Genomic DNA, 140,962 nt, shown 5'->3' on the forward strand with positions numbered 1-140,962 from the left:
TCGCCGCAATACCAATCGGTGACAAGTTGAGTATTCTTTCAAGCGCTGCCGTTGGAGTAGTTCTCAATGCACCTGCTGTGCAAAGTGCACCTGGACGGTGAATACTTTCCATAGGCTTTTTGTATGCCGGTCTTCTTAGCGCAGTCCACCACACCAGAGCGCCGTGTAGTAATATTGGCTTTACTATAGCTGAGTAGCACCAATATATTCTAGCAGGAGATAGGCCCCATGTAACTCCCAGCATCTTTTTGCATGCGTATAGTGCTTTACTAACCTTTTTCTTCCTCTCTAATATATTTTGCTTCCATGATAGTTTACTATCCAGAATTACTCCAAGGTACTTTGTGTGGGTTTTAAGAGTTAGTTCCACGTCGTTTAGATTCGGGGTTGCCAATAGGGGGTCTTGTACCTTCTAGTAAGAAGTATCATATTCGTTTTATCATTATGTCACTCACGGTGTTTAGGTATTTACCAGTCATTACTATGGCTATGTCATCTGCATATGCTACAGGTGTGGCCTCTGGCGACACAGCTTCCGTCTTCACTGTGCCCGCCGGTGGTAGCACCCTCTTCTCCCACCGACGTTTGGGTTAATATCCTAACCCGTGTGTTTTCCACGTTTACCTCCATAAGAGTTTTTATTTCAGGGATCTTAAACCCATAGCGTTTTATTTCTAGCCGCCAGGAACCTCATTAGCATTGATCTTTGTATTATCCCCCCGACCACATCTTGGGATAACATATAGAGTTAGTCACCGCGTGGAGGAAGGAGAGGTCATACAGCGATCTTAGCTAGACATCACCTGCCCACATTGCAATCAGGTAGACCTGGTTAAACCTAACCTCATGCAATGCAGCCAGTGGTGCCCATTGCTCAGTCGGCGCCCACGGGAGGAGTTAGCTACGAGGATTTTCGAGGATAATTCTTATTTACATTTTAACATTTTAAATGCATAGCTAAAATTTATATTCTAAAGTTTAAGGCATTTGAATTTCAGAAATATTTTCATTCAGGTTCCATTTAGACTTTTAGTTTTCTCGAAGAAAAATTGCTGGTTACTATATTAGAGATATTTGGATTTTTCAGACCATGAATGATATTACAGGCCGCAGTATCGGGTTCCACTTTTACCCATCTCCCTCAAGAGCAAACTTAAAAAACTTTGACAAATATTGCAAATAGCTTTCATGACCGAAAAGCTTAGAATTATTAGAGTAAAGATGTTCCTCTAAATGTTTCCGTAGCGTCGGTTACTTAAAACTTTGAAGGTATTTTTGGAAAATTTAATAATTGGGTTACACCGATGGGCGATTTTTCGAAAACGCAAAGTAGCGGAGAATAAAATATTGACGTTTCTAAAAGAAGAAGCCAAAGAAGAAAAACACGCACACAAATAAGTGCAAGGAAAGGGGAAAGAAAATTTAGAAATCGAAGAAAGGACATTTATACGAAGGGACATACGAATACAAAACCTGAAAAATGAAACTTATAAGAAATTTTATGAATAAGAAAAAATGTACTCGTTTATGCTCTCAGTCCCTTCAATATTTATTTTTTTATTGTTTATATTTCGATACGTGATATGTGATGGAGTAAATAATTTAATCTAAATTAATTTTAGACATGCATACATAGTCACCTATTTGTTTTTAAATCTTATTGAATAAATTCTTATGCACTAATTAATGTTATAAAATGTTTCTTCTGCATAATTCTTGGAAATCCTTTATTAGCGTCGTTAATAATAACTCCCTTTCAGGATTGTAATCAGTATTCAAATACCACGTCAACGATAGAGTATCAAACAGGTAGAAGAGCTGCTTATTTCGGTAATTACTACGTCCAAGCAAATGCAATCAATTAGAGTTTTTCATGTTGTCTCAACTCAAGCGCCGCTTTTTAGTCGCCACCTCTTTCTCAGTTGACAGATCGGCCGCAAATCCATTACGCTTGGTTGAAATATATTAGATTTCTTAATATTCCCCTGACTCTTTATGAAGTCCATATCCAAATAATGCGAAAGGGATTTTCGTTTTATGCGTTTCACTTCAATATTCATCCCATCTCTCAGCATTTTTTTATTTACCTAAAAACAAAGAAGCAAAGAAACAAACATTTTCAAATCTCTTCAAAGGATTTTAATAAATACAAATTTTTAAATTGTATCAAACAATTTTCGCAACGTACCGCATGCTGTGTAATACGTTCGGCGAAATATTTAAAACTCCCCGTAAGGTCCACTTTGGAGTTCTTCTCTTTATATTCGAATTCTAAACCGATGAACAGCATCGAACAGAATGGTGCCGTATCAACTGCTGGATTGTCGCTCGGCTCATTCTCTTTGCCGCTGTTACTTTGAGTGGGGACGTCATCTTTCTTGTATTCAAAACATGTAGGATTTGCATGGACTAAGGACATGTGGTGTTTATGCTGTACATCATCTACCAACAGACGAATCTTTGACTGGACCAAGCCACACCACTGCAGCTGATCTTGACTGGTTTGCGATGTAACCAGAACCACAATAAAGTGATGATACCTGAAAAGAAAAGATGTGCAATGTATAAGCGAAAGTTGGTTAAGATGTCAGCACCAATTATACAATTGTATTAGTTGCAACTACCTATAAAAGAAGCTAGGCGCCTCGAAGAGTAGATCCCAGGGAGCGCCATCAGACATAATTACGTTCATGGTGGCCATTCCTCTATTCAATTCATTAATTATAACCTTCTTTGTTGCCTCCGACACATTAAATGCGGAGTTGTACTGTGGATATGCGGGCGTAATAATTGGCATTAGATGAGAACACAAAGCCTATGAAACAAAATTCGAATAATGAAATTAAAAATTGTTTATCAATATTCAATTATTTGCGCGCTTTTACTTACCGGTGATTGTAAATTGACAATGTCAGTTCGCTTGAGCAGCACTGGATCTGGCCATCTCCAGCGCGAGAACATATTGAAGAATTTCTGGACTAGCGTAGAAGCTGTTGCATTTGGATAAAATTGGCATGTGTGAGCCACTAAAATTGCCCAAGTTATACAGCCAAAGTAGCCGAATGAATTAGAATATATTCCATGCTCTGCAGTTGAAACGAGAAAAAAGGGGAAAAATTAAGTTATGCTTAACAAATTATTAAAAGTTCATTCATACTAACTCTTTGCCCATAATTTAATCGACCGCAGCGCTAACCGAAAATTCTCTCTGTTCGGCACTAGCTCCATTATCTCGTCAATCACTCGACAGCCATTTAAACTGAGCACCGATTGAGGATCTGAATCTTTAAGTAGATTATCGTCACGTAAACTAAAATCCTCTGGTATCTCTTTGGGTGAAAGACGCGCAAATAACAAATCAATTTCAACTCCATCAAATTTCATTTTTATGACCGGTACAGAGGTATTTTCCACTGAACGACATTCGGCTACTTTTGGCTGTTTCTTTAGCAATCCAAAGAACGACGTAAAAAACTCCGAGCGTTCAATGTTGCGTGGTGCGACACAGAGGGCATAAATATTAGCGCCCTTATCATGTACACCCAAACGGTATGAACCGAAAGTGTAAATTTTTCCTCCGAGTTTTTTCGCATCTGCTTTGGACATGTTTTTTGCCATTGATACATTTTTAATCCACTTCCTCACAAGCATATTAAGCTTAGTCAAAATCTTTGTACGATGACTTAGTTCATCTGGAGTTTCGAACACATTAAATGCTTCCAATGCTTTGAGTAGAGCGTTGGTTTTCTCTTCAGGACGTGACTTTTTCCAACCAATGCCCGATGTCTCGGTGGGCGTTTGCTGCTGATGCCGTGAGTCGTTTTGGCCGCTTGCTTCGCTAGAGTTGTAACTGCCATGTCTGGGATTTTGGTACGCGTCCATATTTTTAGTTTTTAAATAGAATTTTCTGACACACAAATAGTAAGTATACTTATCTCACTAGCTCAAACCGATAACTGATTCAAAAGACTGTGTTGTATCACCTTGTGTCTTTTGGGCTCAAGCGCGGCTTATTAGTTGCTTGCTCTTTTTGTGTCAGTTGCTATCTCAATTTCTGTGTGTGCGAATTCGAAGGGATTGCGAGTCTTGGCTTTGTTATTTTGTAAGAGAGCGTCGCCTTTTTGTAAAGCGCAGTCAGTTAGATCCTGCAACCCCACACAATTATCTTGTTTCCTCTAGAAAGTTTTCCACTGTGTTGTCTAAATATGGAGCTCCCTGCGGATTGTAAAATCTGCGAAATCTTTTCGGAATGCGTCCAGCAATTAAAGGTGTTCAAATCTTTGAGGGTCTAAACTTTTAGTTTTCAAATTTCTGCCGTACGCTTTTTAAGTTACCCGCTATAGTTATTTATTTCCTTAGTTAACTTTAAGCGTTTTGGTCGTTTGTAATGGTAATGGTAATTGGTAAATGGTTTGTAAATAACAGTAAATTACCTAAGTATAGTGAAAATATTGCATAAAATACGATGTGCATTGTCCTTTAAGAAAAGTCTCCAACCAACAACTCCAGCTGATCGTCACCGGTTTGCGATGTAACCGAAAGCGCAAAAAAGCGTCGCATTCAATTTAAAATAATAATAAACAAAATTGTTGTAAGTGCCTGGCCTTCCCATTTGGAGCATACAAAAGAAATTTATGTGGAGTGCCACGTCTGGCGCAAGCAAAATATGTCTGTATATTTCGCCATAAGAAGACAAGCATTTTCCAAGTTCAATGCAACAACCACATTTGAAGATTGTCTTTGATCTTTATTTATTGTGGTTGCAAATGCAAAGCTGGTAACTCTGGTAACTGTAGTTATTTAAAACTGCATGGAAAATAAATCATATTGTAATATTTTGCACCTGATAAAGTGACGGGTTTCGAAAAACTGAAAATTCACTCTCTCTCTCTCTCAAAGATGAAAATACCCAAGAATATTAAATATAAAATGCACCAGATGACAGGTGGAATGGAAATTCCATGTTTCTTTGTGGGAAATTCTGTTCAACAGTAACAAACAAAATCTGTTCTAAGTTCCTATTGTTTGTATTTTGTTTTCTATGAAACTTAAAAAAAACTATCTTTATCGGCTGTTAAGACAAGTAAAGGATTAAGTTTTAAGTAAAGTGAAGTATTCAATTTTCCGAAGAAAACTTATTTCCCATATTTAATGGTTTTGTTTTATGCTCTTGAAAACATGCATAACAAAAAGAAAACAATGCACTCTTTCTTAACACACTGACGTACATACTTACAAACAATGCGCGCGCTGTCGGTATGCAAAAAATCTAAGCGTCATAGCGCGAGGTTACGAGCTACAGTAATTACTTTGTTTTTACATCACTTCTTAAATCTTTGACCTTTTCTATTGTTGTTCGATCATTTTAACAATGCATTTTCGCGAAACTCAATGAAAGATATTCGAAAGCGTATATGACAGCAGAAGTTTTAGCTGACACCTTCTTTGTAAACAGGTAGCCGAGTGGTCTGTAGCTTGGGGCGTCAACTGTGTGCAAACTACTGTGGTACTTAAGAAAAGAACAATATCCATCCATGCTAACTGATACATATGTTACATACATAGTGATAATACAGAGTTTAGCAATGCACGACCAATAAATGTCAATTTATTTGGAATTTTGTCATTACATTTTGTTTGTTATAATTCGATCAGGTGATTTCTAAGAAAATTATCTTAGTGAAAATTTTTGTAAAAAATATGAGGTTCGTTTAGTTCTTTGTTTTTACTATTGTCGATACAACCAATCCCCAGGGCCACAAAGTTTCGCTGATACGATCTGTTTTAAATATATTAAATAAATAAATAATGTAATAAATTTGACAGAAGGCACAAAAAACTACACAAGCGTAAAGACTTTCCAATTTGGAAAAACTTTTCATTTAGGTTTCATTTAGAATTTTAGTTTTCTTGAAGTAAAATTTCAAGATTATTATAGTGAAGCTTTCTCGAATATACGTACCATACAAAATTGACCACCTTCCTAAAAAATTACTTTTTTTTCTAGTTCGTTCATATTAGAAAAGGTATAGTGGAAATTTCTTTGTACTCTAAGACGTTTAAGGCCTTCGAAATAAACTTAAACAACTTTTACCGATAGTACGATCTAACTCATTACAAATATTTTTTTTTTTTTTTTTTTTATGTAAGTATTTTATTTGCAATCTATCTTAATATAATGATATTCAGCAAATTAGGTCTTATAATCTAATAGCAGCGGTAGTATTTGCACAAATGCAAAACTACTTATAAAATTACGATATTTGTTCTAATATTTGATCTTAAATGTATTAAATTTCAATTGTACTAATGAGTTGCTTATCTTCATATAGGAACTTATGTATTTTGTTTTTTATTTAGTGTTGAATAAATAATTTAATTCAGCAAAATTAGAGAAATGGCAAGTCTAAGATATGATTACACTTCAGTCGTATTGTTTCATTACTTGAGTCTAATAAGCATATAGCATTCGTATTTACATGGTTTGACAGCCGTGCAAGATATCTGTTAGAAAAGTTTAGAATTTCACTCTTTACAAATGGGATATCTAAGTCCTTGTGTATTGCTTCATTTGTGACAAACCAAGGGGCGTTAATAAGTGCACGCAAATATGACATCCTTTGAGACTTCTTTCCCAGAATGTTTGTTTAGTTTTCTTATCCCTATTTTTTAAAAGTAGCTCAATGTTTCCGTTTCACTTACCTCTATTTTGAATTTCAAAGCTCCTCTCAACGTTTGGCTTTCTCCCTAAACTTTTAAGTGCGTTTAACTAAAAGGGGTTTCTCTTTATGATAACTTTCGAAAGTTTGTGTGGCAATCCTGTGGCGTCATAATCAAATGATGTTTTGAAAATGGATTTAAAGTGAAGTTGCAATGTATACAAAGGATAATTCGGGATATCTGTACCTAAGAAAATATAATGAATGGCGTATTTGTGGGCAGATGAAAAATGCTCTTTAAAAATATATATTTGAAATTCCAACTTCTCCGAATATCTCTACATTTGCGGCCTTAAGGCGTTACATGTGTTTCGTGGGTTCAAAAAATCGATTTTTTTTGGCTTATTAATTTCTACAACATCTCAGGAATATTATTCTAAATTTTCAAGTCGATCCGAATAACAGTTTCGGGAAACAGTCTTTAGAAGGCGTGCGCTCAAAGCCACTTTTATTGTTACTCAAAATCTTAAACGCGTTTTTCTCGGAACCGCGTTTTCAAAGTCGGTTGCCAAATGCTCTCGAAAGCTACTAAACCGATCTTAATGAAATTTTCCACAGGTGTTCGATATACAATTTACTCGTGCTTGGACGAAGGATTTTTTGTTTTTTTTTTCAATTAGAAGTATTTAAAAACAAAACAAAATTTCAAGCAAATTTGACCGAAATTTTAATTTTTTTGGAAAAATGTCTTCCAAAATTCCAAAATTCCAATTTTTACTTTTCTTTTTTGATTTTTTTTCATTTTTGATGATCCTGTCAGGAGTTATGTCGAGGGGTCACCGGTAATGACGTCACAATAGAGGAGTTTTAATTTTTTTTTAATAAAAATTTCTGAAATTATTCTTAAAAATATGTATCTATAAGACAGAAAAAAGTTTGAATTAAAAAAATAATTTTTTAATGCATTCCCCGTATGTAAGTATGGAGAATGTTCATGCTGCTACAACAACAACAACAAAGCCGAGGCGATCATTTGAATGATGAGCTATGCCGTATATAGTAGCGCGAGTGAAGCTTCAAAGTAAAGGCGGAACCAATTTAATATCTTGCTTTTAAAATTTTTTTCAGGTCACCTTACATACACTGGTGCTTCCACAATTAAACCACTTAATCTTTTTATAATATTCGCAATCATTTTCATTCGTTAATTGTTTATAAAAATGTAGTTCAATTTATTACCTACATCTTATAAATCAAAGAGCCAAACTTTAAAAAAAAATATACAAAAATGTAATAAATTTCAAAGAATTGGTTTTAAGATTTTCAACTTTTTAATCATAATTCTTAGAAAACTAGACACTTATTGAGAAATATTGACAATTTTCATTTTTTTACTTAACTCCAATAATTCTTTAACGAAAATGTAGTTAATTCCCCTAGAAAATCCATACAAATCCAAGTTGCAAACTGGGTGCAAATTAAAAAAAATGACATAAATTTTCTTTTTAATTTTTAGAAATAATTTGGGTATGCAGTTTCTTAGTCCGTTGAACTCTGGTGCAATAAAGTGCAAATTAAAAGTAGCGCCAAAATCGCGTTGATTTTTTACACATTTTCTGCATACGATGTTGAGCATTTTCTTCCTTATAAAAGACCTCCGAGCATGCGCTTCAAAAATATTGCGAACATTGGGAAAATGTGGTTAGGAAGCGTAAATGGCTGCCTGATGCCTAACTCTGCGCAGTAGATCCCTGCCCCTACTCCGTCTAACATTTTCGAGCAATCAGTAAATATATTAAGAGTATTTGGGTTAGGTTTCATTCCTTTTTTTCATCCCTCTTCTTCTGTTGTTGTTCGGAATTTCTTCACCCAATTGCATTTCGGAGTCAATAGTCCGTTTGGGCCCTATAACTAATGCCTATTGAGCTATGACCGAATGTTTTACAGGTCAATTCGCCTGTCGCGCTGAGTTTTACGGCGGATTTAGCTGCTAGGCATTTCGCCGCAATACCAATCGGTGACAAGTTGAGTATTCTTTCAAGCGCTGCCGTTGGAGTAGTTCTCAATGCACCTGCTGTGCAAAGTGCACCTGGACGGTGAAAACTTTCCATAGGCTTTTTGTATGCCGGTCTTCTTAGCGCAGTCCACCACACCAGAGCGCCGTGTAGTAATATTGGCTTTACTATAGCTGAGTAGCACCAATATATTCTAGCAGGAGATAGGCCCCATGTAACTCCCAGCATCTTTTTGCATGCGTATAGTGCTTTACTAACCTTTTTCTTCCTCTCTAATATATTTTGCTTCCATGATAGTTTACTATCCAGAATTACTCCAAGGTACTTTGTGTGGGTTTTAAGAGTTAGTTCCACGTCGTTTAGATTCGGGGTTGCCAATAGGGGGTCTTGTACCTTCTAGTAAGAAGTATCATATTCGTTTTATCATTATGTCACTCACGGTGTTTAGGTATTTACCAGTCATTACTATGGCTATGTCATCTGCATATGCTACAGGTGTGGCCTCTGGCGACACAGCTTCCGTCTTCACTGTGCCCGCCGGTGGTAGCACCCTCTTCTCCCACCGACGTTTGGGTTAATATCCTAACCCGTGTGTTTTCCACGTTTACCTCCATAAGAGTTTTTATTTCAGGGATCTTAAACCCATAGCGTTTTATTTCTAGCCGCCAGGAACCTCATTAGCATTGATCTTTGTATTATCCCCCCGACCACATCTTGGGATAACATATAGAGTTAGTCACCGCGTAGAGGAAGGAGAGGTCATACAGCGATCTTAGCTAGACATCACCTGCCCACATTGCAATCAGGTAGACCTGGTTAAACCTAACCTCATGCAATGCAGCCAGTGGTGCCCATTGCTCAGTCGGCGCCCACGGGAGGAGTTAGCTACGAGGATTTTCGAGGATAATTCTTATTTACATTTTAACATTTTAAATGCATAGCTAAAATTTATATTCTAAAGTTTAAGACATTTGAATTTCAGAAATATTTTCATTCAGGTTCCATTTAGACTTTTAGTTTTCTCGAAGAAAAATTGCTGGTTACTATATTAGAGATATTTGGATTTTTCAGACCATGAATGATATTACAGGCCGCAGTATCGGGTTCCACTTTTACCCATCTCCCTCAAGAGCAAACTTAAAAAACTTTGACAAATATTGCAAATAGCTTTCATGACCGAAAAGCTTAGAATTATTAGAGTAAAGATGTTCCTCTAAATGTTTCCGTAGCGTCGGTTACTTAAAACTTTGAAGGTATTTTTGGAAAATTTAATAATTGGGTTACACCGATGGGCGATTTTTCGAAAACGCAAAGTAGCGGAGAATAAAATATTGACGTTTCTAAAAGAAGAAGCCAAAGAAGAAAAACACGCACACAAATAAGTGCAAGGAAAGGGGAAAGAAAATTTAGAAATCGAAGAAAGGACATTTATACGAAGGGACATACGAATACAAAACCTGAAAAATGAAACTTATAAGAAATTTTATGAATAAGAAAAAATGTACTTGTTTATGCTCTCAGTCCCTTCAATATTTGTTGTTTTATTGTTTATATTTCGATGCGTGATATGTGATGGAGTAAATAATTTAATCTAAATTAATTTTAGACATGCGTACATAGTCACCTATTTGTTTTTAAATCTTATTGAATAAATTCTTATGCACTAATTAATGTTATAAAATGTTTCTTCTGCATAATTCTTGGAAATCCTTTATTAGCGTCGTTAATAATAACTCCCTTTCAGGATTGTAATCAGTATTCAAATACCACGTCAACGATAGAGTATCAAACAGGTAGAAGAGCTGCTTTTTTCGGTAATTACTACGTCCAAGCAAATGCAATCAATTAGAGTTTTTCATGTTGTCTCAACTCAAGCGCCGCTTTTTAGTCGCCACCTCTTTCTCAGTTGACAGATCGGCCGCAAATCCATTACGCTTGGTTGAAATAGATTTCTTAATATTCCCCTGACTCTTTATGAAGTCCATATCCAAATAATGCGAAAGGGATTTTCGTTTTATGCGTTTCACTTCAATATTCATCCCATCTCTCAGCATTTTTTTATTTACCTAAAAACAAAGAAGCAAAGAAACAAACATTTTCAAATCTCTTCAAAGGATTTTAATAAATACAAATTTTTAAATTGTATCAAACAATTTTCGCAACGTACCGCATGCTGTGTAATACGTTCGGCGAAATATTTAAAACTCCCCGTAAGGTCCACTTTGGAGTTCTTCTCTTTATATTCGAATTCTAAACCGATGAACAGCATCGAACAGAATGGTGCCGTATCAACTGCTGGATTGTCGCTCGGCTCATTCTCTTTGCCGCTGTTACTTTGAGTGGGGACGTCATCTTTCTTGTATTCAAAACATGTAGGATTTGCATGGACTAAGGACATGTGGTGTTTATGCTGTACATCATCTACCAACAGACGAATCTTTGACTGGACCAAGCCACACCACTGCAGCTGATCTTGACTGGTTTGCGATGTAACCAGAACCACAATAAAGTGATGATACCTGAAAAGAAAAGATGTGCAATGTATAAGCGAAAGTTGGTTAAGATGTCAGCACCAATTATACAATTGTATTAGTTGCAACTACCTATAAAAGAAGCTAGGCGCCTCGAAGAGTAGATCCCAGGGAGCGCCATCAGACATAATTACGTTCATGGTGGCCATTCCTCTATTCAATTCATTAATTATAACCTTCTTTGTTGCCTCCGACACATTAAATGCGGAGTTGTACTGTGGATATGCGGGCGTAATAATTGGCATTAGATGAGAACACAAAGCCTATGAAACAAAATTCGAATAATGAAATTAAAAATTGTTTATCAATATTCAATTATTTGCGCGCTTTTACTTACCGGTGATTGTAAATTGACAATGTCAGTTCGCTTGAGCAGCACTGGATCTGGCCATCTCCAGCGCGAGAACATATTGAAGAATTTCTGGACTAGCGTAGAAGCTGTTGCATTTGGATAAAATTGGCATGTGTGAGCCACTAAAATTGCCCAAGTTATACAGCCAAAGTAGCCGAATGAATTAGAATATATTCCATGCTCTGCAGTTGAAACGAGAAAAAAGGGGAAAAATTAAGTTATGCTTAACAAATTATTAAAAGTTCATTCATACTAACCCTTTGCCCATAATTTAATCGACCGCAGCGCTAAGCGAAAATTCTCTCTGTTCGGCACTAGCTCCATTATCTCGTCAGTCACTCGACAGTCATTTAAACTGAGCACCGATTGAGGATCTGAATCTTTAAGTAGATTATCGTCACGTAAACTAAAATCCTCTGGTATCTCTTTGGGTGAAAGACGCGCAAATAACAAATCAATTTCAACTCCATCAAACTTCATTTTTATGACCGGTACAGAGGTATTTTCCACTGAACGACATTCGGCTACTTTTGGCTGTTTCTTTAGCAATCCAAAGAACGACGTAAAAAACTCCGAGCGTTCAATGTTGCGTGGTGCGACACAGAGGGCATAAATATTAGCGCCCTTATCATGTACACCCAAACGGTATGAACCGAAAGTGTAAATTTTTCCTCCGAGTTTTTTCGCATCTGCTTTGGACATGTTTTTTGCCATTGATACATTTTTAATCCACTTCCTCACAAGCATATTAAGCTTAGTCAAAATCTTTTTACGATGACTTAGTTCATCTGGAGTTTCGAACACATTAAATGCTTCCAATGATTTGAGTAGAGCGTTGGTTTTCTCTTCAGGACGTGACTTTTTCCAACCAATGCCCGATGTCTCGGTGGGCGTTTGCTGCTGATGCGGCGAGTCGTTTTGGCCGCTTGCTTCGCTAGAGTTGTAACTGCCATGTCTGGGATTTTGGTACGCGTCCATATTTTTAGTTTTTAAATAGAATTTTCTGACACACAAATAGTAAGTATACTTATCTCACTAGCTCAAACCGATAACTGATTCAAAAGACTGTGTTGTATCACCTTTTATACCTTTTTAAGGGGACATTTTCTCACCTACCTGGTCTCAACGAGCGCACAATTGAACGTTTGTTTGCGACAACTATTCCGGTACCCTTTGATTGTGTCTTTTGGGCTCAAGCGCGGCTTATTAGTTGCTTGCTCTTTTTGTGTCAGTTGCTATCTCAATTTCTGTGTGTGCGAATTCGAAGGGATTGCGAGTCTTGGCTTTGTTATTTTGTAAGAGAGCGTCGCCTTTTTGTAAAGCGCAGTCAGTTAGATCCTGCAACCCCACACAATTATCTTGTTTCCTCTAGAAAGTTTTCCACTGTGTTGTCTAAATATGGAGCTCCCTGCGGATTGTAAAATCTGCGAAATCTTTTCGGAATGCGTCCAGCAATTAGAGGTGTTCAAATCTTTAAGGGTCTAAACTTTTAGTTTTCAAATTTCTGCCGTACGCTTTTTAAGTTACCCGCTATAGTTATTTATTTCCTTAGTTAACTTTAAGCCTTTTGGTCGTTTGTAATGGTAATGGTAATGCAATGGTTTGTAAATAACAGTAAATTACCTAAGTATAGTGAAAATATTGCATAAAATACGATGTGCATTGTCCTTTAAGAAAAGTCTCCAACCAACCACTCCAGCTGATCGTCACCGGTTTGCGATGTAACCGAAAGCGCAAAAAAGCGTCGCATTCAATTTAAAATAATAATAAACAAAATTGTTGTAAGTGCCTGGCCTTCCCATTTGGAGCATACAAAAGAAATTTATGTGGAGTGCCACGTCTGGCGCAAGCAAAATATGTCTGTATATTTCGCCATAAGAAGACAAGCATTTTCCAAGTTCAATGCAACAACCACATTTGAAGATTGTCTTTGATCTTTATTTATTGTGGTTGCAAATGCAAAGCTGGTAACTCTGGTAACTGTAGTTATTTAAAACTGCATGGAAAATAAATCATATTGTAATATTTTGCACCTGATAAAGTGACGGGTTTCGAAAAACTGAAAATTCACTCTCTCTCTCTCTCAAAGATGAAAATACCCAAGAATATTAAATATAAAATGCACCCGATGACAGGTGGAATGGAAATTCCATGTTTCTTTGTGGGAAATTCTGTTCAACAGTAACAAACAAAATCTGTTCTAAGTTCCTATTGTTTGTATTTTGTTTTCTATGAAACTTAAAAAAACTATCTTTATCGGCTGTTAAGACAAGTAAAGGATTAAGTTTTAAGTAAAGTGAAGTATTCAATTTTCCGAAGAAAACTTATTTCCCATATTTAATGGTTTTGTTTTATGCTCTTGAAAACATGCATAACAAAAAGAAAACAATGCACTCTTTCTTAACACACTGACGTACATACTTAAAAAACAATGCGCGCGCTGGCGGTATGCAAAAAATCTAAGCGTCATAGCGCGAGGTTACGAGCTACAGTAATTACTTTGTTTTTACATCACTTCTTAAATCTTTGACCTTTTCTATTGTTGTTCGATCATTTTAACAATGCATTTTCGCGAAACTCAATGAAAGATATTCGAAAGCGTATATGACAGCAGAAGTTTTAGCTGACATCTTCTTTGTAAACAGGTAGCCGAGTGGTCTGTAGCTCGGGGCGTCAACTGTGTGCAAACTACTGTGGTACTTAAGAAAAGAACAATACCCATCCATGCTAACTGATACATATGTTACATACATAGTGATAATACAGAGTTTAGCAATGCACGACCAATAAATGTCAATTTATTTGGAATTTTGTCATTACATTTTGTTTGTTATAATTCGATCAGGTGATTTCTAAGAAAATTATCTTAGTGAAAATTTTTGTAAAAAATATGAGGTTCGTTTAGTTCTTTGTTTTTACTATTGTCGATACAACCAATCCCCAGGGCCACAAAGTTTCGCTGATACGATCTGTTTTAAATAAATAAATAAATAATGTAATAAATTTGACAGAAGGCACAAAAAACTACACAAGCGTAAAGACTTTCCAATTTGGAAAAACTTTTCATTTAGGTTTCATTTAGAATTTTAGTTTTCTTGAAGTAAAATTTCAAGATTATTATAGTGAAGCTTTCTCGAATATACGTACCATACAAAATTGACCACCTTCCTAAAAAATTACTTTTTTTTCTAGTTCGTTCATATTAGAAAAGGTATAGTGGAAATTTCTTTGTACTCTAAGACGTTTAAGGCCTTCGAAATAAACTTAAACAACTTTTACCGATAGTACGATCTAACTCATTACAAATATTTTTTTTATTTTTTTTTTTTATGTAAGTATTTTATTTGCAATCTATCTTAATATAATGATATTCAGCAAATTAGGTCTTATAATCTAATAGCAGCGGTAGTATTTGCACAAATGCAAAACTACTTATAAAATTACGATATTTGTTCTAATATTTGATCTTAAATGTATTAAATTTCAATTGTACTAATGAGTTGCTTATCTTCATATAGGAACTTATGTATTTTGTTTTTTATTTAGTGTTGAATAAATAATTTAATTCAGCAAAATTAGAGAAATGGCAAGTCTAAGATATGATTACACTTCAGTCGTATTGTTTCATTACTTGAGTCTAATAAGCATATAGCATTCATATTTACATGGTTTGACAGCCGTGCAAGATATCTGTTAGAAAAGTTTAGAATTTCACTCTTTACAAATGGGATATCTAAGTCCTTGTGTATTGCTTCATTTGTGACAAACAAAGGGGCGTTAACAAGTGCACGCAAATATGACATCCTTTGAGACTTCTTTCCCAGAATGTTTGTTTAGTTTTCTTATCCCTATTTTTTAAAAGTAGCTCAATGTTTCCGTTTCACTTACCTCTATTTTGAATTTCAAAGCTCCTCTCAACGTTTGGCTTTCTCCCTAAACTTTTAAGTGCGTTTAACTAAAAGGGGTTTCTCTTTATGATAACTTTCGAAAGTTTGTGTGGCAATCCTGTGGCGTCATAATCAAATGATGTTTTGAAAATGGATTTAAAGTGAAGTTGCAATGTATACAAAGGACAATTCGGGATATCTGTACCTAAGAAAATATAATGAATGGCGTATTTGTGGGCAGATGAAAAATGCTCTTTAAAAATATATATTTGAAATTCCAACTTCTCCGAATATCTCTACATTTGCGTCCTTAAGGGGTTACATGTGTTTCGTGGGTTCAAAAAATCGATTTTTTTTGGCTTATTAATTTCTACAACATCTCAGGAATATTATTCTAAATTTTCAAGTCGATCCGAATAACAGTTTCGGGAAACAGTCTTTAGAAGGCGTGCGCTCAAAGCCACTTTTATTGTTACTCAAAATCTTAAACGCGTTTTTCTCGGAACCGCGTTTTCAAAGTCGGTTGCCAAATGCTCTCGAAAGCTACTAAACCGATCTTAATGAAATTTTCCACAGGTGTTCGATATACAATTTACTCGAGCTTGGACGAAGGATTTTTTGTTTTTTTTTTCAATTAGAAGTATTTAAAAACAAAACAAAATTTCAAGCAAATTTGACCGAAATTTTAATTTTTTTGGAAAAATGTCTTCCAAAATTCCAAAATTCCAATTTTTACTTTTCTTTTTTGATTTTTTTTCATTTTTGATGATCCTGTCAGGAGTTATGTCGAGGGGTCACCGGTAATGACGTCACAATAGAGGAGTTTTAATTTTTTTTTAATAAAAATTTCTGAAATTATTCTTAAAAATATGTATCTATAAGACAGAAAAAAGTTTGAATTAAAAAAATAATTTTTTAATGCATTCCCCGTATGTAAGTATGGAGAATGTTCATGCTGCTACAACAACAACAACAAAGCCGAGGCGATCATTTGAATGATGAGCTATGCCGTATATAGTAGCGCGAGTGAAGCTTCAAAGTAAAGGCGGAACCAATTTAATATCTTGCTTTTAAAATTTTTTTCAGGTCACCTTACATACACTGGTGCTTCCACAATTAAACCACTTAATCTTTTTATAATATTCGCAATCATTTTCATTCGTTAATTGTTTATAAAAATGTAGTTCAATTTATTACCCACATCTTATAAATCAAAGAGCCAAACTTTAAAAAAAAATATACAAAAATGTAATAAATTTCAAAGAATTGGTTTTAAGATTTTCAACTTTTTAATCATAATTCTTAGAAAACTAGACACTTATTGAGAAATATTGACAATTTTCATTTTTTTACTTAACTCCAATAATTCTTTAACGAAAATGTAGTTAATTCCCCTAGAAAATCCATACAAATCCAAGTAGCAAACTGGGTGCAAATTAAAAAAAATGACATAAATTTTCTTTTTAATTTTTAGAAATAATTTGGGTATGCAGTTTCTTAGTCCGTTGAACTCTGGTGCAATAAAGTGCAAATTAAAAGTAGCGCCAAAATCGCGTTGATTTTTTACACATTTTCTGCATACGATGTTGAGCATTTTCTTCCTTATAAAATACCTCCGAGCATGCGCTTCAAAAATATTGCGAACATTGGGAAAATGTGGTTAGGAAGCTTAAATGGCTGCCTGATGCCTAACTCTGCGCAGTAGATCCCTGGCCCTACTCCGTCTAACATTTTCGAGCAATCAGTAAATATATTAAGAGTATTTGGGTTAGGTTTCATTCCTTTTTTTCATCCCTCTTCTTCTGTTGTTGTTCGGAATTTCTTCACCCAATTGCATTTCGGAGTCAATAGTCCGTTTGGGCCCTATAACTAATGCCTATTGAGCTATGACCGAATGTTTTACAGGTCAATTCGCCTGTCGCGCTGAGTTTTACGGCGGATTTAGCTGCTAGGCATTTCGCCGCAATATCAATCGGTGACAAGTTGAGTATTCTTTCAAGCGCTGCCGTTGGAGTAGTTCTCAATGCACCTGCTGTGCAAAGTGCACCTGGACGGTGAATACTTTCCATAGGCTTTTTGTATGCCGGTCTTCTTAGCGCAGTCCACCACACCAGAGCGCCGTGTAGTAATATTGGCTTTACTATAGCTGAGTAGCACCAATATATTCTAGCAGGAGATAGGCCCCATGTAACTCCCAGCATCTTTTTGCATGCGTATAGTGCTTTACTAACCTTTTTCTTCCTCTCTAATATATTTTGCTTCCATGATAGTTTACTATCCAGAATTACTCCAAGGTACTTTGTGTGGGTTTTAAGAGTTAGTTCCACGTCGTTTAGATTCGGGGTTGCCAATAGGGGGTCTTGTACCTTCTAGTAAGAAGTATCATATTCGTTTTATCATTATGTCACTCACGGTGTTTAGGTATTTACCAGTCATTACTATGGCTATGTCATCTGTATATGCTACAGGTGTGGCCTCTGGCGACACAGCTTCCGTCTTCACTGTGCCCGCCGGTGGTAGCACCCTCTTCTCCCACCGACGTTTGGGTTAATATCCTAACCCGTGTGTTTTCCACGTTTACCTCCATAAGAGTTTTTATTTCAGGGATCTTAAACCCATAGCGTTTTATTTCTAGCCGCCAGGAACCTCATTAGCATTGATCTTTGTATTATCCCCCCGACCACATCTTGGGATAACATATAGAGTTAGTCACCGCGTAGAGGAAGGAGAGGTCATACAGCGATCTTAGCTAGACATCACCTGCCCACATTGCAATCAGGTAGACCTGGTTAAACCTAACCTCATGCAATGCAGCCAGTGGTGCCCATTGCTCAGTCGGCGCCCACGGGAGGAGTTAGCTACGAGGATTTTCGAGGATAATTCTTATTTACATTTTAACATTTTAAATGCATAGCTAAAATTTATATTCTAAAGTTTAAGACATTTGAATTTCAGAAATATTTTCATTCAGGTTCCATTTAGACTTTTAGTTTTCTCGAAGAAAAATTGCTGGTTACTATATTAGAGATATTTGGATTTTTCAGACCATGAATGATATTACAGGCCGCAGTATCGGGTTCCACTTTTACCCATCTCCCTCAAGAGCAAACTTAAAAAACTTTGACAAATATTGCAAATAGCTTTCATGACCGAAAAGCTTAGAATTATTAGAGTAAAGATGTTCCTCTAAATGTTTCCGTAGCGTCGGTTACTTAAAACTTTGAAGGTATTTTTGGAAAATTTAATAATTGGGTTACACCGATGGGCGATTTTTCGAAAACGCAAAGTAGCGGAGAATAAAATATTGACGTTTCTAAAAGAAGAAGCCAAAGAAGAAAAACACGCACACAAATAAGTGCAAGGAAAGGGGAAAGAAAATTTAGAAATCGAAGAAAGGACATTTATACGAAGGGACATACGAATACAAAACCTGAAAAATGAAACTTATAAGAAATTTTATGAATAAGAAAAAATGTACTCGTTTATGCTCTCAGTCCCTTCAATATTTATTTTTTTATTGTTTATATTTCGATACGTGATATGTGATGGAGTAAATAATTTAATCTAAATTAATTTTAGACATGCATACATAGTCACCTATTTGTTTTTAAATCTTATTGAATAAATTCTTATGCACTAATTAATGTTATAAAATGTTTCTTCTGCATAATTCTTGGAAATCCTTTATTAGCGTCGTTAATAATAACTCCCTTTCAGGATTGTAATCAGTATTCAAATACCACGTCAACGATAGAGTATCAAACAAGTAGAAGAGCTGCTTTTTTCGGTAATTACTACGTCCAAGCAAATGCAATCAATTAGAGTTTTTCATGTTGTCTCAACTCAAGCGCCGCTTTTTAGTCGCCACCTCTTTCTCAGTTGACAGATCGGCCGCAAATCCATTACGCTTGGTTGAAATATATTTCTTAATATTCCCCTGACTCTTTATGAAGTCCATATCCAAATAATGCGAAAGGGATTTTCGTTTTATGCGTTTCACTTCAATATTCATCCCATCTCTCAGCATTTTTTTATTTACCTAAAAACAAAGAAACAAAGAAACAAACATTTTCAAATCTCTTCAAAGGATTTTAATAAATACAAATTTTTAAATTGTATCAAACAATTTTCGCAACGTACCGCATGCTGTGTAATACGTTCGGCGAAATATTTAAAACTCCCCGTAAGGTCCACTTTGGAGTTCTTCTCTTTATATTCGAATTCTAAACCGATGAACAGCATCGAACAGAATGGTGCCGTATCAACTGCTGGATTGTCGCTTGGCTCATTCTCTTTGCCGCTGTTACTTTGAGTGGGGACGTCATCTTTCTTGTATTCAAAACATGTAGGATTTGCATGGACTAAGGACATGTGGTGTTTATGCTGTACATCATCTACCAACAGACGAATCTTTGACTGGACCAAGCCACACCACTGCAGCTGATCTTCACTGGTTTGCGATGTAACCAGAACCACAATAAAGTGATGATACCTGAAAAGAAAAGATGTGCAATGTATAAGCGAAAGTTGGTTAAGATGTCAGCACCAATTATACAATTGTATTAGTTGCAACTACCTATAAAAGAAGCTAGGCGCCTCGAAGAGTAGATCCCAGGGAGCGCCATCAGACATAATTACGTTCATGGTGGCCATTCCTCTATTCAATTCATTAATTATAACCTTCTTTGTTGCCTCCGACACATTAAATGCGGAGTTGTACTGTGGATATGCGGGCGTAATAATTGGCATTAGATGAGAACACAAAGCCTATGAAACAAAATTCGAATAATGAAATTAAAAATTGTTTATCAATATTCAATTATTTGCGCGTTTTTACTTACCGGTGATTGTAAATTGACAATGTCAGTTCGCTTGAGCAGCACTGGATCTGGCCATCTCCAGCGCGAGAACATATTGAAGAATTTCTGGACTAGCGTAGAAGCTGTTGCATTTGGATAAAATTGGCATGTGTGAGCCACTAAAATTGCCCAAGTTATACAGCCAAAGTAGCCGAATGAATTAGAATATATTCCATGCTCTGCAGTTGAAACGAGAAAAAAGGGGAAAAATTAAGTTATGCTTAACAAATTATTAAAAGTTCATTCATACTAACCCTTTGCCCATAATTTAATCGACCGCAGCGCTAAGCGAAAATTCTCTCTGTTCGGCACTAGCTCCATTATCTCGTCAGTCACTCGACAGTCATTTAAACTGAGCACCGATTGAGGATCTGAATCTTTAAGTAGATTATCGTCACGTAAACTAAAATCCTCTGGTATCTCTTTGGGTGAAAGACGCGCAAATAACAAATCAATTTCAACTCCATCAAACTTCATTTTTATGACCGGTACAGAGGTATTTTCCACTGAACGACATTCGGCTACTTTTGGCTGTTTCTTTAGCAATCCAAAGAACGACGTAAAAAACTCCGAGCGTTCAATGTTGCGTGGTGCGACACAGAGGGCATAAATATTAGCGCCCTTATCATGTACACCCAAACGGTATGAACCGAAAGTGTAAATTTTTCCTCCGAGTTTTTTCGCATCTGCTTTGGACATGTTTTTTGCCATTGATACATTTTTAATCCACTTCCTCACAAGCATATTAAGCTTAGTCAAAATCTTTGTACGATGACTTAGTTCATCTGGAGTTTCGAACACATTAAATGCTTCCAATGCTTTGAGTAGAGCGTTGGTTTTCTCTTCAGGACGTGACTTTTTCCAACCAATGCCCGATGTCTCGGTGGGCGTTTGCTGCTGATGCGGTGAGTCGTTTTGGCCGCTTGCTTCGCTAGAGTTGTAACTGCCATGTCTGGGATTTTGGTACGCGTCCATATTTTTAGTTTTTAAATAGAATTTTCTGACACACAAATAGTAAGTATACTTATCTCACTAGCTCAAACCGATAACTGATTCAAAAGACTGTGTTGTATCACCTTTTATACCTTTTTAAGGGGACATTTTCTCACCTACCTGGTCTCAACGAGCGCACAATTGAACGTTTGTTTGCGACAAATGTTCCGGTACCCTTTGATTGTGTCTTTTGGGCTCAAGCGCGGCTTATTAGTTGCTTGCTCTTTTTGTGTCAGTTGCTATCTCAATTTCTGTGTGTGCGAATTCGAAGGGATTGCGAGTCTTGGCTTTGTTATTTTGTAAGAGAGCGTCGCCTTTTTGTAAAGCGCAGTCAGTTAGATCCTGCAACCCCACACAATTATCTTGTTTCCTCTAGAAAGTTTTCCACTGTGTTGTCTAAATATGGAGCTCCCTGCGGATTGTAAAATCTGCGAAATCTTTTCGGAATGCGTCCAGCAATTAGAGGTGTTCAAATCTTTAAGGGTCTAAACTTTTAGTTTTCAAATTTCTGCCGTACGCTTTTTAAGTTACCCGCTATAGTTATTTATTTCCTTAGTTAACTTTAAGCCTTTTGGTCGTTTGTAATGGTAATGGTAATGCAATGGTTTGTAAATAACAGTAAATTACCTAAGTATAGTGAAAATATTGCATAAAATACGATGTGCATTGTCCTTTAAGAAAAGTCTCCAACCAACCACTCCAGCTGATCGTCACCGGTTTGCGATGTAACCGAAAGCGCAAAAAAGCGTCGCATTCAATTTAAAATAATAATAAACAAAATTGTTGTAAGTGCCTGGCCTTCCCATTTGGAGCATACAAAAGAAATTTATGTGGAGTGCCACGTCTGGCGCAAGCAAAATATGTCTGTATATTTCGCCATAAGAAGACAAGCATTTTCCAAGTTCAATGCAACAACCACATTTGAAGATTGTCTTTGATCTTTATTTATTGTGGTTGCAAATGCAAAGCTGGTAACTCTGGTAACTGTAGTTATTTAAAACTGCATGGAAAATAAATCATATTGTAATATTTTGCACCTGATAAAGTGACGGGTTTCGAAAAACTGAAAATTCACTCTCTCTCTCTCTCAAAGATGAAAATACCCAAGAATATTAAATATAAAATGCACCCGATGACAGGTGGAATGGAAATTCCATGTTTCTTTGTGGGAAATTCTGTTCAACAGTAACAAACAAAATCTGTTCTAAGTTCCTATTGTTTGTATTTTGTTTTCTATGAAACTTAAAAAAAACTATCTTTATCGGCTGTTAAGACAAGTAAAGGATTAAGTTTTAAGTAAAGTGAAGTATTCAATTTTCCGAAGAAAACTTATTTCCCATATTTAATGGTTTTGTTTTATGCTCTTGAAAACATGCATAACAAAAAGAAAACAATGCACTCTTTCTTAACACACTGACGTACATACTTACAAACAATGCGCGCGCTGTCGGTATGCAAAAAATCTAAGCGTCATAGCGCGAGGTTACGAGCTACAGTAATTACTTTGTTTTTACATCACTTCTTAAATCTTTGACCTTTTCTATTGTTGTTCGATCATTTTAACAATGCATTTTCGCGAAACTCAATGAAAGATATTCGAAAGCGTATATGACAGCAGAAGTTTTAGCTGACACCTTCTTTGTAAACAGGTAGCCGAGTGGTCTGTAGCTCGGGGCGTCAACTGTGTGCAAACTACTGTGGTACTTAAGAAAAGAACAATACCCATCCATGCTAACTGATACATATGTTACATACATAGTGATAATACTTGGAATCAATTTATTTGGAATTTTGTCATTACATTTTGTTTGTTATAATTCGATCAGGTGATTTCTAAGAAAATTATCTTAGTGAAAATTTTTGTAAAAAATATGAGGTTCGTTTAGTTCTTTGTTTTTACTATTGTCGATACAACCAATCCCCAGGGCCACAAAGTTTCGCTGATACGATCTGTTTTAAATAAATAAATAAATAATGTAATTAATTTGACAGAAGGCACAAAAAACTACACAAGCGTAAAGACTTTCCATTTTGGAAAAACTTTTCATTTAGGTTTCATTTAGAATTTTAGTTTTCTTGAAGTAAAATTTCAAGATTATTATAGTGAAGCTTTCTCGAATATACGTACCATACAAAATTGACCACCTTCCTAAAAAATTACTTTTTTTTCTAGTTCATTCGTATTTGAAAAGGTATAGTGGAAATTTCTTTGTACTCTAAGACGTTTAAGGCCTTCGAAATAAACTTAAACAACTTTTACCGATAGTACGATCTAACTCATTACAAATATTTTTTTTTTTTTTTTTTTTATGTAAGTATTTTATTTGCAATCTATCTTAATATAATGATATTCAGCAAATTAGGTCTTATAATCTAATAGCAGCGGTAGTATTTGCACAAATGCAAAACTACTTATAAAATTACGATATTTGTTCTAATATTTGATCTTAAATGTATTAAATTTCAATTGTACTAATGAGTTGCTTATCTTCATATAGGAATTTATGTATTTTGTTTTTTATTTAGTGTTGAATAAATAATTTAATTCAGCAAAATTAGAGAAATGGCAAGTCTAAGATATGATTACACTTCAGTCGTATTGTTTCATTACTTGAGTCTAATAAGCATATAGCATTCGTATTTACATGGTTTGACAGCCGTGCAAGATATCTGTTAGAAAAGTTTAGAATTTCACTCTTTACAAATGGGATATCTAAGTCCTTGTGTATTGCTTCATTTGTGACAAACCAAGGGGCGTTAATAAGTGCACGCAAATATGACATCCTTTGAGACTTCTTTCCCAGAATGTTTGTTTAGTTTTCTTATCCCTATTTTTTAAAAGTAGCTCAATGTTTCCGTTTCACTTACCTCTATTTTGAATTTCAAAGCTCCTCTCAACGTTTGGCTTTCTCCCTAAACTTTTAAGTGCGTTTAACTAAAAGGGGTTTCTCTTTATGATAACTTTCGAAAGTTTGTGTGGCAATCCTGTGGCGTCATAATCAAATGATGTTTTGAAAATGGATTTAAAGTGAAGTTGCAATGTATACAAAGGACAATTCGGGATATCTGTACCTAAGAAAATATAATGAATGGCGTATTTGTGGGCAGATGAAAAATGCTCTTTAAAAATATATATTTGAAATTCCAACTTCTCCGAATATCTCTACATTTGCGTCCTTAAGGGGTTACATGTGTTTCGTGGGTTCAAAAAATCGATTTTTTTTTGGCTTATTAATTTCTACAACATCTCAGGAATATTATTCTAAATTTTCAAGTCGATCCGAATAACAGTTTCGGGAAACAGTCTTTAGAAGGCGTGCGCTCAAAGCCACTTTTATTGTTACTCAAAATCTTAAACGCGTTTTTCTCGGAACCGTGTTTTCAAAGTCGGTTGCCAAATGCTCTCGAAAGCTACTAAACCGATCTTAATGAAATTTTCCACAGGTGTTCGATATACAATTTACTCGTGCTTGGACGAAGGATTTTTTGTTTTTTTTTTCAATTAGAAGTATTTAAAAACAAAACAAAATTTCAAGCAAATTTGACCGAAATTTTAATTTTTTTGGAAAAATGTCTTCCAAAATTCCAAAATTCCAATTTTTACTTTTCTTTTTTGATTTTTTTTCATTTTTGATGATCCTGTCAGGAGTTATGTCGAGGGGTCACCGGTAATGACGTCACAATAGAGGAGTTTTAATTTTTTTTTAATAAAAATTTCTGAAATTATTCTTAAAAATATGTATCTATAAGACAGAAAATAGTTTGAATTAAAAAAATAATTTTTTAATGCATTCCCCGTATGTAAGTATGGAGAATGTTCATGCTGCTACAACAACAACAACAAAGCCGAGGCGATCATTTGAATGATGAGCTATGCCGTATATAGTAGCGCGAGTGAAGCTTCAAAGTAAAGGCGGAACCAATTTAATATCTTGCTTTTAAAATTTTTTTCAGGTCACCTTACATACACTGGTGCTTCCACAATTAAACCACTTAATCTTTTTATAATATTCGCAATCATTTTCATTCGTTAATTGTTTATAAAAATGTAGTTCAATTTATTACCCACATCTTATAAATCAAAGAGCCAAACTTTAAAAAAAAATATACAAAAATGTAATAAATTTCAAAGAATTGGTTTTAAGATTTTCAACTTTTTAATCATAATTCTTAGAAAACTAGACACTTATTGAGAAATATTGACAATTTTCATTTTTTTACTTAACTCCAATAATTCTTTAACGAAAATGTAGTTAATTCCCCTAGAAAATCCATACAAATCCAAGTTGCAAACTGGGTGCAAATTAAAAAAAATGACATAAATTTTCTTTTTAATTTTTAGAAATAATTTGGGTATGCAGTTTCTTAGTCCGTTGAACTCTGGTGCAATAAAGTGCAAATTAAAAGTAGCGCCAAAATCGCGTTGATTTTTTACACATTTTCTGCATACGATGTTGAGCATTTTCTTCCTTATAAAAGACCTCCGAGCATGCGCTTCAAAAATATTGCGAACATTGGGAAAATGTGGTTAGGAAGCGTAAATGGCTGCCTGATGCCTAACTCTGCGCAGTAGATCCCTGCCCCTACTCCGTCTAACACTTTCGAGCAATCAGTAAATATATTAAGAGTATTTGGGTTAGGTTTCATTCCTTTTTTTCATCCCTCTTCTTCTGTTGTTGTTCGGAATTTCTTCACCCAATTGCATTTCGGAGTCAATAGTCCGTTTGGGCCCTATAACTAATGCCTATTGAGCTATGACCGAATGTTTTACAGGTCAATTCGCTTGTCGCGCTGAGTTTTACGGCGGATTTAGCTGCTAGGCATTTCGCCGCAATACCAATCGGTGACAAGTTGAGTATTCTTTCAAGCGCTGCCGTTGGAGTAGTTCTCAATGCACCTGCTGTGCAAAGTGCACCTGGACGGTGAATACTTTCCATAGGCTTTTTGTATGCCGGTCTTCTTAGCGCAGTCCACCACACCAGAGCGCCGTGTAGTAATATTGGCTTTACTATAGCTGAGTAGCACCAATATATTCTAGCAGGAGATAGGCCCCATGTAACTCCCAGCATCTTTTTGCATGCGTATAGTGCTTTACTAACCTTTTTCTTCCTCTCTAATATATTTTGCTTCCATGATAGTTTACTATCCAGAATTACTCCAAGGTACTTAGTGTGGGTTTTAAGAGTTAGTTCCACGTCGTTTAGATTCGGGGTTGCCAATAGGGGGTCTTGTACCTTCTAGTAAGAAGTATCATATTCGTTTTATCATTATGTCACTCACGGTGTTTAGGTATTTACCAGTCATTACTATGGCTATGTCATCTGCATATGCTACAGGTGTGGCCTCTGGCGACACAGCTTCCGTCTTCACTGTGCCCGCCGGTGGTAGCACCCTCTTCTCCCACCGACGTTTGGGTTAATATCCTAACCCGTGTGTTTTCCACGTTTACCTCCATAAGAGTTTTTATTTCAGGGATCTTAAACCCATAGCGTTTTATTTCTAGCCGCCAGGAACCTCATTAGCATTGATCTTTGTATTATCCCCCCGACCACATCTTGGGATAACATATAGAGTTAGTCACCGCGTAGAGGAAGGAGAGGTCATACAGCGATCTTAGCTAGACATCACCTGCCCACATTGCAATCAGGTAGACCTGGTTAAACCTAACCTCATGCAATGCAGCCAGTGGTGCCCATTGCTCAGTCGGCGCCCACGGGAGGAGTTAGCTACGAGGATTTTCGAGGATAATTCTTATTTACATTTTAACATTTTAAATGCATAGCTAAAATTTATATTCTAAAGTTTAAGACATTTGAATTTCAGAAATATTTTCATTCAGGTTCCATTTAGACTTTTAGTTTTCTCGAAGAAAAATTGCTGGTTACTATATTAGAGATATTTGGATTTTTCAGACCATGAATGATATTACAGGCCGCAGTATCGGGTTCCACTTTTACCCATCTCCCTCAAGAGCAAACTTAAAAAACTTTGACAAATATTGCAAATAGCTTTCATGACCGAAAAGCTTAGAATTATTAGAGTAAAGATGTTCCTCTAAATGTTTCCGTAGCGTCGGTTACTTAAAACTTTGAAGGTATTTTTGGAAAATTTAATAATTGGGTTACACCGATGGGCGATTTTTCGAAAACGCAAAGTAGCGGAGAATAAAATATTGACGTTTCTAAAAGAAGAAGCCAAAGAAGAAAAACACGCACACAAAGAAGTGCAAGGAAAGGGGAAAGAAAATTTAGAAATCGAAGAAAGGACATTTATACGAAGGGACATACGAATACAAAACCTGAAAAATGAAACTTATAAGAAATTTTATGAATAAGAAAAAATGTACTCGTTTATGCTCTCAGTCCCTTCAATATTTATTGTTTTATTGTTTATATTTCGATGCGTGATATGTGATGGAGTAAATAATTTAATCTAAATTAATTTTAGACATGCGTACATAGTCACCTATTTGTTTTTAAATCTTATTGAATAAATTCTTATGCACTAATTAATGTTATAAAATGTTTCTTCTGCATAATTCTTGGAAATCCTTTATTAGCGTCGTTAATAATAACTCCCTTTCAGGATTGTAATCAGTATTCAAATACCACGTCAACGATAGAGTATCAAACAGGTAGAAGAGCTGCTTTTTTCGGTAATTACTACGTCCAAGCAAATGCAATCAATTAGAGTTTTTCATGTTGTCTCAACTCAAGCGCCGCTTTTTAGTCGCCACCTCTTTCTCAGTTGACAGATCGGCCGCAAATCCATTACGCTTGGTTGAAATAGATTTCTTAATATTCCCCTGACTCTTTATGAAGTCCATATCCAAATAATGCGAAAGGGATTTTCGTTTTATGCGTTTCACTTCAATATTCATCCCATCTCTCAGCATTTTTTTATTTACCTAAAAACAAAGAAGCAAAGAAACAAACATTTTCAAATCTCTTCAAAGGATCTTAATAAATCAAATTTTTTAAATTGTATCAAACAATTTTCGCAACGTACCGCATGCTGTGTAATACGTTCGGCGAAATATTTAAAACTCCCCGTAAGGTCCACTTTGGAGTTCTTCTCTTTATATTCGAATTCTAAACCGATGAACAGCATCGAACAGAATGGTGCCGTATCAACTGCTGGATTGTCGCTCGGCTCATTCTCTTTGCCGCTGTTACTTTGAGTGGGGACGTAATCTTTCTTGTATTCAAAACATGTAGGATTTGCATGGACTAAGGACATGTGGTGTTTATGCTGTACATCATCTACCAACAGACGAATCTTTGACCGGACCACTGCAGCTGATCTTGACTGGTTTGCGATGTAACCAGAACCACAATAAAGTGATGATACCTGAAAAGAAAAGATGTGCAATGTATAAGCGAAAGTTGGTTAAGATGTCAGCACCAATTATACAATTGTATTAGTTGCAACTACCTATAAAAGAAGCTAGGCGCCTCGAAGAGTAGATCCCAGGGAGCGCCATCAGACATAATTACGTTCATGGTGGCCATTCCTCTATTCAATTCATTAATTATAACCTTCTTTGTTGCCTCCGACACATTAAATGCGGAGTTGTACTGTGGATATGCGGGCGTAATAATTGGCATTAGATGAGAACACAAAGCCTATGAAACAAAATTCGAATAATGAAATTAAAAATTGTTTATCAATATTCAATTATTTGCGCGCTTTTACTTACCGGTGATTGTAAATTGACAATGTCAGTTCGCTTGAGCAGCACTGGATCTGGCCATCTCCAGCGCGAGAACATATTGAAGAATTTCTGGACTAGCGTAGAAGCTGTTGCATTTGGATAAAATTGGCATGTGTGAGCCACTAAAATTGCCCAAGTTATACAGCCAAAGTAGCCGAATGAATTAGAATATATTCCATGCTCTGCAGTTGAAACGAGAAAAAAGGGGAAAAATTAAGTTATGCTTAACAAATTATTAAAAGTTCATTCATACTAACTCTTTGCCCATAATTTAATCGACCGCAGCGCTAAGCGAAAATTCTCTCTGTTCGGCACTAGCTCCATTATCTCGTCAATCACTCGACAGCCATTTAAACTGAGCACCGATTGAGGATCTGAATCTTTAAGTAGATTATCGTCACGTAAACTAAAATCCTCTGGTATCTCTTTGGGTGAAAGACGCGCAAATAACAAATCAATTTCAACTCCATCAAACTTCATTTTTATGACCGGTACAGAGGTATTTTCCACTGAACGACATTCGGCTACTTTTGGCTGTTTCTTTAGCAATCCAAAGAACGACGTAAAAAACTCCGAGCGTTCAATGTTGCGTGGTGCGACACAGAGGGCATAAATATTAGCGCCCTTATCATGTACACCCAAACGGTATGAACCGAAAGTGTAAATTTTTCCTCCGAGTTTTTTCGCATCTGCTTCAAGCAATTTCAAGCAAATTTGACCGAAATTTTAATTTTTTTGGAAAAATGTCTTCCAAAATTCCAAAATTCCAATTTTTACTTTTCTTTTTTGATTTTTTTTCATTTTTGATGATCCTGTCAGGAGTTATGTCGAGGGGTCACCGGTAATGACGTCACAATAGAGGAGTTTTAATTTTTTTTTAATAAAAATTTCTGAAATTATTCTTAAAAATATGTATCTATAAGACAGAAAATAGTTTGAATTAAAAAAATAATTTTTTAATGCATTCCCCGTATGTAAGTATGGAGAATGTTCATGCTGCTACAACAACAACAACAAAGCCGAGGCGATCATTTGAATGATGAGCTATGCCGTATATAGTAGCGCGAGTGAAGCTTCAAAGTAAAGGCGGAACCAATTTAATATCTTGCTTTTAAAATTTTTTTCAGGTCACCTTACATACACTGGTGCTTCCACAATTAAACCACTTAATCTTTTTATAATATTCGCAATCATTTTCATTCGTTAATTGTTTATAAAAATGTAGTTCAATTTATTACCCACATCTTATAAATCAAAGAGCCAAACTTTAAAAAAAAATATACAAAAATGTAATAAATTTCAAAGAATTGGTTTTAAGATTTTCAACTTTTTAATCATAATTCTTAGAAAACTAGACACTTATTGAGAAATATTGACAATTTTCATTTTTTTACTTAACTCCAATAATTCTTTAACGAAAATGTAGTTAATTCCCCTAGAAAATCCATACAAATCCAAGTCGCAAACTGGGTGCAAATTAAAAAAAATGACATAAATTTTCTTTTTAATTTTTAGAAATAATTTGGGTATGCAGTTTCTTAGTCCGTTGAACTCTGGTGCAATAAAGTGCAAATTAAAAGTAGCGCCAAAATCGCGTTGATTTTTTACACATTTTCTGCATACGATGTTGAGCATTTTCTTCCTTATAAAAGACCTCCGAGCATGCGCTTCAAAAATATTGCGAACATTGGGAAAATGTGGTTAGGAAGCGTAAATGGCTGCCTGATGCCTAACTCTGCGCAGTAGATCCCTGCCCCTACTCCGTCTAACACTTTCGAGCAATCAGTAAATATATTAAGAGTATTTGGGTTAGGTTTCATTCCTTTTTTTCATCCCTCTTCTTCTGTTGTTGTTCGGAATTTCTTCACCCAATTGCATTTCGGAGTCAATAGTCCGTTTGGGCCCTATAACTAATGCCTATTGAGCTATGACCGAATGTTTTACAGGTCAATTCGCTTGTCGCGCTGAGTTTTACGGCGGATTTAGCTGCTAGGCATTTCGCCGCAATACCAATCGGTGACAAGTTGAGTAATCTTTCAAGCGCTGCCGTTGGAGTAGTTCTCAATGCACCTGCTGTGCAAAGTGCACCTGGACGGTGAATACTTTCCATAGGCTTTTTGTATGCCGGTCTTCTTAGCGCAGTCCACCACACCAGAGCGCCGTGTAGTAATATTGGCTTTACTATAGCTGAGTAGCACCAATATATTCTAGCAGGAGATAGGCCCCATGTAACTCCCAGCATCTTTTTGCATGCGTATAGTGCTTTACTAACCTTTTTCTTCCTCTCTAATATATTTTGCTTCCATGATAGTTTACTATCCAGAATTACTCCAAGGTACTTTGTGTGGGTTTTAAGAGTTAGTTCCACGTCGTTTAGATTCGGGGTTGCCAATAGGGGGTCTTGTACCTTCTAGTAAGAAGTATCATATTCGTTTTATCATTATGTCACTCACGGTGTTTAGGTATTTACCAGTCATGACTATGGCTATGTCATCTGCATATGCTACAGGTGTGGCCTCTGGCGACACAGCTTCCGTCTTCACTGTGCCCGCCGGTGGTAGCACCCTCTTCTCCCACCGACGTTTGGGTTAATATCCTAACCCGTGTGTTTTCCACGTTTACCTCCATAAGAGTTTTTATTTCAGGGATCTTAAACCCATAGCGTTTTATTTCTAGCCGCCAGGAACCTCATTAGCATTGATCTTTGTATTATCCCCCCGACCACATCTTGGGATAACATATAGAGTTAGTCACCGCGTAGAGGAAGGAGAGGTCATACAGCGATCTTAGCTAGACATCACCTGCCCACATTGCAATCAGGTAGACCTGGTTAAACCTAACCTCATGCAATGCAGCCAGTGGTGCCCATTGCTCAGTCGGCGCCCACGGGAGGAGTTAGCTACGAGGATTTTCGAGGATAATTCTTATTTACATTTTAACATTTTAAATGCATAGCTAAAATTTATATTCTAAAGTTTAAGACATTTGAATTTCAGAAATATTTTCATTCAGGTTCCATTTAGACTTTTAGTTTTCTCGAAGAAAAATTGCTGGTTACTATATTAGAGATATTTGGATTTTTCAGACCATGAATGATATTACAGGCCGCAGTATCGGGTTCCACTTTTACCCATCTCCCTCAAGAGCGAACTTAAAAAACTTTGACAAATATTGCAAATAGCTTTCATGACCGAAAAGCTTAGAATTATTAGAGTAAAGATGTTCCTCTAAATGTTTCCGTAGCGTCGGTTACTTAAAACTTTGAAGGTATTTTTGGAAAATTTAATAATTGGGTTACACCGATGGGCGATTTTTCGAAAACGCAAAGTAGCGGAGAATAAAATATTGACGTTTCTAAAAGAAGAAGCCAAAGAAGAAAAACACGCACACAAAGAAGTGCAAGGAAAGGGGAAAGAAAATTTAGAAAGCGAAGAAAGGACATTTATACGAAGGGACATACGAATACAAAACCTGAAAAATGAAACTTATAAGAAATTTTATGAATAAGAAAAAATGTACTCGTTTATGCTCTCAGTCCCTTCAATATTTATTGTTTTATTGTTTATATTTCGATGCGTGATATGTGATGGAGTAAATAATTTAATCTAAATTAATTTTAGACATGCGTACATAGTCACCTATTTGTTTTTAAATCTTATTGAATAAATTCTTATGCACTAATTAATGTTATAAAATGTTTCTTCTGCATAATTCTTGGAAATCCTTTATTAGCGTCGTTAATAATAACTCCCTTTCAGGATTGTAATCAGTATTCAAATACCACGTCAACGATAGAGTATCAAACAGGTAGAAGAGCTGCTTTTTTCGGTAATTACTACGTCCAAGCAAATGCAATCAATTAGAGTTTTTCATGTTGTCTCAACTCAAGCGCCGCTTTTTAGTCGCCACCTCTTTCTCAGTTGACAGATCGGCCGCAAATCCATTACGCTTGGTTGAAATAGATTTCTTAATATTCCCCTGACTCTTTATGAAGTCCATATCCAAATAATGCGAAAGGGATTTTCGTTTTATGCGTTTCACTTCAATATTCATCCCATCTCTCAGCATTTTTTTATTTACCTAAAAACAAAGAAGCAAAGAAACAAACATTTTCAAATCTCTTCAAAGGATCTTAATAAATCAAATTTTTTAAATTGTATCAAACAATTTTCGCAACGTACCGCATGCTGTGTAATACGTTCGGCGAAATATTTAAAACTCCCCGTAAGGTCCACTTTGGAGTTCTTCTCTTTATATTCGAATTCTAAACCGATGAACAGCATCGAACAGAATGGTGCCGTATCAACTGCTGGATTGTCGCTCGGCTCATTCTCTTTGCCGCTGTTACTTTGAGTGGGGACGTCATCTTTCTTGTATTCAAAACATGTAGGATTTGCATGGACTAAGGACATGTGGTGTTTATGCTGTACATCATCTACCAACAGACGAATCTTTGACTGGACCAAGCCACACCACTGCAGCTGATCTTGACTGGTTTGCGATGTAACCAGAACCACAATAAAGTGATGATACCTGAAAAGAAAAGATGTGCAATGTATAAGCGAAAGTTGGTTAAGATGTCAGCACCAATTATACAATTGTATTAGTTGCAACTACCTATAAAAGAAGCTAGGCGCCTCGAAGAGTAGATCCCAGGGAGCGCCATCAGACATAATTACGTTCATGGTGGCCATTCCTCTATTCAATTCATTAATTATAACCTTCTTTGTTGCCTCCGACACATTAAATGCGGAGTTGTACTGTGGATATGCGGGCGTAATAATTGGCATTAGATGAGAACACAAAGCCTATGAAACAAAATTCGAATAATGAAATTAAAAATTGTTTATGAATATTCAATTATTTGCGCGCTTTTACTTACCGGTGATTGTAAATTGACAATGTCAGTTCGCTTGAGCAGCACTGGATCTGGCCATCTCCAGCGCGAGAACATATTGAAGAATTTCTGGACTAGCGTAGAAGCTGTTGCATTTGGATAAAATTGGCATGTGTGAGCCACTAAAATTGCCCAAGTTATACAGCCAAAGTAGCCGAATGAATTAGAATATATTCCATGCTCTGCAGTTGAAACGAGAAAAAAGGGGAAAAATTAAGTTATGCTTAACAAATTATTAAAAGTTCATTCATACTAACTCTTTGCCCATAATTTAATCGACCGCAGCGCTAAGCGAAAATTCTCTCTGTTCGGCACTAGCTCCATTATCTCGTCAATCACTCGACAGCCATTTAAACTGAGCACCGATTGAGGATCTGAATCTTTAAGTAGATTATCGTCACGTAAACTAAAATCCTCTGGTATCTCTTTGGGTGAAAGACGCGCAAATAACAAATCAATTTCAACTCCATCAAACTTCATTTTTATGACCGGTACAGAGGTATTTTCCACTGAACGACATTCGGCTACTTTTGGCTGTTTCTTTAGCAATCCAAAGAACGACGTAAAAAACTCCGAGCGTTCAATGTTGCGTGGTGCGACACAGAGGGCATAAATATTAGCGCCCTTATCATGTACACCCAAACGGTATGAACCGAAAGTGTAAATTTTTCCTCCGAGTTTTTTCGCATCTGCTTTGGACATGTTTTTTGCCATTGATACATTTTTAATCCACTTCCTCACAAGCATATTAAGCTTAGTCAAAATCTTTGCGCGATGACTTAGTTCATCTGGAGTTTCGAACACATTAAATGCTTCCAATGCTTTGAGTAGAGCGTTGGTTTTCTCTTCAGGACGTGACTTTTTCCAACCAATGCCCGATGTCTCGGTGGGCGTTTGCTGCTGATGCGGTGAGTCGTTTTGGCCGCTTGCTTCGCTAGAGTTGTAACTGCCATGTCTGGGATTTTGGTACGCGTCCATATTTTTAGTTTTTAAATAGAATTTTCTGACACACAAATAGTAAGTATACTTATCTCACTAGTTCAGACCGATAACTGATTCAAAAGACTGTGTTGTATCACCTTTTATACCTTTTTAAGGGGACATTTTCTCACCTACCTGGTCTCAACGAGCGCACAATTGAACGTTTGTTTGCGACAACTATTCCGGTACCCTTTGATTGTGTCTTTTGGGCTCAAGCGCGGCTTATTAGTTGCTTGCTCTTTTTGTGTCAGTTGCTATCTCAATTTCTGTGTGTGCGAATTCGAAGGGATTGCGAGTCACATGTTCTTGCAGACCGCTTGACTCTGCCTTATCATCCTCATTGGCTTTGTTATTTTGTAAGAGAGCGTCGCCTTTTTGTAAAGCGCAGTCAGTTAGATCCTGCAACCCCACACAATTATCTTGTTTCCTCTAGAAAGTTTTCCACTGTGTTGTCTAAATATGGAGCTCCCTGCGGATTGTAAAATCTGCGAAATCTTTTCGGAATGCGTCCAGCAATTAGAGGTGTTCAAATCTTTAAGGGTCTAAACTTTTAGTTTTCAAATTTCTGCCGTACGCTTTTTAAGTTACCCGCTATAGTTATTTATTTCCTTAGTTAACTTTAAGCCTTTTGGTCGTTTGTAATGGTAATGGTAATGCAATGGTTTGTAAATAACAGTAAATTACCTAAGTATAGTGAAAATATTGCATAAAATACGATGTGCATTGTCCTTTAAGAAAAGTCTCCAACCAACCACTCCAGCTGATCGTCACCGGTTTGCGATGTAACCGAAAGCGCAAAAAAGCGTCGCATTCAATTTAAAATAATAATAAACAAAATTGTTGTAAGTGCCTGGCCTTCCCATTTGGAGCATACAAAAGAAATTTATGTGGAGTGCCACGTCTGGCGCAAGCAAAATATGTCTGTATATTTCGCCATAAGAAGACAAGCATTTTCCAAGTTCAATGCAACAACCACATTTGAAGATTGTCTTTGATCTTTATTTATTGTGGTTGCAAATGCAAAGCTGGTAACTCTGGTAACTGTAGTTATTTAAAACTGCATGGAAAATAAATCATATTGTAATATTTTGCACCTGATAAAGTGACGGGTTTCGAAAAACTGAAAATTCACTCTCTCTCTCTCTCAAAGATGAAAATACCCAAGAATATTAAATATAAAATGCACCCAATGACAGGTGGAATGGAAATTCCATGTTTCTTTGTGGGAAATTCTGTTCAACAGTAACAAACAAAATCTGTTCTAAGTTCCTATTGTTTGTATTTTGTTTTCTATGAAACTTAAAAAAACTATCTTTATCGGCTGTTAAGACAAGTAAAGGATTAAGTTTTAAGTAAAGTGAAGTATTCAATTTTCCGAAGAAAACTTATTTCCCATATTTAATGGTTTTGTTTTATGCTCTTGAAAACATGCATAACAAAAAGAAAACAATGCACTCTTTCTTAACACACTGACGTACATACTTAAAAAACAATGCGCGCGCTGGCGGTATGCAAAAAATCTAAGCGTCATAGCGCGAGGTTACGAGCTACAGTAATTACTTTGTTTTTACATCACTTCTTAAATCTTTGACCTTTTCTATTGTTGTTCGATCATTTTAACAATGCATTTTCGCGAAACTCAATGAAAGATATTCGAAAGCGTATATGACAGCAGAAGTTTTAGCTGACACCTTCTTTGTAAACAGGTAGCCGAGTGGTCTGTAGCTCGGGGCGTCAACTGTGTGCAAACTACTGTGGTACTTAAGAAAAGAACAATACCCATCCATGCTAACTGATACATATGTTACATACATAGTGATAATACAGAGTTTAGCAATGCACGACCAATAAATGTCAATTTATTTGGAATTTTGTCATTACATTTTGTTTGTTATAATTCGATCAGGTGATTTCTAAGAAAATTATCTTAGTGAAAATTTTTGTAAAAAATATGAGGTTCGTTTAGTTCTTTGTTTTTACTATTGTCGATACAACCAATCCCCAGGGCCACAAAGTTTCGCTGATACGATCTGTTTTAAATAAATAAATAAATAATGTAATAAATTTGACAGAAGGCACAAAAAACTACACAAGCGTAAAGACTTTCCAATTTGGAAAAACTTTTCATTTAGGTTTCATTTAGAATTTTAGTTTTCTTGAAGTAAAATTTCAAGATTATTATAGTGAAGCTTTCTCGAATATACGTACCATACAAAATTGACCACCTTCCTAAAAAATTACTTTTTTTCTAGTTCATTCGTATTAGAAAAGGTATAGTGGAAATTTCTTTGTACTCTAAGACGTTTAAGGCCTTCGAAATAAACTTAAACAACTTTTACCGATAGTACGATCTAACTCATTACAAATATTTTTTTTTTTTTTTTTATGTAAGTATTTTATTTGCAATCTATCTTAATATAATGATATTCAGCAAATTAGGTCTTATAATCTAATAGCAGCGGTAGTATTTGCACAAATGCAAAACTACTTATAAAATTACGATATTTGTTCTAATATTTGATCTTAAATGTATTAAATTTCAATTGTACTAATGAGTTGCTTATCTTCATATAGGAACTTATGTATTTTGTTTTTTATTTAGTGTTGAATAAATAATTTAATTCAGCAAAATTAGAGAAATGGCAAGTCTAAGATATGATTACACTTCAGTCGTATTGTTTCATTACTTGAGTCTAATAAGCATATAGCATTCGTATTTACATGGTTTGACAGCCGTGCAAGATATCTGTTAGAAAAGTTTAGAATTTCACTCTTTACAAATGGGATATCTAAGTCCTTGTGTATTGCTTCATTTGTGACAAACAAAGGGGCGTTAACAAGTGCACGCAAATATGACATCCTTTGAGACTTCTTTCCCAGAATGTTTGTTTAGTTTTCTTATCCCTATTTTTTAAAAGTAGCTCAATGTTTCCGTTTCACTTACCTCTATTTTGAATTTCAAAGCTCCTCTCAACGTTTGGCTTTCTCTCTAAACTTTTAAGTGCGTTTAACTAAAAGGGGTTTCTCTTTATGATAACTTTCGAAAGTTTGTGTGGCAATCCTGTGGCGTCATAATCAAATGATGTTTTGAAAATGGATTTAAAGTGAAGTTGCAATGTATACAAAGGAAAATTCGGGATATCTGTACCTAAGAAAATATAATGAATGGTGTATTTGTGGGCAGATGAAAAATGCTCTTTAAAAATATATATTTGAAATTCCAACTTCTCCGAATATCTCTACATGTGCGTCCTTAAGGGGTTACATGTGTTTCGTGGGTTCAAAAAATCGATTTTTTTTTGGCTTATTAATTTCTACAACATCTCAGGAATATTATTCTAAATTTTCAAGTCGATCCGAATAACAGTTTCGGGAAACAGTCTTTAGAAGGCGTGCGCTCAAAGCCACTTTTATTGTTACTCAAAATCTTAAACGCGTTTTTCTTGGAACCGTGTTTTCAAAGTCGGTTGCCAAATGCTCTCGAAAGCTACTAAACCGATCTTAATGAAATTTTCCACAGGTGTTCGATATACAATTTACTCGTGCTTGGACGAAGGATTTTTTGTTTTTTTTTTCAATTAGAAGTATTTAAAAACAAAACAAAATTTCAAGCAAATTTGACCGAAATTTTAATTTTTTTGGAAAAATGTCTTCCAAAATTCCAAAATTCCAATTTTTACTTTTCTTTTTTGATTTTTTTTCATTTTTGATGATCCTGTCAGGAGTTATGTCGAGGGGTCACCGGTAATGACGTCACAATAGAGGAGTTTTAATTTTTTTTTAATAAAAATTTCTGAAATTATTCTTAAAAATATGTATCTATAAGACAGAAAAAAGTTTGAATTAAAAAAATAATTTTTTAATGCATTCCCCGTATGTAAGTATGGAGAATGTTCATGCTGCTACAACAACAACAACAAAGCCGAGGCGATCATTTGAATGATGAGCTATGCCGTATATAGTAGCGCGAGTGAAGCTTCAAAGTAAAGGCGGAACCAATTTAATATCTTGCTTTTAAAATTTTTTTCAGGTCACCTTACATACACTGGTGCTTCCACAATTAAACCACTTAATCTTTTTATAATATTCGCAATCATTTTCATTCGTTAATTGTTTATAAAAATGTAGTTCAATTTATTACCCACATCTTATAAATCAAAGAGCCAAACTTTAAAAAAAAATATACAAAAATGTAATAAATTTCAAAGAATTGGTTTTAAGATTTTCAACTTTTTAATAATAATTCTTAGAAAACTAGACACTTATTGAGAAATATTGACAATTTTAATTTTTTTACTTAACTCCAATAATTCTTTAACGAAAATGTAGTTAATTCCCCTAGAAAATCCATACAAATCCAAGTTGCAAACTGGGTGCAAATTAAAAAAAATGACATAAATTTTCTTTTTAATTTTTAGAAATAATTTGGGTATGCAGTTTCTTAGTCCGTTGAACTCTGGTGCAATAAAGTGCAAATTAAAAGTAGCGCCAAAATCGCGTTGATTTTTTACACATTTTCTGCATACGATGTTGAGCATTTTCTTCCTTATAAAAGACCTCCGAGCATGCGCTTCAAAAATATTGCGAACATTGGGAAAATGTGGTTAGGAAGCGTAAATGGCTGCCTGATGCCTAACTCTGCGCAGTAGATCCCTGCCCCTACTCCGTCTAACATTTTCGAGCAATCAGTAAATATATTAAGAGTATTTGGGTTAGGTTTCATTCCTTTTTTTCATCCCTCTTCTTCTGTTGTTGTTCGGAATTTCTTCACCCAATTGCATTTCGGAGTCAATAGTCCGTTTGGGCCCTATAACTAATGCCTATTGAGCTATGACCGAATGTTTTACAGGTCAATTCGCTTGTCGCGCTGAGTTTTACGGCGGATTTAGCTGCTAGGCATTTCGCCGCAATACCAATCGGTGACAAGTTGAGTATTCTTTCAAGCGCTGCCGTTGGAGTAGTTCTCAATGCACCTGCTGTGCAAAGTGCACCTGGACGGTGAATACTTTCCATAGGCTTTTTGTATGCCGGTCTTCTTAGCGCAGTCCACCACACCAGAGCGCCGTGTAGTAATATTGGCTTTACTATAGCTGAGTAGCACCAATATATTCTAGCAGGAGATAGGCCCCATGTAACTCCCAGCATCTTTTTGCATGCGTATAGTGCTTTACTAACCTTTTTCTTCCTCTCTAATATATTTTGCTTCCATGATAGTTTACTATCCAGAATTACTCCAAGGTACTTTGTGTGGGTTTTAAGAGTTAGTTCCACGTCGTTTAGATTCGGGGTTGCCAATAGGGGGTCTTGTACCTTCTAGTAAGAAGTATCATATTCGTTTTATCATTATGTCACTCACGGTGTTTAGGTATTTACCAGTCATTACTATGGCTATGTCATCTGCATATGCTACAGGTGTGGCCTCTGGCGACACAGCTTCCGTCTTCACTGTGCCCGCCGGTGGTAGCACCCTCTTCTCCCACCGACGTTTGGGTTAATATCCTAACCCGTGTGTTTTCCACGTTTACCTCCATAAGAGTTTTTATTTCAGGGATCTTAAACCCATAGCGTTTTATTTCTAGCCGCCAGGAACCTCATTAGCATTGATCTTTGTATTATCCCCCCGACCACATCTTGGGATAACATATAGAGTTAGTCACCGCGTAGAGGAAGGAGAGGTCATACAGCGATCTTAGCTAGACATCACCTGCCCACATTGCAATCAGGTAGACCTGGTTAAACCTAACCTCATGCAATGCAGCCAGTGGTGCCCATTGCTCAGTCGGCGCCCACGGGAGGAGTTAGCTACGAGGATTTTCGAGGATAATTCTTATTTACATTTTAACATTTTAAATGCATAGCTAAAATTTATATTCTAAAGTTTAAGACATTTGAATTTCAGAAATATTTTCATTCAGGATCCATTTAGACTTTTAGTTTTCTCGAAGAAAAATTGCTGGTTACTATATTAGAGATATTTGGATTTTTCAGACCATGAATGATATTACAGGCCGCAGTATCGGGTTCCACTTTTACCCATCTCCCTCAAGAGCAAACTTAAAAAACTTTGACAAATATTGCAAATAGCTTTCATGACCGAAAAGCTTAGAATTATTAGAGTAAAGATGTTCCTCTAAATGTTTCCGTAGCGTCGGTTACTTAAAACTTTGAAGGTATTTTTGGAAAATTTAATAATTGGGTTACACCGATGGGCGATTTTTCGAAAACGCAAAGTAGCGGAGAATAAAATATTGACGTTTCTAAAAGAAGAAGCCAAAGAAGAAAAACACGCACACAAAGAAGTGCAAGGAAAGGGGAAAGAAAATTTAGAAATCGAAGAAAGGACATTTATACGAAGGGACATACGAATACAAAACCTGAAAAATGAAACTTATAAGAAATTTTATGAATAAGAAAAAATGTACTCGTTTATGCTCTCAGTCCCTTCAATATTTATTGTTTTATTGTTTATATTTCGATGCGTGATATGTGATGGAGTAAATAATTTAATCTAAATTAATTTTAGACATGCGTACATAGTCACCTATTTGTTTTTAAATCTTATTGAATAAATTCTTATGCACTAATTAATGTTATAAAATGTTTCTTCTGCATAATTCTTGGAAATCCTTTATTAGCGTCGTTAATAATAACTCCCTTTCAGGATTGTAATCAGTATTCAAATACCACGTCAACGATAGAGTATCAAACAGGTAGAAGAGCTGCTTTTTTCGGTAATTACTACGTCCAAGCAAATGCAATCAATTAGAGTTTTTCATGTTGTCTCAACTCAAGCGCCGCTTTTTAGTCGCCACCTCTTTCTCAGTTGACAGATCGGCCGCAAATCCATTACGCTTGGTTGAAATAGATTTCTTAATATTCCCCTGACTCTTTATGAAGTCCATATCCAAATAATGCGAAAGGGATTTTCGTTTTATGCGTTTCACTTCAATATTCATCCCATCTCTCAGCATTTTTTTATTTACCTAAAAACAAAGAAGCAAAGAAACAAACATTTTCAAATCTCTTCAAAGGATCTTAATAAATCAAATTTTTTAAATTGTATCAAACAATTTTCGCAACGTACCGCATGCTGTGTAATACGTTCGGCGAAATATTTAAAACTCCCCGTAAGGTCCACTTTGGAGTTCTTCTCTTTATATTCGAATTCTAAACCGATGAACAGCATCGAACAGAATGGTGCCGTATCAACTGCTGGATTGTCGCTCGGCTCATTCTCTTTGCCGCTGTTACTTTGAGTGGGGACGTCATCTTTCTTGTATTCAAAACATGTAGGATTTGCATGGACTAAGGACATGTGGTGTTTATGCTGTACATCATCTACCAACAGACGAATCTTTGACTGGACCAAGCCACACCACTGCAGCTGATCTTGACTGGTTTGCGATGTAACCAGAACCACAATAAAGTGATGATACCTGAAAAGAAAAGATGTGCAATGTATAAGCGAAAGTTGGTTAAGATGTCAGCACCAATTATACAATTGTATTAGTTGCAACTACCTATAAAAGAAGCTAGGCGCCTCGAAGAGTAGATCCCAGGGAGCGCCATCAGACATAATTACGTTCATGGTGGCCATTCCTCTATTCAATTCATTAATTATAACCTTCTTTGTTGCCTCCGACACATTAAATGCGGAGTTGTACTGTGGATATGCGGGCGTAATAATTGGCATTAGATGAGAACACAAAGCCTATGAAACAAAATTCGAATAATGAAATTAAAAATTGTTTATGAATATTCAATTATTTGCGCGCTTTTACTTACCGGTGATTGTAAATTGACAATGTCAGTTCGCTTGAGCAGCACTGGATCTGGCCATCTCCAGCGCGAGAACATATTGAAGAATTTCTGGACTAGCGTAGAAGCTGTTGCATTTGGATAAAATTGGCATGTGTGAGCCACTAAAATTGCCCAAGTTATACAGCCAAAGTAGCCGAATGAATTAGAATATATTCCATGCTCTGCAGTTGAAACGAGAAAAAAGGGGAAAAATTAAGTTATGCTTAACAAATTATTAAAAGTTCATTCATACTAACTCTTTGCCCATAATTTAATCGACCGCAGCGCTAAGCGAAAATTCTCTCTGTTCGGCACTAGCTCCATTATCTCGTCAATCACTCGACAGCCATTTAAACTGAGCACCGATTGAGGATCTGAATCTTTAAGTAGATTATCGTCACGTAAACTAAAATCCTCTGGTATCTCTTTGGGTGAAAGACGCGCAAATAACAAATCAATTTCAACTCCATCAAACTTCATTTTTATGACCGGTACAGAGGTATTTTCCACTGAACGACATTCGGCTACTTTTGGCTGTTTCTTTAGCAATCCAAAGAACGACGTAAAAAACTCCGAGCGTTCAATGTTGCGTGGTGCGACACAGAGGGCATAAATATTAGCGCCCTTATCATGTACACCCAAACGGTATGAACCGAAAGTGTAAATTTTTCCTCCGAGTTTTTTCGCATCTGCTTCAAGCAATTTCAAGCAAATTTGACCGAAATTTTAATTTTTTTGGAAAAATGTCTTCCAAAATTCCAAAATTCCAATTTTTACTTTTCTGTTTTGATTTTTTTTCATTTTTGATGATCCTGTCAGGAGTTATGTCGAGGGGTCACCGGTAATGACGTCACAATAGAGGAGTTTTAATTTTTTTTTAATAAAAATTTCTGAAATTATTCTTAAAAATATGTATCTATAAGACAGAAAATAGTTTGAATTAAAAAAATAATTTTTTAATGCATTCCCCATATGTAAGTATGGAGAATGTTCATGCTGCTACAACAACAACAACAAAGCCGAGGCGATCATTTGAATGATGAGCTATGCCGTATATAGTAGCGCGAGTGAAGCTTCAAAGTAAAGGCGGAACCAATTTAATATCTTGCTTTTAAAATTTTTTTCAGGTCACCTTACATACACTGGTGCTTCCACAATTAAACCACTTAATCTTTTTATAATATTCGCAATCATTTTCATTCGTTAATTGTTTATAAAAATGTAGTTCAATTTATTACCCACATCTTATAAATCAAAGAGCCAAACTTTAAAAAAAAATATACAAAAATGTAATAAATTTCAAAGAATTGGTTTTAAGATTTTCAACTTTTTAATCATAATTCTTAGAAAAGTAGACACTTATTGAGAAATATTGACAATTTTCATTTTTTTACTTAACTCCAATAATTCTTTAACGAAAATGTAGTTAATTCCCCTAGAAAATCCATACAAATCCAAGTTGCAAACTGGGTGCAAATTAAAAAAAATGACATAAATTTTCTTTTTAATTTTTAGAAATAATTTGGGTATGCAGTTTCTTAGTCCGTTGAACTCTGGTGCAATAAAGTGCAAATTAAAAGTAGCGCCAAAATCGCGTTGATTTTTTACACATTTTCTGCATACGATGTTGAGCATTTTCTTCCTTATAAAAGACCTCCGAGCATGCGCTTCAAAAATATTGCGAACATTGGGAAAATGTGGTTAGGAAGCGTAAATGGCTGCCTGATGCCTAACTCTGCGCAGTAGATCCCTGCCCCTACTCCGTCTAACACTTTCGAGCAATCAGTAAATATATTAAGAGTATTTGGGTTAGGTTTCATTCCTTTTTTTCATCCCTCTTCTTCTGTTGTTGTTCGGAATTTCTTCACCCAATTGCATTTCGGAGTCAATAGTCCGTTTGGGCCCTATAACTACTGCCTATTGAGCTATGACCGAATGTTTTACAGGTCAATTCGCTTGTCGCGCTGAGTTTTACGGCGGATTTAGCTGCTAGGCATTTCGCCGCAATACCAATCGGTGACAAGTTGAGTATTCTTTCAAGCGCTGCCGTTGGAGTAGTTCTCAATGCACCTGCTGTGCAAAGTGCACCTGGACGGTGAATACTTTCCATAGGCTTTTTGTATGCCGGTCTTCTTAGCGCAGTCCACCACACCAGAGCGCCGTGTAGTAATATTGGCTTTACTATAGCTGAGTAGCACCAATATATTCTAGCAGGAGATAGGCCCCATGTAACTCCCAGCATCTTTTTGCATGCGTATAGTGCTTTACTAACCTTTTTCTTCCTCTCTAATATATTTTGCTTCCATGATAGTTTACTATCCAGAATTACTCCAAGGTACTTTGTGTGGGTTTTAAGAGTTAGTTCCACGTCGTTTAGATTCGGGGTTGCCAATAGGGGGTCTTGTACCTTCTAGTAAGAAGTATCATATTCGTTTTATCATTATGTCACTCACGGTGTTTAGGTATTTACCAGTCATTACTATGGCTATGTCATCTGCATATGCTACAGGTGTGGCCTCTGGCGACACAGCTTCCGTCTTCACTGTGCCCGCCGGTGGTAGCACCCTCTTCTCCCACCGACGTTTGGGTTAATATCCTAACCCGTGTGTTTTCCACGTTTACCTCCATAAGAGTTTTTATTTCAGGGATCTTAAACCCATAGCGTTTTATTTCTAGCCGCCAGGAACCTCATTAGCATTGATCTTTGTATTATCCCCCCGACCACATCTTGGGATAACATATAGAGTTAGTCACCGCGTAGAGGAAGGAGAGGTCATACAGCGATCTTAGCTAGACATCACCTGCCCACATTGCAATCAGGTAGACCTGGTTAAACCTAACCTCATGCAATGCAGCCAGTGGTGCCCATTGCTCAGTCGGCGCCCACGGGAGGAGTTAGCTACGAGGATTTTCGAGGATAATTCTTATTTACATTTTAACATTTTAAATGCATAGCTAAAAATTATATTCTAAAGTTTAAGACATTTGAATTTCAGAAATATTTTCATTCAGGTTCCATTTAGACTTTTAGTTTTCTCGAAGAAAAATTGCTGGTTACTATATTAGAGATATTTGGATTTTTCAGACCATGAATGATATTACAGGCCGCAGTATCGGGTTCCACTTTTACCCATCTCCCTCAAGAGCAAACTTAAAAAACTTTGACAAATATTGCAAATAGCTTTCATGACCGAAAAGCTTAGAATTATTAGAGTAAAGATGTTCCTCTAAATGTTTCCGTAGCGTCGGTTACTTAAAACTTTGAAGGTATTTTTGGAAAATTTAATAATTGGGTTACACCGATGGGCGATTTTTCGAAAACACAAAGTAGCGGAGAATAAAATATTGACGTTTCTAAAAGAAGAAGCCAAAGAAGAAAAACACGCACACAAAGAAGTGCAAGGAAAGGGGAAAGAAAATTTAGAAATCGAAGAAAGGACATTTATACGAAGGGACATACGAATACAAAACCTGAAAAATGAAACTTATAAGAAATTTTATGAATAAGAAAAAATGTACTCGTTTATGCTCTCAGTCCCTTCAATATTTATTGTTTTATTGTTTATATTTCGATGCGTGATATGTGATGGAGTAAATAATTTAATCTAAATTAATTTTAGACATGCGTACATAGTCACCTATTTGTTTTTAAATCTTATTGAATAAATTCTTATGCACTAATTAATGTTATAAAATGTTTCTTCTGCATAATTCTTGGAAATCCTTTATTAGCGTCGTTAATAATAACTCCCTTTCAGGATTGTAATCAGTATTCAAATACCACGTCAACGATAGAGTATCAAACAGGTAGAAGAGCTGCTTTTTTCGGTAATTACTACGTCCAAGCAAATGCAATCAATTAGAGTTTTTCATGTTGTCTCAACTCAAGCGCCGCTTTTTAGTCGCCACCTCTTTCTCAGTTGACAGATCGGCCGCAAATCCATTACGCTTGGTTGAAATAGATTTCTTAATATTCCCCTGACTCTTTATGAAGTCCATATCCAAATAATGCGAAAGGGATTTTCGTTTTATGCGTTTCACTTCAATATTCATCCCATCTCTCAGCATTTTTTTATTTACCTAAAAACAAAGAAGCAAAGAAACAAACATTTTCAAATCTCTTCAAAGGATCTTAATAAATCAAATTTTTTAAATTGTATCAAACAATTTTCGCAACGTACTGCATGCTGTGTAATACGTTCGGCGAAATATTTAAAACTCCCCGTAAGGTCCACTTTGGAGTTCTTCTCTTTATATTCGAATTCTAAACCGATGAACAGCATCGAACAGAATGGTGCCGTATCAACTGCTGGATTGTCGCTCGGCTCATTCTCTTTGCCGCTGTTACTTTGAGTGGGGACGTCATCTTTCTTGTATTCAAAACATGTAGGATTTGCATGGACTAAGGACATGTGGTGTTTATGCTGTACATCATCTACCAACAGACGAATCTTTGACTGGACCAAGCCACACCACTGCAGCTGATCTTGACTGGTTTGCGATGTAACCAGAACCACAATAAAGTGATGATACCTGAAAAGAAAAGATGTGCAATGTATAAGCGAAAGTTGGTTAAGATGTCAGCACCAATTATACAATTGTATTAGTTGCAACTACCTATAAAAGAAGCTAGGCGCCTCGAAGAGTAGATCCCAGGGAGCGCCATCAGACATAATTACGTTCATGGTGGCCATTCCTCTATTCAATTCATTAATTATAACCTTCTTTGTTGCCTCCGACACATTAAATGCGGAGTTGTACTGTGGATATGCGGGCGTAATAATTGGCATTAGATGAGAACACAAAGCCTATGAAACAAAATTCGAATAATGAAATTAAAAATTGTTTATGAATATTCAATTATTTGCGCGCTTTTACTTACCGGTGATTGTAAATTGACAATGTCAGTTCGCTTGAGCAGCACTGGATCTGGCCATCTCCAGCGCGAGAACATATTGAAGAATTTCTGGACTAGCGTAGAAGCTGTTGCATTTGGATAAAATTGGCATGTGTGAGCCACTAAAATTGCCCAAGTTATACAGCCAAAGTAGCCGAATGAATTAGAATATATTCCATGCTCTGCAGTTGAAACGAGAAAAAAGGGGAAAAATTAAGTTATGCTTAACAAATTATTAAAAGTTCATTCATACTAACTCTTTGCCCATAATTTAATCGACCGCAGCGCTAAGCGAAAATTCTCTCTGTTCGGCACTAGCTCCATTATCTCGTCAATCACTCGACAGCCATTTAAACTGAGCACCGATTGAGGATCTGAATCTTTAAGTAGATTATCGTCACGTAAACTAAAATCCTCTGGTATCTCTTTGGGTGAAAGACGCGCAAATAACAAATCAATTTCAACTCCATCAAACTTCATTTTTATGACCGGTACAGAGGTATTTTCCACTGAACGACATTCGGCTACTTTTGGCTGTTTCTTTAGCAATCCAAAGAACGACGTAAAAAACTCCGAGCGTTCAATGTTGCGTGGTGCGACACAGAGGGCATAAATATTAGCGCCCTTATCATGTACACCCAAACGGTATGAACCGAAAGTGTAAATTTTTCCTCCGAGTTTTTTCGCATCTGCTTTGGACATGTTTTTTGCCATTGATACATTTTTAATCCACTTCCTCACAAGCATATTAAGCTTAGTCAAAATCTTTGCGCGATGACTTAGTTCATCTGGAGTTTCGAACACATTAAATGCTTCCAATGCTTTGAGTAGAGCGTTGGTTTTCTCTTCAGGACGTGACTTTTTCCAACCAATGCCCGATGTCTCGGTGGGCGTTTGCTGCTGATGCGGTGAGTCGTTTTGGCCGCTTGCTTCGCTAGAGTTGTAACTGCCATGTCTGGGATTTTGGTACGCGTCCATATTTTTAGTTTTTAAATAGAATTTTCTGACACACAAATAGTAAGTATACTTATCTCACTAGTTCAGACCGATAACTGATTCAAAAGACTGTGTTGTATCACCTTTTATACCTTTTTAAGGGGACATTTTCTCACCTACCTGGTCTCAACGAGCGCACAATTGAACGTTTGTTTGCGACAACTATTCCGGTACCCTTTGATTGTGTCTTTTGGGCTCAAGCGCGGCTTATTAGTTGCTTGCTCTTTTTGTGTCAGTTGCTATCTCAATTTCTGTGTGTGCGAATTCGAAGGGATTGCGAGTCACATGTTCTTGCAGACCGCTTGACTCTGCCTTATCATCCTCATTGGCTTTGTTATTTTGTAAGAGAGCGTCGCCTTTTTGTAAAGCGCAGTCAGTTAGATCCTGCAACCCCACACAATTATCTTGTTTCCTCTAGAAAGTTTTCCACTGTGTTGTCTAAATATGGAGCTCCCTGCGGATTGTAAAATCTGCGAAATCTTTTCGGAATGCGTCCAGCAATTAGAGGTGTTCAAATCTTTAAGGGTCTAAACTTTTAGTTTTCAAATTTCTGCCGTACGCTTTTTAAGTTACCCGCTATAGTTATTTATTTCCTTAGTTAACTTTAAGCCTTTTGGTCGTTTGTAATGGTAATGGTAATGCAATGGTTTGTAAATAACAGTAAATTACCTAAGTATAGTGAAAATATTGCATAAAATACGATGTGCATTGTCCTTTAAGAAAAGTCTCCAACCAACCACTCCAGCTGATCGTCACCGGTTTGCGATGTAACCGAAAGCGCAAAAAAGCGTCGCATTCAATTTAAAATAATAATAAACAAAATTGTTGTAAGTGCCTGGCCTTCCCATTTGGATCATACAAAAGAAATTTATGTGGAGTGCCACGTCTGGCGCAAGCAAAATATGTCTGTATATTTCGCCATAAGAAGACAAGCATTTTCCAAGTTCAATGCAACAACCACATTTGAAGATTGTCTTTGATCTTTATTTATTGTGGTTGCAAATGCAAAGCTGGTAACTCTGGTAACTGTAGTTATTTAAAACTGCATGGAAAATAAATCATATTGTAATATTTTGCACCTGATAAAGTGACGGGTTTCGAAAAACTGAAAATTCACTCTCTCTCTCTCTCAAAGATGAAAATACCCAAGAATATTAAATATAAAATGCACCCAATGACAGGTGGAATGGAAATTCCATGTTTCTTTGTGGGAAATTCTGTTCAACAGTAACAAACAAAATCTGTTCTAAGTTCCTATTGTTTGTATTTTGTTTTCTATGAAACTTAAAAAAACTATCTTTATCGGCTGTTAAGACAAGTAAAGGATTAAGTTTTAAGTAAAGTGAAGTATTCAATTTTCCGAAGAAAACTTATTTCCCATATTTAATGGTTTTGTTTTATGCTCTTGAAAACATGCATAACAAAAAGAAAACAATGCACTCTTTCTTAACACACTGACGTACATACTTACAAACAATGCCCGCGCTGTCGGTATGCAAAAAATCTAAGCGTCATAGCGCGAGGTTACGAGCTACAGTAATTACTTTGTTTTTACATCACTTCTTAAATCTTTGACCTTTTCTATTGTTGTTCGATCATTTTAACAATGCATTTTCGCGAAACTCAATGAAAGATATTCGAAAGCGTATATGACAGCAGAAGTTTTAGCTGACACCTTCTTTGTAAACAGGTAGCCGAGTGGTCTGTAGCTCGGGGCGTCAACTGTGTGCAAACTACTGTGGTACTTAAGAAAAGAACAATACCCATCCATGCTAACTGATACATATGTTACATACATAGTGATAATACAGAGTTTAGCAATGCACGACCAATAAATGTCAATTTATTTGGAATTTTGTCATTACATTTTGTTTGTTATAATTCGATCAGGTGATTTCTAAGAAAATTATCTTAGTGAAAATTTTTGTAAAAAATATGAGGTTCGTTTAGTTCTTTGTTTTTACTATTGTCGATACAACCAATCCCCAGGGCCACAAAGTTTCGCTGATACGATCTGTTTTAAATAAATAAATAAATAATGTAATAAATTTGACAGAAGGCACAAAAAACTACACAAGCGTAAAGACTTTCCAATTTGGAAAAACTTTTCATTTAGGTTTCATTTAGAATTTTAGTTTTCTTGAAGTAAAATTTCAAGATTATTATAGTGAAGCTTTCTCGAATATACGTACCATACAAAATTGACCACCTTCCTAAAAAATTACTTTTTTTCTAGTTCATTCGTATTAGAAAAGGTATAGTGGAAATTTCTTTGTACTCTAAGACGTTTAAGGCCTTCGAAATAAACTTAAACAACTTTTACCGATAGTACGATCTAACTCATTACAAATATTTTTTTTTTTTTTTTTATGTAAGTATTTTATTTGCAATCTATCTTAATATAATGATATTCAGCAAATTAGGTCTTATAATCTAATAGCAGCGGTAGTATTTGCACAAATGCAAAACTACTTATAAAATTACGATATTTGTTCTAATATTTGATCTTAAATGTATTAAATTTCAATTGTACTAATGAGTTGCTTATCTTCATATAGGAACTTATGTATTTTGTTTTTTATTTAGTGTTGAATAAATAATTTAATTCAGCAAAATTAGAGAAATGGCAAGTCTAAGATATGATTACACTTCAGTCGTATTGTTTCATTACTTGAGTCTAATAAGCATATAGCATTCGTATTTACATGGTTTGACAGCCGTGCAAGATATCTGTTAGAAAAGTTTAGAATTTCACTCTTTACAAATGGGATATCTAAGTCCTTGTGTATTGCTTCATTTGTGACAAACAAAGGGGCGTTAACAAGTGCACGCAAATATGACATCCTTTGAGACTTCTTTCCCAGAATGTTTGTTTAGTTTTCTTATCCCTATTTTTTAAAAGTAGCTCAATGTTTCCGTTTCACTTACCTCTATTTTGAATTTCAAAGCTCCTCTCAACGTTTGGCTTTCTCTCTAAACTTTTAAGTGCGTTTAACTAAAAGGGGTTTCTCTTTATGATAACTTTCGAAAGTTTGTGTGGCAATCCTGTGGCGTCATAATCAAATGATGTTTTGAAAATGGATTTAAAGTGAAGTTGCAATGTATACAAAGGAAAATTCGGGATATCTGTACCTAAGAAAATATAATGAATGGTGTATTTGTGGGCAGATGAAAAATGCTCTTTAAAAATATATATTTGAAATTCCAACTTCTCCGAATATCTCTACATGTGCGTCCTTAAGGGGTTACATGTGTTTCGTGGGTTCAAAAAATCGATTTTTTTTTGGCTTATTAATTTCTACAACATCTCAGGAATATTATTCTAAATTTTCAAGTCGATCCGAATAACAGTTTCGGGAAACAGTCTTTAGAAGGCGTGCGCTCAAAGCCACTTTTATTGTTACTCAAAATCTTAAACGCGTTTTTCTTGGAACCGTGTTTTCAAAGTCGGTTGCCAAATGCTCTCGAAAGCTACTAAACCGATCTTAATGAAATTTTCCACAGGTGTTCGATATACAATTTACTCGTGCTTGGACGAAGGATTTTTTGTTTTTTTTTTCAATTAGAAGTATTTAAAAACAAAACAAAATTTCAAGCAAATTTGACCGAAATTTTAATTTTTTTGGAAAAATGTCTTCCAAAATTCCAAAATTCCAATTTTTACTTTTCTTTTTTGATTTTTTTTCATTTTTGATGATCCTGTCAGGAGTTATGTCGAGGGGTCACCGGTAATGACGTCACAGTAGAGGAGTTTTAATTTTTTTTTAATAAAAATTTCTGAAATTATTCTTAAAAATATGTATCTATAAGACAGAAAAAAGTTTGAATTAAAAAAATAATTTTTTAATGCATTCCCCGTATGTAAGTATGGAGAATGTTCATGCTGCTACAACAACAACAACAAAGCCGAGGCGATCATTTGAATGATGAGCTATGCCGTATATAGTAGCGCGAGTGAAGCTTCAAAGTAAAGGCGGAACCAATTTAATATCTTGCTTTTAAAATTTTTTTCAGGTCACCTTACATACACTGGTGCTTCCACAATTAAACCACTTAATCTTTTTATAATATTCGCAATCATTTTCATTCGTTAATTGTTTATAAAAATGTAGTTCAATTTATTACCCACATCTTATAAATCAAAGAGCCAAACTTTAAAAAAAAATATACAAAAATGTAATAAATTTCAAAGAATTGGTTTTAAGATTTTCAACTTTTTAATAATAATTCTTAGAAAACTAGACACTTATTGAGAAATATTGACAATTTTAATTTTTTTACTTAACTCCAATAATTCTTTAACGAAAATGTAGTTAATTCCCCTAGAAAATCCATACAAATCCAAGTTGCAAACTGGGTGCAAATTAAAAAAAATGACATAAATTTTCTTTTTAATTTTTAGAAATAATTTGGGTATGCAGTTTCTTAGTCCGTTGAACTCTGGTGCAATAAAGTGCAAATTAAAAGTAGCGCCAAAATCGCGTTGATTTTTTACACATTTTCTGCATACGATGTTGAGCATTTTCTTCCTTATAAAAGACCTCCGAGCATGCGCTTCAAAAATATTGCGAACATTGGGAAAATGTGGTTAGGAAGCGTAAATGGCTGCCTGATGCCTAACTCTGCGCAGTAGATCCCTGCCCCTACTCCGTCTAACATTTTCGAGCAATCAGTAAATATATTAAGAGTATTTGGGTTAGGTTTCATTCCTTTTTTTCATCCCTCTTCTTCTGTTGTTGTTCGGAATTTCTTCACCCAATTGCATTTCGGAGTCAATAGTCCGTTTGGGCCCTATAACTAATGCCTATTGAGCTATGACCGAATGTTTTACAGGTCAATTCGCTTGTCGCGCTGAGTTTTACGGCGGATTTAGCTGCTAGGCATTTCGCCGCAATACCAATCGGTGACAAGTTGAGTATTCTTTCAAGCGCTGCCGTTGGAGTAGTTCTCAATGCACCTGCTGTGCAAAGTGCACCTGGACGGTGAATACTTTCCATAGGCTTTTTGTATGCCGGTCTTCTTAGCGCAGTCCACCACACCAGAGCGCCGTGTAGTAATATTGGCTTTACTATAGCTGAGTAGCACCAATATATTCTAGCAGGAGATAGGCCCCATGTAACTCCCAGCATCTTTTTGCATGCGTATAGTGCTTTACTAACCTTTTTCTTCCTCTCTAATATATTTTGCTTCCATGATAGTTTACTATCCAGAATTACTCCAAGGTACTTTGTGTGGGTTTTAAGAGTTAGTTCCACGTCGTTTAGATTCGGGGTTGCCAATAGGGGGTCTTGTACCTTCTAGTAAGAAGTATCATATTCGTTTTATCATTATGTCACTCACGGTGTTTAGGTATTTACCAGTCATTACTATGGCTATGTCATCTGCATATGCTACAGGTGTGGCCTCTGGCGACACAGCTTCCGTCTTCACTGTGCCCGCCGGTGGTAGCACCCTCTTCTCCCACCGACGTTTGGGTTAATATCCTAACCCGTGTGTTTTCCACGTTTACCTCCATAAGAGTTTTTATTTCAGGGATCTTAAACCCATAGCGTTTTATTTCTAGCCGCCAGGAACCTCATTAGCATTGATCTTTGTATTATCCCCCCGACCACATCTTGGGATAACATATAGAGTTAGTCACCGCGTAGAGGAAGGAGAGGTCATACAGCGATCTTAGCTAGACATCACCTGCCCACATTGCAATCAGGTAGACCTGGTTAAACCTAACCTCATGCAATGCAGCCAGTGGTGCCCATTGCTCAGTCGGCGCCCACGGGAGGAGTTAGCTACGAGGATTTTCGAGGATAATTCTTATTTACATTTTAACATTTTAAATGCATAGCTAAAATTTATATTCTAAAGTTTAAGACATTTGAATTTCAGAAATATTTTCATTCAGGATCCATTTAGACTTTTAGTTTTCTCGAAGAAAAATTGCTGGTTACTATATTAGAGATATTTGGATTTTTCAGACCATGAATGATATTACAGGCCGCAGTATCGGGTTCCACTTTTACCCATCTCCCTCAAGAGCAAACTTAAAAAACTTTGACAAATATTGCAAATAGCTTTCATGACCGAAAAGCTTAGAATTATTAGAGTAAAGATGTTCCTCTAAATGTTTCCGTAGCGTCGGTTACTTAAAACTTTGAAGGTATTTTTGGAAAATTTAATAATTGGGTTACACCGATGGGCGATTTTTCGAAAACGCAAAGTAGCGGAGAATAAAATATTGACGTTTCTAAAAGAAGAAGCCAAAGAAGAAAAACACGCACACAAAGAAGTGCAAGGAAAGGGGAAAGAAAATTTAGAAATCGAAGAAAGGACATTTATACGAAGGGACATACGAATACAAAACCTGAAAAATGAAACTTATAAGAAATTTTATGAATAAGAAAAAATGTACTCGTTTATGCTCTCAGTCCCTTCAATATTTATTGTTTTATTGTTTATATTTCGATGCGTGATATGTGATGGAGTAAATAATTTAATCTAAATTAATTTTAGACATGCGTACATAGTCACCTATTTGTTTTTAAATCTTATTGAATAAATTCTTATGCACTAATTAATGTTATAAAATGTTTCTTCTGCATAATTCTTGGAAATCCTTTATTAGCGTCGTTAATAATAACTCCCTTTCAGGATTGTAATCAGTATTCAAATACCACGTCAACGATAGAGTATCAAACAGGTAGAAGAGCTGCTTTTTTCGGTAATTACTACGTCCAAGCAAATGCAATCAATTAGAGTTTTTCATGTTGTCTCAACTCAAGCGCCGCTTTTTAGTCGCCACCTCTTTCTCAGTTGACAGATCGGCCGCAAATCCATTACGCTTGGTTGAAATAGATTTCTTAATATTCCCCTGACTCTTTATGAAGTCCATATCCAAATAATGCGAAAGGGATTTTCGTTTTATGCGTTTCACTTCAATATTCATCCCATCTCTCAGCATTTTTTTATTTACCTAAAAACAAAGAAGCAAAGAAACAAACATTTTCAAATCTCTTCAAAGGATCTTAATAAATCAAATTTTTTAAATTGTATCAAACAATTTTCGCAACGTACCGCATGCTGTGTAATACGTTCGGCGAAATATTTAAAACTCCCCGTAAGGTCCACTTTGGAGTTCTTCTCTTTATATTCGAATTCTAAACCGATGAACAGCATCGAACAGAATGGTGCCGTATCAACTGCTGGATTGTCGCTCGGCTCATTCTCTTTGCCGCTGTTACTTTGAGTGGGGACGTCATCTTTCTTGTATTCAAAACATGTAGGATTTGCATGGACTAAGGACATGTGGTGTTTATGCTGTACATCATCTACCAACAGACGAATCTTTGACTGGACCAAGCCACACCACTGCAGCTGATCTTGACTGGTTTGCGATGTAACCAGAACCACAATAAAGTGATGATACCTGAAAAGAAAAGATGTGCAATGTATAAGCGAAAGTTGGTTAAGATGTCAGCACCAATTATACAATTGTATTAGTTGCAACTACCTATAAAAGAAGCTAGGCGCCTCGAAGAGTAGATCCCAGGGAGCGCCATCAGACATAATTACGTTCATGGTGGCCATTCCTCTATTCAATTCATTAATTATAACCTTCTTTGTTGCCTCCGACACATTAAATGCGGAGTTGTACTGTGGATATGCGGGCGTAATAATTGGCATTAGATGAGAACACAAAGCCTATGAAACAAAATTCGAATAATGAAATTAAAAATTGTTTATGAATATTCAATTATTTGCGCGCTTTTACTTACCGGTGATTGTAAATTGACAATGTCAGTTCGCTTGAGCAGCACTGGATCTGGCCATCTCCAGCGCGAGAACATATTGAAGAATTTCTGGACTAGCGTAGAAGCTGTTGCATTTGGATAAAATTGGCATGTGTGAGCCACTAAAATTGCCCAAGTTATACAGCCAAAGTAGCCGAATGAATTAGAATATATTCCATGCTCTGCAGTTGAAACGAGAAAAAAGGGGAAAAATTAAGTTATGCTTAACAAATTATTAAAAGTTCATTCATACTAACTCTTTGCCCATAATTTAATCGACCGCAGCGCTAAGCGAAAATTCTCTCTGTTCGGCACTAGCTCCATTATCTCGTCAATCACTCGACAGCCATTTAAACTGAGCACCGATTGAGGATCTGAATCTTTAAGTAGATTATCGTCACGTAAACTAAAATCCTCTGGTATCTCTTTGGGTGAAAGACGCGCAAATAACAAATCAATTTCAACTCCATCAAACTTCATTTTTATGACCGGTACAGAGGTATTTTCCACTGAACGACATTCGGCTACTTTTGGCTGTTTCTTTAGCAATCCAAAGAACGACGTAAAAAACTCCGAGCGTTCAATGTTGCGTGGTGCGACACAGAGGGCATAAATATTAGCGCCCTTATCATGTACACCCAAACGGTATGAACCGAAAGTGTAAATTTTTCCTCCGAGTTTTTTCGCATCTGCTTCAAGCAATTTCAAGCAAATTTGACCGAAATTTTAATTTTTTTGGAAAAATGTCTTCCAAAATTCCAAAATTCCAATTTTTACTTTTCTGTTTTGATTTTTTTTCATTTTTGATGATCCTGTCAGGAGTTATGTCGAGGGGTCACCGGTAATGACGTCACAATAGAGGAGTTTTAATTTTTTTTTAATAAAAATTTCTGAAATTATTCTTAAAAATATGTATCTATAAGACAGAAAATAGTTTGAATTAAAAAAATAATTTTTTAATGCATTCCCCATATGTAAGTATGGAGAATGTTCATGCTGCTACAACAACAACAACAAAGCCGAGGCGATCATTTGAATGATGAGCTATGCCGTATATAGTAGCGCGAGTGAAGCTTCAAAGTAAAGGCGGAACCAATTTAATATCTTGCTTTTAAAATTTTTTTCAGGTCACCTTACATACACTGGTGCTTCCACAATTAAACCACTTAATCTTTTTATAATATTCGCAATCATTTTCATTCGTTAATTGTTTATAAAAATGTAGTTCAATTTATTACCCACATCTTATAAATCAAAGAGCCAAACTTTAAAAAAAAATATACAAAAATGTAATAAATTTCAAAGAATTGGTTTTAAGATTTTCAACTTTTTAATCATAATTCTTAGAAAAGTAGACACTTATTGAGAAATATTGACAATTTTCATTTTTTTACTTAACTCCAATAATTCTTTAACGAAAATGTAGTTAATTCCCCTAGAAAATCCATACAAATCCAAGTTGCAAACTGGGTGCAAATTAAAAAAAATGACATAAATTTTCTTTTTAATTTTTAGAAATAATTTGGGTATGCAGTTTCTTAGTCCGTTGAACTCTGGTGCAATAAAGTGCAAATTAAAAGTAGCGCCAAAATCGCGTTGATTTTTTACACATTTTCTGCATACGATGTTGAGCATTTTCTTCCTTATAAAAGACCTCCGAGCATGCGCTTCAAAAATATTGCGAACATTGGGAAAATGTGGTTAGGAAGCGTAAATGGCTGCCTGATGCCTAACTCTGCGCAGTAGATCCCTGCCCCTACTCCGTCTAACACTTTCGAGCAATCAGTAAATATATTAAGAGTATTTGGGTTAGGTTTCATTCCTTTTTTTCATCCCTCTTCTTCTGTTGTTGTTCGGAATTTCTTCACCCAATTGCATTTCGGAGTCAATAGTCCGTTTGGGCCCTATAACTACTGCCTATTGAGCTATGACCGAATGTTTTACAGGTCAATTCGCTTGTCGCGCTGAGTTTTACGGCGGATTTAGCTGCTAGGCATTTCGCCGCAATACCAATCGGTGACAAGTTGAGTATTCTTTCAAGCGCTGCCGTTGGAGTAGTTCTCAATGCACCTGCTGTGCAAAGTGCACCTGGACGGTGAATACTTTCCATAGGCTTTTTGTATGCCGGTCTTCTTAGCGCAGTCCACCACACCAGAGCGCCGTGTAGTAATATTGGCTTTACTATAGCTGAGTAGCACCAATATATTCTAGCAGGAGATAGGCCCCATGTAACTCCCAGCATCTTTTTGCATGCGTATAGTGCTTTACTAACCTTTTTCTTCCTCTCTAATATATTTTGCTTCCATGATAGTTTACTATCCAGAATTACTCCAAGGTACTTTGTGTGGGTTTTAAGAGTTAGTTCCACGTCGTTTAGATTCGGGGTTGCCAATAGGGGGTCTTGTACCTTCTAGTAAGAAGTATCATATTCGTTTTATCATTATGTCACTCACGGTGTTTAGGTATTTACCAGTCATTACTATGGCTATGTCATCTGCATATGCTACAGGTGTGGCCTCTGGCGACACAGCTTCCGTCTTCACTGTGCCCGCCGGTGGTAGCACCCTCTTCTCCCACCGACGTTTGGGTTAATATCCTAACCCGTGTGTTTTCCACGTTTACCTCCATAAGAGTTTTTATTTCAGGGATCTTAAACCCATAGCGTTTTATTTCTAGCCGCCAGGAACCTCATTAGCATTGATCTTTGTATTATCCCCCCGACCACATCTTGGGATAACATATAGAGTTAGTCACCGCGTAGAGGAAGGAGAGGTCATACAGCGATCTTAGCTAGACATCACCTGCCCACATTGCAATCAGGTAGACCTGGTTAAACCTAACCTCATGCAATGCAGCCAGTGGTGCCCATTGCTCAGTCGGCGCCCACGGGAGGAGTTAGCTACGAGGATTTTCGAGGATAATTCTTATTTACATTTTAACATTTTAAATGCATAGCTAAAAATTATATTCTAAAGTTTAAGACATTTGAATTTCAGAAATATTTTCATTCAGGTTCCATTTAGACTTTTAGTTTTCTCGAAGAAAAATTGCTGGTTACTATATTAGAGATATTTGGATTTTTCAGACCATGAATGATATTACAGGCCGCAGTATCGGGTTCCACTTTTACCCATCTCCCTCAAGAGCAAACTTAAAAAACTTTGACAAATATTGCAAATAGCTTTCATGACCGAAAAGCTTAGAATTATTAGAGTAAAGATGTTCCTCTAAATGTTTCCGTAGCGTCGGTTACTTAAAACTTTGAAGGTATTTTTGGAAAATTTAATAATTGGGTTACACCGATGGGCGATTTTTCGAAAACACAAAGTAGCGGAGAATAAAATATTGACGTTTCTAAAAGAAGAAGCCAAAGAAGAAAAACACGCACACAAAGAAGTGCAAGGAAAGGGGAAAGAAAATTTAGAAATCGAAGAAAGGACATTTATACGAAGGGACATACGAATACAAAACCTGAAAAATGAAACTTATAAGAAATTTTATGAATAAGAAAAAATGTACTCGTTTATGCTCTCAGTCCCTTCAATATTTATTGTTTTATTGTTTATATTTCGATGCGTGATATGTGATGGAGTAAATAATTTAATCTAAATTAATTTTAGACATGCGTACATAGTCACCTATTTGTTTTTAAATCTTATTGAATAAATTCTTATGCACTAATTAATGTTATAAAATGTTTCTTCTGCATAATTCTTGGAAATCCTTTATTAGCGTCGTTAATAATAACTCCCTTTCAGGATTGTAATCAGTATTCAAATACCACGTCAACGATAGAGTATCAAACAGGTAGAAGAGCTGCTTTTTTCGGTAATTACTACGTCCAAGCAAATGCAATCAATTAGAGTTTTTCATGTTGTCTCAACTCAAGCGCCGCTTTTTAGTCGCCACCTCTTTCTCAGTTGACAGATCGGCCGCAAATCCATTACGCTTGGTTGAAATAGATTTCTTAATATTCCCCTGACTCTTTATGAAGTCCATATCCAAATAATGCGAAAGGGATTTTCGTTTTATGCGTTTCACTTCAATATTCATCCCATCTCTCAGCATTTTTTTATTTACCTAAAAACAAAGAAGCAAAGAAACAAACATTTTCAAATCTCTTCAAAGGATCTTAATAAATCAAATTTTTTAAATTGTATCAAACAATTTTCGCAACGTACCGCATGCTGTGTAATACGTTCGGCGAAATATTTAAAACTCCCCGTAAGGTCCACTTTGGAGTTCTTCTCTTTATATTCGAATTCTAAACCGATGAACAGCATCGAACAGAATGGTGCCGTATCAACTGCTGGATTGTCGCTCGGCTCATTCTCTTTGCCGCTGTTACTTTGAGTGGGGACGTCATCTTTCTTGTATTCAAAACATGTAGGATTTGCATGGACTAAGGACATGTGGTGTTTATGCTGTACATCATCTACCAACAGACGAATCTTTGACTGGACCAAGCCACACCACTGCAGCTGATCTTGACTGGTTTGCGATGTAACCAGAACCACAATAAAGTGATGATACCTGAAAAGAAAAGATGTGCAATGTATAAGCGAAAGTTGGTTAAGATGTCAGCACCAATTATACAATTGTATTAGTTGCAACTACCTATAAAAGATGCTAGGCGCCTCGAAGAGTAGATCCCAGGGAGCGCCATCAGACATAATTACGTTCATGGTGGCCATTCCTCTATTCAATTCATTAATTATAACCTTCTTTGTTGCCTCCGACACATTAAATGCGGAGTTGTACTGTGGATATGCGGGCGTAATAATTGGCATTAGATGAGAACACAAAGCCTATGAAACAAAATTCGAATAATGAAATTAAAAATTGTTTATGAATATTCAATTATTTGCGCGCTTTTACTTACCGGTGATTGTAAATTGACAATGTCAGTTCGCTTGAGCAGCACTGGATCTGGCCATCTCCAGCGCGAGAACATATTGAAGAATTTCTGGACTAGCGTAGAAGCTGTTGCATTTGGATAAAATTGGCATGTGTGAGCCACTAAAATTGCCCAAGTTATACAGCCAAAGTAGCCAAATGAATTAGAATATATTCCATGCTCTGCAGTTGAAACGAGAAAAAAGGGGAAAAATTAAGTTATGCTTAACAAATTATTAAAAGTTCATTCATACTAACTCTTTGCCCATAATTTAATCGACCGCAGCGCTAAGCGAAAATTCTCTCTGTTCGGCACTAGCTCCATTATCTCGTCAATCACTCGACAGCCATTTAAACTGAGCACCGATTGAGGATCTGAATCTTTAAGTAGATTATCGTCACGTAAACTAAAATCCTCTGGTATCTCTTTGGGTGAAAGACGCGCAAATAACAAATCAATTTCAACTCCATCAAACTTCATTTTTATGACCGGTACAGAGGTATTTTCCACTGAACGACATTCGGCTACTTTTGGCTGTTTCTTTAGCAATCCAAAGAACGACGTATAAAACTCCGAGCGTTCAATGTTGCGTGGTGCGACACAGAGGGCATAAATATTAGCGCCCTTATCATGTACACCCAAACGGTATGAACCGAAAGTGTAAATTTTTCCTCCGAGTTTTTTCGCATCTGCTTTGGACATGTTTTTTGCCATTGATACATTTTTAATCCACTTCCTCACAAGCATATTAAGCTTAGTCAAAATCTTTGCGCGATGACTTAGTTCATCTGGAGTTTCGAACACATTAAATGCTTCCAATGCTTTGAGTAGAGCGTTGGTTTTCTCTTCAGGACGTGACTTTTTCCAACCAATGCCCGATGTCTCGGTGGGCGTTTGCTGCTGATGCGGTGAGTCGTTTTGGCCGCTTGCTTCGCTAGAGTTGTAACTGCCATGTCTGGGATTTTGGTACGCGTCCATATTTTTAGTTTTTAAATAGAATTTTCTGACACACAAATAGTAAGTATACTTATCTCACTAGTTCAGACCGATAACTGATTCAAAAGACTGTGTTGTATCACCTTTTATACCTTTTTAAGGGGACATTTTCTCACCTACCTGGTCTCAACGAGCGCACAATTGAACGTTTGTTTGCGACAACTATTCCGGTACCCTTTGATTGTGTCTTTTGGGCTCAAGCGCGGCTTATTAGTTGCTTGCTCTTTTTGTGTCAGTTGCTATCTCAATTTCTGTGTGTGCGAATTCGAAGGGATTGCGAGTCACATGTTCTTGCAGACCGCTTGACTCTGCCTTATCATCCTCATTGGCTTTGTTATTTTGTAAGAGAGCGTCGCCTTTTTGTAAAGCGCAGTCAGTTAGATCCTGCAACCCCACACAATTATCTTGTTTCCTCTAGAAAGTTTTCCACTGTGTTGTCTAAATATGGAGCTCCCTGCGGATTGTAAAATCTGCGAAATCTTTTCGGAATGCGTCCAGCAATTAGAGGTGTTCAAATCTTTAAGCGTCTAAACTTTTAGTTTTCAAATTTCTGCCGTACGCTTTTTAAGTTACCCGCTATAGTTATTTATTTCCTTAGTTAACTTTAAGCCTTTTGGTCGTTTGTAATGGTAATGGTAATGCAATGGTTTGTAAATAACAGTAAATTACCTAAGTATAGTGAAAATATTGCATAAAATACGATGTGCATTGTCCTTTAAGAAAAGTCTCCAACCAACCACTCCAGCTGATCGTCACCGGTTTGCGATGTAACCGAAAGCGCAAAAAAGCGTCGCATTCAATTTAAAATAATAATAAACAAAATTGTTGTAAGTGCCTGGCCTTCCCATTTGGAGCATACAAAAGAAATTTATGTGGAGTGCCACGCCTGGCGCAAGCAAAATATGTCTGTATATTTCGCCATAAGAAGACAAGCATTTTCCAAGTTCAATGCAACAACCACATTTGAAGATTGTCTTTGATCTTTATTTATTGTGGTTGCAAATGCAAAGCTGGTAACTCTGGTAACTGTAGTTATTTAAAACTGCATGGAAAATAAATCATATTGTAATATTTTGCACCTGATAAAGTGACGGGTTTCGAAAAACTGAAAATTCACTCTCTCTCTCTCTCAAAGATGAAAATACCCAAGAATATTAAATATAAAATGCACCCAATGACAGGTGGAATGGAAATTCCATGTTTCTTTGTGGGAAATTCTGTTCAACAGTAACAAACAAAATCTGTTCTAAGTTCCTATTGTTTGTATTTTGTTTTCTATGAAACTTAAAAAAACTATCTTTATCGGCTGTTAAGACAAGTAAAGGATTAAGTTTTAAGTAAAGTGAAGTATTCAATTTTCCGAAGAAAACTTATTTCCCATATTTAATGGTTTTGTTTTATGCTCTTGAAAACATGCATAACAAAAAGAAAACAATGCACTCTTTCTTAACACACTGACGTACATACTTAAAAAACAATGCGCGCGCTGTCGGTATGCAAAAAATCTAAGCGTCATAGCGCGAGGTTACGAGCTACAGTAATTACTTTGTTTTTACATCACTTCTTAAATCTTTGACCTTTTCTATTGTTGTTCGATCATTTTAACAATGCATTTTCGCGAAACTCAATGAAAGATATTCGAAAGCGTATATGACAGCAGAAGTTTTAGCTGACACCTTCTTTGTAAACAGGTAGCCGAGTGGTCTGTAGCTCGGGGCGTCAACTGTGTGCAAACTACTGTGGTACTTAAGAAAAGAACAATACCCATCCATGCTAACTGATACATATGTTACATACATAGTGATAATACAGAGTTTAGCAATGCACGACCAATAAATGTCAATTTATTTGGAATTTTGTCATTACATTTTGTTTGTTATAATTCGATCAGGTGATTTCTAAGAAAATTATCTTAGTGAAAATTTTTGTAAAAAATATGAGGTTCGTTTAGTTCTTTGTTTTTACTATTGTCGATACAACCAATCCCCAGGGCCACAAAGTTTCGCTGATACGATCTGTTTTAAATAAATAAATAAATAATGTAATTAATTTGACAGAAGGCACAAAAAACTACACAAGCGTAAAGACTTTCCAATTTGGAAAAACTTTTCATTTAGGTTTCATTTAGAATTTTAGTTTTCTTGAAGTAAAATTTCAAGATTATTATAGTGAAGCTTTCTCGAATATACGTACCATACAAAATTGACCACCTTCCTAAAAAATTACTTTTTTTCTAGTTCATTCGTATTAGAAAAGGTATAGTGGAAATTTCTTTGTACTCTAAGACGTTTAAGGCCTTCGAAATAAACTTAAACAACTTTTACCGATAGTACGATCTAACTCATTACAAATATTTTTTTTTTTTTTTTTTTTATGTAAGTATTTTATTTGCAATCTATCTTAATATAATGATATTCAGCAAATTAGGTCTTATAATCTAATAGCAGCGGTAGTATTTGCACAAATGCAAAACTCCTTATAAAATTACGATATTTGTTCTAATATTTGATCTTAAATGTATTAAATTTCAATTGTACTAATGAGTTGCTTATCTTCATATAGGAACTTATGTATTTTGTTTTTTATTTAGTGTTGAATAAATAATTTAATTCAGCAAAATTAGAGAAATGGCAAGTCTAAGATATGATTACACTTCAGTCGTATTGTTTCATTACTTGAGTCTAATAAGCATATAGCATTCGTATTTACATGGTTTGACAGCCGTGCAAGATATCTGTTAGAAAAGTTTAGAATTTCACTCTTTACAAATGGGATATCTAAGTCCTTGTGTATTGCTTCATTTGTGACAAACAAAGGGGCGTTAACAAGTGCACGCAAATATGACATCCTTTGAGACTTCTTTCCCAGAATGTTTGTTTAGTTTTCTTATCCCTATTTTTTAAAAGTAGCTCAATGTTTCCGTTTCACTTACCTCTATTTTGAATTTCAAAGCTCCTCTCAACGTTTGGCTTTCTCCCTAAACTTTTAAGTGCGTTTAACTAAAAGGGGTTTCTCTTTATGATAACTTTCGAAAGTTTGTGTGGCAATCCTGTGGCGTCATAATCAAATGATGTTTTGAAAATGGATTTAAAGTGAAGTTGCAATGTATACAAAGGACAATTCAGGATATCTGTACCTAAGAAAATATAATGAATGGCGTATTTGTGGGCAGATGAAAAATGCTCTTTAAAAATATATATTTGAAATTCCAACTTCTCCGAATATCTCTACATGTGCGTCCTTAAGGGGTTACATGTGTTTCGTGGGTTCAAAAAATCGATTTTTTTTTGGCTTATTAATTTCTACAACATCTCAGGAATATTATTCTAAATTTTCAAGTCGATCCGAATAACAGTTTCGGGAAACAGTCTTTAGAAGGCGTGCGCTCAAAGCCACTTTTATTGTTACTCAAAATCTTAAACGCGTTTTTCTTGGAACCGTGTTTTCAAAGTCGGTTGCCAAATGCTCTCGAAAGCTACTAAACCGATCTTAATGAAATTTTCCACAGGTGTTCGATATACAATTTACTCGTGCTTGGACGAAGGATTTTTTGTTTTTTTTTTCAATTAGAAGTATTTAAAAACAAAACAAAATTTCAAGCAAATTTGACCGAAATTTTAATTTTTTTGGAAAAATGTCTTCCAAAATTCCAAAATTCCAATTTTTACTTTTCTTTTTTGATTTTTTTTCATTTTTGATGATCCTGTCAGGAGTTATGTCGAGGGGTCACCGGTAATGACGTCACAATAGAGGAGTTTTAATTTTTTTTTAATAAAAATTTCTGAAATTATTCTTAAAAATATGTATCTATAAGACAGAAAAAAGTTTGAATTAAAAAAATAATTTTTTAATGCATTCCCCGTATGTAAGTATGGAGAATGTTCATGCTGCTACAACAACAACAACAAAGCCGAGGCGATCATTTGAATGATGAGCTATGCCGTATATAGTAGCGCGAGTGAAGCTTCAAAGTAAAGGCGGAACCAATTTAATATCTTGCTTTTAAAATTTTTTTCAGGTCACCTTACATACACTGGTGCTTCCACAATTAAACCACTTAATCTTTTTATAACATTCGCAATCATTTTCATTCGTTAATTGTTTATAAAAATGTAGTTCAATTTATTACCCACATCTTATAAATCAAAGAGCCAAACTTTAAAAAAAAATATACAAAAATGTAATAAATTTCAAAGAATTGGTTTTAAGATTTTCAACTTTTTAATAATAATTCTTAGAAAACTAGACACTTATTGAGAAATATTGACAATTTTCATTTTTTTACTTAACTCCAATAATTCTTTAACGAAAATGTAGTTAATTCCCCTAGAAAATCCATACAAATCCAAGTTGCAAACTGGGTGCAAATTAAAAAAAATGACATAAATTTTCTTTTTAATTTTTAGAAATAATTTGGGTATGCAGTTTCTTAGTCCGTTGAACTCTGGTGCAATAAAGTGCAAATTAAAAGTAGCGCCAAAATCGCGTTGATTTTTTACACATTTTCTGCATACGATGTTGAGCATTTTCTTCCTTATAAAAGACCTCCGAGCATGCGCTTCAAAAATATTGCGAACATTGGGAAAATGTGGTTAGGAAGCGTAAATGGCTGCCTGATGCCTAACTCTGCGCAGTAGAACCCTGCCCCTACTCCGTCTAACATTTTCGAGCCATCAGTAAATATATTAAGAGTATTTGGGTTAGGTTTCATTCCTTTTTTTCATCCCTCTTCTTCTGTTGTTGTTCGGAATTTCTTCACCCAATTGCATTTCGGAGTCAATAGTCCGTTTGGGCCCTATAACTAATGCCTATTGAGCTATGACCGAATGTTTTACAGGTCAATTCGCCTGTCGCGCTGAGTTTTACGGCGGATTTAGCTGCTAGGCATTTCGCCGCAATATCAATCGGTGACAAGTTGAGTATTCTTTCAAGCGCTGCCGTTGGAGTAGATCTCAATGCACCTGCTGTGCAAAGTGCACCTGGACGGTGAATACTTTCCATAGGCTTTTTGTATGCCGGTCTTCTTAGCGCAGTCCACCACACCAGAGCGCCGTGTAGTAATATTGGCTTTACTATAGCTGAGTAGCACCAATATATTCTAGCAGGAGATAGGCCCCATGTAACTCCCAGCATCTTTTTGCATGCGTATAGTGCTTTACTAACCTTTTTCTTCCTCTCTAATATATTTTGCTTCCATGATAGTTTACTATCCAGAATTACTCCAAGGTACTTTGTGTGGGTTTTAAGAGTTAGTTCCACGTCGTTTAGATTCGGGGTTGCCAATAGGGGGTCTTGTACCTTCTAGTAAGAAGTATCATATTCGTTTTATCATTATGTCACTCACGGTGTTTAGGTATTTACCAGTCATTACTATGGCTATGTCATCTGTATATGCTACAGGTGTGGCCTCTGGCGACACAGCTTCCGTCTTCACTGTGCCCGCCGGTGGTAGCACCCTCTTCTCCCACCGACGTTTGGGTTAATATCCTAACCCGTGTGTTTTCCACGTTTACCTCCATAAGAGTTTTTATTTCAGGGATCTTAAACCCATAGCGTTTTATTTCTAGCCGCCAGGAACCTCATTAGCATTGATCTTTGTATTATCCCCCCGACCACATCTTGGGATAACATATAGAGTTAGTCACCGCGTAGAGGAAGGAGAGGTCATACAGCGATCTTAGCTAGACATCACCTGCCCACATTGCAATCAGGTAGACCTGGTTAAACCTAACCTCATGCAATGCAGCCAGTGGTGCCCATTGCTCAGTCGGCGCCCACGGGAGGAGTTAGCTACGAGGATTTTCGAGGATAATTCTTATTTACATTTTAACATTTTAAATGCATAGCTAAAATTTATATTCTAAAGTTTAAGACATTTGAATTTCAGAAATATTTTCATTCAGGTTCCATTTAGACTTTTAGTTTTCTCGAAGAAAAATTGCTGGTTACTATATTAGAGATATTTGGATTTTTCAGACCATGAATGATATTACAGGCCGCAGTATCGGGTTCCACTTTTACCCATCTCCCTCAAGAGCAAACTTAAAAAACTTTGACAAATATTGCAAATAGCTTTCATGACCGAAAAGCCTAGAATTATTAGAGTAAAGATGTTCCTCTAAATGTTTCCGTAGCGTCGGTTACTTAAAACTTTGAAGGTATTTTTGGAAAATTTAATAATTGGGTTACACCGATGGGCGATTTTTCGAAAACGCAAAGTAGCGGAGAATAAAATATTGACGTTTCTAAAAGAAGAAGCCAAAGAAGAAAAACACGCACACAAAGAAGTGCAAGGAAAGGGGAAAGAAAATTTAGAAATCGAAGAAAGAAATTTTATGAATAAGAAAAAATGTACTCGTTTATGCTCTCAGTCCCTTCAATATTTGTTGTTTTATTGTTTATATTTCGATGCGTGATATGTGATGGAGTAAATAATTTAATCTAAATTAATTTTAGACATGCGTACATAGTCACCTATTTGTTTTTAAATCTTATTGAATAAATTCTTATGCACTAATTAATGTTATAAAATGTTTCTTCTGCATAATTCTTGGAAATCCTTTATTAGCGTCGTTAATAATAACTCCCTTTCAGGATTGTAATCAGTATTCAAATACCACGTCAACGATAGAGTATCAAACAGGTAGAAGAGCTGCTTATTTCGGTAATTACTACGTCCAAGCAAATGCAATCAATTAGAGTTTTTCATGTTGTCTCAACTCAAGCGCCGCTGTTTAGTCGCCACCTCTTTCTCAGTTGACAGATCGGCCGCAAATCCATTACGCTTGGTTGAAATAGATTTCTTAATATTCCCCTGACTCTTTATGAAGTCCATATCCAAATAATGCGAAAGGGATTTTCGTTTTATGCGTTTCACTTCAATATTCATCCCATCTCTCAGCATTTTTTTATTTACCTAAAAACAAAGAAGCAAAGAAACAAACATTTTCAAACCTCTTCAAAAGATCTTAATAAATCAAATTTTTTAAATTGTATCAAACAATTTTCGCAACGTACCGCATGCTGTGTAACACGTTCGGCGAAATATTTAAAACTCCCCGTAAGGTCCACTTTGGAGTTCTTCTCTTTGTATTCGAATTCTAAACCGATGAACAGCATCGAACAGAATGGTGCCGTATCAACTGCTGGATTGTCGCTCGGCTCATTCTCTTTGCCGCTGTTACTTTGAGTGGGGACGTCATCTTTCTTGTATTCAAAACATGTAGGATTTGCATGGACTAAGGACATGTGGTGTTTATGCTGTACATCATCTACCAACAGACGAATCTTTGACTGGACCAAGCCACACCACTGCAGCTGATCTTGACTGGTTTGCGATGTAACCAGAACCACAATAAAGTGATGATACCTGAAAAGAAAAGATGTGCAATGTATAAGCGAAAGTTGGTTAAGATGTCAGCACCAATTATACAATTGTATTAGTTGCAACTACCTATAAAAGAAGCTAGGCGCCTCGAAGAGTAGATCCCAGGGAGCGCCATCAGACATAATTACGTTCATGGTGGCCATTCCTCTATTCAATTCATTAATTATAACCTTCTTTGTTGCCTCCGACACATTAAATGCGGAGTTGTACTGTGGATATGCGGGCGTAATAATTGGCATTAGATGAGAACACAAAGCCTATGAAACAAAATTCGAATAATGAAATTAAAAATTGTTTATGAATATTCAATTATTTGCGCGCTTTTACTTACCGGTGATTGTAAATTGACAATGTCAGTTCGCTTGAGCAGCACTGGATCTGGCCATCTCCAGCGCGAGAACATATTGAAGAATTTCTGGACTAGCGTAGAAGCTGTTGCATTTGGATAAAATTGGCATGTGTGAGCCACTAAAATTGCCCAAGTTATACAGCCAAAGTAGCCGAATGAATTAGAATATATTCCATGCTCTGCAGTTGAAACGAGAAAAAAGGGGAAAAATTAAGTTATGCTTAACAAATTATTAAAAGTTCATTCATACTAACTCTTTGCCCATAATTTAATCGACCGCAGCGCTAAGCGAAAATTCTCTCTGTTCGGCACTAGCTCCATTATCTCGTCAATCACTCGACAGCCATTTAAACTGAGCACCGATTGAGGATCTGAATCTTTAAGTAGATTATCGTCACGTAAACTAAAATCCTCTGGTATCTCTTTGGGTGAAAGACGCGCAAATAACAAATCAATTTCAACTCCATCAAATTTCATTTTTATGACCGGTACAGAGGTATTTTCCACTGAACGACATTCGGCTACTTTTGGCTGTTTCTTTAGCAATCCAAAGAACGACGTAAAAAACTCCGAGCGTTCAATGTTGCGTGGTGCGACACAGAGGGCATAAATATTAGCTCCCTTATCATGTACACCCAAACGGTATGAACCGAAAGTGTAAATTTTTCCTCCGAGTTTTTTCGCATCTGCTTTGGACATGTTTTTTGCCATTGATACATTTTTAATCCACTTCCTCACAAGCATATTAAGCTTAGTCAAAATCTTTGCGCGATGACTTAGTTCATCTGGAGTTTCGAACACATTAAATGCTTCCAATGCTTTGAGTAGAGCGTTGGTTTTCTCTTCAGGACGTGACTTTTTCCAACCAATGCCCGATGTCTCGGTGGGCGTTTGCTGCTGATGCGGTGAGTCGTTTTGGCCGCTTGCTTCGCTAGAGTTGTAACTGCCATGTCTGGGATTTTGGTACGCGTCCATATTTTTAGTTTTTAAATAGAATTTTCTGACACACAAATAGTAAGTATACTTATCTCACTAGCTCAAACCGATAACTGATTCAAAAGACTGTGTTGTATCACCTTTTATACCTTTTTAAGGGGACATTTTCTCACCTACCTGGTCTCAACGAGCGCACAATTGAACGTTTGTTTGCGACAAATGTTCCGGTACCCTTTGATTGTGTCTTTTGGGCTCAAGCGCGGCTTATTAGTTGCTTGCTCTTTTTGTGTCAGTTGCTATCTCAATTTCTGTGTGTGCGTATTCGAAGGGATTGCGAGTCTTGGCTTTGTTAGATCCTGCAACCCCACACAATTATCTTGTTTCCTCTAGAAAGTTTTCCACTGTGTTGTCTAAATATGGAGCTCCCTGCGGATTGTAAAATCTGCGAAATCTTTTCGGAATGCGTCCAGCAATTAGAGGTGTTCAAATCTTTAAGGGTCTAAACTTTTAGTTTTCAAATTTCTGCCGTACGCTTTTTAAGTTACCCGCTATAGTTATTTATTTCCTTAGTTAACTTTAAGCCCTTTGGTCGTTTGTAATGGTAATGGTAATGTAATGGTTTGTAAATAACAGTAAATTACCTAAGTATAGTGAAAATATTGCATAAAATACGATGTGCATTGTCCTTTAAGAAAAGTCTCCAACCAACCACTCCAGCTGATCGTCACCGGTTTGCGATGTAACCGAAAGCGCAAAAAAGCGTCGCATTCAATTTAAAATAATAATAAACAAAATTGTTGTAAGTGCCTGGCCTTCCCATTTGGAGCATACAAAAGAAATTTATGTGGAGTGCCACGTCTGGCGCAAGCAAAATATGTCTGTATATTTCGCCATAAGAAGACAAGCATTTTCCAAGTTCAATGCAACAACCACATTTGAAGATTGTCTTTGATCTTTATTTATTGTGGTTGCAAATGCAAAGCTGGTAACTCTGGTAACTGTAGTTATTTAAAACTGCATGGAAAATAAATCATATTGTAATATTTTGCACCTGATAAAGTGACGGGTTTCGAAAAACTGAAAATTCACTCTCTCTCTCTCTCAAAGATGAAAATACCCAAGAATATTAAATATAAAATGCACCCGATGACAGGTGGAATGGAAATTCCATGTTTCTTTGTGGGAAATTCTGTTCAACAGTAACAAACGAAATCTGTTCTAAGTTCCTATTGTTTGTATTTTGTTTTCTATGAAACTTAAAAAAAACTATCTTTATCGGCTGTTAAGACAAGCAAAGGATTAAGTTTTAATTAAGTAAAGTGAAGTATTCAATTTTCCGAAGAAAACTTATTTCCCATATTTAATGGTTTTGTTTTATGCTCTTGAAAACATGCATAACAAAAAGAAAACAATGCACTCTTTCTTAACACACTGACGTACATACTTACAAACAATGCCCGCGCTGTCGGTATGCAAAAAATCTAAGCGTCATAGCGCGAGGTTACGAGCTACAGTAATTACTTTGTTTTTACATCACTTCTTAAATCTTTGACCTTTTCTATTGTTGTTCGATCATTTTAACAATGCATTTTCGCGAAACTCAATGAAAGATATTCGAAAGCGTATATGACAGCAGAAGTTTTAGCTGACATCTTCTTTGTAAACAGGTAGCCGAGTGGTCTGTAGCTCGGGGCGTCAACTGTGTGCAAACTACTGTGGTACTTAAGAAAAGAACAATACCCATCCATGCTAACTGATACATATGTTACATACATAGTGATAATACAGAGTTTAGCAATGCACGACCAATAAATGTCAATTTATTTGGAATTTTGTCATTACATTTTGTTTGTTATAATTCGATCAGGTGATTTCTAAGAAAATTATCTTAGTGAAAATTTTTGTAAAAAATATGAGGTTCGTTTAGTTCTTTGTTTTTACTATTGTCGATACAACCAATCCCCAGGGCCACAAAGTTTCGCTGATACGATCTGTTTTAAATAAATAAATAAATAATGTAATTAATTTGACAGAAGGCACAAAAAACTACACAAGCGTAAAGACTTTCCAATTTGGAAAAACTTTTCATTTAGGTTTCATTTAGAATTTTAGTTTTCTTGAAGTAAAATTTCAAGATTATTATAGTGAAGCTTTCTCGAATATACGTACCATACAAAATTGACCACCTTCCTAAAAAATTACTTTTTTTTCTAGTTCGTTCATATTAGAAAAGGTATAGTGGAAATTTCTTTGTACTCTAAGACGTTTAAGGCCTTCGAAATAAACTTAAACAACTTTTACCGATAGTACGATCTAACTCATTACAAATATTTTTTTTTTTTTTTTTTTTTGTGTAAGTATTTTATTTGCAATCTATCTTAATATAATGATATTCAGCAAATTAGGTCTTATAATCTAATAGCAGCGGTAGTATTTGCACAAATGCAAAACTCCTTATAAAATTACGATATTTGTTCTAATATTTGATCTTAAATGTATTAAATTTCAATTGTACTAATGAGTTGCTTATCTTCATATATGAACTTATGTATTTTGTTTTTTATTTAGTGTTGAATAAATAATTTAATTCAGCAAAATTAGAGAAATGGCAAGTCTAAGATATGATTACACTTCAGTCGTATTGTTTCATTACTTGAGTCTAATAAGCATATAGCATTCGTATTTACATGGTTTGACAGCCGTGCAAGATATCTGTTAAAAAAGTTTAGAATTTCACTCTTTACAAATGGGATATCTAAGTCCTTGTGTATTGCTTCATTTGTGACAAACCAAGGGGCGTTAACAAGTGCACGCAAATATGACATCCTTTGAGACTTCTTTCCCAGAATGTTTGTTTAGTTTTCTTATCCCTATTTTTTAAAAGTAGCTCAATGTTTCCGTTTCACTTACCTCTATTTTGAATTTCAAAGCTCCTCTCAACGTTTGGCTTTCTCCCTAAACTTTTAAGTGCGTTTAACTAAAAGGGGTTTCTCTTTATGATAACTTTCGAAAGTTTGTGTGGCAATCCTGTGGCGTCATAATCAAATGATGTTTTGAAAATGGATTTAAAGTGAAGTTGCAATGTATACAAAGGACAATTCGGGATATCTGTACCTAAGAAAATATAATGAATGGTGTATTTGTGGGCAGATGAAAAATGCTCTTTAAAAATATATATTTGAAATTCCAACTTCTCCGAATATCTCTACATTTGCGTCCTTAAGGCGTTACATGTGTTTCGTGGGTTCAAAAAATCGATTTTTTTGGCTTATTAATTTCTACAACATCTCAGGAATATTATTCTAAATTTTCAAGTCGATCCGAATAACAGTTTCGGGAAACAGTCTTTAGAAGGCGTGCGCTCAAAGCCACTTTTATTGTTACTCAAAATCTTAAACGCGTTTTTCTCGGAACCGTGTTTTCAAAGTCGGTTGCCAAATGCTCTCGAAAGCTACTAAACCGATCTTAATGAAATTTTCCACAGGTGTTCGATATACAATTTACTCGTGCTTGGACGAAGGATTTTTTGTTTTTTTTTTCAATTAGAAGTATTTAAAAACAAAACAAAATTTCAAGCAAATTTGACCGAAATTTTAATTTTTTTGGAAAAATGTCTTCCAAAATTCCAAAATTCCAATTTTTACTTTTCTTTTTTGATTTTTTTTCATTTTTGATGATCCTGTCAGGAGTTATGTCGAGGGGTCACCGGTAATGACGTCACAATAGAGGAGTTTTAATTTTTTTTTAATAAAAATTTCTGAAATTATTCTTAAAAATATGTATCTATAAGACAGAAAAAAGTTTGAATTAAAAAAATAATTTTTTAATGCATTCCCCGTATGTAAGTATGGAGAATGTTCATGCTGCTACAACAACAACAACAAAGCCGAGGCGATCATTTGAATGATGAGCTATGCCGTATATAGTAGCGCGAGTGAAGCTTCAAAGTAAAGGCGGAACCAATTTAATATCTTGCTTTTAAAATTTTTTTCAGGTCACCTTACATACACTGGTGCTTCCACAATTAAACCACTTAATCTTTTTATAATATTCGCAATCATTTTCATTCGTTAATTGTTTATAAAAATGTAGTTCAATTTATTACCCACATCTTATAAATCAAAGAGCCAAACTTTAAAAAAAAATATACAAAAATGTAATAAATTTCAAAGAATTGGTTTTAAGATTTTCAACTTTTTAATCATAATTCTTAGAAAACTAGACACTTATTGAGAAATATTGACAATTTTAATTTTTTTACTTAACTCCAATAATTCTTTAACGAAAATGTAGTTAATTCCCCTAGAAAATCCATACAAATCCAAGTTGCAAACTGGGTGCAAATTAAAAAAAATGACATAAATTTTCTTTTTAATTTTTAGAAATAATTTGGGTATGCAGTTTCTTAGTCCGTTGAACTCTGGTGCAATAAAGTGCAAATTAAAAGTAGCGCCAAAATCGCGTTGATTTTTTACACATTTTCTGCATACGATGTTGAGCATTTTCTTCCTTATAAAAGACCTCCGAGCATGCGCTTCAAAAATATTGCGAACATTGGGAAAATGTGGTTAGGAAGCGTAAATGGCTGCCTGATGCCTAACTCTGCGCAGTAGATCCCTGCCCCTACTCCGTCTAACATTTTCGAGCAATCAGTAAATATATTAAGAGTATTTGGGTTAGGTTTCATTCCTTTTTTTCATCCCTCTTCTTCTGTTGTTGTTCGGAATTTCTTCACCCAATTGCATTTCGGAGTCAATAGTCCGTTTGGGCCCTATAACTAATGCCTATTGAGCTATGACCGAATGTTTTACAGGTCAATTCGCCTGTCGCGCTGAGTTTTACGGCGGATTTAGCTGCTAGGCATTTCGCCGCAATACCAATCGGTGACAAGTTGAGTATTCTTTCAAGCGCTGCCGTTGGAGTAGTTCTCAATGCACCTGCTGTGCAAAGTGCACCTGGACGGTGAAAACTTTCCATAGGCTTTTTGTATGCCGGTCTTCTTAGCGCAGTCCACCACACCAGAGCGCCGTGTAGTAATATTGGCTTTACTATAGCTGAGTAGCACCAATATATTCTAGCAGGAGATAGGCCCCATGTAACTCCCAGCATCTTTTTGCATGCGTATAGTGCTTTACTAACCTTTTTCTTCCTCTCTAATATATTTTGCTTCCATGATAGTTTACTATCCAGAATTACTCCAAGGTACTTTGTGTGGGTTTTAAGAGTTAGTTCCACGTCGTTTAGATTCGGGGTTGCCAATAGGGGGTCTTGTACCTTCTAGTAAGAAGTATCATATTCGTTTTATCATTATGTCACTCACGGTGTTTAGGTATTTACCAGTCATTACTATGGCTATGTCATCTGCATATGCTACAGGTGTGGCCTCTGGCGACACAGCTTCCGTCTTCACTGTGCCCGCCGGTGGTAGCACCCTCTTCTCCCACCGACGTTTGGGTTAATATCCTAACCCGTGTGTTTTCCACGTTTACCTCCATAAGAGTTTTTATTTCAGGGATCTTAAACCCATAGCGTTTTATTTCTAGCCGCCAGGAACCTCATTAGCATTGATCTTTGTATTATCCCCCCGACCACATCTTGGGATAACATATAGAGTTAGTCACCGCGTAGAGGAAGGAGAGGTCATACAGCGATCTTAGCTAGACATCACCTGCCCACATTGCAATCAGGTAGACCTGGTTAAACCTAACCTCATGCAATGCAGCCAGTGGTGCCCATTGCTCAGTCGGCGCCCACGGGAGGAGTTAGCTACGAGGATTTTCGAGGATAATTCTTATTTACATTTTAACATTTTAAATGCATAGCTAAAATTTATATTCTAAAGTTTAAGACATTTGAATTTCAGAAATATTTTCATTCAGGTTCCATTTAGACTTTTAGTTTTCTCGAAGAAAAATTGCTGGTTACTATATTAGAGATATTTGGATTTTTCAGACCATGAATGATATTACAGGCCGCAGTATCGGGTTCCACTTTTACCCATCTCCCTCAAGAGCGAACTTAAAAAACTTTGACAAATATTGCAAATAGCTTTCATGACCGAAAAGCTTAGAATTATTAGAGTAAAGATGTTCCTCTAAATGTTTCCGTAGCGTCGGTTACTTAAAACTTTGAAGGTATTTTTGGAAAATTTAATAATTGGGTTACACCGATGGGCGATTTTTCGAAAACGCAAAGTAGCGGAGAATAAAATATTGACGTTTCTAAAAGAAGAAGCCAAAGAAGAAAAACACGCACACAAAGAAGTGCAAGGAAAGGGGAAAGAAAATTTAGAAATCGAAGAAAGGACATTTATACGAAGGGACATACGAATACAAAACCTGAAAAATGAAACTTATAAGAAATTTTATGAATAAGAAAAAATGTACTCGTTTATGCTCTCAGTCCCTTCAATATTTGTTGTTTTATTGTTTATATTTCGATGCGAGATATGTGATGGAGTAAATAATTTAATCTAAATTAATTTTAGACATGCATACATAGTCACCTATTTGTTTTTAAATCTTATTGAATAAATTCTTATGCACTAATTAATGTTATAAAATGTTTCTTCTGCATAATTCTTGGAAATCCTTTATTAGCGTCGTTAATAATAACTCCCTTTCAGGATTGTAATCAGTATTCAAATACCACGTCAACGATAGAGTATCAAACAGGTAGAAGAGCTGCTTTTTTCGGTAATTACTACGTCCAAGCAAATGCAATCAATTAGAGTTTTTCATGTTGTCTCAACTCAAGCGCCGCTTTTTAGTCGCCACCTCTTTCTCAGTTGACAGATCGGCCGCAAATCCATTACGCTTGGTTGAAATAGATTTCTTAATATTCCCCTGACTCTTTATGAAGTCCATATCCAAATAATGCGAAAGGGATTTTCGTTTTATGCGTTTCACTTCAATATTCATCCCATCTCTCAGCATTTTTTTATTTACCTAAAAACAAAGAAGCAAAGAAACAAACATTTTCAAATCTCTTCAAAGGATTTTAATAAATACAAATTTTTAAATTGTATCAAACAATTTTCGCAACGTACCGCATGCTGTGTAATACGTTCGGCGAAATATTTAAAACTCCCCGTAAGGTCCACTTTGGAGTTCTTCTCTTTATATTCGAATTCTAAACCGATGAACAGCATCGAACAGAATGGTGCCGTATCAACTGCTGGATTGTCGCTCGGCTCATTCTCTTTGCCGCTGTTACTTTGAGTGGGGACGTCATCTTTCTTGTATTCAAAACATGTAGGATTTGCATGGACTAAGGACATGTGGTGTTTATGCTGTACATCATCTACCAACAGACGAATCTTTGACTGGACCAAGCCACACCACTGCAGCTGATCTTGACTGGTTTGCGATGTAACCAGAACCACAATAAAGTGATGATACCTGAAAAGAAAAGATGTGCAATGTATAAGCGAAAGTTGGTTAAGATGTCAGCACCAATTATACAATTGTATTAGTTGCAACTACCTATAAAAGAAGCTAGGCGCCTCGAAGAGTAGATCCCAGGGAGCGCCATCAGACATAATTACGTTCATGGTGGCCATTCCTCTATTCAATTCATTAATTATAACCTTCTTTGTTGCCTCCGACACATTAAATGCGGAGTTGTACTGTGGATATGCGGGCGTAATAATTGGCATTAGATGAGAACACAAAGCCTATGAAACAAAATTCGAATAATGAAATTAAAAATTGTTTATGAATATTCAATTATTTGCGCGCTTTTACTTACCGGTGATTGTAAATTGACAATGTCAGTTCGCTTGAGCAGCACTGGATCTGGCCATCTCCAGCGCGAGAACATATTGAAGAATTTCTGGACTAGCGTAGAAGCTGTTGCATTTGGATAAAATTGGCATGTGTGAGCCACTAAAATTGCCCAAGTTATACAGCCAAAGTAGCCGAATGAATTAGAATATATTCCATGCTCTGCAGTTGAAACGAGAAAAAGGGGAAAAATTAAGTTATGCTTAACAAATTATTAAAAGTTCATTCATACTAACTCTTTGCCCATAATTTAATCGACCGCAGCGCTAAGCGAAAATTCTCTCTGTTCGGCACTAGCTCCATTATCTCGTCAATCACTCGACAGCCATTTAAACTGAGCACCGATTGAGGATCTGAATCTTTAAGTAGATTATCGTCACGTAAACTAAAATCCTCTGGTATCTCTTTGGGTGAAAGGCGCGCAAATAACAAATCAATTTCAACTCCATCAAATTTCATTTTTATGACCGGTACAGAGGTATTTTCCACTGAACGACATTCGGCTACTTTTGGCTGTTTCTTTAGCAATCCAAAGAACGACGTAAAAAACTCCGAGCGTTCAATGTTGCGTGGTGCGACACAGAGGGCATAAATATTAGCGCCCTTATCATGTACACCCAAACGGTATGAACCGAAAGTGTAAATTTTTCCTCCGAGTTTTTTCGCATCTGCTTTGGACATGTTTTTTGCCATTGATACATTTTTAATCCACTTCCTCACAAGCATATTAAGCTTAGTCAAAATCTTTGCGCGATGACTTAGTTCATCTGGAGTTTCGAACACATTAAATGCTTCCAATGCTTTGAGTAGAGCGTTGGTTTTCTCTTCAGGACGTGACTTTTTCCAACCAATGCCCGATGTCTCGGTGGGCGTTTGCTGCTGATGCGGTGAGTCGTTTTGGCCGCTTGCTTCGCTAGAGTTGTAACTGCCATGTCTGGGATTTTGGTACGCGTCCATATTTTTAGTTTTTAAATAGAATTTTCTGACACACAAATAGTAAGTATACTTATCTCACTAGTTCAAACCGATAACTGATTCAAAAGACTGTGTTGTATCACCTTTTATACCTTTTTAAGGGGACATTTTCTCACCTACCTGGTCTCAACGAGCGCACAATTGAACGTTTGTTTGCGACAACTATTCCGGTACCCTTTGATTGTGTCTTTTGGGCTCAAGCGCGGCTTATTAGTTGCTTGCTCTTTTTGTGTCAGTTGCTATCTCAATTTCTGTGTGTGCGAATTCGAAGGGATTGCGAGTCTTGGCTTTGTTATTTTGTAAGAGAGCGTCGCCTTTCTGTAAAGCGCAGTCAGTTAGATCCTGCAACCCCACACAATTATCTTGTTTCCTCTAGAAAGTTTTCCACTGTGTTGTCTAAATATGGAGCTCCCTGCGGATTGTAAAATCTGCGAAATCTTTTCGGAATGCGTCCAGCAATTAGAGGTGTTCAAATCTTTAAGGGTCTAAACTTTTAGTTTTCAAATTTCTGCCGTACGCTTTTTAAGTTACCCGCTATAGTTATTTATTTCCTTAGTTAACTTTAAGCCCTTTGGTCGTTTGTAATGGTAATGGTAATGTAATGGTTTGTAAATAACAGTAAATTACCTAAGTATAGTGAAAATATTGCATAAAATACGATGTGCATTGTCCTTTAAGAAAAGTCTCCAACCAACCACTCCAGCTGATCGTCACCGGTTTGCGATGTAACCGAAAGCGCAAAAAAGCGTCGCATTCAATTTAAAATAATAATAAACAAAATTGTTGTAAGTGCCTGGCCTTCCCATTTGGAGCATACAAAAGAAATTTATGTGGAGTGCCACGTCTGGCGCAAGCAAAATATGTCTGTATATTTCGCCATAAGAAGACAAGCATTTTCCAAGTTCAATGCAACAACCACATTTGAAGATTGTCTTTGATCTTTATTTATTGTGGTTGCAAATGCAAAGCTGGTAACTCTGGTAACTGTAGTTATTTAAAACTGCATGGAAAATAAATCATATTGTAATATTTTGCACCTGATAAAGTGACGGGTTTCGAAAAACTGAAAATTCACTCTCTCTCTCTCTCAAAGATGAAAATACCCAAGAATATTAAATATAAAATGCACCCGATGACAGGTGGAATGGAAATTCCATGTTTCTTTGTGGGAAATTCTGTTCAACAGTAACAAACAAAATCTGTTCTAAGTTCCTATTGTTTGTATTTTGTTTTCTATGAAACTTAAAAAAACTATCTTTATCGGCTGTTAAGACAAGTAAAGGATTAAGTTTTAAGTAAAGTGAAGTATTCAATTTTCCGAAGAAAACTTATTTCCCATATTTAATGGTTTTGTTTTATGCTCTTGAAAACATGCATAACAAAAAGAAAACAATGCACTCTTTCTTAACACACTGACGTACATACTTACAAACAATGCGCGCGCTGTCGGTATGCAAAAAATCTAAGCGTCATAGCGCGAGGTTACGAGCTACAGTAATTACTTTGTTTTTACATCACTTCTTAAATCTTTGACCTTTTCTATTGTTGTTCGATCATTTTAACAATGCATTTTCGCGAAACTCAATGAAAGATATTCGAAAGCGTATATGACAGCAGAAGTTTTAGCTGACATCTTCTTTGTAAACAGGTAGCCGAGTGGTCTGTAGCTCGGGGCGTCAACTGTGTGCAAACTACTGTGGTACTTAAGAAAAGAACAATACCCATCCATGCTAACTGACACATATGTTACATACATAGTGATAATACAGAGTTTAGCAATGCACGACCAATAAATGTCAATTTATTTGGAATTTTGTCATTACATTTTGTTTGTTATAATTCGATCAGGTGATTTCTAAGAAAATTATCTTAGTGAAAATTTTTGTAAAAAATATGAGGTTCGTTTAGTTCTTTGTTTTTACTATTGTCGATACAACCAATCCCCAGGGCCACAAAGTTTCGCTGATACGATCTGTTTTAAATAAATAAATAAATAATGTAATAAATTTGACAGAAGGCACAAAAAACTACACAAGCGTAACGACTTTCCAATTTGGAAAAACCTTTCATTTAGGTTTCATTTAGAATTTTAGTTTTCTTGAAGTAAAATTTCAAGATTATTATAGTGAAGCTTTCTCGAATATACGTACCATACAAAATTGACCACCTTCCTAAAAAATTACTTTTTTTCTAGTTCATTCGTATTAGAAAAGGTATAGTGGAAATTTCTTTGTACTCTAAGACGTTTAAGGCCTTCGAAATAAACTTAAACAACTTTTACCGATAGTACGATCTAACTCATTACAAATATTTTTTTTTTTTTTTTTTTTATGTAAGTATTTTATTTGCAATCTATCTTAATATAATGATATTCAGCAAATTAGGTCTTATAATCTAATAGCAGCGGTAGTATTTGCACAAATGCAAAACTCCTTATAAAATTACGATATTTGTTCTAATATTTGATCTTAAATGTATTAAATTTCAATTGTACTAATGAGTTGCTTATCTTCATATAGGAACTTATGTATTTTGTTTTTTATTTAGTGTTGAATAAATAATTTAATTCAGCAAAATTAGAGAAATGGCAAGTCTAAGATATGATTACACTTCAGTCGTATTGTTTCATTACTTGAGTCTAATAAGCATATAGCATTCGTATTTACATGGTTTGACAGCCGTGCAAGATATCTGTTAAAAAAGTTTAGAATTTCACTCTTTACAAATGGGATATCTAAGTCCTTGTGTATTGCTTCATTTGTGACAAACCAAGGGGCGTTACATCCTTTGAGACTTCTTTCCCAGAATGTTTGTTTAGTTTTCTTATCCCTATTTTTTAAAAGTAGCTCAATGTTTCCGTTTCACTTACCTCTATTTTGAATTTCAAAGCTCCTCTCAACGTTTGGCTTTCTCCCTAAACTTTTAAGTGCGTTTAACTAAAAGGGGTTTCTCTTTATGATAACTTTCGAAAGTTTGTGTGGCAATCCTGTGGCGTCATAATCAAATGATGTTTTGAAAATGGATTTAAAGTGAAGTTGCAATGTATACAAAGGACAATTCGGGATATCTGTACCTAAGAAAATATAATGAATGGCGTATTTGTGGGCAGATGAAAAATGCTCTTTAAAAATATATATTTGAAATTAACTTCTCCGAATATCTCTACATTTGCGTCCTTAAGGCGTTACATGTGTTTCGTGGGTTCAAAAAATCGATTTTTTTTTGGCTTATTAATTTCTACAACATCTCAGGAATATTATTCTAAATTTTCAAGTCGATCCGAATAACAGTTTCGGGAAACAGTCTTTAGAAGGCGTGCGCTCAAAGCCACTTTTATTGTTACTCAAAATCTTAAACGCGTTTTTCTCGGAACCGTGTTTTCAAAGTCGGTTGCCAAATGCTCTCGAAAGCTACTAAACCGATCTTAATGAAATTTTCCACAGGTGTTCGATATACAATTTACTCGTGCTTGGACGAAGGATTTTTTGTTTTTTTTTCAATTAGAAGTATTTAAAAACAAAACAAAATTTCAAGCAAATTTGACCGAAATTTTAATTTTTTTGGAAAAATGTCTTCCAAAATTCCAAAATTCCAATTTTTACTTTTCTTTTTTGATTTTTTTTCATTTTTGATGATCCTGTCAGGAGTTATGTCGAAGGGTCACCGGTAATGACGTCACAATAGAGGAGTTTTAATTTTTTTTTAATAAAAATTTCTGAAATTATTCTTAAAAATATGTATCTATAAGACAGAAAAAAGTTTGAATTAAAAAAATAATTTTTTAATGCATTCCCCGTATGTAAGTATGGAGAATGTTCATGCTGCTACAACAACACCAACAAAGCCGAGGCGATCATTTGAATGATGAGCTATGCCGTATATAGTAGCGCGAGTGAAGCTTCAAAGTAAAGGCGGAACCAATTTAATATCTTGCTTTTAAAATTTTTTTCTGGTCACCTTACATACACTGGTGCTTCCACAATTAAACCACTTAATCTTTTTATAATATTCGCAATCATTTTCATTCGTTAATTGTTTATAAAAATGTAGTTCAATTTATTACCCACATCTTATAAATCAAAGAGCCAAACTTTAAAAAAAAATATACAAAAATGTAATAAATTTCAAAGAATTGGTTTTAAGATTTTCAACTTTTTAATCATAATTCTTAGAAAACTAGACACTTATTGAGAAATATTGACAATTTTAATTTTTTTACTTAACTCCAATAATTCTTTAACGAAAATGTAGTTAATTCCCCTAGAAAATCCATACAAATCCAAGTTGCAAACTGGGTGCAAATTAAAAAAAATGACATAAATTTTCTTTTCTCTAATATTGGCTTTACTATAGCTGAGTAGCACCAATATATTCTAGCAGAAGATAGGCCCCATGTAACTCCCAGCATCTTTTTGCATGCGTATAGTGCTTTACTAACCTTTTTCTTCCTCTCTAATATATTTTGCTTCCATGATAGTTTACTATCCAGAATTACTCCAAGGTACTTTGTGTGGGTTTTAAGAGTTAGTTCCACGTCGTTTAGATTCGGGGTTGCCAATAGGGGGTCTTGTACCTTCTAGTAAGAAGTATCATATTCGTTTTATCATTATGTCACTCACGGTGTTTAGGTATTTACCAGTCATTACTATGGCTATGCCATCTGCATATGCTACAGGTGTGGCCTCTGGCGACACAGCTTCCGTCTTCACTGTGCCCGCCGGTGGTAGCACCCTCTTCTCCCACCGACGTTTGGGTTAATATCCTAACCCGTGTGTTTTCCACGTTTACCTCCATAAGAGTTTTTATTTCAGGGATCTTAAACCCATAGCGTTTTATTTCTAGCCGCCAGGAACCTCATTAGCATTGATCTTTGTATTATCCCCCCGACCACATCTTGGGATAACATATAGAGTTAGTCACCGCGTGGAGGAAGGAGAGGTCATACAGCGATCTTAGCTAGACATCACCTGCCCACATTGCAATCAGGTAGACCTGGTTAAACCTAACCTCATGCAATGCAGCCAGTGGTGCCCATTGCTCAGTCGGCGCCCACGGGAGGAGTTAGCTACGAGGATTTTCGAGGATAATTCTTATTTACATTTTAACATTTTAAATGCATAGCTAAAATTTATATTCTAAAGTTTAAGACATTTGAATTTCAGAAATATTTTCATTCAGGTTCCATTTAGACTTTTAGTTTTCTCGAAGAAAAATTGCTGGTTACTATATTAGAGATATTTGGATTTTTCAGACCATGAATGATATTACAGGCCGCAGTATCGGGTTCCACTTTTACCCATCTCCCTCAAGAGCGAACTTAAAAAACTTTGACAAATATTGCAAATAGCTTTCATGACCGAAAAGCTTAGAATTATTAGAGTAAAGATGTTCCTCTAAATGTTTCCGTAGCGTCGGTTACTTAAAACTTTGAAGGTATTTTTGGAAAATTTAATAATTGGGTTACACCGATGGGCGATTTTTCGAAAACGCAAAGTAGCGGAGAATAAAATATTGACGTTTCTAAAAGAAGAAGCCAAAGAAGAAAAACACGCACACAAAGAAGTGCAAGGAAAGGGGAAAGAAAATTTAGAAATCGAAGAAAGGACATTTATACGAAGGGACATACGAATACAAAACCTGAAAAATGAAACTTATAAGAAATTTTATGAATAAGAAAAAATGTACTCGTTTATGCTCTCAGTCTCTTCAATATTTGTTGTTTTATTGTTTATATTTCGATGCGTGATATGTGATGGAGTAAATAATTTAATCTAAATTAATTTTAGACATGCGTACATAGTCACCTATTTGTTTTTAAATCTTATTGAATAAATTCTTATGCACTAATTAATGTTATAAAATGTTTCTTCTGCATAATTCTTGGAAATCCTTTATTAGCGTCGTTAATAATAACTCCCTTTCAGGATTGTAATCAGTATTCAAATACCACGTCAACGATAGAGTATCAAACAGGTAGAAGAGCTGCTTTTTTCGGTAATTACTACGTCCAAGCAAATGCAATCAATTAGAGTTTTTCATGTTGTCTCAACTCAAGCGCCGCTTTTTAGTCGCCACCTCTTTCTCAGTTGACAGATCGGCCGCAAATCCATTACGCTTGGTTGAAATAGATTTCTTAATATTCCCCTGACTCTTTATGAAGTCCATATCCAAATAATGCGAAAGGGATTTTCGTTTTATGCGTTTCACTTCAATATTCATCCCATCTCTCAGCATTTTTTTATTTACCTAAAAACAAAGAAACAAAGAAACAAACATTTTCAAATCTCTTCAAAGGATTTTAATAAATACAAATTTTTAAATTGTATCAAACAATTTTCGCAACGTACCGCATGCTGTGTAATACGTTCGGCGAAATATTTAAAACTCCCCGTAAGGTCCACTTTGGAGTTCTTCTCTTTATATTCGAATTCTAAACCGATGAACAGCATCGAACAGAATGGTGCCGTATCAACTGCTGGATTGTCGCTCGGCTCATTCTCTTTGCCGCTGTTACTTTGAGTGGGGACGTAATCTTTCTTGTATTCAAAACATGTAGGATTTGCATGGACTAAGGACATGTGGTGTTTATGCTGTACATCATCTACCAACAGACGAATCTTTGACCGGACCACTGCAGCTGATCTTGACTGGTTTGCGATGTAACCAGAACCACAATAAAGTGATGATACCTGAAAAGAAAAGATGTGCAATGTATAAGCGAAAGTTGGTTAAGATGTCAGCACCAATTATACAATTGTATTAGTTGCAACTACCTATAAAAGAAGCTAGGCGCCTCGAAGAGTAGATCCCAGGGAGCGCCATCAGACATAATTACGTTCATGGTGGCCATTCCTCTATTCAATTCATTAATTATAACCTTCTTTGTTGCCTCCGACACATTAAATGCGGAGTTGTACTGTGGATATGCGGGCGTAATAATTGGCATTAGATGAGAACACAAAGCCTATGAAACAAAATTCGAATAATGAAATTAAAAATTGTTTATGAATATTCAATTATTTGCGCGCTTTTACTTACCGGTGATTGTAAATTGACAATGTCAGTTCGCTTGAGCAGCACTGGATCTGGCCATCTCCAGCGCGAGAACATATTGAAGAATTTCTGGACTAGCGTAGAAGCTGTTGCATTTGGATAAAATTGGCATGTGTGAGCCACTAAAATTGCCCAAGTTATACAGCCAAAGTAGCCAAATGAATTAGAATATATTCCATGCTCTGCAGTTGAAACGAGAAAAAAGGGGAAAAATTAAGTTATGCTTAACAAATTATTAAAAGTTCATTCATACTAACTCTTTGCCCATAATTTAATCGACCGCAGCGCTAAGCGAAAATTCTCTCTGTTCGGCACTAGCTCCATTATCTCGTCAATCACTCGACAGCCATTTAAACTGAGCACCGATTGAGGATCTGAATCTTTAAGTAGATTATCGTCACGTAAACTAAAATCCTCTGGTATCTCTTTGGGTGAAAGGCGCGCAAATAACAAATCAATTTCAACTCCATCAAATTTCATTTTTATGACCGGTACAGAGGTATTTTCCACTGAACGACATTCGGCTACTTTTGGCTGTTTCTTTAGCAATCCAAAGAACGACGTAAAAAACTCCGAGCGTTCAATGTTGCGTGGTGCGACACAGAGGGCATAAATATTAGCGCCCTTATCATGTACACCCAAACGGTATGAACCGAAAGTGTAAATTTTTCCTCCGAGTTTTTTCGCATCTGCTTTGGACATGTTTTTTGCCATTGATACATTTTTAATCCACTTCCTCACAAGCATATTAAGCTTAGTCAAAATCTTTGTACGATGACTTAGTTCATCTGGAGTTTCGAACACATTAAATGCTTCCAATGCTTTGAGTAGAGCGTTGGTTTTCTCTTCAGGACGTGACTTTTTCCAACCAATGCCCGATGTCTCGGTGGGCGTTTGCTGCTGATGCCGTGAGTCGTTTTGGCCGCTTGCTTCGCTAGAGTTGTAACTGCCATGTCTGGGATTTTGGTACGCGTCCATATTTTTAGTTTTTAAATAGAATTTTCTGACACACAAATAGTAAGTATACTTAGCTCAAACCGATAACTGATTCAAAAGACTGTGTTGTATCACCTTTTATACCTTTTTAAGGGGACATTTTCTCACCTACCTGGTCTCAACGAGCGCACAATTGAACGTTTGTTTGCGACAAATGTTCCGGTACCCTTTGATTGTGTCTTTTGGGCTCAAGCGCGGCTTATTAGTTGCTTGCTCTTTTTGTGTCAGTTGCTATCTCAATTTCTGTGTGTGCGAATTCGAAGGGATTGCGAGTCACATGTTCTTGCAGACCGCTTGACTCTGCCTTATCATCCTCATTGGCTTTGTTATTTTGTAAGAGAGCGTCGCCTTTTTGTAAAGCGCAGTCAGTTAGATCCTGCAACCCCACGCAATTATCTTGTTTCCTCTAGAAAGTTTTCCACTGTGTTGTCTAAATATGGAGCTCCCTGCGGATTGTAAAATCTGCGAAATCTTTTCGGAATGCGTCCAGCAATTAGAGGTGTTCAAATCTTTAAGGGTCTAAACTTTTAGTTTTCAAATTTCTGCCGTACGCTTTTTAAGTTACCCGCTATAGTTATTTATTTCCTTAGTTAACTTTAAGCCTTTTGGTCGTTTGTAATGGTAATGGTAATGCAATGGTTTGTAAATAACAGTAAATTACCTAAGTATAGTGAAAATATTGCATAAAATACGATGTGCATTGTCCTTTAAGAAAAGTCTCCAACCAAACACTCCAGCTGATCGTCACCGGTTTGCGATATAACCGAAAGCGCAAAAAAGCGTCGCATTCAATTTAAAATAATAATAAACAAAATTGTTGTAAGTGCCTGGCCTTCCCATTAGGAGCATACAAAAGAAATTTATGTGGAGTGCCACGTCTGGCGCAAGCAAAATATGTCTGTATATTTCGCCATAAGAAGACAAGCATTTTCCAAGTTCAATGCAACAACCACATTTGAAGATTGTCTTTGATCTTTATTTATTGTGGTTGCAAATGCAAAGCTGGTAACTCTGGTAACTGTAGTTATTTAAAACTGCATGGAAAATAAATCATATTGTAATATTTTGCCCCTGATAAAGTGACGGGTTTCGAAAAACTGAAAATTCACTCTCTCTCTCTCTCAAAGATGAAAATACCCAAGAATATTAAATATAAAATGCACCCGATGACAGGTGGAATGGAAATTCCATGTTTCTTTGTGGGAAATTCTGTTCAACAGTAACAAACAAAATCTGTTCTAAGTTCCTATTGTTTGTATTTTGTTTTCTATGAAACTTAAAAAAAACTATCTTTATCGGCTGTTAAGACAAGTAAAGGATTAAGTTTTAATTAAGTAAAGTGAAGTATTCAATTTTCCGAAGAAAACTTATTTCCCATATTTAATGGTTTTGTTTTATGCTCTTGAAAACATGCATAACAAAAAGAAAACAATGCACTCTTTCTTAACACACTGACGTACATACTTACAAACAATGCGCGCGCTGTCGGTATGCAAAAAATCTAAGCGTCATAGCGCGAGGTTACGAGCTACAGTAATTACTTTGTTTTTACATCACTTCTTAAATCTTTGACCTTTTCTATTGTTGTTCGATCATTTTAACAATGCATTTTCGCGAAACTCAATGAAAGATATTCGAAAGCGTATATGACAGCAGAAGTTTTAGCTGACACCTTCTTTGTAAACAGGTAGCCGAGTGGTCTGTAGCTCGGGGCGTCAACTGTGTGCAAACTACTGTGGTACTTAAGAAAAGAACAATACCCATCCATGCTAACTGATACATATGTTACATACATAGTGATAATACAGAGTTTAGCAATGCACGACCAATAAATGTCAATTTATTTGGAATTTTGTCATTACATTTTGTTTGTTATAATTCGATCAGGTGATTTCTAAGAAAATTATCTTAGTGAAAATTTTTGTAAAAAATATGAGGTTCGTTTAGTTCTTTGTTTTTACTATTGTCGATACAACCAATCCCCAGGGCCACAAAGTTTCGCTGATACGATCTGTTTTAAATAAATAAATAAATAATGTAATAAATTTGACAGAAGGCACAAAAAACTACACAAGCGTAACGACTTTCCAATTTGGAAAAACCTTTCATTTAGGTTTCATTTAGAATTTTAGTTTTCTTGAAGTAAAATTTCAAGATTATTATAGTGAAGCTTTCTCGAATATACGTACCATACAAAATTGACCACCTTCCTAAAAAATTACTTTTTTTCTAGTTCATTCGTATTAGAAAAGGTATAGTGGAAATTTCTTTGTACTCTAAGACGTTTAAGGCCTTCGAAATAAACTTAAACAACTTTTACCGATAGTACGATCTAACTCATTACAAATATTTTTTTTTTTTTTTTTTTTATGTAAGTATTTTATTTGCAATCTATCTTAATATAATGATATTCAGCAAATTAGGTCTTATAATCTAATAGCAGCGGTAGTATTTGCACAAATGCAAAACTCCTTATAAAATTACGATATTTGTTCTAATATTTGATCTTAAATGTATTAAATTTCAATTGTACTAATGAGTTGCTTATCTTCATATAGGAACTTATGTATTTTGTTTTTTATTTAGTGTTGAATAAATAATTTAATTCAGCAAAATTAGAGAAATGGCAAGTCTAAGATATGATTACACTTCAGTCGTATTGTTTCATTACTTGAGTCTAATAAGCATATAGCATTCGTATTTACATGGTTTGACAGCCGTGCAAGATATCTGTTAGAAAAGTTTAGAATTTCACTCTTTACAAATGGGATATCTAAGTCCTTGTGTATTGCTTCATTTGTGACAAACCAAGGGGCGTTAATAAGTGCACGCAAATATGACATCCTTTGAGACTTCTTTAACAGAATGTTTGTTTAGTTTTCTTATCCCTATTTTTTAAAAGTAGCTCAATGTTTCCGTTTCACTTACCTCTATTTTGAATTTCAAAGCTCCTCTCAACGTTTGGCTTTCTCCCTAAACTTTTAAGTGCGTTTAACTAAAAGGGGTTTCTCTTTATGATAACTTTCGAAAGTTTGTGTGGCAATCCTGTGGCGTCATAATCAAATGATGTTTTGAAAATGGATTTAAAGTGAAGTTGCAATGTATACAAAGGACAATTCGGGATATCTGTACCTAAGAAAATATAATGAATGGCGTATTTGTGGGCAGATGAAAAATGCTCTTTAAAAATATATATTTGAAATTCCAACTTCTCCGAATATCTCTACATTTGCGTCCTTAAGGCGTTACATGTGTTTCGTGGGTTCAAAAAATCGATTTTTTTTGGCTTATTAATTTCTACAACATCTCAGGAATATTATTCTAAATTTTCAAGTCGATCCGAATAACAGTTTCGGGAAACAGTCTTTAGAAGGCGTGCGCTCAAAGCCACTTTTATTGTTACTCAAAATCTTAAACGCGTTTTTCTCGGAACCGTGTTTTCAAAGTCGGTTGCCAAATGCTCTCGAAAGCTACTAAACCGATCTTAATGAAATTTTCCACAGGTGTTCGATATACAATTTACTCGTGCTTGGACGAAGGATTTTTTGTTTTTTTTTTCAATTAGAAGTATTTAAAAACAAAACAAAATTTCAAGCAAATTTGACCGAAATTTTAATTTTTTTGGAAAAATGTCTTCCAAAATTCCAAAATTCCAATTTTTACTTTTCTTTTTTGATTTTTTTTCATTTTTGATGATCCTGTCAGGAGTTATGTCGAGGGGTCACCGGTAATGACGTCACAATAGAGGAGTTTTAATTTTTTTTTAATAAAAATTTCTGAAATTATTCTTAAAAATATGTATCTATAAGACAGAAAAAAGTTTGAATTAAAAAAATAATTTTTTAATGCATTCCCCGTATGTAAGTATGGAGAATGTTCATGCTGCTACAACAACAACAACAAAGCCGAGGCGATCATTTGAATGATGAGCTATGCCGTATATAGTAGCGCGAGTGAAGCTTCAAAGTAAAGGCGGAACCAATTTAATATCTTGCTTTTAAAATTTTTTTCAGGTCACCTTACATACACTGGTGCTTCCACAATTAAACCACTTAATCTTTTTATAATATTCGCAATCATTTTCATTCGTTAATTGTTTATAAAAATGTAGTTCAATTTATTACCCACATCTTATAAATCAAAGAGCCAAACTTTAAAAAAAAATATACAAAAATGTAATAAATTTCAAAGAATTGGTTTTAAGATTTTCAACTTTTTAATCATAATTCTTAGAAAACTAGACACTTATTGAGAAATATTGACAATTTTCATTTTTTTACTTAACTCCAATAATTCTTTAACGAAAATGTAGTTAATTCCCCTAGAAAATCCATACAAATCCAAGTTGCAAACTGGGTGCAAATTAAAAAAAATGACATAAATTTTCTTTTTAATTTTTAGAAATAATTTGGGTATGCAGTTTCTTAGTCCGTTGAACTCTGGTGCAATAAAGTGCAAATTAAAAGTAGCGCCAAAATCGCGTTGATTTTTTACACATTTTCTGCATACGATGTTGAGCATTTTCTTCCTTATAAAAGACCTCCGAGCATGAGCTTCAAAAATATTGCGAACATTGGGAAAATGTGGTTAGGAAGCGTAAATGGCTGCCTGATGCCTAACTCTGCGCAGTAGATCCCTGCCCCTACTCCGTCTAACATTTTCGAGCCATCAGTAAATATATTAAGAGTATTTGGGTTAGGTTTCATTCCTTTTTTTCATCCCTCTTCTTCTGTTGTTGTTCGGAATTTCTTCACCCAATTGCATTTCGGAGTCAATAGTCCGTTTGGGCCCTATAACTAATGCCTATTGAGCTATGACCGAATGTTTTACAGGTCAATTCGCCTGTCGCGCTGAGTTTTACGGCGGATTTAGCTGCTAGGCATTTCGCCGCAATACCAATCGGTGACAAGTTGAGTATTCTTTCAAGCGCTGCCGTTGGAGTAGTTCTCAATGCACCTGCTGTGCAAAGTGCACCAGGACGGTGAATACTTTCCATAGGCTTTTTGTATGCCGGTCTTCTTAGCGCAGTCCACCACACCAGAGCGCCGTGTAGTAATATTGGCTTTACTATAGCTGAGTAGCACCAATATATTCTAGCAGGAGATAGGCCCCATGTAACTCCCAGCATCTTTTTGCATGCGTATAGTGCTTTACTAACCTTTTTCTTCCTCTCTAATATATTTTGCTTCCATGATAGTTTACTATCCAGAATTACTCCAAGGTACTTTGTGTGGGTTTTAAGAGTTAGTTCCACGTCGTTTAGATTCGGGGTTGCCAATAGGGGGTCTTGTACCTTCTAGTAAGAAGTATCATATTCGTTTTATCATTATGTCACTCACGGTGTTTAGGTATTTACCAGTCATTACTATGGCTATGTCATCTGTATATGCTACAGGTGTGGCCTCTGGCGACACAGCTTCCGTCTTCACTGTGCCCGCCGGTGGTAGCACCCTCTTCTCCCACCGACGTTTGGGTTAATATCCTAACCCGTGTGTTTTCCACGTTTACCTCCATAAGAGTTTTTATTTCAGGGATCTTAAACCCATAGCGTTTTATTTCTAGCCGCCAGGAACCTCATTAGCATTGATCTTTGTATTATCCCCCCGACCACATCTTGGGATAACATATAGAGTTAGTCACCGCGTAGAGGAAGGAGAGGTCATACAGCGATCTTAGCTAGACATCACCTGCTCACATTGCAATCAGGTAGACCTGGTTAAACCTAACCTCATGCAATGCAGCCAGTGGTGCCCATTGCTCAGTCGGCGCCCACGGGAGGAGTTAGCTACTAGGATTTTCGAGGATAATTCTTATTTACATTTTAACATTTTAAATGCATAGCTAAAATTTATATTCTAAAGTTTAAGACATTTGAATTTCAGAAATATTTTCATTCAGGTTCCATTTAGACTTTTAGTTTTCTCGAAGAAAAATTGCTGGTTACTATATTAGAGATATTTGGATTTTTCAGACCATGAATGATATTACAGGCCGCAGTATCGGGTTCCACTTTTACCCATCTCCCTCAAGAGCAAACTTAAAAAACTTTGACAAATATTGCACATAGCTTTCATGACCGAAAAGCTTAGAATTATTAGAGTAAATATGTTCCTCTAAATGTTTCCGTAGCGTCGGTTACTTAAAACTTTGAAGGTATTTTTGGAAAATTTAATAATTGGGTTACACCGATGGGCGATTTTTCGAAAACGCAAAGTAGCGGAGAATAAAATATTGACGTTTCTAAAAGAAGAAGCCAAAGAAGAAAAACACGCACACAAATAAGTGCAAGGAAAGGGGAAAGAAAATTTAGAAATCGAAGAAAGGACATTTATACGAAGGGACATACGAATACAAAACCTGAAAAATGAAACTTTATAAGAAATTTTATGAATAAGAAAAAATGTACTCGTTTATGCTCTCAGTCCCTTCAATATTTGTTGTTTTATTGTTTATATTTCGATGCGTGATATGTGATGGAGTAAATAATTTAATCTAAATTAATTTTAGACATGCGTACATAGTCACCTATTTGTTTTTAAATCTTATTGAATAAATTCTTATGCACTAATTAATGTTATAAAATGTTTCTTCTGCATAATTCTTGGAAATCCTTTATTAGCGTCGTTAATAATAACTCCCTTTCAGGATTGTAATCAGTATTCAAATACCACGTCAACGATAGAGTATCAAACAGGTAGAAGAGCTGCTTTTTTCGGTAATTACTACGTCCAAGCAAATGCAATCAATTAGAGTTTTTCATGTTGTCTCAACTCAAGCGCCGCTTTTTAGTCGCCACCTCTTTCTCAGTTGACAGATCGGCCGCAAATCCATTACGCTTGGTTGAAATAGATTTCTTAATATTCCCCTGACTCTTTATGAAGTCCATATCCAAATAATGCGAAAGGGATTTTCGTTTTATGCGTTTCACTTCAATATTCATCCCATCTCTCAGCATTTTTTTATTTACCTAAAAACAAAGAAGCAAAGAAACAAACATTTTCAAATCTCTTCAAAGGATTTTAATAAATACAAATTTTTAAATTGTATCAAACAATTTTCGCAACGTACCGCATGCTGTGTAATACGTTCGGCGAAATATTTAAAACTCCCCGTAAGGTCCACTTTGGAGTTCTTCTCTTTATATTCGAATTCTAAACCGATGAACAGCATCGAACAGAATGGTGCCGTATCAACTGCTGGATTGTCGCTCGGCTCATTCTCTTTGCCGCTGTTACTTTGAGTGGGGACGTCAACTTTCTTGTATTCAAAACATGTAGGATTTGCATGGACTAAGGACATGTGGTGTTTATGCTGTACATCATCTACCAACAGACGAATCTTTGACTGGACCAAGCCACACCACTGCAGCTGATCTTGACTGGTTTGCGATGTAACCAGAACCACAATAAAGTGATGATACCTGAAAAGAAAAGATGTGCAATGTATAAGCGAAAGTTGGTTAAGATGTCAGCACCAATTATACAATTGTATTAGTTGCAACTACCTATAAAAGAAGCTAGGCGCCTCGAAGAGTAGATCCCAGGGAGCGCCATCAGACATAATTACGTTCATGGTGGCCATTCCTCTATTCAATTCATTAATTATAACCTTCTTTGTTGCCTCCGACACATTAAATGCGGAGTTGTACTGTGGATATGCGGGCGTAATAATTGGCATTAGATGAGAACACAAAGCCTATGAAACAAAATTCGAATAATGAAATTAAAAATTGTTTATCAATATTCAATTATTTGCGCGCTTTTACTTACCGGTGATTGTAAATTGACAATGTCAGTTCGCTTGAGCAGCACTGGATCTGGCCATCTCCAGCGCGAGAACATATTGAAGAATTTCTGGACTAGCGTAGAAGCTGTTGCATTTGGATAAAATTGGCATGTGTGAGCCACTAAAATTGCCCAAGTTATACAGCCAAAGTAGCCGAATGAATTAGAATATATTCCATGCTCTGCAGTTGAAACGAGAAAAAAGGGGAAAAATTAAGTTATGCTTAACAAATTATTAAAAGTTCATTCATACTAACTCTTTGCCCATAATTTAATCGACCGCAGCGCTAAGCGAAAATTCTCTCTGTTCGGCACTAGCTCCATTATCTCGTCAATCACTCGACAGCCATTTAAACTGAGCACCGATTGAGGATCTGAATCTTTAAGTAGATTATCGTCACGTAAACTAAAATCCTCTGGTATCTCTTTGGGTGAAAGACGCGCAAATAACAAATCAATTTCAACTCCATCAAATTTCATTTTTATGACCGGTACAGAGGTATTTTCCACTGAACGACATTCGGCTACTTTTGGCTGTTTCTTTAGCAATCCAAAGAACGACGTAAAAAACTCCGAGCGTTCAATGTTGCGTGGTGCGACACAGAGGGCATAAATATTAGCGCCCTTATCATGTACACCCAAACGGTATGAACCGAAAGTGTAAATTTTTCCTCCGAGTTTTTTCGCATCTGCTTTGGACATGTTTTTTGCCATTGATACATTTTTAATCCACTTCCTCACAAGCATATTAAGCTTAGTCAAAATCTTTGTACGATGACTTAGTTCATCTGGAGTTTCGAACACATTAAATGCTTCCAATGCTTTGAGTAGAGCGTTGGTTTTCTCTTCAGGACGTGACTTTTTCCAACCAATGCCCGATGTCTCGGTGGGCGTTTGCTGCTGATGCGGTGAGTCGTTTTGGCCGCTTGCTTCGCTAGAGTTGTAACTGCCATGTCTGGGATTTTGGTACGCGTCCATATTTTTAGTTTTTAAATAGAATTTTCTGACACACAAATAGTAAGTATACTTATCTCACTAGCTCAAACCGATAACTGATTCAAAAGACTGTGTTGTATCACCTTTTATACCTTTTTAAGGGGACATTTTCTCACCTACCTGGTCTCAACGAGCGCACAATTGAACGTTTGTTTGCGACAACTATTCCGGTACCCTTTGATTGTGTCTTTTGGGCTCAAGCGCGGCTTATTAGTTGCTTGCTCTTTTTGTGTCAGTTGCTATCTCAATTTCTGTGTGTGCGAATTCGAAGGGATTGCGAGTCTTGGCTTTGTTATTTTGTAAGAGAGCGTCGCCTTTTTGTAAAGCGCAGTCAGTTAGATCCTGCAACCCCACGCAATTATCTTGTTTCCTCTAGAAAGTTTTCCACTGTGTTGTCTAAATATGGAGCTCCCTGCGGATTGTAAAATCTGCAAAATCTTTTCAGAATGCGTCCAGCAATTAGAGGTGTTCAAATCTTTAAGGGTCTAAACTTTTAGTTTTCAAATTTCTGCCGTACGCTTTTTAAGTTACCCGCTATAGTTATTTATTTCCTTAGTTAACTTTAAGCCTTTTGGTCGTTTGTAATGGTAATGGTAATGCAATGGTTTGTAAATAACAGTAAATTACCTAAGTATAGTGAAAATATTGCATAAAATACGATGTGCATTGTCCTTTAAGAAAAGTCTCCAACCAAACACTCCAGCTGATCGTCACCGGTTTGCGATATAACCGAAAGCGCAAAAAAGCGTCGCATTCAATTTAAAATAATAATAAACAAAATTGTTGTAAGTGCCTGGCCTTCCCATTAGGAGCATACAAAAGAAATTTATGTGGAGTGCCACGTCTGGCGCAAGCAAAATATGTCTGTATATTTCGCCATAAGAAGACAAGCATTTTCCAAGTTCAATGCAACAACCACATTTGAAGATTGTCTTTGATCTTTATTTATTGTGGTTGCAAATGCAAAGCTGGTAACTCTGGTAACTGTAGTTATTTAAAACTGCATGGAAAATAAATCATATTGTAATATTTTGCACCTGATAAAGTGACGGGTTTCGAAAAACTGAAAATTCACTCTCTCTCTCTCTCAAAGATGAAAATACCCAAGAATATTAAATATAAAATGCACCCGATGACAGGTGGAATGGAAATTCCATGTTTCTTTGTGGGAAATTCTGTTCAACAGTAACAAACAAAATCTGTTCTAAGTTCCTATTGTTTGTATTTTGTTTTCTATGAAACTTAAAAAAAACTATCTTTATCGGCTGTTAAGACAAGTAAAGGATTAAGTTTTAATTAAGTAAAGTGAAGTATTCAATTTTCCGAAGAAAACTTATTTCCCATATTTAATGGTTTTGTTTTATGCTCTTGAAAACATGCATAACAAAAAGAAAACAATGCACTCTTTCTTAACACACTGACGTACATACTTACAAACAATGCGCGCGCTGTCGGTATGCAAAAAATCTAAGCGTCATAGCGCGAGGTTACGAGCTACAGTAATTACTTTGTTTTTACATCACTTCTTAAATCTTTGACCTTTTCTATTGTTGTTCGATCATTTTAACAATGCATTTTCGCGAAACTCAATGAAAGATATTCGAAAGCGTATATGACAGCAGAAGTTTTAGCTGACACCTTCTTTGTAAACAGGTAGCCGAGTGGTCTGTAGCTCGGGGCGTCAACTGTGTGCAAACTACTGTGGTACTTAAGAAAAGAACAATACCCATCCATGCTAACTGATACATATGTTACATACATAGTGATAATACAGAGTTTAGCAATGCACGACCAATAAATGTCAATTTATTTGGAATTTTGTCATTACATTTTGTTTGTTATAATTCGATCAGGTGATTTCTAAGAAAATTATCTTAGTGAAAATTTTTGTAAAAAATATGAGGTTCGTTTAGTTCTTTGTTTTTACTATTGTCGATACAACCAATCCCCAGGGCCACAAAGTTTCGCTGATACGATCTGTTTTAAATAAATAAATAAATAATGTAATAAATTTGACAGAAGGCACAAAAAACTACACAAGCGTAAAGACTTTCCAATTTGGAAAAACTTTTCATTTAGGTTTCATTTAGAATTTTAGTTTTCTTGAAGTAAAATTTCAAGATTATTATAGTGAAGCTTTCTCGAATATACGTACCATACAAAATTGACCACCTTCCTAAAAAATTACTTTTTTTTCTAGTTCGTTCATATTAGAAAAGGTATAGTGGAAATTTCTTTGTACTCTAAGACGTTTAAGGCCTTCGAAATAAACTTAAACAACTTTTACCGATAGTACGATCTAACTCATTACAAATATTTTTTTTTTTTTTTTTTATGTAAGTATTTTATTTGCAATCTATCTTAATATAATGATATTCAGCAAATTAGGTCTTATAATCTAATAGCAGCGGTAGTATTTGCACAAATGCAAAACTACTTATAAAATTACGATATTTGTTCTAATATTTGATCTTAAATGTATTAAATTTCAATTGTACTAATGAGTTGCTTATCTTCATATAGGAACTTATGTATTTTGTTTTTTATTTAGTGTTGAATAAATAATTTAATTCAGCAAAATTAGAGAAATGGCAAGTCTAAGATATGATTACACTTCAGTCGTATTGTTTCATTACTTGAGTCTAATAAGCATATAGCATTCGTATTTACATGGTTTGACAGCCGTGCAAGATATCTGTTAGAAAAGTTTAGAATTTCACTCTTTACAAATGGGATATCTAAGTCCTTGTGTATTGCTTCATTTGTGACAAACAAAGGGGCGTTAACAAGTGCACGCAAATATGACATCCTTTGAGACTTCTTTCCCAGAATGTTTGTTTAGTTTTCTTATCCCTATTTTTTAAAAGTAGCTCAATGTTTCCGTTTCACTTACCTCTATTTTGAATTTCAAAGCTCCTCTCAACGTTTGGCTTTCTCCCTAAACTTTTAAGTGCGTTTAACTAAAAGGGGTTTCTCTTTATGATAACTTTCGAAAGTTTGTGTGGCAATCCTGTGGCGTCATAATCAAATGATGTTTTGAAAATGGATTTAAAGTGAAGTTGCAATGTATACAAAGGACAATTCAGGATATCTGTACCTAAGAAAATATAATGAATGGCGTATTTGTGGGCAGATGAAAAATGCTCTTTAAAAATATATATTTGAAATTCCAACTTCTCCGAATATCTCTACATGTGCGTCCTTAAGGGGTTACATGTGTTTCGTGGGTTCAAAAAATCGATTTTTTTTTGGCTTATTAATTTCTACAACATCTCAGGAATATTATTCTAAATTTTCAAGTCGATCCGAATAACAGTTTCGGGAAACAGTCTTTAGAAGGCGTGCGCTCAAAGCCACTTTTATTGTTACTCAAAATCTTAAACGCGTTTTTCTTGGAACCGTGTTTTCAAAGTCGGTTGCCAAATGCTCTCGAAAGCTACTAAACCGATCTTAATGAAATTTTCCACAGGTGTTCGATATACAATTTACTCGTGCTTGGACGAAGGATTTTTTGTTTTTTTTTTCAATTAGAAGTATTTAAAAACAAAACAAAATTTCAAGCAAATTTGACCGAAATTTTAATTTTTTTGGAAAAATGTCTTCCAAAATTCCAAAATTCCAATTTTTACTTTTCTTTTTTGATTTTTTTTCATTTTTGATGATCCTGTCAGGAGTTATGTCGAGGGGTCACCGGTAATGACGTCACAATAGAGGAGTTTTAATTTTTTATTAATAAAAATTTCTGAAATTATTCTTAAAAATATGTATCTATAAGACAGAAAAAAGTTTGAATTAAAAAAATAATTTTTTAATGCATTCCCCGTATGTAAGTATGGAGAATGTTCATGCTGCTACAACAACAACAACAAAGCCGAGGCGATCATTTGAATGATGAGCTATGCCGTATATAGTAGCGCGAGTGAAGCTTCAAAGTAAAGGCGGAACCAATTTAATATCTTGCTTTTAAAATTTTTTTCAGGTCACCTTACATACACTGGTGCTTCCACAATTAAACCACTTAATCTTTTTATAATATTCGCAATCATTTTCATTCGTTAATTGTTTATAAAAATGTAGTTCAATTTATTACCCACATCTTATAAATCAAAGAGCCAAACTTTAAAAAAAAATATACAAAAATGTAATAAATTTCAAAGAATTGGTTTTAAGATTTTCAACTTTTTAATCATAATTCTTAGAAAACTAGACACTTATTGAGAAATATTGACAATTTTCATTTTTTTACTTAACTCCAATAATTCTTTAACGAAAATGTAGTTAATTCCCCTAGAAAATCCATACAAATCCAAGTTGCAAACTGGGTGCAAATTAAAAAAAATGACATAAATTTTCTTTTTAATTTTTAGAAATAATTTGGGTATGCAGTTTCTTAGTCCGTTGAACTCTGGTGCAATAAAGTGCAAATTAAAAGTAGCGCCAAAATCGCGTTGATTTTTTACACATTTTCTGCATACGATGTTGAGCATTTTCTTCCTTATAAAAGACCTCCGAGCATGCGCTTCAAAAATATTGCGAACATTGGGAAAATGTGGTTAGGAAGCGTAAATGGCTGCCTGATGCCTAACTCTGCGCAGTAGAACCCTGCCCCTACTCCGTCTAACATTTTCGAGCCATCAGTAAATATATTAAGAGTATTTGGGTTAGGTTTCATTCCTTTTTTTCATCCCTCTTCTTCTGTTGTTGTTCGGAATTTCTTCACCCAATTGCATTTCGGAGTCAATAGTCCGTTTGGGCCCTATAACTAATGCCTATTGAGCTATGACCGAATGTTTTACAGGTCAATTCGCCTGTCGCGCTGAGTTTTACGGCGGATTTAGCTGCTAGGCATTTCGCCGCAATATCAATCGGTGACAAGTTGAGTATTCTTTCAAGCGCTGCCGTTGGAGTAGTTCTCAATGCACCTGCTGTGCAAAGTGCACCTGGACGGTGAATACTTTCCATAGGCTTTTTGTATGCCGGTCTTCTTAGCGCAGTCCACCACACCAGAGCGCCGTGTAGTAATATTGGCTTTACTATAGCTGAGTAGCACCAATATATTCTAGCAGGAGATAGGCCCCATGTAACTCCCAGCATCTTTTTGCATGGGTATAGTGCTTTACTAACCTTTTTCTTCCTCTCTAATATATTTTGCTTCCATGATAGTTTACTATCCAGAATTACTCCAAGGTACTTTGTGTGGGTTTTAAGAGTTAGTTCCACGTCGTTTAGATTCGGGGTTGCCAATAGGGGGTCTTGTACCTTCTAGTAAGAAGTATCATATTCGTTTTATCATTATGTCACTCACGGTGTTTAGGTATTTACCAGTCATTACTATGGCTATGTCATCTGTATATGCTACAGGTGTGGCCTCTGGCGACACAGCTTCCGTCTTCACTGTGCCCGCCGGTGGTAGCACCCTCTTCTCCCACCGACGTTTGGGTTAATATCCTAACCCGTGTGTTTTCCACGTTTACCTCCATAAGAGTTTTTATTTCAGGGATCTTAAACCCATAGCGTTTTATTTCTAGCCGCCAGGAACCTCATTAGCATTGATCTTTGTATTATCCCCCCGACCACATCTTGGGATAACATATAGAGTTAGTCACCGCGTGGAGGAAGGAGAGGTCATACAGCGATCTTAGCTAGACATCACCTGCCCACATTGCAATCAGGTAGACCTGGTTAAACCTAACCTCATGCAATGCAGCCAGTGGTGCCCATTGCTCAGTCGGCGCCCACGGGAGGAGTTAGCTACGAGGATTTTCGAGGATAATTCTTATTTACATTTTAACATTTTAAATGCATAGCTAAAATTTATATTCTAAAGTTTAAGACATTTGAATTTCAGAAATATTTTCATTCAGGTTCCATTTAGACTTTTAGTTTTCTCGAAGAAAAATTGCTGGTTACTATATTAGAGATATTTGGATTTTTCAGACCATGAATGATATTACAGGCCGCAGTATCGGGTTCCACTTTTACCCATCTCCCTCAAGAGCAAACTTAAAAAACTTTGACAAATATTGCAAATAGCTTTCATGACCGAAAAGCTTAGAATTATTAGAGTAAAGATGTTCCTCTAAATGTTTCCGTAGCGTCGGTTACTTAAAACTTTGAAGGTATTTTTGGAAAATTTAATAATTGGGTTACACCGATGGGCGATTTTTCGAAAACGCAAAGTAGCGGAGAATAAAATATTGACGTTTCTAAAAGAAGAAGCCAAAGAAGAAAAACACGCACACAAATAAGTGCAAGGAAAGGGGAAAGAAAATTTAGAAATCGAAGAAAGGACATTTATACGAAGGGACATACGAATACAAAACCTGAAAAATGAAACTTATAAGAAATTTTATGAATAAGAAAAAATGTACTCGTTTATGCTCTCAGTCCCTTCAATATTTATTTTTTTATTGTTTATATTTCGATACGTGATATGTGATGGAGTAAATAATTTAATCTAAATTAATTTTAGACATGCATACATAGTCACCTATTTGTTTTTAAATCTTATTGAATAAATTCTTATGCACTAATTAATGTTATAAAATGTTTCTTCTGCATAATTCTTGGAAATCCTTTATTAGCGTCGTTAATAATAACTCCCTTTCAGGATTGTAATCAGTATTCAAATACCACGTCAACGATAGAGTATCAAACAGGTAGAAGAGCTGCTTTTTTCGGTAATTACTACGTCCAAGCAAATGCAATCAATTAGAGTTTTTCATGTTGTCTCAACTCAAGCGCCGCTTTTTAGTCGCCACCTCTTTCTCAGTTGACAGATCGGCCGCAAATCCATTACGCTTGGTTGAAATAGATTTCTTAATATTCCCCTGACTCTTTATGAAGTCCATATCCAAATAATGCGAAAGGGATTTTCGTTTTATGCGTTTCACTTCAATATTCATCCCATCTCTCAGCATTTTTTTATTTACCTAAAAACAAAGAAGCAAAGAAACAAACATTTTCAAATCTCTTCAAAGGATTTTAATAAATACAAATTTTTAAATTGTATCAAACAATTTTCGCAACGTACCGCATGCTGTGTAATACGTTCGGCGAAATATTTAAAACTCCCCGTAAGGTCCACTTTGGAGTTCTTCTCTTTATATTCGAATTCTAAACCGATGAACAGCATCGAACAGAATGGTGCCGTATCAACTGCTGGATTGTCGCTCGGCTCATTCTCTTTGCCGCTGTTACTTTGAGTGGGGACGTCATCTTTCTTGTATTCAAAACATGTAGGATTTGCATGGACTAAGGACATGTGGTGTTTATGCTGTACATCATCTACCAACAGACGAATCTTTGACTGGACCAAGCCACACCACTGCAGCTGATCTTGACTGGTTTGCGATGTAACCAGAACCACAATAAAGTGATGATACCTGAAAAGAAAAGATGTGCAATGTATAAGCGAAAGTTGGTTAAGATGTCAGCACCAATTATACAATTGTATTAGTTGCAACTACCTATAAAAGAAGCTAGGCGCCTCGAAGAGTAGATCCCAGGGAGCGCCATCAGACATAATTACGTTCATGGTGGCCATTCCTCTATTCAATTCATTAATTATAACCTTCTTTGTTGCCTCCGACACATTAAATGCGGAGTTGTACTGTGGATATGCGGGCGTAATAATTGGCATTAGATGAGAACACAAAGCCTATGAAACAAAATTCGAATAATGAAATTAAAAATTGTTTATCAATATTCAATTATTTGCGCGCTTTTACTTACCGGTGATTGTAAATTGACAATGTCAGTTCGCTTGAGCAGCACTGGATCTGGCCATCTCCAGCGCGAGAACATATTGAAGAATTTCTGGACTAGCGTAGAAGCTGTTGCATTTGGATAAAATTGGCATGTGCGAGCCACTAAAATTGCCCAAGTTATACAGCCAAAGAAGCCCAATGAATTAGAATATATTCCATGCTCTGCAGTTGAAACGAGAAAAAAGGGGAAAAATTAAGTTATGCTTAACAAATTATTAAAAGTTCATTCATACTAACTCTTTGCCCATAATTTAATCGACCGCAGCGCTAAGCGAAAATTCTCTCTGTTCGGCACTAGCTCCATTATCTCGTCAATCACTCGACAGCCATTTAAACTGAGCACCGATTGAGGATCTGAATCTTTAAGTAGATTATCGTCACGTAAACTAAAATCCTCTGGTATCTCTTTGGGTGAAAGACGCGCAAATAACAAATCAATTTCAACTCCATCAAAATTCATTTTTATGACCGGTACAGAGGTATTTTCCACTGAACGACATTCGGCTACTTTTGGCTGTTTCTTTAGCAATCCAAAGAACGACGTAAAAAACTCCGAGCGTTCAATGTTGCGTGGTGCGACACAGAGGGCATAAATATTAGCGCCCTTATCATGTACACCCAAACGGTATGAACCGAAAGTGTAAATTTTTCCTCCGAGTTTTTTCGCATCTGCTTTGGACATGTTTTTTGCCATTGATACATTTTTAATCCACTTCCTCACAAGCATATTAAGCTTAGTCAAAATCTTTGTACGATGACTTAGTTCATCTGGAGTTTCGAACACATTAAATGCTTCCAATGCTTTGAGTAGAGCGTTGGTTTTCTCTTCAGGACGTGACTTTTTCCAACCAATGCCCGATGTCTCGGTGGGCGTTTGCTGCTGATGCGGTGAGTCGTTTTGGCCGCTTGCTTCGCTAGAGTTGTAACTGCCATGTCTGGGATTTTGGTACGCGTCCATATTTTTAGTTTTTAAATAGAATTTTCTGACACACAAATAGTAAGTATACTTATCTCACTAGCTCAAACCGATAACTGATTCAAAAGACTGTGTTGTATCACCTTTTATACCTTTTTAAGGGGACATTTTCTCACCTACCTGGTCTCAACGAGCGCACAATTGAACGTTTGTTTGCGACAACTATTCCGGTACCCTTTGATTGTGTCTTTTGGGCTCAAGCGCGGCTTATTAGTTGCTTGCTCTTTTTGTGTCAGTTGCTATCTCAATTTCTGTGTGTGCGAATTCGAAGGGATTGCGAGTCTTGGCTTTGTTATTTTGTAAGAGAGCGTCGCCTTTTTGTAAAGCGCAGTCAGTTAGATCCTGCAACCCCACACAATTATCTTGTTTCCTCTAGAAAGTTTTCCACTGTGTTGTCTAAATATGGAGCTCCCTGCGGATTGTAAAATCTGCGAAATCTTTTCGGAATGCGTCCAGCAATTAGAGGTGTTCAAATCTTTAAGGGTCTAAACTTTTAGTTTTCAAATTTCTGCCGTACGCTTTTTAAGTTACCCGCTATAGTTATTTATTTCCTTAGTTAACTTTAAGCCTTTTGGTCGTTTGTAATGGTAATGGTAATGCAATGGTTTGTAAATAACAGTAAATTACCTAAGTATAGTGAAAATATTGCATAAAATACGATGTGCATTGTCCTTTAAGAAAAGTCTCCAACCAACCACTCCAGCTGATCGTCACCGGTTTGCGATGTAACCGAAAGCGCAAAAAAGCGTCGCATTCAATTTAAAATAATAATAAACAAAATTGTTGTAAGTGCCTGGCCTTCCCATTTGGAGCATACAAAAGAAATTTATGTGGAGTGCCACGTCTGGCGCAAGCAAAATATGTCTGTATATTTCGCCATAAGAAGACAAGCATTTTCCAAGTTCAATGCAACAACCACATTTGAAGATTGTCTTTGATCTTTATTTATTGTGGTTGCAAATGCAAAGCTGGTAACTCTGGTAACTGTAGTTATTTAAAACTGCATGGAAAATAAATCATATTGTAATATTTTGCACCTGATAAAGTGACGGGTTTCGAAAAACTGAAAATTCACTCTCTCTCTCTCTCAAAGATGAAAATACCCAAGAATATTAAATATAAAATGCACCCGATGACAGGTGGAATGGAAATTCCATGTTTCTTTGTGGGAAATTCTGTTCAACAGTAACAAACAAAATCTGTTCTAAGTTCCTATTGTTTGTATTTTGTTTTCTATGAAACTTAAAAAAAAAACTATCTTTATCGGCTGTTAAGACAAGTAAAGGATTAAGTTTTAAGTAAAGTGAAGTATTCAATTTTCCGAAGAAAACTTATTTCCCATATTTAATGGTTTTGTTTTATGCTCTTGAAAACATGCATAACAAAAAGAAAACAATGCACTCTTTCTTAACACACTGACGTACATACTTACAAACAATGCGCGCGCTGTCGGTATGCAAAAAATCTAAGCGTCATAGCGCGAGGTTACGAGCTACAGTAATTACTTTGTTTTTACATCACTTCTTAAATCTTTGACCTTTTCTATTGTTGTTCGATCATTTTAACAATGCATTTTCGCGAAACTCAATGAAAGATATTCGAAAGCGCCCAGTTATATATGACAGCAGAAGTTTTAGCTGACACCTTCTTTGTAAACAGGTAGCCGAGTGGTCTGTAGCTCGGGGCGTCAACTGTGTGCAAACTACTGTGGTACTTAAGAAAAGAACAATACCCATCCATGCTAACTGATACATATGTTACATACATAGTGATAATACAGAGTTTAGCAATGCACGACCAATAAATGTCAATTTATTTGGAATTTTGTCATTACATTTTGTTTGTTATAATTCGATCAGGTGATTTCTAAGAAAATTATCTTAGTGAAAATTTTTGTAAAAAATATGAGGTTCGTTTAGTTCTTTGTTTTTACTATTGTCGATACAACCAATCCCCAGGGCCACAAAGTTTCGCTGATACGATCTGTTTTAAATAAATAAATAAATAATGTAATAAATTTGACAGAAGGCACAAAAAACTACACAAGCGTAAATACTTTCCATTTTGGAAAAACTTTTCATTTAGGTTTCATTTAGAATTTTAGTTTTCTTGAAGTAAAATTTCAAGATTATTATAGTGAAGCTTTCTCGAATATACGTACCATACAAAATTGACCACCTTCCTAAAAAATTACTTTTTTTTCTAGTTCGTTCATATTAGAAAAGGTATAGTGGAAATTTCTTTGTACTCTAAGACGTTTAAGGCCTTCGAAATAAACTTAAACAACTTTTACCGATAGTACGATCTAACTCATTACAAATATTTTTTTTTTTTTTGTTTTGTGTAAGTATTTTATTTGCAATCTATCTTAATATAATGATATTCAGCAAATTAGGTCTTATAATCTAATAGCAGCGGTAGTATTTGCACAAATGCAAAACTACTTATAAAATTACGATATTTGTTCTAATATTTGATCTTAAATGTATTAAATTTCAATTGTACTAATGAGTTGCTTATCTTCATATAGGAACTTATGTATTTTGTTTTTTATTTAGTGTTGAATAAATAATTTAATTCAGCAAAATTAGAGAAATGGCAAGTCTAAGATATGATTACGCTTCAGTCGTATTGTTTCATTACTTGAGTCTAATAAGCATATAGCATTCGTATTTACATGGTTTGATAGTGCAAGATATCTGTTAGAAAAGTTTAGAATTTCACTCTTTACAAATGGGATATCTAAGTCCTTGTGTATTGCTTCATTTGTGACAAACCAAGGGGCGTTAACAAGTGCACGCAAATATGACATCCTTTGAGACTTCTTTCCCAGAATGTTCGTTTAGTTTTCTTATCCCTATTTTTTAAAAGTAGCTCAATGTTTCCGTTTAACTTACCTCTATTTTGAATTTCAAAGCTCCACTCAACGTTTAGCTTTCTCCCTAAACTTTCAAGTGCGTTTGACCAAAAGATGTTTCTCTTTATGATAAGTTTCGAAAGCTATATTCCGTTGTTGTGGGAATGTTCTACTCTCTAATTGTAAATTTTCCACTCTCTGCTAATCTATTCTATATCTACTTCTTGGAAAAACCATTCTAGCTGACTTAGCAAAGCCAATTTGCCAGACATTACAATAAGCTCTTAAGTTATTCATAATTTTTTGTAATTTTTATACGTTTTCAGATAACAAAACTATGCCGTTAATATCCTCAATATCAATACCCTTTTTATGCAAGTCATTTAAATAGAGAAAAACAGAGGTGATCATAAACATCCATGTTTCAGTTCGGATGAAATTCTGAATTCACTACAGTCATTCAAATTCTTATTATTATTTTGAGGAGATGTAGCACTGCGACCTATTGTGTCCACTTTTAACTAAGAAAATTATTTACTGGTTATATTCTTAGAGCTGTAAGGAAATCTTAATCAGTTAGTTATTTGAGTAAAATCAAACCAATTATGAAAAGGGCCATCTGGCGGAAGAGTGTGTTCGCGGTTTAGTTGTATGCACTGTTCAAAGTGGCGCAAAATTAATCATCCAATTTTGTTTTTGAATAAAAATAAAAGAAATTATTTTTACTGATAGATGGCAAATATAATTGATGGATGACGCCACTTACAAAAAATATAAATCTTCCGATGGGCAACTCTGTATTTGTATTTCAAAGACGCATCCAATGCCGATATACGAATACTGCCAAAATTCATGTCGCCTTCTGCGTGTAGATGAGCGCCGAAATCTCATACCAGGTTACGTTTTCATCTAAGGAAACGAATTATTTCAAAGCTATCAAAAAAGTTGTGCGATATTCATTAACAAATCATTGCAGAGATAAATCAGATTAGAGATCATCAGACAAAATTATTGGAGAATTATTGGAACAATTAATAATACTTTCAATTTCATGCAATTTTTGTTACATATTGTGTTCAACTAAGCCACCATAGAATCTCATTTCTGTGTACAACAACTAATGTTTAAAATCTTACTATAACACATTTTATGTAAAGGCAAAGAAAATAATTATTTAAAAATTCACATTCATATATTTTTGATTTCTTACTTTTCAACAAAGCTGTATTTTTACTTCTTAATTTGCTTTCAGCAGACCCAATAACAAATATTTTGATTGGAATTGTGCGAAAATTTTGTATGCTTGCTTTTTATCTTCGCGTTTTTATTAATGATGTTGGCTATAAAATCCAATGGGCATAGTAAAAGCTGCTCTGACCTGAAAGTGGGAGTACCAAATTAGATGGCCATTTGTGTAATAATATATATCATTTAAGTGTAGTGAATTAAAAAAAGTCTATGGCATGAAAATATTGGTAAGCCTGACATTTTCTAGGGATTAGTTGTAAACTCACAATAAAGGGTATTTCCTCTTTCTTTTCTCACACATTTCTGTGAAGACAAAGTGCTATGCAGAGATATGCATTGCAAACTTAATGCCCCTGACGATGACTTTTTTGTTTTAATAAAATAAACAGAAGATAATTTAACTTTTTTTCTTATTAACTCAAACACAAATAGCTACAGCATTTAAAAGTTTGCATGTAAGCTCTAATGGAATAAAATTGCATCATTATTCTTCTTCAAATTCTGAAAATATGTAAAATGCTTCACATACATATATGAAAAATTTTGGTCCAATATCATTTTATAAATCACTTGGAAAACATTTGACAATAATGTATGCAAACAGTCATGCATATTTTTTTGTTACTTTATATTTCCATCAATTTCAATGCAATTGACTTTTATTTGTTCATTTATTTTCGATCAAATAAATGCAAACTCGTCGTGTTCACCGCTCGCTCTTCGCCCATGCCACTTCCACTCAAATGAATCGGTGCACAGCCCTGTAGGGAAAAATACTCGTGATGAAGTAGAAAACTAACAGTTCACTTGTCGACTCAATTACTATATGTTTAACCGTTGTTATGTGTTAGCAAGTGGAAGTTTTGGCACGACGATGCCCTACGAAATGTGAATCGTCCGACCAGGCTTCAGCAAAATACTAGTTACAATACGAGTTGTTCTTTTTCTTAGTCGTTTATTATAGGCTTGCACCTGATTTTTTCAAACAATTCACAGATAAAAATGAGTAATGTACAGATAATAGTTAATAGTTTACATATATATGTAAAGTACATATAAAATTACTAGCATTATAAAATAATTTAGGTATTTTGTTGATGTTGAAAGCCAGCATTCGCATCATTTCCTTAATGGACGGCCCGGCTTGCATCTTCAAGATGGTATAAAATCTCTATCTGTTCTAGTAATCCTGTCGCTTCTAGCCCTTGCTACATAGTCGTTCCAAGCTGCTTCGGTTCGAAATGCCAGTTCATACTAGCCCAACAAATTCTAGTCCAATACGTCTCTAAAGTATCCAGTTTTAGACCAATTAAAATACAATATACCCTATGATCAAAAAGTACCGGGAATGTTTAATTTAAACGAACAGCGCACGTGGTACCGGCCCATATTTTTGTCTTATGTTTGTAGGACTGTAAGACACACATCTGTCACTATTAATCCGTTGTTAAGCATTTGAGAGATGCTGTACGTCGCAAACGGCCGGAAATGTGGGCAAACAATTCTTGGATTTTGCATGATGATAACGCGCTATCGCACCGAGCCGAAATTGTGCTGGGTTATTTGACCAAATACCGAGTAAATACCATAATGCAAGCACCGTATTCACCTGATATGGCTCCGTGCGACTTCTTTTTGTTTCCCAAGTTGAAGTTACCACTTCGCGGAAGAAGATTTCAGTCGATAGAGTAGACTAAAGAGAATACGAAGAAGCAGCTGAAGGCCATCCCTTAAGTGTTGCTTCAGATGGGTCATATTTTGAAAGAAATAAAATAAATTTTCCTGAAATTTAAGTATGTTTTTTTTATTTGAACATTCCCGGTACTTTCTGATCATAGGGTAAAAGGCAAAAATAACAATTCCATTCCATTCAAACGATATAAAATATTCGATTTCACATAAAATGTGTATGAAGAATTTATTATTTCTTGAAGTTAAATGAAACTTCTTTCAGGTAAACATTCGCAAATTGAATCAAATTAAGTTTCGAGTAAATCATAAAAAAATTAAATTCCTGGCAAAATACCAGTATATAAATAAGGGGACCCGGTGGTCTAGAAATTTCAAAATTGCGATATTTTGTTTTTTCGATATTTCGAAAGCAGAGTATCTTAAGAATATGCTGTGAAATTTTCAATTGGAAATTCCCAATATTATAGCTTCTACAGCTCATTAACTAGGTAGAGAGCGGTCTGCGCGCTCCTGTACCTCAAACTTTAAACTCAATTATCGCTAAACGACTTTTTTCCGCCTCGTGTTGTCCAAAAAAAAAAAGTTTCGACCGAATCGTCTGAAATATTAATATGTTGTTCACAACATCAATGGCTATCGCCCGTACTAGAATCATATTATTATTTGAATTATTTCGTATTTTTTGGATTAAAAAACTGAAAACCCCGATTTTTAGAGTGTCAAATTCAGTGACATAGCTACAGTCATACTGATTAATCATTCTATCCGTTTTTGTGTTTCAAATAAATAGAAGAGCCAAAATGGACAACATCGTCCAGATCTAATTTTTCGGGAGAGTCAACTTTAGCATCTTTTTAAAAAAAATATAATTTTTAATTTTTGTTTGTAAAAGAAGTTAAATAAAAAGCCTAGGCAATTTAAATATCGTTTTTCATTTTTTTATTTTAAAATACCCTAAAATTTTGAGCTTTAGACCAACGGGACCCCTTCAGAAACATTAATAAAATTAATGCCGTTAAATTTCGATATCATATTTTACGTGTTTGGTTGATGCAAGAATTTTTCTGCGATGCCCCTGTTTTGGAAAACCAATTTTTCATGCAATTGTAGTTTCTTTCCTTAATTGAGTTCTTGGCTTATCGGCGTTGGTAAGGCTTCTTATAGATTCTGAAGCAAAATATATTAATTTTATTTTTATTTTGAAATTTATTTATTATGTAAAAGTTCATTACCAAATAAACCTAATAAACGTTTTTGTGCTCCTTGAAGCTCGTTTCTCCGTACTTTATTATAATTAGCGCTGAAGCACACTCCTTGTTTCAGTTATCTGTCAAAGGTGCACTTAATATTTTCCACTCTGTATTTTTTGTGATCAAATATAATACACGACATAGTGCGATTTTCTGGCACCACCTTTTCATTCATCTTAAATAAGTTTTCTGTAGAGTTCAGAGGAAAACAAGATTTCATCGACGCTGAAGTAGAATTTGCCAATTCAATTGCTCTGGGATTATTTTTTGCTCCGAAGTGTAATAATTTTTTTGACGTTTTCATGCTTAAATGGAGCCATAAACCCGTTCCTTTAATTTACTTGATTAAAAAACGAGGCTACATATGAAGGGAATAAATTAAATGCAAATATTAGTTAATTGTTGCTTGCCGTATTTATTTAATAAACTTGGATATAGAGGTTTCCAAATAAATATATTCATCAGTACCTAGTAAGTATTCCTCTGTTCTTCGCGGTGCATTGGAGCATCCATAGATGACTCTTAAACCCCCTTATCTACAGAAAAATATACTAATTTGCAGACATTTTGAAACCACAAGTTACACCAGAAAACTGGTATTATTTTAGTCATTAACGAACTAGTATGATTTCAGCAATAAAATATCAGTATCAGACTAGAATATTTTCATGCTAGTTTGGCTTTTCCCTACCCTTTTTTGGCTTTTCCCTACCCTTTCCCCTACCGGGCACATATGTATATGCATGAGCATACGATTAACAATTATCGGAATAAATATATCACTTCAAATGTCATCAATTTATTTCTATTGTTGCAATGTGATTTAAAAAACATATATCATGCGCAACGCTGCAACTACACTGACAGAAAACTCTTCAAACCCTCTTTACACACGATCTGCTCTAGGTAATTTGCAAAACATCGATTGTACATTAATTGGCATTATGGGAAATAAATAAATTTAGCAAAAAAGAACAAAATTAATTGTAAGCTATTAAAATTTCCCTAGGCCGGAGTTTTCTAAGTTAGCCGGATTTTTCGGTCATTTGTAATGAGTAAAAATTAGTTGGCGAAAAGTTTTTAAAATACGCGATTTATGTAAATTTGTACCTTTGTATTTGTTACCATTACTTTAAAAAGAGGCTAGTCAATTTTTATAGGGATTTACTTGCAACCTGTAAATAAAGTGTTGCCTTCAGTTAGGACATAGCTTAAGTAAATTGATGAACCTATAGAGTACCTTTTTAAAGCAATCGATTCGAAAGCTTAAATTTCTGTAACAGTAAACTTAGCAAAGTCGATTTCGTTAGAGAATGCCGAATGCTTTTCAAAATAGCTTACGGAGTAACTCCCCGATGAGAAAACCACTAAGAAAACCAAGGTACCAAATTTTAATCCCCCAAAACTAAACGGTGTTAGTCTCACGCTAACCCAAACAGGCAAAATACCTAGGTGTTATCCTAGACCCCAAACTCAGCTGGAAGTCCAACGTAGAGTACAGGGTAAAGAAAGCGAATATAGCACTTTACACTTGCAAGAGAATGTTAGGTAAAAATGGGGTCTCCTACACAGCCATTGTAAGGCCAATACTAACATATGCGGTCCTAGTTTGGTGGCCTGCAATAGAAAAGAAATACAGCAAAACTAAGCTGAACAAGACACGAAGAACAGCGTGTATCTTAACTATAGGAGCGCTTAGTACCAGTCCTACTGAAGCGCTCAATATACTAACACATCTATTGCCATTAGATTCACACATTAAAACAATCGCTACTTGCAGCGCGGTGAGACCCAGTGACATTGGAAGCTGGATAATAAGGTCGTACGGTCACAGTAAGATAGTCCTACAGGGACCCTCACTGCTCAAAAACAGATCGGACTACACAGTCCCCGACCTTAACTTCAAGAAAGACTTTACGGTACGTTTTCCACCGAGAGCCGGATGGAGAAAAGAGAAGGTGATTAGAAGATACGATATCGAAATCTATACCGACGGTTCTAAGATGAACTGTGGTATGGGCGCTGGATTCCATTCGGAGCCACTCATCCTATCTCAGTCAATTCGTCTTCCTGAATATGCCATCGTGTTCCAGGCAGAACTTTTAGCGTTCAGAGAAGCATGCAAATCCCTAAAACTCTACAAGGAAGTTGGTGCAAGAGCAGATATCTTTTCAGACAGTCAAGTAGCTATAAATACTTTAGACTCCAACTCCATTTCATCCTGCTCATGACTGCTTAGTCATTGGCTTGAAATTACTCTATGTGGGTTCCCGGTCATAGGAATATATGGGGTAATGAGATCGCGGATGAGCTAGCAAGAAAAAGTTCGACACTAGTCTTAGCAGAAGCGGTGGCAGTCTTCACCCCACTGAACACATTAAAAACATTCATTGCTTCACACTATTATGCTTTAGCCGAATGAAGATGGAAGCAACTAACTACATGTATTACAACAAGAAACACATGACCGTCATACAAAATTTAAAGGACGAATCACCTGTTAGGATGTTCTCTAGCAAACATCCCACGCATCACTGCAACCCTTACAGGTCATTGGAAAGTTGGGGAGCATGTAGCCAGACTCAACCTCTCCTTCAATTTCATCGGCAGAAGCTGTCGAGCGGAAGGTGTGAAGGAAAGTCTTTTCCACTGCTTAGGTGAATGTCCAGGGCTAGCTAGAGCACGACTCCCCTCCTTCGGTAAGCCGTTCGTACAGCAAATTAAATTAAATAATTTAAATTACTAACCAAATTTTATAAGAGGTTAGAATACGCGTATCAATAATACGTGTTCAAAATATGACACGATACCACAATACCAGCAGCGTCATCATAATTGTGAAGAACCTCTCCATGGTTCCAAACGAGCATTCAGACAGGGTGTCTCACTGCTGTGTGACTTCTTTAACCTGATGTTGGATAGGATCGAGCAAACATTTTTATAAGAGCGTACAATTGTTGGCGTATCGATGATATCGACATAATCGGCCTTAACAACCGCGTTGTTAGTTCTGCCTTCTCCATCTGGATAAAGAGGCAAAGCGAATGGGTCTGGTGGTGAACGAGGACAAAACAAAGTACCTCCTGTCATCAAACAAACAATCGGCGCACTCGCGTATCGGCACCCACGTCACTGTTGACAGTTATGATTTCTAAGTTGTAAGAGACTTCGTTTATCTAGGAACCAGCATTAACACCGATAACAATATCAGCCTTGAAATCCAACGTATAAATCTCTCTTGCCAACAAGTGCTACTTTGGACTAAGTAGGCAAATGAGTAGTAAATTCCTCTCTCGACGAACACTCTGCAGGGCTCTCATCATGCCCGAAGGGCCAATACCATTTAAAATCGTTGACGAATTCTTTTAAGTATCGCGCATTTTCCTAAGAAATGTGTGATGTCTTCTAATTCATTTAAGTTACATAAATTGCAATTTAAATCCCTTTGGCTTCCCAAGTATATTAAATCACATCTGACTTTCATAATCCACATCATTTTATAGATTCCAGTATTATCGTTTAAATAGCTTCTGGCGTTGTTATGGTCTAATTCCTTATATAATCGGGTGCTTTGGTGTGCCCTTTCCCATAAAGTTCGAATATTCGAATCATGAAGATTTTCTATTATTGAAATTATATTTCTATTCCACTCTCTTTTATTTGAAGTGCCCCAGTTACATGTTATATTTAACTTTTGTGCCAGATTACTAATTTCTTCAACCCAAAATATCTGTTTTTCTAAAATCTTTTTTGATAGTATATGAGGCAATCTATTATCATCATATTCAAATAACTAAAACTATTGATAATTAAAAATAAAATTTTAGAAATTTGGACCGTGGGACTAAAATTAAAAAAAAAATTGGTGATTAGCAAAATAAAACAAAAAAAAACATTTAAGTATCTTTACCTTCGAATATCACGAAAACGATTAAGTTTTAGACATCATATCAGGTAACCACATTAATCCAAAATAAAAATGTCTTTCGGTATCTAGGACGACTTAACCGTTAATCCTGTGTAAAATCTCAACTATTACTTGAACTATTTAAATTCACCATAGATCATAGAACAGTTAAAGATTTTACTAGAGATTGCCGGTCTTGCATTGGTCGTTCGGTCGAGAATATCGCTGCTGCTGCCAGATAAATTAGAGAGTATCCACAATTGAGAGAGCTATTTTTTTCGCTTATAAAGTAAAAACCATTCCCTAATTGCTCTGTACTAACCGTCAAACGAGGTAAAATTACTTCCATGTTCTATTAAATTTTATGAAGGGCACTATTTCTGCGCCACCCAATAAAGTTGTATAAACAAGTGAAAGTGACGCTGTGAATACCTGTTTAAAGGTGTTAATGTTTCAACACCTTTTCTATATGGGATAGTGAATACTACAAACTTTACCTTCGTATGGGAGGTAGTTGAAATGGTTGAAGTACCAGTTTGACACTTTCGATACCAATATCAGACCTCCTATAAGCATATAAAGGGGTTTTCAACAAGGGCGGGTATATGTTGAAATGGAATAAAATGGCGTTTGCTGTGTGGCACGTAGCGCCGTCCTGCTGGAACCACATGTCGTCTAGGTCCGTAATTGGAAGGGCCACCAATTTCTTATGGCCCATATTTATAGTCAACCAGAGTTGTTGATGTAATGGAAAGGATTGATGGGATTGAGGTTGGCGCACTGCCTCATCGAGGAAAGGAGAATCTAGTGATCTTAATCGTCTAGCTGCCAAACCCGCACATTTACAGAGAAAGTGCTCCAAAATCTCCTTCTCTAAACGGTCCCCACAGCTACTGCAATGGGTTTTAAATGGCAAACTTAGCTTTTCCGCGAGTGTTTCGACTGTCCAATAACCGGAATGTGCTTGGAAAGTGAATGGGGTGGATCCCCAGGACTTTCTAAGTCATCCGTCCGTCCAATTCTGTCCCCTTCTAACCATAGGATACGGGGGATTTAAAGATTTCCGAACATTTAATACCAAATCATACAGGAATGGACTAAAGTGAATTGAATAGAGAGATTAAACAATTGTGCTGCTGCTATAAATAACTGTGTTCGCATATGGTATTCGCATGAGTGACATTTTTAGCTTGAACCGACTTCATCTCTCGTTGTGTAAATTTCTATTCGCTCGCACAAAATGTCTTTTGCTGTCACACAAAGATGTCAGTATATGTCAAAAAACCAACATATGTATTATACTTATACTCGTTCATATTTACACACATATTTCGTTCAATATCGAATTTGAAACAGATGCTTAATTTACGTTAGAATGCAGCACACAACAATGAGCTGCCGGGAATGAATAAATAAATGATTGTACGATATTCATAAACAAGTGTGTGCGGGTGTATATTGCGTCTATGCCCCACAGGAAAAGCTTGAACTATTTGCACAAGTTTCTGAATCAGCAGTGATATGATTTCCAACTGCGAACATTTTAGCTTCTCAGGTTGCGAATAGCAAAAAATCAGTAAAGCTCGCAGTAAATTTAAGTAACAGGCTTAAGTCGCCTAGAAGGTAATATAGTGTTTTTAAGTAATATAGAAAATAAATTATTGTACAGTATTCGAGTTTATTAATAAATGAAAGTTATAAGATTTATTTATTTATCAATTGCTGTGCGTTAATCTTGCAACAACTCGAGCAAAGTTTGACCGGTTAGGATGATTCTGTCTTTGTTTTGTGCTTATTTTTACTGGATGGTTGCGGACAAGAATTTTTGGAGAATCACAAAGAAAAAAGCGGAAAAACCCAATTTTAATAAATTGTCTTACATAAGCTTTGTAGCGGCTCCTTCATGGAAAAATTAGGAAATTGCGAAAAATTCGAAACCTCCGTCAATTGCCGACTGTAGAAAAGCATGCGTGGTTTGAATAATAATTTGTTAGTTTTGCTTATCTCAAGAGAGGTTTGGTTTAAGAAATATAAAATTTTTAAAAAGTGTTTGTATACATCCATATACATTAGGCCGGGTCGATTTGTGGGGAGGCAAAAAAATCGCCCATTGCTCTGTGAAAATCATATTCTAGGGATCAAAATAAGAAACTTTGCAGAAGGAACCATACCTCTAAAACGAACTCTGATGTCCCCCAATTTGGGACGAACTTTTTAGTTTCTTTTCTCATGTAAAGGCCAAAAATGGTGATATTTTGAAATGATTGTATAGGGAACCCCCCAGGGGAGTTCCAGGGGGTGTGCCACTGGCATGGGTGGATCGACCGTCAAAAGTTAGTGGGGGTCGGTCACACATTTGAACTCGATTGGAGCACTCTAAATGGGTCAAAGTGGGATTTTTCGTTCGACCCAAATTGGAGGACATCAGAATTCGTTTTAGAGGTATGGTTCCTTCGGCAAAGTTTCTTATTTTGATCCCTAGAATACGATTTTCACAGAGCAATAAGCGATTTTTAAATCGATCCGCCCTAATATACATATATGTATGTATGTTCAAATTATGCTTAGTCCAAAAGCAAAGTTAATAAAATTGGAGTTTTTCATTTTGTATGGGAATTTTATATGGAAATGTGCTTTTTGCCTGGTGGCAATGAGAATTTCGACAGTGAAAATTCATTTATACAAGATGGCGGAAAATTAAATTAAAAAGTTAAATAAAAAAAAATATGCTGAGAGATGTAAATCTTTACTTTGAACTTTATGCGTCTGCTTGTTTGTTTGTATAGTCCAGCTGTCTAGTTAATAAATGTCAAATATGATTGACACATAAGCTGCTTTCTACTCGTCAAAAACCATTGATTTTCAAAGCGTCTAGCCTGAAATTATGCAAAATGGTTTGATCCTATCGTAGGATAGTCGAAAGGCAAGCGTTCTGCTCAAATTGTTACGCAATTCCATTGCTTTTCAAATACTCCAGCCTGAGGTATGCAAAATTTTATACTTGGAAGCACTGGCCTAGCTTGTGAGCTAAGCGGCTATAAACAAAGCAGCTCAATTATCGCTAAGCTGTTGTTGCAATCACACACAAATTTGCATACATACAAGTTTTGCAAGCAGCGGATTTCTCGAGGGAGCAAATAAGTGACGAATTGAATGCGGTAACAGTCACCTTGGATTACTTTCAATTGATGGAGTTGATGGTGGGTCAATCATTTGACAGCTGCGCAATGCATTACATATTTCTAAATTGACGGGGAAATTTAATTGATTTAATTTTTTAGATTTCTGAACTTCACAGTCAATTTATACCGCGTTCTCTTTCCGTCGTATGTCGACGAATATGATACTCAGATCTACAATGAAATACATTTTAGTTGGTACCTAGGTCAGTGGGTACTGCTACTAAATTATAGATTCAAGTAGGCACAATAATAATAAAAAAAAATAATATATGGAAAGTTTTTGGTTCCACCCTAGTACCGAAAGTGTATCCGATTGGTACACTAATGCTCTACTGTGTAGATTATTGCTACAGTAGCAGCTGTGCGATAATTTACTGTTATTTCTCAATGATTTTAATAGTAATGCGGAACTACCGAAAGACGAGTGCCAAGCATACTAAATCTCAACTGTCGAACTTATTACTAATACCGAAATATAAAACGAAATATATTGTCTAACAATTGATTCTTCCAAGGATATCGATGTACTATATTAAATTCACCAGTGGCTTTTACGGAAAAGATATGAAATGACTATTTCCCCGTTCTCATACTAAATTCTCTAGAAGCGAACCATTTCGCTACTAAAGAACTTCCCTGCAGGGTGGGTATGTGCATGTGAATATATAATATTACATCTGCTATGCATGTGCAAGTTGTCAAAAAAGTATTCCAAAGTTAGTCAATAAACTAATGTACAATATGGCGGTGGTGTGCACTGGTTCTCAAGGACGTCCTTTGTATTGTTTTCTCTCTCCCTTTTTACATCAATGTAATGTGGAAATGCGTGGAATTGCTAAGTATTTCAAGTGCTTTCAAATGCACAGAAAAACAAATAGGTATGTATATTTAGCATGTTTGTTTGTCGGATTGTGTGCTGCTTACGAGTGTACGTTTATTGAATTTTTTATGTAAATACTTTACCAAAGCAAATAAATTGTAAGCAAGAAATTGGTTAGTGGTCGAATATGGTAATGTAATCGATATGGTTATTGTCGCTAGTTAAATAAATTGTTTTGAAAATATTTTAAAAGGACTTGCTAATAACTGTTAAACAAATTTCATTGCTAAGTAAGAAAAAAATGTGTTAAAAGATAGTTCGGTTGCAGGAGAAATACTTCAGTAGGAAGGAAAGCAAGGCAAATTGCGCTGGAGTTTATATGCAGTTAATACACCGCGCTAAATATTCATAGCAAGAGGTACTTGTGTATTAACAGGTTTCAACTATTTCTTTATTTCTGAATTAATTCTAGTATTTCTTTTAATGATTCTCTTCTGATATATATAACAAATTATATTCAAAAAATCACATACATCCAAGTTTCAAGCTTTGTGCAAATTAATAAAAAACTGCAAACAAGTTTATTAAAATTTCATTTTTTTTCATAAATAAAAAAAATCGGGCATGGTTTATAGTCCATTAAATTTTAGTACAATAAAGTTCAACTTTCGAGTGGCGTAAAAATAGTGTTGATTTCGGACATTTTTTTTCTGTCGCTCTTGTGTATTTTATCCATTTAATGAATGCTCGACATATTTTTTATACAATATATAGGAAAAAACCAACCGCGTCAGCAAAAAAAAAAATCTCTAAAATAAATGCATATTTTGAGCTTTTTAAAATTTGAGTTTTATCTACCCAAATTCAATGGGGTATAGAACTGCATAAACATTTTCTAGAAGTTCTCATTAAGAAGTGTGAAATTCTGATAGACATTTTTTAATTCTTTTTATATTTGCATACATTTTGAAACTTGGATTTATATAGTTTTTGTAGGAGAGTGAACCATATTCTCATTAAAAAAAAAACATTAAAACTAAATCAGAATCAAATCAAGTTTGAAAACTTGTCAATAAGCCCTAGTATTATGCTTATTTAATGCAGTGTAGGCTGAGATGCGACAACTGACTCTGAACCTTGAGCATTGCATAGAAATACAATATTTTCTTATTTGTTTTGACAAGCGCTCTAAGTGTGAGTTTGACAGGCACCTACGTGTGTAATAGTATGAGTGCTTGGTCTTTTTGCTTGAGCGTATTGGCGGAGTTGCAATGACAAATTAGAATTTTTATGGTAACAAAAACACAATAGAATATCGACATCAAAAAAAAAAAAAAAATACAAAAAAAAAAGAAAAAGAAAGAAATCTTTGATTTGGAAAATTCACAATAACCAATATTTTTAATATATTGTTTAGCTATAATAATATATTATTTTTTTATTCAGAAATATGGCCGATTTTCGATATTTGGGCACAACAATCATTGTTAAGGTGGAAATGGTTAGAACTACACTTTATTTTCCTACCTCTAACGATTGCTGAGATATAGGCCAAATATTACAATATGCATATCGAATGAAATATATTGGAGAAATCCTTAATAAAGAAATATTTTGTATAGAGTTGCCACCTTTATGAAAACTTAAAACTAAAAAAATACAGACAAATGAAATATTGCAAAATGGAGTCCGAACGAAAAATTTTTGATTTAGAAATAGTTTTGAATAACGTTGCCATACTTTGAGAAATGCAAGAAAAAACCGGAAACTAAATGCAATATTGCAAAATAAATACCTAGCTCAAAAACTAGCTGGGTTGCCACATCACAAAAAATAAAAAAAAATTGTTTTAAAGCCATATTTATAGAAATTAAAAAAGGAAAACTTAATATTAAATAAATTATTAAAAAAAAAATAAAAACTTAAAACTAAAAAAATATAATTAAATGAAATATTGAAAAATGGATCCCGAAGGAAAAGCATTTGATTTAAGAACAGTTTTAATGGCGTTGCCATATAAACAAAAGTTAAAAAAGAACTCTTAACTTAATAAACAGTTTCGGAAAATTTTGATCTATAAATATTTTTGAACAGTTTTGCCATACTTTCAATAATTCGGAAAAATAAACTTAACACTAAATAAAACTTTGCGGAATGGATTTTCAATGAAAAGTTTTTGAGGAAGATTTACTAGACAATTGTTTTTAAGAGTTGCTACCTCTCAAAAACACAAACATTGAAGAAGAAAAGAATTGCAACATTTTACCAATCGAAAAGTGTTCAAAAACACTTTAATTCCGAAATTTTTCAAAAGGATTACCATTGATTTTGTATACTAAAATTTATGCTGAGCCTTTTTAGTTATAGAGTTGAAATAAGAAGTATGACAAATTAAAATTGTTTAAAAAACAGCTTATGCAAACGTGCAAATTATTAGTAGACGTAAGAGAAGTATTAAAATATAAGATGAAAGATAAGATGAGCGATGGGCTTTTCTGCGGTAATAGCGCAGACACTCCACTTTAGCAAAGTCCTCAACCGTCTGTGCGATCCTTCTGCCAGAAAAATGTGGCGCTCAGATAGCGCTTCAAGCAGTAAGAAGGCGTTGCTCCTAAGCAACGACAGCTGGGCATTCCCACTACTAAGGACTAACAGCGGCAGGCTAATCACCTATCCTAACAGAAATCAAATTGATTAACGAAACAAATGCAAGACAAATCTTGTCGAGACCCTTTGCTACCGAGAGGAGTGAACAATTGGAAAAAAAGAAAAAAAACTTAAACATTGTTGATACAGAACATAAATAATACTAACCATTTTTTGGCTTATGTTTTCACATATTTGTTTTAAATATTAAAAATAAAAATATAAAACAGCATAATTTGCCGAGCTCCTGCTTCTATTTGTGGCGTGCGCCTTGTTGTTATTCCACAAATGGGGAGACCTAAGCCGACTTTGAACGGCAGATGATTCATTTTGAAGATGACTTTTTTCATGGCAGAAATACCCTGTGAGGTTTGCGTTTCTATTACTTTATGTTTCATGCTCGGAGATTTGAATCTATGCACAATGGCAGTCACACACCAACCCATTCGGCTACGGCGGCCGCTAAATAGAATGAAATACAAAGTATTCATTTATTTTAATTGATTCATTTAAGAATGATTTTAATATTCGATAGCTCTTTGAAAACATTGGCAGTTGATATTTATACTATATTTGCCAATAGAGATCCCCGTTCCCAGCAAAATAAATAGAAAAGCTATGGAATAATATCGATACCAGAAATCAACGGTCGTCACGATGGTGTACATATGTATGTACATAGGTTAACCTCTAAAAGATAGCTTAGCAATTCTTCAAAACCGGCAAAAAAAAAATTACGTTTGTGTGCCAGCAATTGAGATGCTATAATAAAAACAAAATGCGCACGCGAATGGGTCATGAGAAGCACTTGCTGGGGAATGTATGCACATATGCATATGTGTTTTCATAAACAGAGTGTTCCGAGCAATAAACGCAAGCGTTCATATAGTACAAATATTTCTATATATGTATGCACTTACACTGACGAGCATAATTAAGTGCACATTGACTTTTTGTTAAATATTTGTAATGTTTTTCGAGGTAATTTTCCGTTTATTTTATTTTTTATTTATTTTTTAAGTATCTTTCCAAAAAATGTAGAAAAAAGTAACGAATTTGTATCTAACAAAACTTTCAACATTTTAAAGAAAGAAAAACGAAAAAACAATTATTAACAATTTTTAACTTTTTAAGGCAACAAAAAAATGAAAAATCAAAGCAATTTTTTAGCCAGTTAAAACTTCTACTTGCGGCGGCCGTCGTAGCCGAACGGGTTGGTACGTGACTACCATTCGGAATTCAGAGAGCACGTAGGTTTGCATCTCGGTGAAACACCAAACTGAAGCTTAAAGTTTTTTCTTATAACACCCAAAAAGGGTATACGCACCAATTATTTATGTATAAAACTTCCACTTGTTTCACTAAAAGTTTATACACCATAATACGGCACACACAATAATTATCTAAAAATTCAAATTAAAAAGTTCGAAACTCAGATTATAAGTTTTTGAATTGAAAAAAAGTATTGAAAATCAAAGCAGTTTTTTAGGGAGCGATTTGTTTCACCAAAATTGTATGCATCATATCACTGTGCTGTCAAAAATTGCCTAATAATTCAAATTAAAACGTTCAAAATTAAAAAAAAAAATCATGTGCAGCATCGTACACGTGGTAGAAGTGAAACTTCTGTGTGTGAATGAGTGTGAATAAGAGAGAGAGAGAGAGAGAAGGAAATAGGGATAATTTCAAAAGAAATACAACAGTATAAAATTTGTGTAACCAAAATTCGATTTTATTAACTATATATGCATTATGCTATCATCTGTTGGTGGTTCAATTGGTAATACTGATATAATTGGTTTGTGATAGCTGAAATATGAAATATATGTACGTGATTCAATATTTTCTAGATAACGTGTGAAAATTGCATCTAGTGTAGTTCCGGATTTTGTTGTTGATTCTTTAGGGTTATTGTTTATCTGCAAACCGAATGTTTCTCGAAGAAATTGAGTCAACGGCAAAGAATCATTGGATCCGAAATTTACGTTGAAATGTCCCCCGAGAATCAATGGAATTTTGTCTTCGCCTCTTCCAAGTGTATTTGCACCTGCGTGGCTGTAAACCAGTAGTGAGCGGTGAATGAAATATATTATGTCATCAAGATTTTGGTTCGATGTAATATAGATGGCGGCTATGACAATAGTTTTTCCATTCAGCGTTTGACATTTTGCAACGCAAACATCGCCAACTGGTGTGACTGTTGATGAATATGACTGAGACTGCCTTGCAGTCATTTCCATGTTTGGAGTGACGATATTTACGCTATCATCTTGATCGTGGTAAATTGCCACACCGCCAGCTCTAACATTTAGTCGCTTATATTTGATGACGCTATTGAAATTTGGTATACTAGTATTCTCGTTATCGTTTAACCAAGTTTCGGACAAAAGTACTATACTCGATATGCGGATGACGGAGTCTGTTAAATCTGCGGAATATGCCCTCTTCTCTGAGTCATGAAATCGATTATTTGTTTATCCACAGTTTCCAGTCTATTTAACGATAGTCTCCGAAATTCATCTCGTAAATGAGACATACTGACTGATGCTCGTCGACCATGGTAGAATCTAAAATCATTTCCGTTCGTTATAATCCACAAGCCTTCAATACAAGTGACTCGTGATAAAGCAACGTAAACTAATGATTGCGAATGTTTTTTATAATATTCGTAAACAACTTCAGAATACGTGCTTCCCTGAGACTTGTGAATGGTCGTCGCACAAGCACAAACTAATGGTAAATGTGATCGTTTAGCGTTAATCTTTTTGTTGTTGTTAAGCGGGATTGTTGATGTGCGTCGTCCGATTGGTACCGCTGTTTTACTGATACAGGGTGGCTGATGAAAGCCTCTACCAAAAAAAAATGGAATAACTTTTTTCTTTTTAAGTTATCTGTTCCATTTTTGTTTTAATTTGCAGATTGATCTTTAAAATTTATTAAAATGGATAACTGGGACACGCAAACAAGGATTTGGATAGTCCGCCGCTATCACGCACTTGAGTCCGTAGTTTTGGTACAGAGAGAGTACAGGCGGATGTTTGGCGGCGATCCCCCGAGCAGATGGACCATAATGAGACTGGTGAATAATTTTGCTGAGCAAGGAACAGTCGCAAGAAGGCCTTATCATCGAAACCCACCAGTTCGGACGGAGGAAACTATCGCTGCTGTAGCTGCAGCTATACAAAGCAATCCAAGGGTTTCAACAAGAAGCTTATCTGCTCAACTTCGTGTCAGCCGACAGTCTTTGCAAACAATAATGCACAAAGATTTAGACTTATTTCCCTACAAAATTCAAATGGTTAACAAACTGAATGCAGCAGACTTGCCGATTCGCTTGGAATTTTGCCAGAAGATCCTGCAAATGGTGGAAGAAGACCAAAATATGTTAAACTGCCTTTTCATGTCTGATGAGGCCCATTTCGATTTAAACGGCAATGTGAACAAACAAAATTGTCGAATATAGAGTACTTCTAACCCACAGATACTCCACGAGACGGAATTGCATCCTCTTCGCGTGACAGTGTGGTGTGCGGTTTCTTCACGCTGTATTGTCGGGCCTTATTTTTTTGAAGAAAATGGTCACACCGTTACGGTTACTGGAGACCGTTATTTGAAAATGCTGTAAGAATTTTTCTATCCAGAACTGCGCCGAAAGAGAATTCCTTTCAACTCTGTGTGGTTTCAACAAGATGGGGCAACGTCTCACATAGCCCAGACTGTTATGACAGAGTTGCGACGAAAATTTCCCAATAAACTGATTTCAAGAAACTCCGAATTTCGTTGGCCTCCCAGGTCGCCTGACCTTACTGCACCTGACTTTTTCTTGTGGGGTTTATGTAAACAAGAATTTTATAAAACAAAGCCAACAAATTTGGATGAACTAAAACAATCCATTCGGGCAACAATTGCGGCTATTCCTGTCGCAACTCTCAAAGCAGCAATGAACAACTTTTTACCAGGATGCCGCACTTGTGTCAACGAGCATGGGAGGCATTTAAATTCAATTATTTTTAAAACTAGTTAAGCAACATTTAATAAAATTTAATGACCTTCAACTTGAAAAAAAAATAAATGAATTCCATACACTAAAAAAAAAGTTATTTGAGTTTCTTAATGTAGCAAAATTCATCAGCCACCCTGTATTACGCGCTGCAACATGACCAGCAACTTTTTTTCTGATTTTTTCTCTGTCGCTTAACATTATGATGTATAGCTCTCCTTCTCTTTCTCTCTATGTTATATATCTGTATACTCTGTCTTACAACGAAGCCTATGTCTTAGGGATAGAAAATGTATAGCTCTCTTTCTCCTTCTCTATACGTTGTATCTTTTTTTCTCTATCGCGTAACGAAATCAGACCGCCGCTAAAGAAGTTTCACTTCAAAATAATTGTTTTTTTTCTAAATTTTGTGCAAAGTTTGATTTATATTGATTTGGTTAGAGCACGCATACTGCTTTTTACAAGAAATAACAAAAAAATTTAACTCGAAAAATATTTTTTTTCTTCCTTGTTCAGTCCTCCCGGGAACATAGGGCCTCGACAAGACTCTTCTATCGTACACGGTTCTATGCTGTTGTTTTTGCACCGTGCCATTTTTTGGTCGACCGCGTCCAATGTGTGACCTATCCATATGATTTGCCTAAGGATGGGTTCCTCGTTCGTTTATCTCCACAGTGCGCCGTTACTGATGGTGTTTGTCCAGAATATTCTGCAGATGATGCGGAGGCATTTGTTGATGAAGGATTATAGCCAGCCATGTTTCGCTTCCGTAGAACAATACGGACTTCACGCATTAGCCGAATATTCGTAGTTTAGTGCGCCTGGAGATTTGCGATCTCCCCCACACCGTATGCATTCGCCCGAATGCCGGCCTTACTTTGCTTAGCCTGCAGTTGACATCTTCATCTGCTCCACCATCTGTCGTGATGATGCAACCGAGGTAGCAGAAGCTTTCGACGAATTCCACCGGACATCCGTCAACCAATATCTGCCTTGCATTATTGTCCAGTCCGACAGTTTGTGCCAGCGCGACTAGCTCGAGAAATATAATGAATATTTAATAGAAAAATCGGTATGCACTCAATTTTTCTCGCCACTGTATGAATAAGCCGTTATATTTTCCCCATGCATACATGCATATTCATGAAAGTTCACATGTAAATGTACAAGGTGACGCACTTTTTTTGAATAACTTTTACTAAATAAAAGCAAAATTATTTTGAGTGATGACAAACTTTGTTTGAACTTTTGCGCACTCCATTGCTAGTCTGTTTGCATACTGCAACCGTGTAGTTCACAAGTGACAAATATGATTGACGTATGTCACCATTTGCAAATACCATAAATCATCCGACAGGGTCCCGCAGGAATTTTGCGCCACCTTGTATTACAAAATATAACAAAGTGACTTTCTAATAAAAAAAGAGTGACAGTTGTGCTGCTCTTGTAATATCTGCATCCATGCGAGGGGTAAGAATCGGTGGCAGCGCAGCGCCGGGCAAATAGGTGCAATTGCTGCAAGTGAGCAGCAATAACTTGCAAGTGGAACAATAACGGACACTTGTCGGTAAACAATTGTGGCAAATGAACGCTGCTGGTCAGTATGACGGGTGTACATATAAGCTGGTGGGGAAAAAATAGAGGAAAAATCTATAAAAAGGAAGAGTTGGAGGATATGTGCTATGAATATAGGGTGAACAAAGTTTCATGTGAGGGTTGAAGCGCATTAAGTATGCAATTTTGTAGGAGAAATGTGTAAAAATAAAATAGAAAATAAAAATAAAAGCAAAAAATATCATAAAAAACGCGCTGTCGCCGTCAGCCAGCCAGCAGTGCAATTGAGTGGCCGTTTGGTAAAAAATGCTTTATAATGAAATTTAACTATTTTTATGCAGCGAAAGCAATAAAAAGTGCGCATGTTGAAAAATAGCAGTAAATAGATAAGTATCAGCAAATAACTGTACACATGTGTCTATGTACATATAGACTTGTGTTATTATTTGCCAAACAATACGCGTGGCGCATAGACAGTGAAAAAATGAAGAAATTACAGCAAATATGTAGCGTTGTGGCAACTTAAAAATGCAAAGAGAAAAAAACAGAAACAAAAAAATTTATTGAAAAAAAGTGTAAATGTATTTAGTAAAGTGGCCAGCACTGGCGGTGAGCTTACAAAACGCTAATAAACCAGCCACAACATATCCGCAGAGTAATGAAATGGGCGCGGAAACTTTTTGCCTCGCCATGCTTAAAAGCGATTTTTTCTCTATAAAATGAGTAAACCTCCAAAGTGTCAAAGTGTGATTTAAAATAAATTAAAATGTAAGGCAAGCGCGCTAAAAGTGATAAGCTCTGAAAACATATCAAATATTTACAAGTCAAGCGAAAGGAAAGCGGGCGTGTTGCTCATATGCCAGAGCGCCTATGCAAATTTTGCACGAAAATTTAAGTAGAAAGTGTAAAAATAAACGTACAAAGCACTTGGTAGTTGTAGTGAATTAACGCGTACGAAGCAGCGTTATTGCCTTCAAGTCCCGCCATGTCCCTGAAGTGCCCCAAAACTATTTATTGCAAGCGCACAGATCCGTCCACAGCTTTAAATCCACCAACCCACCCTAAAACATATGCTGTTGTAAGTTCTATGTATATGCAGCAGCATCGCCATCATCATAATCCAACGATAATTCCACGCAAAGTCGTTAGCGAACTTTTGTCAACAGTAGAAAATAAGTAAATACGGAAACATAAAAATAAATGGAAAATGCAATAGGAAAGTGTAAAATAAACCAAAATCTCTTTGATACATTAAATCAACCAACCAACCGCAGTCTGCAACCTACGACCCTCAACCTACGACCAAGTCCAATAAAGTTCACATTGCCACCATTAATCCCTGCTCCAGCAATACAGACGGACATAAAACCACAGCCAAAATACAGAGATTCATCCTTGCTGCTGATTGCTTTCTGTGTGCTTTATATGTGCCGAACGTTGACTGCTGAGTACTGGGTGCTGTTTGCTGCGCGCTAAGTTGTGTACATACATACATTCAAGGCACACGCAATGAGCCATCAGTTCCAAGTGAGCTATACCGCCCTTGAGATGACCGATGACAATCATCATGCTTCCTCCATGCCGTCGGTGGTGTCGTCATCATCGCCGCGCACCGCTCGTATTGTCAATTTCCATGGCGAAATCCATGACACACCACCCACACCACCGCCCGGCTATCCACCGCAACAATTGCCACCAGTACGTCGCACTTCGAAATCCTTCTTTCAACGGCCGCGCTCGATGTCCGCTTGGAGTGATATTAGCCGCAGTAGTATGCGTTTGGATGAACGGTAAATAATAAATATAGAAATATTCTTACAAACAAATGTACACCTATTTCAACTATTTGGTACACACTCATACACACACTTATATATAAATATTTAGAGTAACAAAGCCGGAGCTTTTGGTAAGCCAGCAAGCATTTAATTTGAAATTGCTTGAGTTTTAATGAAGTTTAGGGATTCTGCAAAATAATAAAACATTTACTCGATACTGCTTTGTGATCGGGGAGTCATTTATTTATGCATTTATAAACTATTAGAAAAAAAAGTAAAGTAAAGGAATATAGAGTTTTCCAATAGAGACGAATGGATGCGGTTTTGGCGGCGTGTCACAGTACTTCGAATTAACTTCATGTAGTTTAAAAAAATATTAGAAAACAATTTTGCGATATTTCCAATAGCGAGTACCCGATAAAATTAAGTTAGGAAAAGGTTTCGAACCGCTTTGTTTATCGTGGGATAAAAAAAAATACCACTGCGTTTCGACCTCTTCCTAAGTTTATAGTAGACACGCTGATCTGTGCATCCCGAGTGTGTTTTATCAAGCAGCTATTGCTTAACAGGTTCGTGAATTTGACGTTGAGGTCTTCGACGGTGTGTAGATGACGATGAACGAGTTGTTGTTAGATCTAGGGAAGAGGAGAATTCAAGTTGTCAACGATGTTGCTATATTACTAAGAATGACTCGCAAGAAACTATAAAACTCCTACCTTCCGACTACCGACATTGAATGATATAGTGGTAGACACCTACGCTTAATTTCAGATAAGAAACTTTTTTGGAAGCTTAGCGTTCAGGATAGAGTAAAGAAGGCTGCTAGAGTGCTCTACTCCTGCAAAAGAACAGTAAGCTAAAAGTGGGGTCTATCCCCCGAGATAGTCCACTGCCTTTATACAGCTATTGTAAGGCTAATTATGACTTACAGAATTCTGGTCTGGGTAAACTCTTGAGAAGAATGCTACGATCAAGCAGCTAGGCAGCATTCAAAGAACAGCTAGCCTTTGTATTAGCGGGGCTCTGAGAAAAATACCAACATCAGTGTTAAATGCCATATTACTTTACTGCCGATTGCCCTGTTTTGAAAACAATCAGCCTTTAAAGCAGCCCTAAGTTTGAGAGAATCATCAATGCTTAAAACGAATAATAAGGGACATTCGCGTATTCTCTGGCTGTTTCCTTGCATTCCTGTTACCACCCACTTCTACTACTCGGTGGAATTACACCTTAACAGGCCTTATACGATCAAATATCCATCCAGAGAGGGCTGGAAAAATGATTTAGTATTTTATGAAAATGGACTCAGTATACATACCGACTGTTCTAAACTCAACGATCAAAGGTGCCTATTCAGATACCATTGGCATCAACATACCTTTCCGCTTACCGAATAATTGCAGGTTATTCTAAGCTGAAATTTTGGCGATGAGAGAAGGCAATTTAGCGCTAAATAAATGCGCAATTATAGTAAGAAGCATTTACTTATATTCCGATAGTCAGGCAGCTCTGAAATCGCTTCAATCATGGAAACACGCCTCGAAAGCAGTGGTGGAGTGCTATGAACAATTACGAGTACTCGCTCAGTTTTCCTTACAACTTTACTCTGGGATCTGCGCCACAGTAACATTGAGGTTACCTGTAGGGCGGATGAGCTAGTTAGACTAGGCACTAAGCTCCAAATCACTCGAGGCAAAATGTATATGCCTATACCCTGGGGAATCTGGAAGCTTCATATAGATAGATACACCTTAAGTATTGCCAAAAATGATGGAGATAGTTACATACCTGTAACATTACATAGTAGGCAGATTTGGTAAGAACGGAATATGGGTCGCACTAATAGTCTACTTAAACTTAATAAGAAAGATTTAAGATTATTTGGAAGAGTCCTATCTGGGCACTGGCAAATAGGAAGGCACGCCAGTAGCATAAGAGCTACTGACTTTTGCAGTGGTTCTCAGGATGTAGAAGTTGAACACTTTCTATGCGGGTGCATGACTCTATGCGGATATGCTAGATATAAAATTAGCTAGACTAACTAGATTTATAAAGCCCATAGGATGATTTAAAGAGGACCAAGTGTAGTAAGAATGGGATAGTTCTGGTAGTATCACCAGGGGCCTAGTTATGGCGTAAGACAACCACTTTACCCAACCTAAACCTCTTCGGCGGCTGCTTTCCGCTATCAGAAATGCGAGATTTACACTTGAAAATTACGCAGGTGCAAATATTTTCATATCTCTCCTATTTGGGATGATTTTACTTCACCTCGAGACAAAATTGTATCATATCAATATTTTTATTGTACCAATTTTGACCATTTTTTTCCTTTTCTTTGAATTTTGAAACTTTATTGTGTCTCTGTTACAATTAAACGCGACCTAAAGAGGAAATTGACATTGCAAATTTTCAGCAATGGCTATTAGGTTAAATTCCATTGCTAAAACAACATCATTTAATTCCCAACTCGCGCACTGTCATCAGTACCTGTCTACCAGAAAAAAACAGCCAAAATATTTTCGTTCACCATTGTCTAAGTCTTGTGTCCACTACCAATCTCGAACATTAAGCCCACGCTGATGCTACTCATAAGCGCTACTTTCTGTCAATTACGTTTAATGGAGTGAAGTATACATTTTAAATAAAGCGCTCACGTGCATAAGCTTTTGTATCAGTGTGTGTGTATGTGTGTGCGAAAGAATGTATGATTGGCATGTCGGCTGCTCGTTCATTCATTATTACGGCTAGAATGTAATTGAGTGCAGCGCGTAGCCACTATTAATGGACCGATCGAAATTCCAACGTCATTCACTTCAAATTCCCACAATAATTGAGTGCCTAATGTGCTTGTCACGCGAGAGGCGAGTGCGAGGTGCTAGTGGCAAGAGGTGGGAAACGATTGGTGACTGTTGGCAATTATGGTGCTGGGAATGATAGCTGTCAGCTGCAAGTGTTGTTGGCAAATATTTTAAGCCACTAATTAAAACAACGTAGCTTTGTTGACATTTTGCACAGCAACACAACTCAGGCTACTCAAGTCTACTTACTCGCATTTATTAGTACAGTCGTTCCTGTACACAGCGTCCACATAGTGACGTGCTAATTTACATTTCGCTGTGGTTTTTAATTCGATTGCTTTTTCTTGGCTTTTCTGTTGGACATTTCGATTTTTCGGGCAAAAACTGCCCGCTGCTGAATAGGCATCATTTGTTTTGGCACAGATCTGATATTGAAGAGAAGTTTATGAACAGACTATAAATAGAAAAATTAAAGTCATACGGTGGCATACATACCTCTGTTTATAATAAGTATTATACAGGATTTTCCAAAATGGAGTAGAAAAAGTTGTATCTGAAGTACTAACGAAATTATTATTTCATGTGAAGAACGCTTACATATATGCCACTATATACAAGGAGTAGGACATGACATTGCTCAATAAGCCCCCGCCGTAGTTTCGCACTCTGATATGGATCCAAGAAGTCCAGTTTTCAAATACTCTGCTGTTTTGTTTCGGCTGAATTTGCGAAATGGCCTGAGTTATGTTGACTTTGAGGCCATAGACCTGAAACTGCAGAAGTCCCTACAAGAAATAATCCTATTAAGTCAAAGCGATTGATTTTCGAAGCCAATTTACCCCACCTCTCCGAGTGGTAATCATACCCTCAAATCTACTATAGTAAAGTTTTTCATTTCCACCACTTATTCTATCGTGTAACTTGTCACGATAATTTGACAGTAGTGATTAAATAATACACAAGGTTTTCCAGACGCCACCAGAACAGCATGGCTACCAATATTGGCTCTTTCCTTTCAAAAACCCCATATATTGGTGAGGAACTTTGAGACCTATCAAGGCGAAAAGTTCCGAAATTAGAAGCACTCATTCCCATGTTAGGTATAACATGACCTTGATGTAGAGGTAGATGGAAGACAGCAGAAGCTACATTATTTTATTTTTTATTTTTAATTTTATATTTTATATTTTAGATTTTATATTTTATATTTTATATTTTATATTTTATATTTTATATTTTATATTTTATATTTTATATTTTATATTTTATATTTTATATTTTATATTTTATATTTTATATTTTATATTTTATATTTTATATTTTATATTTTATATTTTATATTTTATATTTTATATTTTATATTTTATATTTTATATTTTATATTTTATATTTTATATTTTATATTTTATATTTTATATTTTATATTTTATATTTTATATTTTATATTTTATATTTTATATTTTATATTTTATATTTTATATTTTATAGTTTATATTTTATATTTTATATTTTATATTTTATATTTTATATTTTATATTTTATATTTTAATATATATTTTATATTTTATTTTTATATTTTATATTTTATATTTTATATTTTATATTTTATATTTTATATTTTATATTTTATATTTTATATTTTATATTTTATATTTTAAATTTTATATTTTATATTTTATATTTTATATTTTATATTTTATATTTTATATTTTATATTTTATATTTTATATTTTATATTTTATATTTTATATTTTATATTTTATATTTTATATTTTATATTTTATATTTTATATTATATATTTTATATTTTATATTTTGCATTTTATATTTTATATTTTTCATTTTATATATTGAATATATATAATTTTATATATATAATATTTTATTTTTTATATTTCATAAATATTTACATAACTTACATATAAACCCAAAACGTGTTGAATATTTTTGTGTCTCTTATTTAATTGAAATAATTTTTTTTTATGAAAATACTATTTATTTTCCTACAAAATCCATACAAATCCATGTCTTAAACGTTGTGTAAATGGGGAAAAAAGTAAAAGAAAATCACCAAAATTAAAAACGTTTTATTCAGTATTTATTCCGAATTCATACTGAAATCAGGGTCAAATACGATTTTCGACATACTTTCACCGGATTTCTCTTTTTTTTTTAGGAAAAACTTTGTAAACAGCAAGTCCAGTATGAGATGAATCGGGCGATAGAAAGGATTTTGAGAGTAATAGTTTCAGTTTTAATTAAAATAGATTTGTATGGGGTTGGATAAGTCCAATCACTCAGTCAGGAAGTTCATTGTATTACACCCGGATTGATTTTAATAGAAAAAATATAGAGACAGGATAGTTACAATATGGATAGTATGATGGAAAAATTGGTTTGAGGTCACTCTTTTGCAAATATTTTGGATTCACTGAAGAATAGTAAGAGATCCGGAGTATGAACATTATCCATTTTCAGTACATCGCAACGCAAAAACGCAACATCTTAAATCTGATTCTAGAAAACGCCGAACAGCTACAGAGATAATGCTTTTCGGGCCTTCCTACTAAGTTTCACGGGAAAGGTCGCTAATTTCCTGTTTGACGTTTTTTCAGATAACTCACTAACTATAAGATCCTGAGGAAAGTTAGAGAATTCTAAATCGGTGTGATTTGTCCATATAGCTACGATAACTGCATATCTCTTTATTTCTGATTTTCATTAAATTATTTAAAATGAAGAAGCCAGTATCTTTTTTCTCAAAATTGGCATACAGTTTATTTATACATTAAAATAATATAAAATTTTGTTTTTCATTTTAATCATTTGAAATGGCGGATGTACACTCAATTCTTCCAGGAAGGTCGCAGTGGGGCTTCTCAATAGGCGGGCATTGTAGCATCGGCGTCAGTGATCTGAATACAAAAAACCAAAAGTTTGTTTGTTTATTAATGTTATATTTTCCATATGAATTAAGAATAAATGGGAAAAAAGAAAAAAAGAATTGCAGAATAAAATGCTTCGCAAAAAGAAAAAGAATTTTGGGGCGAATTTTGCTACTATTTTTGTTTAAAAAAATTTTTTTTCGAAAAATTTTCGAAAACTTGAAACACATAGAAAGCAATATCATAAAAAAGATGTGTGCAAAATTTCAGGGAGATCGGTCAATAACTTTCCGAGTTATCATGTACACTGATTTAAAAATATAGTTTTGAGAAAAACGCGTCTAAAATTTGAAAACAACGTAACTATACATCTCTCAGTGCTAGTACGCAAAGAATAGAGTTCACGATCTATAATAACGGGTGATTTTTTAGCTATTATCTTTTTAAATAGTTGGTTTAAACAGCTGACGCACGTTTCGCGTTTTGTTTCACTGTCAAACATCTTCAGCTTGGTCTATAATTTAACCATGAATCGTCTTACAAACGAAAAACGCTTGTAAATCATAGAATCTTATTATAAAAATGCGTGTTCTGTTAAGAAAATGTATCGCGCGCTTCTTCCATTTTATGGTCAGTTTAATCGACCCACTGAAGCGGCTATTCGAGCTATTGTGACTAAATTTAGAACCAAATCTACATTATTGGACACCAAACCACCAACACGCTTAAGTAGAGTGCGAACTGAAGAAAATATCGCAGCTGTATCGGCCAGTGTTAATGATGACCAAAATTATCTCTGAGGCCTCTGTTACTCAACAACGTGGAAAATTTTGCGAAAGGATTTAGGTGTGAAACCTTTCAAAATACAGCTGGTGCAAGAATTGAAGCCGAACGACCTACCGCAACGCAGAATTTTTGGTGAATAGGCTCTTGGAAAGTTGGCCGAAGATCCACTTTTTTATTGAAAAATTGTGTTCAGCGACGAAGCTCATTTTTGGATCAATGGGCACGTAAATAAACAGAATTGTCGATTTTGGAGTGAAGATCAGCCAGAAGAATTGCAAGAGCTACCAATGTATCCAGCTGCTTATGGGCTGGAGGTATCATGGGACCGTACTTCTTCAAAGATGCTGCGAATCGTAACGTAACTGTGAATGGTGAGCGCTACCGTGAAATGATATCCAACTTTTTTTTGCTCAAAATGCAAGAGCTTGACTTGCATGACATGTGGTTTCAGCAAGACAGTGCCACATGCCACACAGCACGCGTAACAATGGACTTATTGAGAGGCGAGTTCGGTGAACATTTTATTTCACGTTCGGGACCTGTCAATTGGCCACCCAGATCGTGCGATATAACGCCTTTAGATTAGTTTTTGTGGGGCTATATTAAAGCTCATGTCTATTCAGACAAGCCTGCATCAATGAACGCATCGGAAGACAACATTAAATCATTTATAATTGAGATACCGGCCGAAACATTGGAAAGAGTATGCCAAAATTGGACTAAACGGATGGACCATGAAGCGCGTCGCGGTCAATATTTGCATGAAATAATCTTCAAGCATTAAATTATATGGACTGTACTATTGATTTCAATAAAAATTTAATGCATTTTTCTGAATTTTAAGTGTGTTTTTTGGAAAACTTTCCTATATCTCTTAAAAATCCCCCTTTATACGAAATACTTAAATTTACGTTCTAAAATTTTGTTTAAATATTCTTAAAGGATTATATTATATTAATATTTAATGAAAACAAATTTGTTTTTTCGAAATTTTACTGGTATCTGTCCCCTTAAGCTGTAGACCTTCATGTCCTATTTGAAAAAGAGCAAAAAGAATAACAATGGTTCGAGAAGTTATAGTCACATATATGCATGTTATCATCAACCATATGCACCCTCTAGATAAGTAGGTAGTTGAAATGATGGAGGTACCAGTCTGCACTTCTTAAGTAGCACTAAAGCGCAGTTTTGATACCATTTGAGACCTCTAACAGGTAGATATCTACATCCAGATCTGTTGATGTAATGGAGAAGATTGATGAGATTTCGGTTGGAGCACTGCCCCAGGTGTTGTAATCGTTTAGCGGGCGAACCCGGACGTTTATAGATAAAGTGCTCAACAGTCTCCTTCTCTGAAAGGTCGCCACAGCTTCTGCAATGAAGATTAAATGGTAGCGGAGCTTTTTTGCGTCAGTGCGATAGTCCAACGACCGATAAACAGAGGTACGGGCTTAAAAATTGAATGGTGTGATGTTTCTAGGACTTTCTAAGTCCTACGCCCATTCAACTGGGACTGAAAAATTTTTGAAATAGCAAATGAAGAAAGAGAGCTCTATCTAGTCTGCGATTTTCTGAGAAATTCCCCTTTAAGAACACTCAGGGGAATGTCGTTTCTCGGGTAAGAGATCTCTGTGACTAACCCAGATGACTCTTTCATGCCAAGCTTATCAGCAATATCATTTCCCTCTATATTCCTATGGCATGAAAACCAGATCAGAAAAATGTTACCTAAACACCCAAAAGATTTGACCTCCTCCTTACAGAAATTAACCAATTTGGATCTTCACTACGGTGTCGGCAGAGCCTTGATCGCAGCATAACTATCGGAAAAAATGTTGATATCTCCCTCACTCCCACGTTCCCTGAAAAATGCTAGCAGTAAATACACTGAATGTACTATGACATTCATCAGAGCCAAATTAATAGAAGCGTGTCAAATTACCATATTGTAACAGTGTTTTTGCATTTTAATATTTTGTTATATTTTGTTTTGGATAAAAGAATAGAGCATTTCACAACAAAAACCATATAAATCCAAGCTCTATGGCTTGTGCAGAATTCAGAAAAATTTCACAAATTTTAAAATAAATATGTACGTCAGGATTTTTAGCTTTTTATTCAGAATTTCCAGAAAAATTCTCGGCACGCAAGTTTATAGCTAATTAATTATTAATACAACAAATCTCAAGTTTCAAGTGGCTCACAATGCTCGTAAAATTTTGACAATTTTTCTTCTCTGAGGTGTTGAGAATTTTCTTCTATATACCTAAAATACTTCCAAAATGGTGCTTTACATGGAGGAAAATTCTGAACATTGAAAGAGAAAAAAAAAAAAAAAAAATTGGTAAAAATCAACGCTCTACTATTATTTGGAACACATTTTTTCATTAGTTGCTTCCTATTTTCATGCGCCTAAAAACTCAATGTAAAAATATTTCCAAAAATAGAATAACGACTGAGTAGTTTTTGTTTACATTTATTCACGAATACTTTTTACATATTCGATGAATGGCACATAAAAGAATTTAGCAAAAATAACCAATTATCACGTTACTCGGCTGAAGGGGCACAAACAAAGCCGTAAATTGATTGGAAAAATATTTTGTTGCCTAAGGGTGCCGGACAAAACTCTGGCACGAACAGCTACCACGGCAACATAAATACTTGCAACAAAGTGGCAAATGGTGAAAGCAAAAACAGGTAAAAGCCGTAACAAGTTCTGCATACTTTAGGGAGAGCACTAAAGCACCATAGTAATCTAACGTAAGCAACAACCATATAAATATTAAACACTTGAAACTACTCAAATCCTTATACCCGCGCACTGCCTACTGTGCTGCTGATGGATGTGAATAAGAGGATACTGGGAAATTGATAAACAATGTGGCAAGGTGCTCAAAGCGAATGTGTGACGGAATGAATTGAGTCACATACACACATACGAGTGTATGCGCATGATAAGCTTGGAATATACAGTTTCGAACATAAAAATTGTCTTGCCATAAATAATAAGCATGCAGTTAAGTTTTATAGGCCCTAGTAAGTATACATATAATATATTAGATCTACTAAATGGCGTGCATTATTTTTTGTAATTATATGAAGTAGGCCCATATGAATCCACCTCATCATCCATACAGCTCACGCGAAAAGGACTCGAAGTAATGCCGAGTCTCAGAACATGCTTACCTCGCGGATGGCGTCCACTGAGGACCTCGACCAAATATTGATGAAACTTTTTTTAGTTAATAATACTTATTATTTATTTTGCGTAGTGGTGCAGCTTTTATAGAGGCATAAACGCAAAATATAAGAAATTACCACTTGCTAATACCCAACTAAATGCTATGCCAGCGTGTTCAGGCAGAATTATTAGCAATCAGAGAAGCTTGCAAATCACTGAAACACTAGACAGAAATTGGCGCAAGAGTAGCTATTTTTTCAGACAGTCAAGCAGCTATCAAGGCCTTAGACTTCAATTCCATTTCATCCAAACTAGTTTTAAAATGTAGAGAGGAACTAGAACTGCTTGGTTATTGGCTTCAAATTACTCTGATATGGGTTCCGGACACAGAAATATAGAGGGTAATGAGAAAGTAGATGAGATAGCAAGAAAAGGTTCAACACTAGACAAAAGAGAGGCGATTTTAGTTGCTTCCCCATTCATTACAATAAAAAGCATCCATTGCGCCACACTATGTACTATACTTTAGCCGAAAGAAGATGGAAGCAATTAACTACATCTACTCCATCAAGAAAAAGATGACCGTCGTACAACATTCAGAGGACGTAGTACCTATTACGGCTATCGCTCTAACATTTCACGTATTACTGTAACTCTTTCAGGTCACTGAAAGGTAGAGGATCATGTAACCAGATTCAAAAGATTTCAATCCCATCTGCAGAAGCTGTCAGGAGGAGGGGGTGCGAACTATTTTGGGAATGTCCAGGTGTAGCCAGAACAAGACTTCGCTCATTCGGTAAACCTTTCGTACAGCAAATTAATGAGAGACATAGAGATAACAAATTTGCTGCTATGTCTGCAACAACAACAACAAACTAAAAATACTCAGACTATTTATTTAAAATCATCTTTCTTAAGCAAGTTAGTAAATCAAAAATAAATAAAAAATGTTGAAATATTTTTGTTCTTACTGTAGTTATTTTGATATGCCAATCTTCATATCCACAACTGTATGTTCATAGTTGCATGAAAGTATAACATAAATTCCCACAGGGGCTTGTTAGGCTCTGAGTGCTCGTGCTTTTATTTCTTGAATAAATACTTGTAAC

General features: G+C 35.6%; 15 protein-coding genes and 1 pseudogene across 15 annotated transcripts in view; 1 reads left to right on the plus strand and 15 right to left on the minus strand.

Annotated features, from left to right (window-relative positions):
• Window positions 1-1,886: 1,886 nt before the first annotated feature.
• LOC128867019 (poly(A) polymerase type 3-like) lies at window positions 1,887-3,969 on the minus strand. Its single transcript, XM_054108111.1, has 5 exons — window positions 3,162-3,969; window positions 2,890-3,086; window positions 2,625-2,815; window positions 2,189-2,540; window positions 1,887-2,087 (listed from the first exon to the last, which is right to left on the minus strand). Exons 1-5 carry the CDS (start codon window positions 3,880-3,882, stop codon window positions 1,887-1,889), a joined length of 1,662 nt encoding a protein of 553 aa, XP_053964086.1. The 5' UTR covers window positions 3,883-3,969.
• A 6,549-nt stretch (window positions 3,970-10,518) lies between these two features.
• Window positions 10,519-12,625, minus strand: LOC128868056 (poly(A) polymerase type 3-like). Its single transcript, XM_054109785.1, has 5 exons — window positions 11,815-12,625; window positions 11,543-11,739; window positions 11,278-11,468; window positions 10,842-11,193; window positions 10,519-10,740 (listed from the first exon to the last, which is right to left on the minus strand). Exons 1-5 carry the CDS (start codon window positions 12,533-12,535, stop codon window positions 10,540-10,542), a joined length of 1,662 nt encoding a protein of 553 aa, XP_053965760.1. The 5' UTR covers window positions 12,536-12,625; the 3' UTR covers window positions 10,519-10,539.
• A 6,296-nt stretch (window positions 12,626-18,921) lies between these two features.
• Window positions 18,922-21,287, minus strand: LOC128868057 (poly(A) polymerase type 3-like). The gene is made up of 5 exons (XM_054109786.1): window positions 20,558-21,287; window positions 20,286-20,482; window positions 20,021-20,211; window positions 19,585-19,936; window positions 18,922-19,483 (listed from the first exon to the last, which is right to left on the minus strand). The coding sequence occupies exons 1-5, from the start codon at window positions 21,276-21,278 to the stop codon at window positions 19,283-19,285; spliced, it is 1,662 nt and encodes a 553-aa protein (XP_053965761.1). The 5' UTR covers window positions 21,279-21,287; the 3' UTR covers window positions 18,922-19,282.
• Window positions 21,288-27,981: 6,694 nt separating this feature from the next.
• Window positions 27,982-28,535, minus strand: LOC128867020 (poly(A) polymerase gamma-like). Its single transcript, XM_054108112.1, has 2 exons — window positions 28,305-28,535; window positions 27,982-28,203 (listed from the first exon to the last, which is right to left on the minus strand). The coding sequence occupies exons 1-2, from the start codon at window positions 28,533-28,535 to the stop codon at window positions 28,003-28,005; spliced, it is 432 nt and encodes a 143-aa protein (XP_053964087.1). The 3' UTR covers window positions 27,982-28,002.
• Window positions 28,536-28,819: 284 nt separating this feature from the next.
• LOC128867021 (poly(A) polymerase type 3-like) lies at window positions 28,820-31,252 on the minus strand (the record flags this gene model as incomplete). The annotated part of the gene is made up of 4 exons (XM_054108113.1): window positions 30,955-31,252; window positions 29,268-29,699; window positions 28,996-29,192; window positions 28,820-28,921 (listed from the first exon to the last, which is right to left on the minus strand). Coding segments are annotated over exons 1-4 (1,029 nt in total), but the record flags the coding sequence as incomplete, so codon positions are not given.
• Window positions 31,253-32,868: 1,616 nt separating this feature from the next.
• On the minus strand, window positions 32,869-34,943 carry LOC128866378 (poly(A) polymerase type 3-like). The gene is made up of 5 exons (XM_054107059.1): window positions 34,165-34,943; window positions 33,893-34,089; window positions 33,628-33,818; window positions 33,192-33,543; window positions 32,869-33,090 (listed from the first exon to the last, which is right to left on the minus strand). Exons 1-5 carry the CDS (start codon window positions 34,883-34,885, stop codon window positions 32,890-32,892), a joined length of 1,662 nt encoding a protein of 553 aa, XP_053963034.1. The 5' UTR covers window positions 34,886-34,943; the 3' UTR covers window positions 32,869-32,889.
• Window positions 34,944-41,649: 6,706 nt separating this feature from the next.
• On the minus strand, window positions 41,650-44,930 carry LOC128867022 (poly(A) polymerase alpha-like). The gene is made up of 6 exons (XM_054108114.1): window positions 44,633-44,930; window positions 42,946-43,377; window positions 42,674-42,870; window positions 42,409-42,599; window positions 41,973-42,324; window positions 41,650-41,871 (listed from the first exon to the last, which is right to left on the minus strand). Exons 1-6 carry the CDS (start codon window positions 44,928-44,930, stop codon window positions 41,671-41,673), a joined length of 1,671 nt encoding a protein of 556 aa, XP_053964089.1. The 3' UTR covers window positions 41,650-41,670.
• A 1,870-nt stretch (window positions 44,931-46,800) lies between these two features.
• Window positions 46,801-48,621, minus strand: LOC128867024 (poly(A) polymerase type 3-like). The gene is made up of 4 exons (XM_054108116.1): window positions 47,843-48,621; window positions 47,571-47,767; window positions 47,306-47,496; window positions 46,801-47,221 (listed from the first exon to the last, which is right to left on the minus strand). Exons 1-4 carry the CDS (start codon window positions 48,561-48,563, stop codon window positions 46,801-46,803), a joined length of 1,530 nt encoding a protein of 509 aa, XP_053964091.1. The 5' UTR covers window positions 48,564-48,621.
• Window positions 48,622-55,326: 6,705 nt separating this feature from the next.
• On the minus strand, window positions 55,327-58,607 carry LOC128867025 (poly(A) polymerase alpha-like). Its single transcript, XM_054108117.1, has 6 exons — window positions 58,310-58,607; window positions 56,623-57,054; window positions 56,351-56,547; window positions 56,086-56,276; window positions 55,650-56,001; window positions 55,327-55,548 (listed from the first exon to the last, which is right to left on the minus strand). Exons 1-6 carry the CDS (start codon window positions 58,605-58,607, stop codon window positions 55,348-55,350), a joined length of 1,671 nt encoding a protein of 556 aa, XP_053964092.1. The 3' UTR covers window positions 55,327-55,347.
• A 1,616-nt stretch (window positions 58,608-60,223) lies between these two features.
• On the minus strand, window positions 60,224-62,298 carry LOC128866518 (poly(A) polymerase type 3-like). Its single transcript, XM_054107327.1, has 5 exons — window positions 61,520-62,298; window positions 61,248-61,444; window positions 60,983-61,173; window positions 60,547-60,898; window positions 60,224-60,445 (listed from the first exon to the last, which is right to left on the minus strand). The coding sequence occupies exons 1-5, from the start codon at window positions 62,238-62,240 to the stop codon at window positions 60,245-60,247; spliced, it is 1,662 nt and encodes a 553-aa protein (XP_053963302.1). The 5' UTR covers window positions 62,241-62,298; the 3' UTR covers window positions 60,224-60,244.
• Window positions 62,299-68,623: 6,325 nt separating this feature from the next.
• LOC128866513 (poly(A) polymerase type 3-like) lies at window positions 68,624-71,013 on the minus strand. Its single transcript, XM_054107317.1, has 5 exons — window positions 70,249-71,013; window positions 69,977-70,173; window positions 69,712-69,902; window positions 69,276-69,627; window positions 68,624-69,174 (listed from the first exon to the last, which is right to left on the minus strand). The coding sequence occupies exons 1-5, from the start codon at window positions 70,967-70,969 to the stop codon at window positions 68,974-68,976; spliced, it is 1,662 nt and encodes a 553-aa protein (XP_053963292.1). The 5' UTR covers window positions 70,970-71,013; the 3' UTR covers window positions 68,624-68,973.
• Window positions 71,014-77,655: 6,642 nt separating this feature from the next.
• Window positions 77,656-79,757, minus strand: LOC128866450 (poly(A) polymerase type 3-like). Its single transcript, XM_054107206.1, has 5 exons — window positions 78,951-79,757; window positions 78,680-78,876; window positions 78,415-78,605; window positions 77,979-78,330; window positions 77,656-77,877 (listed from the first exon to the last, which is right to left on the minus strand). Exons 1-5 carry the CDS (start codon window positions 79,669-79,671, stop codon window positions 77,677-77,679), a joined length of 1,662 nt encoding a protein of 553 aa, XP_053963181.1. The 5' UTR covers window positions 79,672-79,757; the 3' UTR covers window positions 77,656-77,676.
• A 5,956-nt stretch (window positions 79,758-85,713) lies between these two features.
• Window positions 85,714-87,770, minus strand: LOC128866695 (poly(A) polymerase type 3-like; annotated as a pseudogene).
• A 6,713-nt stretch (window positions 87,771-94,483) lies between these two features.
• LOC128866453 (poly(A) polymerase type 3-like) lies at window positions 94,484-96,508 on the minus strand. Its single transcript, XM_054107211.1, has 5 exons — window positions 95,780-96,508; window positions 95,508-95,704; window positions 95,243-95,433; window positions 94,807-95,158; window positions 94,484-94,705 (listed from the first exon to the last, which is right to left on the minus strand). Exons 1-5 carry the CDS (start codon window positions 96,498-96,500, stop codon window positions 94,505-94,507), a joined length of 1,662 nt encoding a protein of 553 aa, XP_053963186.1. The 5' UTR covers window positions 96,501-96,508; the 3' UTR covers window positions 94,484-94,504.
• A 6,720-nt stretch (window positions 96,509-103,228) lies between these two features.
• Window positions 103,229-105,254, minus strand: LOC128867991 (poly(A) polymerase type 3-like). The gene is made up of 5 exons (XM_054109660.1): window positions 104,525-105,254; window positions 104,253-104,449; window positions 103,988-104,178; window positions 103,552-103,903; window positions 103,229-103,450 (listed from the first exon to the last, which is right to left on the minus strand). The coding sequence occupies exons 1-5, from the start codon at window positions 105,243-105,245 to the stop codon at window positions 103,250-103,252; spliced, it is 1,662 nt and encodes a 553-aa protein (XP_053965635.1). The 5' UTR covers window positions 105,246-105,254; the 3' UTR covers window positions 103,229-103,249.
• A 22,982-nt stretch (window positions 105,255-128,236) lies between these two features.
• The window catches only part of LOC128867449 (uncharacterized), a 14,301-nt gene continuing 1,575 nt past the window's right edge, over window positions 128,237-140,962 (plus strand). Inside the window, exon 1 of the mRNA XM_054108652.1 lies at window positions 128,237-130,209. Within this exon, the coding sequence (XP_053964627.1) occupies window positions 129,929-130,209 (281 nt within the window). The 5' untranslated portion in view covers window positions 128,237-129,928. The remainder of the gene's footprint in view (window positions 130,210-140,962) is intronic.

Source organism: Anastrepha ludens, chromosome 6 (genome assembly GCF_028408465.1).
Source record: "Anastrepha ludens isolate Willacy chromosome 6, idAnaLude1.1, whole genome shotgun sequence".
Lineage (NCBI taxonomy): Eukaryota > Metazoa > Arthropoda > Insecta > Diptera > Tephritidae > Anastrepha > Anastrepha ludens.

What these genes read in the sequence shown, in the direction of transcription:
- LOC128867024 (XM_054108116.1), bottom strand. Translation starts at nt 48,563, where the DNA reads ATGGACGCGTACCAAAATCCCAGACATGGCAGTTACAACTCTAGCGAA. An exon ending in GATTAAATTATGGGCAAAGA is followed by an intron (nt 47,768 to 47,842) that starts GTTAGTATGAAT and finishes TTTCAACTGCAG; the next exon opens with AGCATGGAATATATTCTAAT. An exon ending in TTGTCAATTTACAATCACCG is followed by an intron (nt 47,497 to 47,570) that starts GTAAGTAAAAGC and finishes TTTGTTTCATAG; the next exon opens with GCTTTGTGTTCTCATCTAAT.
- LOC128867025 (XM_054108117.1), bottom strand. Translation starts at nt 58,607, where the DNA reads ATGCTGGGAGTTACATGGGGCCTATCTCCTGCTAGAATATATTGGTGC. An exon ending in CGCGACAAGCGAATTGACCT is followed by an intron (nt 57,055 to 58,309) that starts GTAAAACATTCG and finishes TGCTTGAAGCAG; the next exon opens with ATGCGAAAAAACTCGGAGGA. An exon ending in GATTAAATTATGGGCAAAGA is followed by an intron (nt 56,548 to 56,622) that starts GTTAGTATGAAT and finishes TTTCAACTGCAG; the next exon opens with AGCATGGAATATATTCTAAT.
- LOC128867991 (XM_054109660.1), bottom strand. Translation starts at nt 105,245, where the DNA reads ATGGACGCGTACCAAAATCCCAGACATGGCAGTTACAACTCTAGCGAA. An exon ending in TTGTCAATTTACAATCACCG is followed by an intron (nt 104,179 to 104,252) that starts GTAAGTAAAAGC and finishes TTTGTTTCATAG; the next exon opens with GCTTTGTGTTCTCATCTAAT. An exon ending in GCGCCTAGCTTCTTTTATAG is followed by an intron (nt 103,904 to 103,987) that starts GTAGTTGCAACT and finishes TTTTCTTTTCAG; the next exon opens with GTATCATCACTTTATTGTGG.
- LOC128866518 (XM_054107327.1), bottom strand. Translation starts at nt 62,240, where the DNA reads ATGGACGCGTACCAAAATCCCAGACATGGCAGTTACAACTCTAGCGAA. An exon ending in GATTAAATTATGGGCAAAGA is followed by an intron (nt 61,445 to 61,519) that starts GTTAGTATGAAT and finishes TTTCAACTGCAG; the next exon opens with AGCATGGAATATATTCTAAT. An exon ending in GCGCCTAGCATCTTTTATAG is followed by an intron (nt 60,899 to 60,982) that starts GTAGTTGCAACT and finishes TTTTCTTTTCAG; the next exon opens with GTATCATCACTTTATTGTGG.
- LOC128866450 (XM_054107206.1), bottom strand. Translation starts at nt 79,671, where the DNA reads ATGGACGCGTACCAAAATCCCAGACATGGCAGTTACAACTCTAGCGAA. An exon ending in GATTAAATTATGGGCAAAGA is followed by an intron (nt 78,877 to 78,950) that starts GTTAGTATGAAT and finishes TTTCAACTGCAG; the next exon opens with AGCATGGAATATATTCTAAT. An exon ending in AACGTATTACACAGCATGCG is followed by an intron (nt 77,878 to 77,978) that starts GTACGTTGCGAA and finishes CTTTGTTTTTAG; the next exon opens with GTAAATAAAAAAATGCTGAG.
- LOC128868057 (XM_054109786.1), bottom strand. Translation starts at nt 21,278, where the DNA reads ATGGACGCGTACCAAAATCCCAGACATGGCAGTTACAACTCTAGCGAA. An exon ending in GCGCCTAGCTTCTTTTATAG is followed by an intron (nt 19,937 to 20,020) that starts GTAGTTGCAACT and finishes TTTTCTTTTCAG; the next exon opens with GTATCATCACTTTATTGTGG. An exon ending in AACGTATTACACAGCATGCG is followed by an intron (nt 19,484 to 19,584) that starts GTACGTTGCGAA and finishes CTTTGTTTTTAG; the next exon opens with GTAAATAAAAAAATGCTGAG.
- LOC128867019 (XM_054108111.1), bottom strand. Translation starts at nt 3,882, where the DNA reads ATGGACGCGTACCAAAATCCCAGACATGGCAGTTACAACTCTAGCGAA. An exon ending in TTGTCAATTTACAATCACCG is followed by an intron (nt 2,816 to 2,889) that starts GTAAGTAAAAGC and finishes TTTGTTTCATAG; the next exon opens with GCTTTGTGTTCTCATCTAAT. An exon ending in AACGTATTACACAGCATGCG is followed by an intron (nt 2,088 to 2,188) that starts GTACGTTGCGAA and finishes CTTTGTTTTTAG; the next exon opens with GTAAATAAAAAAATGCTGAG.
- LOC128866378 (XM_054107059.1), bottom strand. Translation starts at nt 34,885, where the DNA reads ATGGACGCGTACCAAAATCCCAGACATGGCAGTTACAACTCTAGCGAA. An exon ending in GATTAAATTATGGGCAAAGA is followed by an intron (nt 34,090 to 34,164) that starts GTTAGTATGAAT and finishes TTTCAACTGCAG; the next exon opens with AGCATGGAATATATTCTAAT. An exon ending in GCGCCTAGCTTCTTTTATAG is followed by an intron (nt 33,544 to 33,627) that starts GTAGTTGCAACT and finishes TTTTCTTTTCAG; the next exon opens with GTATCATCACTTTATTGTGG.
- LOC128866513 (XM_054107317.1), bottom strand. Translation starts at nt 70,969, where the DNA reads ATGGACGCGTACCAAAATCCCAGACATGGCAGTTACAACTCTAGCGAA. An exon ending in GATTAAATTATGGGCAAAGA is followed by an intron (nt 70,174 to 70,248) that starts GTTAGTATGAAT and finishes TTTCAACTGCAG; the next exon opens with AGCATGGAATATATTCTAAT. An exon ending in AACGTGTTACACAGCATGCG is followed by an intron (nt 69,175 to 69,275) that starts GTACGTTGCGAA and finishes CTTTGTTTTTAG; the next exon opens with GTAAATAAAAAAATGCTGAG.
- LOC128868056 (XM_054109785.1), bottom strand. Translation starts at nt 12,535, where the DNA reads ATGGACGCGTACCAAAATCCCAGACATGGCAGTTACAACTCTAGCGAA. An exon ending in GATTAAATTATGGGCAAAGG is followed by an intron (nt 11,740 to 11,814) that starts GTTAGTATGAAT and finishes TTTCAACTGCAG; the next exon opens with AGCATGGAATATATTCTAAT. An exon ending in GCGCCTAGCTTCTTTTATAG is followed by an intron (nt 11,194 to 11,277) that starts GTAGTTGCAACT and finishes TTTTCTTTTCAG; the next exon opens with GTATCATCACTTTATTGTGG.
- LOC128866453 (XM_054107211.1), bottom strand. Translation starts at nt 96,500, where the DNA reads ATGGACGCGTACCAAAATCCCAGACATGGCAGTTACAACTCTAGCGAA. An exon ending in GATTAAATTATGGGCAAAGA is followed by an intron (nt 95,705 to 95,779) that starts GTTAGTATGAAT and finishes TTTCAACTGCAG; the next exon opens with AGCATGGAATATATTCTAAT. An exon ending in TTGTCAATTTACAATCACCG is followed by an intron (nt 95,434 to 95,507) that starts GTAAGTAAAAGC and finishes TTTGTTTCATAG; the next exon opens with GCTTTGTGTTCTCATCTAAT.
- LOC128867020 (XM_054108112.1), bottom strand. Translation starts at nt 28,535, where the DNA reads ATGTCCTTAGTCCATGCAAATCCTACATGTTTTGAATACAAGAAAGAT. An exon ending in AACGTATTACACAGCATGCG is followed by an intron (nt 28,204 to 28,304) that starts GTACGTTGCGAA and finishes CTTTGTTTTTAG; the next exon opens with GTAAATAAAAAAATGCTGAG.
- LOC128867022 (XM_054108114.1), bottom strand. Translation starts at nt 44,930, where the DNA reads ATGCTGGGAGTTACATGGGGCCTATCTCCTGCTAGAATATATTGGTGC. An exon ending in CGCGACAAGCGAATTGACCT is followed by an intron (nt 43,378 to 44,632) that starts GTAAAACATTCG and finishes TGCTTGAAGCAG; the next exon opens with ATGCGAAAAAACTCGGAGGA. An exon ending in TTGTCAATTTACAATCACCG is followed by an intron (nt 42,600 to 42,673) that starts GTAAGTAAAAGC and finishes TTTGTTTCATAG; the next exon opens with GCTTTGTGTTCTCATCTAAT.